Source organism: Aquila chrysaetos, chromosome 22 (genome assembly GCF_900496995.4).
Source record: "Aquila chrysaetos chrysaetos chromosome 22, bAquChr1.4, whole genome shotgun sequence".
Taxonomy (NCBI): Eukaryota; Metazoa; Chordata; class Aves; order Accipitriformes; family Accipitridae; genus Aquila; species Aquila chrysaetos.
Genome location: NC_044025.1, coordinates 14,214,095 through 14,352,500, shown reverse-complemented (window position 1 = coordinate 14,352,500; position 138,406 = coordinate 14,214,095). Strand labels below are relative to the sequence as shown.

The 138,406-nt window shown below is 45.1% G+C and overlaps 1 protein-coding gene across 1 annotated transcript; it reads left to right on the top strand.

Moving 5' to 3' along the window:
• The first annotated feature begins 46,510 nt into the window (after nucleotides 1–46,510).
• On the top strand, nucleotides 46,511–137,603 carry GALNT10 (polypeptide N-acetylgalactosaminyltransferase 10). Its single transcript, XM_029998053.2, has 12 exons — nucleotides 46,511–46,911; nucleotides 88,918–89,020; nucleotides 89,888–90,026; nucleotides 94,186–94,352; nucleotides 113,803–113,988; nucleotides 115,629–115,812; nucleotides 116,709–116,826; nucleotides 125,416–125,523; nucleotides 127,397–127,618; nucleotides 128,361–128,477; nucleotides 130,598–130,747; nucleotides 131,487–137,603. The coding sequence occupies exons 1-12, from the start codon at nucleotides 46,720–46,722 to the stop codon at nucleotides 131,652–131,654; spliced, it is 1,854 nt and encodes a 617-aa protein (XP_029853913.1). The 5' UTR covers nucleotides 46,511–46,719; the 3' UTR covers nucleotides 131,655–137,603.
• Nucleotides 137,604–138,406: the final 803 nt, after the last annotated feature.

Sequence of the window (138,406 nt, the reverse complement as noted above, 5' to 3'; positions counted from 1 at the left end):
AACGTATTTTATTTATTTTATGGGAGAAAAATTCTCTCGCGCCCCAAATGCACACCATATACTTGAGTGTTAATGCCTGCGCTGGGATGTTTACATCAGCAGAGATGCACACAGATTATACATATGTCCATCCATCTGCCTCCACGTTCCATATGGTATCTGGAGTTTCTGCTGCATGTCAATGAGTCCACAAAGAGGCTGGAGTCGTTGTCGCGTGTGTGCTGCCGGGTTTGTATGTCAGCCGTTGTCAGACTCTGGAAGAGTGATGAACACATCCCCTTGGAGATCAGCTGTCCATGGCACAGACGTGTGCCGAAGGCAGCACCGCTATAATTACGAGCGCTGTATTGTGATAGGACTCGGAGGGCAGAGCACTGGGGTCCATACGTGTACTGGAGACTGTCTCAAGAGGTTTATGCTTTACGTAAATCAAAGGCAAATGAAACCTGGGCTAGGATTTCGTGAAGAAGGGTACCCAGTGGGTACAATATTGCAGAGGCTATTGCTAGCTCTTTTTTATGTTTGGCCTATTCAGTGCCTCTTTGTGCTACCATATTATTAAATATATATTTCATATTAAATAGTTCCAAGTGTAATACAAGCTTGCAGAAAGCCGTTGCAGTGGAAAGTGAGGGAACGTATTCAGCTTCAGGTTTAAGGGAGAGGCGACCATCACACAAACTTCCAGTAAAATAGTTGCTGGACTTCCCCATGCCTTTCCTTCTCTCTGCCTCTGGTATAAGGCCCATTATGAGCCATCTGCAAGAGTTGAAAGTGAAAATTGTGTCCTGTGCTACTTTCTCTTCCTCTAAAGATCAGGGCACTGAGAACAGCCCTGGGTTAGAAGGGAGCATGAGAGGCCGCCCAGGATATGCTCTCAGCCGCAGATGTCCGTCCCATCTTAGAAACAGCCACTGGCAGAGATGTCTCATCTCCCAGGCAACCTGTTCCCCTGTTAACTATCCCGAGTACTGGAAAGATTTCCCTAATATCTGCCCCCAAGCATCTCTTAAATTCATCATCCATCTTGTCCTATCCGAGCTTACTGCTGCTATATCTCAGCCCAAATCAGGGCCACCCCCAACACGCAGGAAGGGAACTGGCTGGTGACGTAAAGCAGGGCCGTACTTGGCTTTATGTGCCTGCCGTGTCTGAAGAGGTCGTTCCGTGTTCAGGCTAAGCCTGCAGAATTTAACTGAAGGTCGAACTCCTTTTGTTTATATAATTCCTGGATGTCTGAGTGTTGCTTCTTGGGCTTTGGACCTTCCCGCTGTCTAACTGTGCTGGGGAATGCAAATGTTCCTGACATTAGTGCTGGCAGGCAATGGTCCCTGCCCCTATTCATGTCAAATGAGTAAATCCAGTATTTTGGGTGCAGCGTTTCACTTACTTTCCCTCCTTGGTGCCTTCTCTTCCCTTTTCTTCATGGTAAATATTCTGAGTATCTTGCCTGGTCGATGAGAGAATCCCAAGTTTTGATTTTTCTTTCCTTTTGTGAATTTTTCTCAAGCTCAACTTTCCTAAGTAATGAGTAGGGAGGAAGACAGTGGACCAGAACAGACATGAAGGAGTTTGGACAACTGTCCTAAATTAGAGGATAGGTTTAATTGGAAATCCTATATGCATCGCACTCTGTTATAGAGAGTTGGCTTTAACAGCAAATCTCTTGCAGCAGAGTGTCACTTCACTTCCATACATTACTTGAAATGCTTTATTAATTTGATGACCTCGTGGGCTCTCAGAAAAAGCCATTTATCAGTGTTTTGAGGAAAGAGAACTCCTCTGAGCTAAAGGGACTGTTTTGTTGCTCAGATTTATTGCTTGGCTGACTTAATTCACCATTCAAACATGATGATTTTTAGCTGCTGGGCAGTGGCCCTTTCAATGTTGAAACTAATTAACTGCTAGAACTCTTCTTGGGAAGGCTGATTTCTTACTGTTTGGTTTTTTTAATCCACAGAAATAAAGCAAACATGATCCTTGAAACACAAGTTGCATGGACACAGTATCAGCGCAGACACAGCATCCTGTTTAATGACTTTTTGTTACAAAGAAAGTAAGGCTGCCGTCTGTCCCTGCTGTCGACGTGACACTATACAAAGGTAAGATGAGAAAAGAGACACCATCTGAAGACAGAAGAAAAGAGGGATGCCAGAATCATGACAAAGCCAGAGCTCGGAGAATAGCAAGAGAGGTCTCTGATACACAGCTAGGGATCCACAGCCATCAAAGATCTGAGCTATGGACCTTGCTGGCAGGTCAGGGTCAGTGGCTATGCAGCTGGGGAGTCCTTGCACCTCCCTCCCCTTCCTTCATCCCTGCCACTGCTGTTGCAACCTGTACTTCTGAAAGAACTGTGTACTTCATAGCTTGCATAGATCATAAGGACTGCAGTGCCTGCTGTCAGGACCTTGTCAAAACCTTGCGTGGGAGGAGAAGAAAGGGAAAGGGGGGTCGCTTGTTGTCAGGATGGAACCAGCTGCAGGAGGTTAAGCTACTGGTTGTTATCTCACCGGGGAATTCTGCTCATCAAAATATTTTCTGGGAAAAGTTTATAACCCCTGCGATATTTCATGGTGATGTCCAAAGAAGGCATAAACAAGTCTAGAAGTTCAAGCGCAGACAAATTCAGTGTCTGTTGTACTCCTCCCTACAGTGTTTTTGTAAAGCACTGCTGCCCTGCTCTTTGCTCCGAGTCCGTAGGTGTGAATGAAATATAAATCACAGCTGTTAACTGAAAGTAGGGAATCCCTCGCTGGCTCCAGCGAGCTCTCCATCTGTCTTTGTTCCTGACAGTTTGATTACCTTTATCATCATCTTTAAATGCAGAGCTGCAAATACCATTAGTGGTCATAAAGAACGGCAGTTCTTTCTGACATGCCTCAACCACAGTGTCCTCCTCAACTGGCAGCAAGGAGCACAGGCCAGCCGTCTTTGTCCTGTGAGTTTGGGCTGGCAGTCTCAGCAGGCTGTCAGTTCACCTCCGTCTGATTGTCTTCTTCCCTGCATTTCATTTCAGAGGTCTCCAGGATTTCCAGCCTTCTTCTGAAGCTTCACAGTCTAGTTGCTCATCCCTGGAGCACAGCAGTATAGAGGAGCATCCCTGTGTGTGTGATCAAGGAAATCTTACGTCATTTGACTTGCTCTGAACAAAGGGGAAAGTGCAGAGGACCAGCTGCGTCTGGGACAGAAGAGACCTCTGCTTCCCGTGGATGCTGGTGGAGCTCACCTGGCCTTGGCCAACTAGGGGGAGGTCCAAAAGAATCATGAGGTTTTCTGTCTGTTAGTTCTCTAGGTGAACTAAGAGGACAGTTGATGAAGGTTTGTCATGGAGGGGGGTTGAATAAGAGAAAACAGAATTCAGTGGTCGGGATGGTACAAAATAGCATCTTGGGATATGTTGTACCAATCAGCTGCCCCATCTCTCAGCTCTCAGCCAGAGCATGTTCCAGCATCCCCTGGCCTGGAAAGGTGACTTAGAGGCAGGACAGGACACGGTCAGGGTGTGGGGGGGACAGTGCTGAGGGCTGAGCGTGACCCCAAGGATGTACCAGGCATGGGGCCAATGGGGCAAACCGATTCTCTTTGGTCCCTGACATTTCTCTGTGCGCCAGTGAAGCCACCCCTGGAAAGAAGCACACATCTGGTCCACGTGTCATTTGCCAGCCATCCCTGCTGATCCGTCCTTGCCTGTGAGCATCTGCCACAAACTGTCCTTGAAGCAACGCAGGGAAGCGCAGGGCCTGTCTTTGCTGCTGCTCTCATCTCGGCAGCCCAAGGCATTCAGTTTGTTTAGCTGAAAGGGGGCCTGGGTCAAGGTTTTTATGTGCCGAGCTGAATCCAAACAGCAAGAACACGCAGCTGAGCTCAGAGCCGGGATTTGGGCTGCCGGTGACACCGGCAGGAGTGGCAGTACCACACCAGGGACCAGGGCAACGCGGGCAGAGAAGAGGGATGCTGGTGGTGGATGGGATGGGAAGCCGTGGGGTCCCTCTCCTGCAGTCCCAGCCAGTTCTTGGGCGGTGGGACCACATCACAACCAGGCAGCAGCGGTCCCCAAGGCAGGGCCGGGAGGATGCTCCTCGCCTGGAGCCCCGCACAAGCCCCCAGGCGTCTCGGGTACCGCTAGAGGCAGCTCTTGTTTTGAGCATGGAGAAAGCAGCCGGGCGCTCACCCGCACTGAGCTGCAGCCCAGGGACTGTGCTGCAGGCAGGAGGGACTGGGCTGCTCCTGCTTGCCCTGAGCAACAGCTCTGCCGATGACCCGCAACCCTTCGCCACAACCCACCCGGGGTCCGACAGCCCATTCAGCAGCGGCTTTTCTCCATGGTGGCAACTACAGTGTGTTCAAGCCTGTAGGTGGGCAAGGGGACACCCAGCACCGTGCCAGCCAACCTGAACCCAGGCAAGAAGGGTTTGTAGGGGACACGGGAGGCTCAGGGGGCTGAAGGCAGCACCTGGGAGCGGCGATGTCCGAGGGAGGAGGCTGGACTGAAAGCCATGTCCTCCCCGCACTGAGAGTGATTCCCTGCCGCTGGCATCCTGTGGCAGGAGGGCGGGAGATAAAAGCCGACAGGGAATGGATTTGGTTTGTCCTTCTTTCTTCGTAGATTAACAGATCCAGCTCTGACTGAGGGATTTAGTGATTACAGCGACTTAATTGCATGGGGGAAACATTTCCTAGCAATTACTTACGTGTCTGTCTTGGCTTGCTGGGTGTTTCCCTTCGCACCAGGAATGGTGGGGACAGCCCTGGCGCGGCACGCTGCCCCAGCGCTCGGGGACACGGGCGGTGGCAGCCTGGGGGGAGCACACACGGCTGCACCCGCGCTCCGGCCGGGCCTTCGGGACAAGCCCTGCCGGATGGATGCTGCCTGCAGTTGTGCTCCTGCCCGCTGCATGCCTTGGGGAGCCTTGGAGAGGCTGGATCCGCTCGCCCACCCTCCATTTGGCACAGGCGGCACGGGCAGCACGGGCAGCGCAGGCAGCCAGGCAAGTCCTCGGTGGCCGAGGAGGTCCTTGGTGGCCGAGGAAGTCCTCGCCAGCCACCTCTGTTGCACCGGGGTTCAGCCTGGGTAATTTCCAGCATTGCTCTTTTCGTTTCAGTGCAGCAGGAGAAGAGGCTTATGGTTGCCTTAAAGGAATAAACGATGCATAAAAATATTTGATCAATTAAGCCGAACGATTTGGCAAGCGCAGGCTCCCGCTGTACCCATCCTCCTCACAATTGCCTCATTATCCAGCCCTAAATCAAGCTGTCACAGCTTTTTTTGGCTTGGGGGGGAGAGGAAGGGAGGGAAGGAAGGAGGGAGCTGCTTTCCAGCATTGACTTCAAAAACAGAAAACCCTCTCCCCGAGCAGGGCAGTGAGTCACCGAGAGCATCCCCCCCCACCCGCCTTCCCCCGCCACCCCCTCGCCGCTCGCTCGCGATCTGCCTGCGCTGCTGCTCCTCATTAATTTGATTGCGGAGCGGGGAGCGGAGATGTGATTGCAGCGGCCAGAGCGAGGGCTGCGTTAGCCGGCGTGGGCTGGTGCGGAGGCTGCGGGGCTCCACGCCGGCTCTGCCTGGGACCAGAGGTGCCTTTTCGGTGCCGTCCCCAAAGCCGATGGCTTGGTCACTTGCTGCCGTCCGGGAAGTATCCCAGGAAGGGGACACATATCTCATCAGTGGGGTGGGAAGGTCTGGAGGTGACCCAGGGAGGGGGTCTCCGCTCTCCTCAGGTGCCAAAATGAAGAGGGGTCGGATCCTGCTTGCTTCTGTCCATGCCACATGCGACAAGTGTCTGGAGACCCTCCTCTTGCCTTAGCTGGGACAAGGGGGCCCTGGAGCCCCATACTAATGGACACACTTGCACTGTAGTATCAGATGAGCTTCTTTTCGATAGGAAACCATGAGGGAATTGCACCAAGAGGCTCTTGATACAAGCAGGTCCCAGAGGGACTCTGTGTGTGTGCGTGAGCCCCAGACACCAGACGTGGAGTCTTTCACTGTTCATTTGCCGAGAGAGAAGCAAAATCTGTCTCTCTGGGAGCCTCAGTGTTTCACAGGCCCTGGAGAAATCACCTGAGGACCCGTTTCTTGCATCCTCAGGAAGATGGAACATCCCTCGTCCTGCATGCAGGGAATCTCCTACCCAGGTGATGTCCCAAGGACACCCTTGGGAAGGGTGTCCCTCACCTTCCGCCCTGCCTCGGCTGTGCCCTGGATGCTGTGCCAGGTCTGTCTGACTCTCCAAAGAACAAGTCTGCTAAATGAATTTGGAGCCAGACCCATCAATTTACTCTTCTGGGAGAGTGAAACAGCTGCAAACTCATCTGTTAAGGGAGCAGAGCCAGGCAGGCAGAGCATCCCAGCTATGCCGGCCCCCTCCACAGCAGAGACAGCCCAAACCAGACCCTTCTACCCAAGAAATCCTTCAACCTAAGAAGAAAAATAGGAGACCATGTGGTATAAACACAGACCCTTGCATACAAAATTGCTCTGGCTGGGGTTAACCAAAAATATGTGGTTTTCTCCTGCCAGCACCACCCCAGCAGGCAGGGCAGGGCAGGGATGCTGGCTCTGGCAGGCAGGCTGGGACCCCGCCGGTCCCTGGGACCTGCCGTGCTGCTGGGGTGGCTGGCAGATCGGCTTGGTGCTGGGTAGCTGATGCCGGAGCGACAGCTCGCATGGGTGGCGTGTTCAATCCGCACTGTTTGGTTTCTGTGCCTTTTTAACGCTGTCAAAACACGAGACGCTCCTGCTGCTTTTGCAGCCTTGCTAACTGGCTGCAAAGAGCAGATTTCTGTTCACATTGCAGCCACTTTTGAACTTCAGAGTTGCCTTTAAAATCCAGCTCCTATGAGGTTCCCCCCCCGCTTCCAAACACGGCTCAGCTCCGGCTCGCAGAGGTGCCAAGCACCACAAGCAGCAACCCACTCCCACGGCCCTCCTTGGAGGACCGAGGGCAGGTCGCACACCCCACAGGGATCCCACAAGGGCTTTTTTGCTCCTGTGCTGGTCGTCCCAGGCTCCCCCAGCCTATGGGACCTCTGGAAATAGAGGACTGGAGAGCCCGTGCCAACCCATCACCTGGAGCCTGCAAGCGAGACCCACTCTGGGAAGCATCTCTTGGGCTGAACCTCCAGCAGAGGCTATGATGTCTCCAGCCTTTCCCACTCCGGCCTCATTGTATTCCCTTCTCCCTACTCCAGCAACTGTTCGTTCCCCCCGACAAGCCTCTTGGACTGCATAAGCGCGGGATAACACCATGCATTGGGTGCTGAGTGAAGCACCTGCATGAGTCACAGCAATAACTGCGCTCTCTGCCCATCCTCCACCCACACCCCAGCTCAGTCACCTCTGCAGTTCAGGTTTTTTCAGTCTGTCTTCCAGCTCTGTCAAAGCCGGTAACCGTTTAAGCTGCACAGCGGGACTGGAGCCTTGCTGATGGCACACGCCTATCAGGCTCTGGTTTTCCTTAGATGAAGCCAAATGGGAGCTCTGGAAAAGCCCAACTAAATCCAGCAGCAGCCAGAGAAGGGCTGGTGAGCTGGGACATCTCCAGGCTCAAACTGCGATCTCCTCCAGGGAGACTGGGAAAACCGTGTTACAAGACTGGCCCAGGCCCTCAGCAGAAGCGATCCAAAGAGGAACGGGGGAGCTGGGCAGAACCCCCTGACCCCTCTCTGGTCACCCCTGAGCCTGCACTAATGAAAACCTGGGTGATGTCCACGTGTGCAATGCCAAGAGGACGAGCCCACAAGGATGGCACCTGCACTAAGACACACACGCACAGCCGAAGCACTTGCCAAGACCCTGTTGCTCAGGAAAACAGCCTCAGGCTTGTAAGGAGCGACTTGTCAGAGCAGAAAAGGTTCATCTCCAGCACATCCTTCAATCAACAGATGTGTTTCAGGTCCTGCTAAGCTGTAGAGAGCCTGGCCAGGAGTCCTTGATGGGTGCAGATGGGCTCAGCTCCGTTAGCCATCGTTAAATCACCAAAATGCACTGACCATCGTGAATCACAAAACCAACCTGCTGCGGGGCAGGAGGCACGGCCGGAGGCAGCCGTGGCTGGATCCAATGCTGGAGGCTGCTGGGCACAGGGGAGGAGAAGCTGGACTTGCATGAAAAATCACGGCGAAGGCATACTCAGTGGGAGTAGTTGGAGCAACAATTCAGGGTTTCTACATTACTTGATAATTTCAGATCACAGAAGGAAATATCCAAGAGAAGCATCTCGTAAATCACACAGTCTGTGGTTTTTCCCTGCTGCATTATGATGGAAAATTGCAGCCGGTGTTTCCAAAAGCCATGAAATACCGTGCAGGCCTTGGCAAGTTCGTGTCCAGCTGAAGCAAACTCCAATCCAGATTGTTCCTCGCCTTCGAAAAGGTCACCAAACCCAACAGCTGCATTTTTCTGACTGTAATTTGGACCTTTCCCCCAGCTCATTTGGCTGCTCTGACACCTTTTACATCAGCGTTGATTCAGTGTTGTTCTCATGCCAGCCTTGCACCCCTTGATCACAACTGCAACCAGTGGATTTCTGACAGGAAACATGGAAAAGGGCATGGGCAGGCAGCTGTGAGAGAAACACAAAGGGATTTTTGTACATGATTCTCCAATAAAAAGAGAAAAGATGGGGACTTTGCTAAAAATTACCATGCTGTACCCAGCAAGAGAAGATGCTTGGGCGCAGAAGATCTTCTCTGCTGCTGCCTCCCTGCATGGCAGGGAGAAAGCACGGCGAGCGCTGCGGCAGAGACACCAGTAGCACTCGGTGCTGTGGCTCTGCCTTCAAAACCCCGTTCTCCATCTGTGCTCAGTCTCAGCAGCTCAGCGGTGAATTGTCACCATCGTTTCTCTGATGCTGCCCCGGCTGCCCTCACACACCTCCCCATGCCCAGGGGCTGCCCCAGTTTACCCACAGGGCTCGGGGCGAGCATCGTGCCATTGACTGGGAGAAGCAGCATCTTTGTGCTGCGGTCCAGGACATGCTGGGGTCCAGGATGTGGCCCCTTGATTACCCTGGAGCTATGCTAATGGCTTTCTACTTTAATTACATGGAAATCTAAATGTACTGCAGGGTCTGGCTAATTCTGCACAGCACAGAGGAAGGCCTGTGCATCACCCAGCAGCTTATTCTTTTTTTGCATAATAAAAGTAAAGTGACACCAGGGACATGTGTCTTTTATGGTCCAACGTCAGCCTCCTGCAGGTCCCAAGAGCCGCGAGCAGAAGGGGAGAGGGAGGGAAGGAAGGCAAAATAAACAGATAAATCCCTGGAACATATGGCTTGTGCTCGCTATCTTTACGCATGAGGCACCCCACTTAATAAAAGTTTAGGATGGGAAAGCCAAATAAAATTGATAATCTGCCCAGGGAGGGTGATTCAGATGAAGTAAGCACATTACAAGGGGGTGACTGATTTACAGTTTTCTTCTATTTGCAGTTTTATGACTATTACAGTTATTCTTGTGAATATAATTCATTACTGTGCTATTATTCCCAGAAGTGAAAATCAAAGGTTTATCAGCCGACACTGGCAAGCATGAAATACTGCCCCAACGCACAGCTCTGCACTGGAATCAAAGCTCAAAACCAACCGAGGAGGCAGGAGCCGAGCGCTCGCCTCTCCCCATCCCCAGGTCCCCTCCCGGGATGCAGGCAGGGGCAGGCGGCTCAAAGCCAGGAGCATCTCCCAGCTGGGCAGGGAGGAGGCGATGAACCAGACGGGCATCTGCACAACCAGGATCTCATCCTCCAAAAGATGACACAGGATTGAGAAAGTGAGGGTGGTTCGGTTCTTTGGAAAAAAAGTCATACAGGCGTGTGTGCTGCCGGGCAGCCCTGGGGTGGGCACAGGCAGGGGTGAGCTGTAGGAGCCGGGTACCAAAGAGGGGTCGGGCACGTTGCCTTTACCGGGGCCACGGCACGGCCCCAGGCGTGGGTTTGGGCACAGCATCTCACTGCGCTGCGAGGTGCCGGTGGGGCGGGGTGATGGGCTCGAAATCAAGAGAGCGTGACCTGGAGCCAGAAAGAATGAGTTCAGGGGAGGGTTTTATTTTGACTGACAGCTATAGCTGGCAGAAATGGACTAAAGCCGAGTTTTATCCATCCTAAAAAGCAAGGAAGAGAGGACTGAAATGTACTTTAGGTTGCTGCTCGGTGGATGCCTGATTCGATACCCCATGTTTAACACAAAAGCTGTCATCCCTGTGGCGAGGTTTCTCCGGCGGCAGCTGAAGCCCAGCCCCAGCCAGCCACTGGTGCAGCCCGATGGCACAGCCTTTCCCGGCCACATCCTGCGGGCTTTCAGGCTTTGTCGCTCCCGCACACCAACCTCAGCTGTGAAAACCAAACCTCTTGCAGCCTCCCTTTGCTCCTCTTTTCAACAAGCTTTTGCCTGAAGAGCCACGCTTTGTTTTCCCCTGTTTGGCTCCATGACAGATCCTCATCCCAAAGGCTTCTTTGCAGCACTGCAGATACTCCTGCCATCCTGCTCCAATGCCAATAGATATCAGTTCTTGATTAAAAAAAAACAAAAACAGAAGCTAATGGCAAAGAGAGCCCTGCACAGCATGGAGACCCTGCAATAACCCCTGTGAATGTGGAGACGAGAGGAGAGGAGAGGAGAGGATAGGAGAGGAGAGGAGAGCAGAGGAGATGGAGCCCAAGATCAGCACATCTGGGCGAGACCAAGGGCCCCTTCAGCCCAGCATCCCAGTGCTGGTCCTGGCCAAGAGCGGGTGTGATGGAGAGAGCAGAAGGGATCAGGCAGAGTTGAGCGACACTTCCCTGGCATCCACCCATCTGGGTCCCAGAGCTTGTCTCGGTGCTTAATAGCTCTTGATGGATTTTTTTCTTCCTAGAATTTGTCTAATCACTTTCTGAAGCCTTGAAAAGTTTTGGCATTCGCCGTATCTTCTGGTAATATGTCTCCGGCTGAAGGGCGTGCTGCGGGAGGAGGTTTATGTACTTTCAAAGCCTCAGTCCACAGCGCTGGGATCTAAGTCACATATGCGGATGGGAAACATGAACGCAGACGCAAAGAGTTTACTCCTCATCACTACAAAGTGCCACAGTGGGAGCAGAGTCTCTGAAGTCTGAATTGCTTAAAAGGAAATAAAACTGTCACCAGCTGCGTTATCAGAGTCTGTCCTCAGCCCTCTGCTCTCTCCAGGGCCCTAGAAATGGCACATCCCAGAGCAGCTGAAAACAAGCTGCCAGGATGAGCCACAATTGCTTGTTTAACAGCTTTAGATCAGGAAAAAAACCCAAAACCCCCACTTAAACAAATGTGCCCATTGCACTGGAGTGAGCTGAGCCTCTGCCCGCATTCAAAGTGAAGCACATGTCAAGTGCTCTGTTGAGAAAGGGCGGTTTGGTGAAGCCGAGAGTTTCGATAGAGAGATGTGAGCAGAGCGGCAAAGGCTCAGCCTAACGACAGCCCCTCCTGCAGCCCCTCAGACTGGCAGCGCCAGCTCAGGCCACTTGTCCCTGTCCCACCGCCACAGCCAGGCGCCAGACTGGGGCTGTCCTCAGCTTCCCCAGCACCACCGGCACGGCAGCTTCCAGCCAGCATTTCGTGCAGCAAACAGCTCCAACTGGACATGCGCAAAATAAATCCCATTAAGCTGCAAACGGCATGAAGTAAAGGCAAATCAGCTGCAGCAATAACCATGTACTTTCCCTGCCAGAGACAGGGGACGGGGGGCAGTGAGGTCCTGGAAGTGCCCAGCGAGGACACAGCTCCAGACTGAGCTAATGGCACATGTGCGGCCGAGAGACTTTAGCATCACAGTTAATTGTGATGAGCAATAAAATTCCAGCTGGGGATGAAGGTCCCAGCACCTGCCAATTAGTCCTGGCATCCTGAAGACAGACTGTAATGGGATTATTGAACAAGTCCTATTATGCACTAAAGTGTTCGGGGAACCTTGCCACTGTGCCACTGCCGAGCTGATGAGAGCGATGTGCACATCAGCACACGCTGGGAAGGGCTGCGTGGGGAGCCAGGATGGGAACCAGGCACCCGCCTGCCCTTCCCACAAAAAATAAGCACTTTTCTCACTCCCTGTCTAAAGCAGTCATCATGCCAAAAGTGTTTGAGTCGACAAGCAAGCAGTAAAGCTGGGCAGTGACCAAGATTTTGCAGTTTAAGATAAAAATGGATTTGTTTTCTTTCTTGAAAGACAAATTCAAAGAAGCTGCATCAGCCCCCAGCTGAGAATATTTAAAAGGCAGAGCTGATGCAAGAAGCTGTTTGCTTGGCCATCTTACTGTAATGGCAGGTATTTGTGATTTGGAGCTCTTTCCCTACCAAGATTTCTTGTTTATAACACGACAACTAAGGGTGGGAGGATGGGCTCAGCCTGCCAAGGGAGCCGCTGCTCTCTCCAGCTCACGGGTGGCATTTGGAGCCGGCGGGTTCACCACGGCAGAGGATGGAGGGAGCATCCTGCAGACTCCTCATCTCAGCAGCTGCCGAAAATACGTGACCCTCTGGCTCTGCTTGCTGTAAATGTTGCTGGAGGGATCTCTCCTTGATGAGGGAGAGACCAAAACTGCTATTTAAATGACAGCAACGCTGGCAAACCCCGGCCATGGAAAGGTGCAGACGTTTGTGTTGTGGGTGCTGCACCCTTGCCTCTCCCATGCCTCCCAGGAGGGTGCCCCGGCAGTCGACAGCTCGGAGGCAGAGACCACGTCTGGTGTGTGCCTATACCATAGCCCATGCGGTGCCATCCTCAACCCTTCCTGGAGCTCTGAAGCCGCTAATTACCCCAGAGAGCCCCTGGCCTTGTCTGGAGCGGAGGTGTCCTGAATTGTCACACAGTGCCCATGGCCCCCGTCCCCCTCGGTGTCCATCACTCGCTGCTTTTGGCTGAACGGCCAAAATGTGGCTTCATTTTGCACTCTGGACTTGGCCTGAGAGATAAAGTAATACTGTGCTGAGAAGGGTCATCTCCCGCTCGTGGCTTGCTCCATAACTTCTCCTCCTCTGGTGCAGGGACCTGGCCATCGAAGGGCTCTCCCAAATCCTCGATGGAGGGACCCAGGAGGTTTGTGCTGAGGCTCCAGCCCCTCTGCTCAGCCCCGTCCCCCCTCAGCAATGCTGCTTCTGCAGGATAAGCTCAGGAGCCCATCCCTGCTCGGGGCAGGAGCCCAGGCAAGCCGGGGACGGTGCGTGCCCCGGGGGAGGACCACAGCCACGGCAGGTTCACAGGCAGATGACAGACTTAAATCAGACGCCATTTATTAGGCAATAAGGGGGCAGACTAAGTGGAAAATGAGTGAGGTGGGAGAGGATGGGTTCTGGGCTGCGTCTGCAGGAAGCATTAGCAGGACATGGTTTACGGGGATGAAAAGCCATTTGATTATTAGGGCAACACTTAGTGCCCGTGACTGCAGGAGAGGAAATGCTGCTGCTTTTCCCCCTGCTCAGCGCAGCGCAGAGCCAGGACTCGTCTGGCCGTGCCAGAGGGCTGCGGCAAGGTGGAGGAGTGCAGCCACCACGGCCGAGGCTGTGCCACGATCCAGGGAAAGGTCAGCAAAGGTCCTGCTGCCAGAGCAAGGCTGCTCTGCCCACGCTGGGCTGCAACCAGTCACTCCTCAAAAAGCATTAAGAAGGTCTGAATTTTATCTCCAATCCATAAGGGGCTTTGCTTTTCCACCTAGGAGCCTGGTGTGAGGTGCCTCAAGGTGGGGATTCATTTCACCTTTATCATTCGGGACGGCTGCCCCCAGGCTCCTGGGAAGGCTCAGCCAAGATGATGTGCATATCTCAGAGCCCAGGGAGATGCAGGGAAATGCCCTGGAAGCCACCTGTGACCCATGACCTGCCCTGCTGTCCCTGTGAGGCCAAGTGACACTGACAGCCCGCAGCCATAGTCCAAACTGACTCGGAACCCATCATTTCCACTGCATTAATTTCAACTTATTACTGATCACCTTGTAACACGCTAGGACTGTGCTGTAGTCCACCAGCCATGAGTTATAAGCCCATCAACATTTGGCTGTGGTAAACGGTGTGCCCTTAGGAGCTACCCACCCCTCGTAGTATGGAGAGGAGAGAGGAGAGGAGAGGAGAGGAGAGGAGAGGAGAGGAGAGGAGAGGAGAGGAGAGGAGAGGAGAGGAGAGGAGAGGAGAGGAGAGGAGAGGAGAGGAGAGGAGAGGAGAGGAGAGGAGAGGAGAGGAGAGGGCTCCCCACACTCCCACTCTGCATCCCAGGGCAGCAGCCATCAGGTTGCAAATCCTAATGTATCCATTGAAAGCACTTACCTGCTCCTAATGAAGTGTAATGCACTAATCACAGAGCTAATCATTATAGCAGATTCTGCTATAGGTAGAGCACAGCACTTCTCTCCTGCACTCCCAAGGTATTTGGGAGCCAGAGAAAAGAGGAAGATCAGGGGATATCAGTTGTTTATGTTTTTAAAGACTTTAGGGTCAGCAGCCAAGATTTATCCTGAGTTAGAGGCGAGCACCAGTGCGGTACATTCAGTTTGCCCAGGGCCAGTTTCCCACCAGTGGGACCCAGAGCCACATACTGGAGCCAATTCTCAACCCACATTTGTGTCCCAGCACCCTTCTCACACCAGCACCATTCCGGCCATGTGAGTCCCTGCCGGGCGACCCTGAACTCTAGAAAAGGACAAAAAACCTCCAGAGCTCCTTTTGTAGATTGGTGCCGTGACCTCCTCCTGAGGACATGCTTGAGTTATTTAATCTACAAATTGTCCTGCAGTCCCCAAGGCAGGAGAAAGCTCCAGCCGAGCAGAGGCAGGAACAGGAGTTTTGCTGGGACTGGCGGCTACTGGGCAGGAGCATAATGACCTGATGAGCAAGTGCCAGGCTGGTCACCATGAGCATCCAGAAAAAAACCCACTGCTCATTTATCCCATGGGTGAAGCAGGGGCTTATGACATGTAGGAGCACCCTGCAGAACCCCCTTGACACCAGGCAACTGCATCCAGCCCTGCTCGCCCACCCCAGTGCCCTGCGGGGTCTCCTCGGTACTTTCAGCAGCCTTTGCACCGCTGCCTACTGAAACATGCAGGCAGCAAGGGGAGAAGGGGGAGGCTCGGTGCTGGAGGGTCTCCCAAAAGCAAACAGTACTTTGATTTATTAAAAATTAGATGCTCAAGGGCTCAGCTCACACTTGGGACTTGGGTACGAGAGCCACGAGCTACACGCGTGCTGCAAGCGAGTGGGCAACTGTGCCCGGGGAATGCACCATCAGGGCAGCCTCTGTGGATACTGGAGGTAGCAGCAATATCAGAGGGGGTTTGCTCCTCATGCTGCAGGGCAGGAGGTGGGCGGCAGCAGTAACTGTGCCCCTTGGCAGCACTTTGTGTGATTATGTGCATTAAAGGACAGAGCGGCTGTGGCATCAGCTGCTTTGGAGATGCTGGAAGGGAGGGAGCATTGATCTCTTCCCAGCTGACAGTTTCTGTGACCGGCGGCCGCAATTAGAGCATCCCTGAGGAGGACACACAGCCATTGCAGCCGCAGAGCACTAACGACAACGGCAGAGTTGAGACAGGAGGACTCAGTCAGGGTCGTGCCCGTGATGCTGTACACTCACAGCTTCACGCCCACGGGATCCGAAGTGTGCACCAAGAGCCCTGGGGCCGTCGCTTGTGTCCCACAGCACCACGATGGCTCCTCACCCACAAGGAGAGCACACTGGGACGTTCCCAGCTTGCTAACGGGGTCCCTGTGCCAGGGAGAGGGAGGGACTGCTGGTGGCCTCCCCCAGGACAGGCAGGAGAGGAGTCAAGGTCAGGCTCAGGACAAGGGCAAGATCAAATTGCTCAAGCAGGCCATGAGCAGCAGCATTTCCCTCCATTGAATTCCCTTTCATATGGCTTTGCCTTTCCTCTTACCACTTTTGCTACCCTGAAGGGCTTTCTGCATGCGTCAGGGAGGTCTTCCCAAAGCCCTCACTTTGAAATGTTGTGTCTCCCTGCCACCCCTGCTAATTGCAAGATAAGCCTGGATTTGAGGAAGGATGGCACACAACGTTTGCATGCACAGGGGAGCGAAGGGACGCCAAACACGGAGAGCCAGAGCAGGGACACCCAGAGAGACAAGGGGCTTGCGGTCAGGTCCCTGGAAAGTATTGGGAATTGCAACGTTCGCTGCACAGCCCCATTGGTTTGAGAGGGGTGATGGGTTTCTTTACGTTACAAGAGCTGACATGCCTTCAGACGACCTGCCGTAAGCTGAGACACGAGGGAGAGGACAAGGAGGGCTGGCTCTCCTCGCTCCGGGACAAGCACACCCCTGTAACTCTGCTCCTCCTGGCAGAGCTCGCACCCGGCTCAGGGGCTGGTCCGTCACTGGGCAAAACTGCTCTTGCCTCGAGCAGCTCCTCAGCTCTGGACACCTGAGTGAATCCTCAAAGAAAGCAGAAATCCCCCGGTGTGGGGCATCGTGCTGACGGCACAGCCGCACACACCGGCTTCCTGTGGGTTATGTTAATAATTTTGTTGTCGGTAATTTTTGTTGTCATAAGCTGCAAGCTCAGAAATGCTAGCTTCTTGCCTTCATCAAAAACCAGAGCAGCTCTACATATGCATTAAAACCCAGCACACGCGATTTATCTCAAACCACCTGAACTTCTTGTTCTAGTGTATTATCTGCCAGCATCCACCCTGGGAGGTGTTACATGGCATTTCTCTGCACGGAGCCACAGTCCATCAGAGCCTCAGTGTTTTAGATCATATTTCCTCAATAAGACATAAGCTGCTGGAAAAAAAAGAGCAAACGCCACAAAAATGACAGGGAGCCTGCGAGCACATATGGAGAAAAGGCAAAGCAAGTTTTGGGTTTCCCATCCACACTCTCTTGAGTGTCCTATTAAATTTGCAAACCAACTGGAGGCAGAATCATCCAAAGCCCAGCTGTTTCGCAGCCGTGCAGTGGGAATTGCTCTCGGCCCCATGCTGCAGTTTGTCAAACAACGTTTTCGTCTTTAGAGGCTCTTAATTAGCCCCTTCATTGTTCGCCAAAACCCTCTTTGATTTTGCAGCCTGCATGTTGGGATGGGGCAACCCTGGGTGCAGGATCCCAGCAGCCCAGAGGATGCTGCCCTATTCCCACAGGACCATTCCAGTTCTCTATATAACCTCTGTGGAAATACACCGCAGCGCTTCCCTCCAGCCCCCCAATATTTTTTCCAAGTCATTTATTTCTAAGAAACTTAGAAACAGGCTTAAACCTCTCCTTTTTGGCTCCATTGCTTTAAAGCACCGATGCTATAAACAAATGGCAACAGCCTCAAACCTCTGGGCAGAGCCTCCTCCTTTGGGGGTGACCCCCTCCCGAGCCAGGCTGCTCCTCGGGGCTGCGATGCTGCTCCCCCAAAAGAGCATAGGACACCCGCAGAGCTCGAGGGGGGGGGGCTCAGAGGGGGCTGAGTTGTGCCCACAGCCACTGCCAGCCCGTGCAAGAGAGGGGACAGTGTTGTCCCCTTCCCAACCGGGGAGGGAAAGCGCAGGGATGAAGCAGGACCTAAAGCATCGCGGGGCTCCTAAGCGACTCAGAGAAGGAGCAGCCAAACAGCGCTCCTTTTATTGATTTATTTATAGAGAATGAGATATTAATGCAAGACCTGTTGTTTGAACTGGTTTTTTCTCGCCGTGCCAAGAGAGAAGCCCCGCTGTGCCCGCGTGTGTGTGTGCGTGTGTGTGGAGGCGTGCGCAGAGTGCTAATCCCTGCCCGGTCCCCTCCTCGCTCCATCTGTTCCTTCGGATGATTCGCTTCGACTTCTCAACTTCCTATTCCCCTTTCCCCACCCTGAGCAGGGAGCGGCTGGCAATTAAAATATTAGCAGGGGGGAAACGTTTCATAATGCACATGATTATTCCGTAGTCCAAGGAATTTTAATTAGCAGAAAATACAGAGGAGCAAGTTTTGCAGGTCGGACCCCGTGGCCTGGCGGTGAGACCTCACTGGCTGCCTTCTCCTGACCGCAACGTGCCTTGGATGGTCTGTTATTGCTTGGTCAGAGCTTCCACCTCCAGATTTTCCTGCAGCTTTATTATTATTTTTATGTCTTGAGTTTTATAATATACAGGCTTTACAGCAGGGTATTTTTTGTGATTTTTTTTTTATCTTGGTTTTGTTTTTTGCTCAGTAGCATAATGAGATGACAGGATTTATGGGCAGCTCTGGGTTTTCTGTTACAGCTTTTCTTAGCAAGATCATCACTATTGTCACTACCCTTGCTGGCCTTTCTCTCTGGCTTTGGTGGTCCCCAAGCGGCGGAGCCCACATTACTCTCCAGCTGTTGTTCGAGCAACCCAAGCAGTGATCACACAGGAGCTGTTGTAGCTAAATAAAAGTTTCAAGAACAGCAGGGTTTTAAAAGTCTTCTGAGATATTTCTGCTGTCATCCATTAACACTGGCTTGAGCAAAGCCCTGCTTACAGGGGACAACGGCAAAAAGCATTCTTGGTTGGAAGGCTAAGGACTAACGCAGCAGTCTTGAACAACTGGCTGGGGACTGAGAAAGCAGCCAAGAGCTGCGGCAAAGCCAGGAGCTATAAACTGGCAAAGGGATAAAAAGAACCGGGGTGTTATTTCTTAATGATGCCAAACTCAGAACCCAGGTGGGGAAGGTGTGAGCCAGCTCCAGCGTGTGCCCGAGCTGCTCTGGGAGGAGCTGCCACAGGGCTGAGGAAGCAAAGGTTCTGCCCGGCCGTGAATTTGGGGCTGTGATTTTAGGGGCAGCAGCCGTGAAGGCTGAGAGATCCCCAGAGGCCAGCAGGGATGAACCTTCCTGCAGTTTTGTGATGAAGGGAGAGCAAAGAGCATCCTTCAGCTGAGATCATGGTGAGAATTTGGGAAAGCCCCCGCTGGGCAGCCAGCAGCCTACGTAGGCTGATTCCTGATCCAGCCCCATCTCAGAAGCAGGGCACTCAAAACACAGCATGGACTGTGTTTTACCTTAAGTGGGCTAATGAGATTTGCTCGTTAAAAACCCCGCCAGCCCACCCACTCACCCAGCAAGAGTGTGAGGATAAAGATCCTGCAAAAATCTTTTCCCCCTTGATTTTGTGGACACTTGAGTCTTGTAACTTCCTTTAGCTGGCACCGAAGGGCGAAGGATGCCGGTACCACAGACTTGCTCTTTCAGCATCTCTCAAGGAAAGACAAGGGCGAACAGCTCCCTGTTCACACCCTCATCTCTGACAATTTGCAGAGACAAGGACATTTCAATGCTTTTGCATACACTTTGCAAATATTGCCTCACACGTTTGGCCAAATACTGGATTTTTTTCCCCTCAAGAGAAAAATCCCAGTTGCAATGTGGTCCACAACAGTGCTAAGACAAGTGCAGAAACTGGAGGTGTCCCTCACAAGGGTGCATCTCCTGGATCTGTGGTTTAGCTTAGCAATTACAAGATCATTATCTTGCAAGTCCTTCCCTGGAAGAGTCTATGGAGGAATCCCTGGGGTTTTTACAGGAGTGGCACAGCCACCTGGCAGGCAGCCTGCAGGCAGGGCTGACCCCATATAGGATGGGGCTGCTTTGCCCAAACTCCTCGTGAGCTTCCCCAAGCTCTGCTCTCTCCAGTGCCACTTCTCGCACCAACATCCTCCTTGCCACTCAAAATAAAAAAAAATAAAGAAAGGAGGAATTTCTAGAGGATCCAACCGCCTGAGCATAGAAAGCCTTTCCGCAGCAGGAGCTCTCCTCCCTTCCTCCCCGCAGCAGCCGGGGCTGAATCTGCCCTCCGGCAAGATGAGAAATTGTTCATTGGGCAGTGTAAATATTTCAGCAGCGTTATCTCTCACATTTAAGTGCCCTGTCCACTCCCACGGACTCACAGCTAATTCCCTGGGGTCCTGTGCAGAAGCAAAACTGCTGCAAAACAATGCAGCAGTATTGTCGCCAGTCTTCAAGGAAAATAAAAAAAAAAAAGGCAAGTTTGTTCATACTTTACATGCTCCTAAAGCCCGGCTGGGCTGTGAATAGCTCGGCTCTGTGCGGGGCTGGGGCAAACCGAAGCAAACACAAGCCAGGATGAAGTGACCGGCTGAGCAGCCCTTTGCTCCGAAGCCAGCCCCGGAGGCACGGCCAAGGTGATGTGTTCAGACCCTTGATCTTTGCATCACCAGAGAGCTGGACCTTTGGGGATATTATAAACCCAAGTCCCTGGGGATGGTCACCACGGACTCTCGTGGCCATCCGTCATCAGAAGCTGTCCGGGCTGGCAGCAGGGCAAAGCATCACCCGCACGCTGACCTTCGGGGCTTCCCGGCGGCCAGGGGCTGTCAGAAACCACTGCAGGGACACGCACGGCCTTAGTGGGCTGGAGACACTTTCCCACAGCCCCTGGGCAAGGGAAAAACAAAAGGGCTCAGCCTGGAGCAGAGGAGGTTGAGAGGAGATGCTGGGATGTGTGTCCCAGCTCCAAGGGCAGGGTAGATGGAAGGGATTAAGAGCGGGGGAGAAAAATATCAATCAGAAATGGCATTGGGAGAGCTGGTCCTGCCCCAGAGCTGAGAAGAGTGATCTCTAGTGATCCCTTCCTATGAAATCTGCCTGTGGAAAAGAAAAATAATGATACTCATCTGAGATTCACCGGCAACAGATAATCTACATCAAGAAGGCATTATCAGCACATTAGCAAAGCCTCCCTCCCCGGAATTGCAACCAGCCAGGCCAGCAAGATATTATCCCATTATATTTGGGAACACAATAAGAAATCTTGCATGATTTTCCTGCAAGGAACAAAGCAAATAGGACTGATTTCTTTGGCAGAGCCACAATAAATGTCAGAGGAGGAGGGGGCCGGGCTTTGCTGGCGCTGGGCGATGTGAGGCAGCAGCGAGGGATGCTGATGGAGCGCGGCCGAGGCCATCTCCTCCCCACAGCGGGCATCTGCAGGACACAGCTGCTGCAGGACCAGAGCCAGGCTGGGCTGGTGCAAGGCAACCCAAACCCAATCTGTTAAGCAGGGAGAAATTACGGGAAAATGACATTTCCAGCTTTAGAAGAGAGAGTGTACTCGACAGGAGGAGTTAGCAGAGAGATGAGATGCTCAAAGGGGTGCTTGCTATCAGCAATCAAAAAAAAAGGGGCAATCAAAAGAAAAAGGGGCAAGGATGTGGGATAAAAGCAGAGCTGCAGGTGCTGGTAAAAGAAATCTTTGGTAGAGGCACAGTTCAGCTTTCATCTTTCCGAAACTGTTGGAGGACTCAGGCTGACCTGGGCCTCTCTATCCTTCATCCCACAGGAGACTGATAGCAGCTCCAGGAGGAACAACACCTGTCCTCAGCAGCCTGTGGTCAAAATAATAATAATTAAAAAAAAAGAGGCAGAAAGCAATTGAAGCCCAGGAGAGTGAGGTGAATTTAAAACCAGGTAGGAATTTCCCAGGAGACCAGTTTGCTGGCTGAAAATGCCACTCTCATAAAAATGAAAATTTTTCCTTTGGGAAAATTTCAAGATTGATGACAAATTATGAGTTTCCTCTGGGAGAAGGGTTGGGAGAACCGAAGACATTCGCCTAGTCCCATTTCTGCCTTCAGGGAGAAAACAAAATTAATGGGCACCAGTTGAGCAGTCACGCGTCAAGCTGAGAAACCCCACTGAGCTCTCCTAAAGCTTTTTCCACCCGCTCTGAATATCTCCTCCTGTGAAAAAAAAATCTGATATTATATTTTGCCCCAATTCAGGTCAAAAATTGGCTTCAAAATCACATTCTTGAGTATGGGATGGGATTTCATTTTCCAGCTGGCAGCAGCAACCTTGCATCAGCAAAACCTGTGCTCTCTGCGGTTTGCCCTGCCCAGCCTGCCCCAGTGTCACCAGTTTAATTAGCTGCTGTCCCCAGTGCCTGCGGCTCAGCTTAACCTCATGCAAATAAACCCTGCTGCACTGGCAGAGCTGGACTCTTGCTTGCATCAGGGAGAAATCAGTGCCTTTCTCCTCATTTTTTTCCCCAAGACTCCATGCCTGGCAGAAATTAAAACTCGGAAGATGGCCCCAGGTGGATTCATACCTGCCTCGGTCACTCAATCTTGTCTTTTATCTGAGGAGGAAAATAGGAAAAAAGGGACCTAAGGGAAATGAATCCTCCACCAAGCCTCGATGCACGGCTTTCCAGGCTGCTGGTGTCTGCCTGGGAGTGGGATTAATACCCATCATGAGAGGCAAAGAACATCCTCACTAGATGCAGGACGGTGCAGAGAGGGGCCAGGAGGGACACATGGGGGTAGAAAACACAAAGATGGGCTGGCAAAAGTGGACTTTAGGCTCAAAACGAGCAGGTTGTAACAAAGTGATAATGGGAAAAGTGATGGCAAGGAAGGGAGGTGTCAGTTCTTCATCCTCTGCGGGTTAGGACAAGGTGGGATGGACTGAAACAGCAGCAAGAACATTTGGGATTAGACATCAGGGAACACCTTTAAGGACAACAATGAAACATGGGGCAGGTTGGTCAGGGAGAAGACAGACACGCTGTCATGGTGAAGAACTGACCCGATGCACATCTCTGGAAAGATGCAGGCAGAGCTGGTCCTGCCTGGTTGCAGGGCTCTGGACTAGACAAATTGTTGAGGTTTCCACGGCTCCATTTTCCACTGGTCCAGCCCGGGGCCTGACCCTGCCTGACTCCCCGGGGGGATCGGTTTGCAGCCACTTTTTGTCACTTTACCACTCATTCTCCCGAATGACAGCAGCATCCACCGAAGACCTGGGAACCCATGTGGGACCCCATGAAGGGAAGTGGATTTAATGAGCTGCAAGGCAAACCTGCGCATCCCTGTGTGAGCCGAGGGGGCTGGCAGCATGCGTGGCTGGACGCAGCAAGTGGGGACAAGGACTTTTGCTTGCAAATTTTGCATGGGCTCAGAGAGCAGAGGGGACTTTGAAAATACTTTGGAGAGGTTTGTTGAAGCAAGGTTTTTCTTGCTTGGCTCCATTGACTGGATCAGGAATCTGCAATTGGTATCTCAAAGCACGAAAATGATCGCTTCCCTTTGGATAAATGATCAGGGATTTCTCCAAAAAGATAGTAGAAGATGGCCAGGATATTTTCTCCCAAGAAGAGGAGCAGTGCCAATGGGCAGGACTGCATCTACCAGGCTGACCTGCATTTCCCTGTATCCTGCAGCTGTGTCCCTCTCCTTCACCCACGGCTCAGCCACTAGCTAAACCTGCCCCATCCACACCAAACCCACCTCCCCACGGCAATGAGCAGCGGTACACTCGGGGACAGGGTTTCATCTCGCTCTCAGGGTAGAGGAGGGGAGCAGGAGGGATGCACAGGAGGGGGTAACCCTGCTGCTACGGAGTTTACCAGCCTTTTATGGTGCCTGATTTTTGTCATCTGCAAAGCTATCAACTGAAAACGTCAAATTAGTGCTGTTAGTCCACTGCGCGGCTCTTATCTGCGTCTCTCAGGATGGAAGACACTTCAAGATGATTATTGTTCCCCACTGCTCCTGAAATGAAATCGGCCCTCCCGGAGCACTAAAAGGGAACCGAGAAATTGTTTGCCTGAATTTGCATGAAAAGCCTTGGAGATGTAATGAAAGGGAGTGACAGGCCCAGTGTCACCTTCTGCCAGCTGAATGATGGAACAAAAATTTTCCTTTGCATTTCTGCTTCATTTTAGGACCTCGATTCCCTCTTCTGTCCCTTTCCCCCCATCTGCCCCCGAGCTCCTGACCCCTGCGCATCTGCCCACCCCATGACTGCCATGGGGGCTGTCTGCTTCGGAGCCTGGATGATTTTGCCACCCAAGGAAGGATGGTCTGTCCGCCCCGGAGATGTGGACGCTATTCCCAGCACCTTAACAATATCTGTGTGACCAGAGACCAGCTCTCCCACCTTCACCCCTGGGGAAAAGTAGGGTCCCCCCTGCTCTGGGACACCCCATCCCGCTGTAACTTTTCCCCAATTTAGGAAGTCCTGCACACTGGAAAGGGGTGCAGTGACACAAATTCAAGTCCCAGCCACTCTATCATTGCAGCTTGGTATTTTCCTTTTGATCCACTCACTAGACTGCGAGTAAGCGAGGCTAACGCGGTCACGCAGGACAGACAGACGGCTGTGTGCTTCCAGGGCTCCTCCTGATTGCCGTGGGATGGTCAACCCAAACCTGCAACACCCTGTATGGGGCAGGAGCTGAATGATGGGGCTTTGCTGGTGAAACACCCACAGCATCAAGGCAGGCACTGCTGGAGTTTGGATGGGGAGAGGTTCCTTACCGGGCTGACTTTGCAACGTTTCAGCAGCCAGCTCCCGCGGTGCCCAGATGGGACTCCAAATCCAAGTCCTGCTTCACCCAAAAACGCTTATATGTGTGTGTGTGTGTGTGTACTCGCCCATGCTGGGCAGCAGGCAGGCTGTGCAGGCAGCTGGCTCAGGGTGAGCTGCAGCCGGCTTCCAGCAGTGAATTTGCTCACAACTCGTATTTTGTGAAATTGCTAATTCCCACCAGCCTTGTGGTGTTTGCTGCCTTCCTCCAGCGCCAGTTATCCCTGGCTCATGGCTTTCCTTCCAAACAGGAGTACCTTTCTAGATTTCACATTTGCAGAGACGGCCTGGAAATCACCATGCAAACAAGCCCGAAAGCTCAGAAACCCGAAGACAAATACTGAGATCAGAGAAAATGTGATTAAAATGTAGAAACTCATGATCTGTTTGGTTTGAGAGAGGACACAAGATGCTCTGCCTCACTTCGTCAGGGCAGTGCTGGCCCATCTCCTCCCTGGCAATTGTGGATGCTGCTTTCTGAGAGTCTAGCCCCACTGGCTCTTCTGTTCCCCAGAAAACTTCATCCCACATGGGTCTTCCCTCTCCTGCCTCCAGCCAAAGGGCTGCTCGAGCACCAGCACATGCGCTCTGCACGGGTGCAGATGCCTGGAAGTGCAGGGGGGGACCGCACTGCAGGGACCTTAATCTACTTTGTTTCTCTTTTAATCCATACACAAGGAAATGTCCCAGAGGAAGGACCAGCTTCTGCTGGGACCTCTTTCTTAGTCTCAACTTTTATCCCTAAGTCAATTCCTGCAATAGTCCTGGTGTGGCATCTTCTGCTGCCAATTACCCAGCACAGGGCTCACAGACAGCAGCCCATCTGATGAGAAAGGGCTGTTCCCTCGCGCCAATGCCGGCGATGAAGGGCAAGGGAAGGCAGAGTCAAAGGGCTGGTGAGCTCTGCAAGCACCCACTGTGTCAGAGAAGGAGGTTCAAAGCAGCAATAACTCATTGCCTGGAGATTTCTTTCCCTCTCATCATCAGGGGGAGGCAGATATAAGCCCCTGCTCAGCAGATGGGTGGAAACGGCCGTTTCAAAGACGGAGAATCCAGCAGCGAGCCCCAAAACTGGCCCCGGAGCAATGCCAGGGGCACAGATGCTTCTGGCTCGCCAGGTCAGTCCCACAGGACCTGCTCCCTCACCACACTGCCACGGCCTCAAAAACTCGCTTTCTTCTTGATCGGTAAATTGGTCCCAGTCATATCCAGCCCCGGGATGGACGGAGCTGCCGTCACCTCGCTGAACCAAGCAGACATCCTCAGGTTCATGTGGCAAATGAAAAAACCCCAAGTTTTGGGGTACTGTGGTTTAATTAGCGCGGTGGGAGGTGGGGTTGGGAGATCAGCCCAGGTAAGGAGCACAGCTGGGGAGGGATGCATGTGTGATGCTCTGCCTGTTGCGATTCATTTTCTCTGCTTTAATGGCAGGCTCGAGAGAAGGCAGGAGCGCCAGCCGCCACTGCCAGCTGCAGCAGGGCTTTTGGGGGTGATACAATGGTATGGCACATGGAGGATGCAAATCTGCCCTGCCACGGGGCTGCATTTAGAGAGTTTAATCCCAGCACCTCGCTGGCTGCGACTGAAGGACCCATGCAGGTCTGCCAGCCCACGTATGTTTCCATTTCCCCATCACCCTGCCCAGCTGGTATTTTCGCTTCAACCTCTACATTGGTTTAGGGAGCTCTGGAAGGGCTTTAAAGCACAGCGGCAGCCCCCCAGCCCTTGGGAGGGGTTTTGCAGGGCTGGCCTGTGGATGCATCATAGCAGCGAGAGGGATGGGTGAGCACTCGCATTGCACCGTGCCATTCCTGGGGAAGGGATTCTTGTCCACAGCAGGGCTCTGGGTGACGAAACATGATGGAGCAGCCGGCATGTGCTGAGGCATCCCTGCAGGAGGAGAGCCGATACGGGGCTCCCACCATGGGGACCCAGTGGGACATCGCCGTGTCCATCACTCTCCCACACCCTGACACATCTTCCCCAGCCCCAGCAGAGCAGCACCATCCCCTTTCCCAGCCAGACTTCTCCCTGGGTGCAAGATGGGCAGCATCCGCAGCAGATATGAGGTCCCACGGGGTGTTCCCTCCAGGTCTCTGCCTGCTTTTGACTCCCTGCAGCAGCTTCTGCCTCCCCTCACAGGGACCAGGAGCCCATGGCCCATTTGTGCCGGCAGCATCCCGCCCCGCGCAGGGTCACAGGCAGGGTGCAGAGCATCTGCACATGGGAGAAAATACAATCGGAGTCACACGAGTGTCTTCATGCCACTGCTCAGAGAAACTGTGCTGACACATTCTCCCTATTTTTTCCATCTCCAGCAGCACAAGTGGGAGTTTTCATGCTGCTTCACCTCCCACAGCCGAGCGAAGGTGGGATGTTGTGTAATGGGCACCCTCGGGAAGGGAAACTGAGTCACGGTGCTGGGGGTCGGGATCCATCCCCCTGCTTTGCTGGAGGGGGACAGGGGAGGGCAGCGAGCAAACCCAGCTCAACCATCGCTATGTGGCTGGAGAAGCCCCCTCCAAACAGGGACTCAGGTGCAGTGGGGTGCCTCGCTGCAGCAGACCTTGTTGCTGTGGTGGGGAATAAACCTGCCTGGAGCGAGAGAGAGGAGAATGTGTAAACAGCCATCGCATCCCTGGGAAGGCTCGTATGCTGCGGCTGGCTGCGAGAGGAGAAAATCAGATGGAAAAATATATGGCTGGGAATTAGGAGGGAGCTTTTGGAGTCAAACAGAGGGACCGAAAAGCCTGGCTACAGTGTCAGAGGAGGAAACAATTAAAGCTCTTGTGGTTCGGTGGTGAAATGAAAGCAGCAATTAAAATGGGAAAATATATATATAGCCAAGGAAAACTAGATAGCGCTCGTTATGTTATGGAAGATGTGAAATGTTAAGAATGCAAAAAAGGAAGATGAAAATGCCAGGGAAAAACCATGCCTAGAAGGGTTAAGGGCCATAACAAAGGAGTTTTTAAAATTATATTTGTATTATTACAGACAAATGCTTAATAGAGATGGCAAAACTGCTAATGATGATACATAACAGGGAGAAACAGGCAGCAAATATTTCTGTTTGGTATTTGGAAATGAGCAGGCAGCTATATTTGTCTCACGTCGGACTGCTGAAGCACTTTCTAGTTCATTAATGATGTGGCCTTATTAAATATCATCTGCCAGGAATAAACACTGGAGAAGCAGTAGGCTGGGGTGCCTCAGCTCCGTGCCCTGCCCGAGCCGGGTCCTGGAGCGAAGCCCGGAGCTGGGGATGCTGCAGGAGGTAAAGGGGGTGGTAAAGGTGAGTTAGCTCCTGGAGAGAGGACGTGGGATGACCCAGATCGGTGCTGCCTGCTCAGCCTGGCTTTAATCCTAGGCAAAATAAAAGAGAAGCTGATGTAAGATTCAATTAATAAAGAATTAAAGGATAGAAATCTAATTAATGCCTGTCCACACGGTTTATGGAAAACAATGTCTTGTCAAACAAAGCTGGTTCATTCCGTGATGGGGTGATGAGTCGGGTTAGCGGAGGTGACCGCACGCTGCACCAGAACATGCTTTGCGGGGCCCCGGCTCTGAACTGAAGGGTGTCCTGGTCCCCCAAAACTGATGCAATGGCTGTAGCAAAGGGCGCGTGGCTGGGATGAAATCTGGGCTCCGAGCAGCTCACAGCGTCGCGGGGACCCTCGCCCAGCACAGCCCCGGCTTACCCGGGCTCCTGGCCCCGCTGGCAACCTGCGCTGTGGCATGGACACGGTGACACACTCGGGGACCGCTGCTCTGCCAGCCCGTAAGCTCTTAAGGGTCGGAGTTTCCCATGTTAACTGAGGCAGAAGAAGACCCTTGGTGGCTCTCTCTCCCAGCAGGAGGTACGCTTGCTGGTGCCCTTGACAATGTTTGAGCTGAAATGACCTCCGCTCGGCTCCTGCTCTTTGCACAGTCAGCCCACCAGCTTGTTTCCCCCTTTTTCTCATTATTCCCTTATTGCTTTTATCTTGATTTCTTTTCTCCCCTTTGGTTTAATCAGCAGCTTCTTGGGGTCAGATTTTGGAGGCAAACTAAATACTGTGGGCGCCTATCCCAGGGGAAAGGGCTGCGTGTTTATCGAGGCCAGAAGGATGCTTCCCCCGCACTCCCTGGGGTGCACAGGAGGATTTTGGGGGCCGGGGGAGAGTGCTCCCTCTCTGCATGTGGAACTGGGGTGCAAACGGGTGCCTGCGCAGCTGTCCCCTCCCCGGGGGCCGTGTCCCCAGGTGGGGAGCAGAGAGGTACATCTGCGTTGGTTTTATCTGTGCTCCAAGCTCAGCCCGTTTCAGCCTCATTGCGATTCCATGTCCTCGTGGCATCTCCTGACACCAGATCATTTACAATGCCCAGGAGGCAAATACAATGACTCATTATTATTAGTTAATGAAGCATCCAAGCACTAAACCCACAGTCTGCCAAACGGATAAAGAGCTCAGGCTGAATCCGATTTACCACGCAACTCGCTGGCTCCTCTGGCAGCGATGGAGCTGCCGCTCGCCGCAGCCCCCCGGCCCCTTCCCCTCCGCTGCGGATGCACTGGCAGGGAGCGGAGCTGGGAGCATCCATCCTGCTGCCAGAGCTGGCGAGCGGTGCTGGCTGTCCCCGCTGCGTCACCTTACAGACCAGAGACCACCAGTAAGACACTGGTATCTCCCCTCCTGCAGCATCATGGGCTTGCAGGGGCAAAGCCCTGACACAGCGCTGGCTTTGAAGCCACCAGCCCCAGGGGATGAGGGACTCCAGGGGACAAGGGATCCCGCTCTGCATTTCCAGCCCGCACCAAGGGGGTCGGGGGGGATAGGGGCAGGGGGAGGCATGAAGGACACAGCACGTCCTTAGCTGGCAGCATGGATAATGCAGAATCTCTCAGGCTGCATCTCCCTTCCCAGAAGGATAAATATTTGATAACAAATTACTTTGAAGATAATCCACTTAATCCTTTGCCATGTCTCCAGGTTTCACTGTAATTAAAGTGTGATTAATTTTCTAAAGAAAAGCCAAAACCCCATGCCTCTCCTCGCCCCTTCTCCCCAGGGTGCAAGGGATGGACTCAGCCCCGTGACAGGGACGATGAGGTCCTGCCGAGCCTGCTGCTGGTGGCCGAGCAAAACCCAGAACTGGACCCACACACATCCTGCATGGCTCAAATCACCAAGGTTGGAGCAAGGGCATGGAAGCCAGATGTGCTTCTGGCACTGGGAAGGGCTGACACAGGCATGCAACCCCCAGGAGCTGCTCACCCAGATGTGTCCCTGGACTGGAAAAGGGCTTTTGACCCCATGTCAGCTCCCCCCAAAGTCTCCCCCCAGCCCCTCACCTCCCTTAGCCTTTGTCCCCTGCCCAGAGCAGCTGATGTCCCACTGATGTCCCAGTTTTAAGGCTGGGGTCTGCAGAGCCAGTAGGATGCCCACCCCGTGCTCTTCTGCATCTCCTGCACCTCCCAAGGGCTGGTGCAACTCCACACTGGGGGATTCAGATGCTCAGCCCTTTAACTCCCACCTTCACAGAGGCAAAAATGTATTATAGCAGTTTTGCTCATGGCAGGAGCTGCCAGTGCAGAGCCGGCATGGGCTGGGGAGCCGTGCAGAGGGGAGGCGCGTGGGCTGTGCCCCGCTGATGGAGCGGGATCACCTTTCTACTCCTTGAGCGCCAAACCCAGGGTTGACTCAGTTGATCAAAAATAGAGAGTGAGGGGAGGTGTGAAAGCCAGCAAAAAAAGGAAAAAGGGAGAAAAAGAAAGAAAACCCAACCAACCTGACTAAGGCAATCTGCTTCCACCTCGCCTGAGGACCCGGAGCCCAGGGAGGCAGGACCCGGCTCGTGTCGGGGTATTTCAGAGCTGAGCGATATCTCCAGGGAGCCGCGCTGACATCTCCCTGATGCTGGTCCTCACGGGGCTGGTGGCAGCTCTGACTTGGTGTCACACCTTGCCGTGGACCAGGAGGGGAGCCGAGGGGTGGGATGGGGGTGCTGGCAGCAGGTGACACTGTTGGAAGTGGAGGGCAGGACCCTCCCTCTGCTCCTCACTTCCCAGCGCGGCTATGAGGGACTCACAGACTCAAAGACACCACGAGGTGCATCCCTCGTTCCCAGCTGTGTCCCTTGTCCCAGAGCTGTTTGTAGCAAAACCAGGTTGGATTTTCTGGCTTTTTGCTGGTCGGTGTTGAGTGAAGCTACCCAAGAAGGCCCAGCTTCCCTATGGACCATCACTGCCCCACATTTGGGAAGTGTCCCTAGGGCAGTACGGGCTGAGTTCACCCCAGCCCCATGTGTGTCCCATGGTCCTGCTGTCCCCTGCCAGTGGAGCGGAGCAGAGGAGAGGACAGAGGCAGCCCTGGCTGCTGGCACTTAAATATTGCCCTTCCCTTGCGGCAGAGCAGCTTTCCTGGCCAACACTGGGAGGATGGACCTTGCTGAATGCAACTCTGACTCCTGGTCCTGCATGACCGATGTCACCACATTGCTGTCCCCAGGGAATTTCCCAGGACTGGGCCAACTCCTTTCAGCCTGGGTTTTGAGGCTGGATTCCCTGAAATGTTCCCAGCCCCAGCAAAGGGTGAGAGGAGATAGTCGAGCAGCCGGGAGGGTAAAGCTGCAGGGGGGGTTTGATGGGACCTGCCCCTGCCTGGGGACATCACAGCACATCACAGGCATGAAGCTACCACCCTTGGTGCCAGGCAAGCCGAACTGTCCATGCCAGCCAGGGGGATGTTAATTTGATTTGCCCACATCTAATGAGGACATGAATCCTGGCTAAAATTAACACTGCGCCTTCACTGCACCAGTCCTGGTGGGACTTTCGTTATTATCTGTCCCAGGACAGTTGTGTCTTCAGGTCAACCCTGTTAAGAGAAGCTTTGGAGTTCAGGACTATTCGTTGTAGAGTAAAAGCCCCCTGAGTGCAGGGAGCGTGGGAGAGCAGCAAAGAGCCACACTTACCAGATAGTTCAGCCCAGCACCAGCTCTAAGGACGCAGATGAAGCTGCATTATTCAGAATACTGGGTTAGCAGGTTTTGCTATTGACACGCTAGCTGGACAAGCTGGACAGTCCTTTTGAACCAGCAAACAGAGTCGGCACCTTGCTGCAAGTGGGGATGCTGCCCTGGAGCCACTTCTGCAGCAGGCACGCGTGCACAGACATGAAAATTTGCTGAAGAGAAGGAGCCAGTTGGCGAAGGCTGCCAAATTGTCAATGGAAAAAGAGTTACGCTGCTGAAGGATCAGTTATTCAACAGAGATGGCAGCTTCATTGCTGGGATGAATCAAAGAGCCATGTCAGCCCGTGGTGGGGGAAATCTCTGCCCGCACGGCCGGCAGAGGCTGCACAGGCGTTGGGATACGTGCTGCTGGAAGCCGTTGGCGTGATGCTGCACTCCAAGAGCAGGGAGTTTTTCCAATAAAATACCAGTAGCTTTTGCATCACGAGGTCCAGGATTTTCATTAAAGTATAATGATAAGGAATAAAACTCAGCACATTCCTGGTTTTTCCCTTGCATGTATTCAGCACAGTGCAGTTGGCAAGGTAAGTGAGCTCTGTTCTGTGTACTTTGCTTTTGCTGTACCCCAGGGTAGCCCTGAGGAAGGGAAGAAGCAGTTGCTTTCATAAGCCTTTCTCCCTTCCTCTTTCCTCCTACTCTTCCCCCCATTGAATTCAGATTCTCAAACAAAACCAGGCAAAGAAACTCCCATGATGGTCACTGACCGAGCTCGCTCCCTTCACCCAGCTGCAGCAAGGAGCTGTATTTTAGGAGCATCCCGCTGGGCTTTCTGCATTTCTCTCTCCCCTTACAGCACCTGGACAAGCCATACTGCAAAAGACCAGGGGAAAAGGGGTTGAAATCACCAACTGCCTCGACCAGCACTTCCAAAAGCCAGTGCAGGAACCCCAAAAGCCTTTCTCTGGCTCTGTGCCCTGTCCAGCAGTGACATGCAGGGGACAGGCTGAGCATCCCCACTTGTCCCCTGAGCCCCGGGATGCCCCTGAGGGCTGTGCACACACTGAAGCACATGGGGGTCCACCCAGGGCAATGCCAGCAGGCAAGTCTTGTATTTATTTCCCTGGAAAACACTTCCTTAACGGGCACTTAACATTATGCTTAAGTGACAACGAATTACACATTTTATCTAAGAGCAGGCGCAAGGAACAGTGTAATTCCCTATAGACTAATGGTGCATTTCTCCTCACAGACAGCCAATTAAATATTTAATCAGCACAATAGCCGGTTAAGTATTGTATATGGGCATAAATACAACCCAATATATTTCCACGCCACATTAGGCTGAAGCTTGTAGACACTTGTCTCCCCAACATCAGGCACGACAGCTCGGTCAATGCATCCTTCGAAAGCAGATTCTATTTATTTTCTGTCATATTAAGTAGGCATCATTTCTATCCTGTCCCAGCCAAGTATATTAACTCTTCAGCAGCACAGTATGAATAATCTGCATCAAATTGTGGATTAGGGGAAGATTGCCGCCTTCCTGCTCAGCAGATATCTGTGAGCTGACTGCAAATTTCCACAAATAATTTCTCTTTGGGTCGCATCCTGGAGCTGCAGCTGTGGCTGGAGGGCCTTTGCTCTCTGCGCTCCTCGGATGCTTTAGAAGAGATGGAAGATTCAGCAATTAAAGACACAAGCTAGAGAAAAAGGGGAAAGAAAAGAATTCTGCTTCTCCTTATTTAATGGAAAGGGCTGAGTTAAAAAGACATTAAAAATCAGGTTTTCAGACAGGGCATTGCCACAGGGAGGTAGGGACGGGGCTCACAATACCCTCCAGGGATGCACCGGAGCACTCAGCATGGGCTCTGGGGGAAGGCACAGCACAGGCTGTGGCTGTGGGCACGAGTGGGGCTTCCCATGGGCAAGCGGATCCGTGCTTGCAGGGCTGTGCCCAGTGCGGTGTACAGAGAACATTCATTCTCTTTTCCCACCATCTAGGAGATGTATTCATTCCACAAGTGTCTTCTTTGGGGCTTGATGTCTATTCAGCTTTCTTTCAGTCTCCACTTCCCAAGCCCTCACCAGCTCAATTATAACTGTAAGAATAAATCTATTTACGGTGCGTTGTTGTGAAATGAATCAATAAACCTGAAGCAAACACAAGGCCAAATCCTCAACAATTTGAGCGGGCGGCTTTCTGTTGGCTGCGGCGGGTGCTGCCTCCCACATCCCTTCTGCATTTCTCAGGTAAGTGCTGTTTGCAAACGCAAGGGTCGTTCCCGGTATAGAAAGTTAAGCATGATGGATTATTGACGGCTGATTTTCTTTTCTGGCTTCTGAGTGACTTCAGATACGAGTCAAAATCCTCTTCTCGGTTCTGCAAGCCATGGTGATCAGTGCTGGTAAAGTAACAAGAGGAATATGAGCCCCTGCTTGTGGACATAAGCTACTCTTGGAAAAGGGGTCTTTGCCTGATTTCAAGACAAGCGCATAACACAGGCCATGCTGGAATACAGCACCTAAACACGGCAGAGGCTGAGCAAGAAGGGGATGTAGTGTTAGACAGCACCTTCCCTGTTCAAGGCATTTTTAGGGCTTTGCAAAGCACCGAGCTAGCAGAACGCAGGCAGGGGGAAGCAGGTGCCAATCTGCCCCAGGCTAGGATGGAGCTCCCAAACATCAGGGACCATTTAACTAGAGGGCCAGCAGGGTAAATCCTGCAAAATATCGTTGTAAAAAGGCTTTTCAAGGTTTGGGAGCCACCCTTTGGGGAGCTAGAGACTGTGACAGGGTGGTGTGTAGGGAATGATCAAACTATGGGAGGGACAGCAGGTTTTGGTTAATTTTATCTCTTAGAATAGTTTCTGTAGAAATCTGTTACATTACATAAAGGTTTTGGGAAAGTGAAGGCTGCGTGACTTGCTGGAGACGAACGAACAGGCTAGGCACCCCAGCACCATCCTGGCCCATGACCAGAGCTGATGGGCTTGGCTGGGCTGAGCGGGTTCACGCCTTCCCAGTGAGCTGTGGTGGCCAGCTGGGGCTGTGATAACGGGCTTCATGACCTCACAGTGCTTTAATCTAACATGTTATTCCATCCTCAGCCAGGCTATGAGCATGCTCGTGCCAATTACATCATCTCGGCTGAAGCACAGTAAGGCTTTAAGCCACACGAATGCCCTCAGTTCTGTGCCCATTGCCTTAATTACAATCTGAATTTCATCAAAGGTTAATTTGATCCTGGGCATGGGGAGCAACAGAGCTGGGAGTCTGCCTCCAACTACCCCCAGCCACCCCCATTTGCCTCCTGCTAATAAATCTTCCATTAGGAAACAACAGGTAAGTGCTACGGGTGGTTTCCACTTTTCTATCTCTGTTGCTCTTAGTTCAACCTCTGCAACAGCTGCCACGAGCCATAAATCACCAAGCAGAATCCTGGAGCCAGGGATCACTGTCTTGTAAAACAAATATCTTCCAGATTTCATAGTGCCTGATGCTGGTTACAAACTGTTGGTTGTCGGGTTCTTCCTCTTCTCTTCCATTTATTTCCCAGCCCCATGTCTCTGCTACTCCTTGTCTGCTATATATCTCCCGTTTATTGTTATTTCTTTCCCCGCTTTGTTTTAATAACTCTTTTACTGTGGATTCTTGTAAAAACAGCTGCTCTAGCCAGTAAAAAAAAAAAAAAAAGAATATCTGGAAACAGATGCCCTGGCATTGCTTCAGCTGTAATCTGCTAGATTTATAATTCCTCTTCGGTTCAATATTGATTCAGAATAAAGCAACTCAAAACACACTGGCAGCTCACAGCTTTTTGTAGTCGTCTTCTATCTTTCTTCTTCTCTGCCGTGACATTTCTTTTCTCTTCATCCACACAACTAAAACGTACGGAGGAACAAACCAATGCAAGCTGATGAGAGACACCCAGATGCCTGTAGAGCAGAGGGTTTATGTCTGCGGAAGCTCAAAGGAATGTTGTCAGCTCATTTTTTATTGTTTTAATTTCTTTCCTCTTGTCCAGCATTATCTACCTCCTCTCAACATCCCCCCTTAAGTCACTCCCCTGCATTTCAGGGACTTACAGAGGCTCACACGAGGCGACGGCAGCCCCGGGCCAGGGCATGGTACCTGCCATAGGATGCAGCTGTGGCCGTCCCCCTCGGGTCCTGCGTGCCGGAGCCCAGCGGCCAGACACCGGGGCTGTTTCTCAGCCTGTCTGCCACCGAACGGCTGTGCAGGGGTTAGCGAGTCCCTTGACACCACGTTGAAATGGAAACACTAGCATTTCCCTTCCATAAAGTGCCTTGAGAGCCCTCAGAGAAGGGCAGGACAAAGCTATTAGCGCACTTCTTTAAGGTCTATAAAAAGAAGCCCATTTAGGATGCATGTATTAAACATACAGCTTATATCCCCACCAGCAAGCACAGGCAGTAGGAGTCCCTGAAGCCTGCCTGTAAGTGGCTCAAGGGCCACACCATCCATCCACCAGCATACAGATTTCTTCTGATTTACCCCACGCTGATGAGACTGTACCTAAGTGTAGAGCCAAAGGCTTGTTTGGAGAGTAAAAGACGAATCTGCTCCTTTGAACATTTTCCCACACATCAGACAGTGCCATCTCTCTCTAACATCTCGGTTGCTCTCAGGGCTATTCAGTTTGAATGGTTGGGACTATTTATGCCTGGCTCTTCCCTTCCAAGCCCAGTTCCCTCTCACTCCCTCCTGACAAAGCTCTGCCAGCCCTACAAGCTGTGTCTTCCCGGCAGAGCTCTCATTTGGGTACCGTAAATTAGCCTATTAATTTCTTCTTCAGCAGAGGAGGTAGCCTGGGCTGTCTTTAGCTTGCAAAACCCCAGGTGGTCTCCAGTTATAAGGTACCACCGCACTCTCCAAGCCCAGCGCAGCCCTTCGGGTTGCCCTCCAGGTTCTCCCCTGGGTTCCCCTGCCCCTCCAGCTGCCTTTGCCTCTGAGGAGATGGGACCAGCTCAAGGGCAGCCCACGAAGCCCAGCCAGCCACACATCTCTGTGCCCATCAGGCACTAAGAGGCACGAATTTGGGAAGTGGAAGTAAAGGATCAGTCCTACAAAATAGGGTGAGAAACACAGCTTCTAGCAGAGCTACACTGCTGCAGGGCATTTGGTTTGGGGAAACAACTCCAGCCCTCCCAGCCAACAGCCAGGCTGGCTGTCTCAGTTGGGCGAGAAGTTCACAGATTCCCGGAGCTCTGCCACGTGTCAGCCTGCGGCTGGGAAACCCTCAAGCGATCATTTACGTCGCTGTGCCTGGAATGGCAGAGATGCTCGTAGAGATGCTCCCAGAGGCTCTACATCAGCAGAAGAGCCCCTTGCCGTGCTGTCTGCCTGCGGACTGCGGTGTCCTGTGCTCCCCCAACATGGAACCACATGGTTGGGTGGGTGGTTTCTCCAGCAGGCAGGAGGGATGGGAAGGCGCATGGTTTTAGAAAGCTCAAAAGCCATTTTTGGCATGTTGGTCCAACCTGCAATATGGGCTAGCTGGGGAAAATGTCACAGGCAGGGGTGGCTTTCTGTGCCGAGAGACCCCGCAGTCCCCAGCTGGATGTCAGACACAGCCTGCTGTAACCAGACAGCCGACGTCTCCTGCTCACGGCCCTGTTTGCAGCCCAGCTGAGCACGCGGGCGATCCTGGAAAGCCATTAGAGAATGGCAACAGTGAAGTATCTGAGTGCTTCCAGCAAAGCATCTCGGGGGGCAGAGGTGGTTATGGGTCTGGGGGTGCACCAGGGCATCAGGGCATCTTGAACACGTCAGCTGTGTGACACTGGGAATGCCTCCCTGGCTCTGTACTCAGCTCTCAACAACAGCGGTGGGTTTTGCAGCTTCAGTGTCTCGCATTTTCTGTGCTGTCTCCTCCTCGCCACAGGAACAGCCCCAGGACTGAGCCCATATGTGAGGTCTTAGGTCTGCCAGCCTCAGAGCTGGGGGGAGAGCTGGGGCCCATCACCCGCCTGAGGTTTGTCACAGCGTCCTTGAAATCTGCTTGTGCAAAACAACTGGGATTTAACAAATTGGCAATCTCTGAGGGGGAAAAAAAATAATGTTCTGTTGAAGCATTTCCAACCAGCTCTGTGGTCACCGTATTTTTCTTTCAAGAACTGATACATTGGCAGAGATACACACCTCATGCACAGTCCCCCAGAGTGGCCCCTCTCTCCCATGTCTCTCCTGCCTCTCCAACTCACTTCCAGCGTTGTTCCCCACTGCTGTCCATCACCGCTGTTAGTTACTCTGACAGTTGGCATTTCCAAGAATGTACAAGCGGACAGCCTTTTCTATGCTGTCCCTGATGCCCGTGGCAGGGACCAGCCCCGTCCCAGCCCAGGGAGGGATGGGGTCCCATGGGGAGCGGGGCAGCGTGGGGAGCGCTCACCTGCCCCGACAGCCACCGTGCCAGGAGCTGGCAGACCCGCCGCCAACCAGTCTGGGGTTGTCCTAATTTGATTATTTGTCAGCTGCCTTCAGGGTGCCGGAGGACGATGTACTCAGCCAGGACGCGCACATGGGTTCGTGACGGAGATTCATTAGGCTTATTGCATACCCCGTTAGACACAGTTATGAGAGCAAGTGGCTCTGACACAGCTCTCTAGCAAGATTTGCAGTCGCACTGCTCTTTCTCAGTCTGTCTTTATTTATTTCAGGGAAGGAAGGGGGAGCTGGACATGATGGTGGCTAGAGAAACAGCCCATGTAAGTCCATAGGATAGTCCACGCTTCTGTAATTCCTGTGCAAGGAGCAGGGAAACATGATTTCCCAGCTGAGAGCATCTCTTCTCCAGCACTGGACACATTTACATGTGTGTTCATGAGGTCCTGCTTCATCGGCAGTGGGTAAAACACCCTCCAGAGGAAGGAAGGGCAGATCTCTCCGACTCTGTCGGCAGGAGCAAGCAGTGCTGGGGCTCTGCCAGGAGCTGGCAGGGACCCTGGGTGGCTCTCGAACCTTGATAAATCACAGCTACTCTTCTCCCTTCTCAGACAGCCCAGCAGCAAAGCAAGAGGCTGCTCTCTGAACTCTAGTTCAACCAGTTCCTCCCTTGCTAACTCTCCCGGGCAAACCCACACATCAGCTCCAGGCTGAAATCTGGGAGTTCCAGAACTGACCTTTTTTTCTTCCAGTTCCCAACAAATTAAGCAAGCAAACACCAGATTTGCAGCTGGGTGTGCTGGGGCACAGCAGACCACAAACGCTTCCCCTTTGCTTCTACCTTGATAATAGGGCATCCCCTGATACCACCCCTCCGACCCTGGCCTGCCGTGACGGTGACCACACAGCTCAGGCCAAGGGAGTTTTGTGGCTGTTATTTCCTCTCTGCTGCCTCTCCATGATACGGACAGGGCTCAGTCTCAAGTCTCCTGGGAGGATGAATTTTCCTGACTCCTCTGAAGCTTTTAGGTGTGTTTCCCAGGAGGGAGAGTCTGGGGGAACCCCATGGGAAGTGCTTTGTCTTGCAGTGCTGTGTACTGTAGTGCTGCGTACCGCAAGATGATGGTTATTAGCACACTCGAAGAAGCTGCCAGGTATCTTTCATCCTGCTGCATCCCCTGGGAATAATGCAGAAACCTCGCACAGCGCCTTGCTCAACAGGCTCAAGTCTTAACCATAGGGCTGCTGAATGACGAATCCTCAGCAATAGTAACAGCAATGTGATATGACAGCCATAGCCTGGGATGTCTCTGGTGTCTTGTGCTGGCCCTGCAGACTCACCTTCTAAGCAACACAGGTATGGGACACGTGGAGTTTTGCTTCCCAGGCTTCCTCCAAAGACAGCATCACCCCTCCTCCCTTCCTACCCCCACCCCAGCCTCCAGTACCTCTATGTCCTCCTCCCTGTAGAAGGAGCCCGGGGAGCGCAGGCAGGTTGCCAGCACTGAGAGCTTGTCACAGTGAGTTTTCCTGATGGTCCCAGGTCCCCCGCCTCTCATGTAGGCAGCCGCTTAAGGTTGTTCTTTGCTGCCCCAGGAGACTCGTCACCAGCTGGGCTGCCTCACATGGCAGGAGGAGAGGAAGGGAGAGAGGGAGGGTGGGAGGGATGGACTGCAGACTGCAGGGGGAGGAGAAGGAAGGACGTTTGGGACCTTCAGGACAAAGGCAGCACTCTGAGTGCTGAGCTTCAGCTCTCCAAGTGCAAACGTCTAGTCCAAGTGTGTCACCGTAGCTTCTTCTGTAGTCCAAGAAAAAACCACCTCCAAAGGAGCATTTGCCTGTTAGAAATGCCTGTCGAGACAGGGCCTTCCAAAGAGACGACTGCCTCTTCATTGACCTCCAGATAGTCTGTGTGTACTTCCATATATTAGAGTTAAAGAATAATGGGATTTCTGTTGAACTACAAGGTTCAGCTGATGGGAGGGGAGCTGTACAATTCCTTACACAATGTCTTTGTGTGTCTCAGAGACCAAAAGTCTTAGCAGGGTCTGAAGCAATAGAAAGACTGAGAGCAACCCTGGGGACACTGGGCAGGAGAAAGGAAACTGGAGGGTATCCAAACCTCTGGCTTTACAATACGAGTTCATCGCTAAAAGATAAAAAACTGGGAAAACACATCACGTGGCCGAGCAACTCCATCACTGGCTGATGGCTACCTGGAGCCACACGGCAGCCTGGAAGTGTGAAGTTCCTTGAAGATGTGGATGGCAATGTCTTTGAGACACAGCAGAAGTGCTGACCTGACTCGGTACAACTCATCCCACAGGCCTGAGCAGCAAGCTCCCGGCGGCACAGAGCTCTCGGCTCTCCCGCTGCATCGCCACGGGTCAGCACCACAACGCTGTCAGGTGCCTGCCTTCTCAGTCTCATCCTCTCGTCCCATCCCACACCGCGTCTGCCTTGCTTTTCTGCTTCTCAGGCACTGTTTTTTCTGCTTTTTTAGAGACAGAAAATAAAGGACAAAGGACCTGGTTTCCTTCTGGCTCTTGAACACAAGAGCCCTTGGAGAGGACCTATTTTAAGAAAGGAGAGTCTTCCCCCCGCTGGAAAAGCGGCTCAGCAAGGGCAGGCTCAGCGCCGTGCCCTCCAGTCGGGCACTTGAGACACCTGCTAGCAGCCACTTCAGCCGCCAAATGCTCATCCAGCAGTGGCAGAAATCAGTGTCTGCAAGACGTGCTCCAGCAGGATTCATGGGGAAGGTGGGGAGATCCATGTCCTGGGGAGAAGCCCCCACCACACCCCCCCTGCACTGGCTCACTGCTCAGGTGGCAGCAGTGCCACCTTCTCCCCGGGTTGGGCACCCCATGGGCAATGGGCAAAGGCACCTGCTGGGTCACTTGGATCCCCTCTGAGGCTGAACATCTCACACTTTCAATCCATGGGGCTGAAGAAGCAGGAGGTTCCCATGAGAAGGGCTCATGCCCAAGCTCCCTTCGCTGACGGCAGTCATTTTTTTGTTTGAGTATGAAAAATCCTGAAGCTGATTTTATGTCAGATGGAGAAGGCAGGACATGATCCTGCAGAGGCCATTTGGCACATCTCGCTCTGTGCTTAGCCCCAGGCTTGTGCTCCAGGGACACCTCTCACCTTGGAAAGCCCCAATGTGTCCGCTCCAGCCTTGCCTGGCAGGTCATTCCCTGCTTTTTTGATTCTCCACTTGGGAAGGTGCTTCTTGACATCTGTTCTGAATTTGATTCTCCTCTATTTACATTTTATAGCCCTTGCTCCTATCCCCTTGCTGGGGCTGAGCACAGTAACTCGAGATTATGTTATCCATATCACCTAAGTTTTTATGCACTTCACTTAAATTTTCTAATAACCAACTTTATTTTTCCCTTTCTCCTGGCTATCTTCAGCACTAGATATTGTAGTGCTGGGTTAAGCACCTTTATCCTTCTTTCCCCTTTCCATAAGGTTATTTTTTAATGGTGTAAGCAGAGTTTATCACACTTAGCAAATAATCTGTTAAAGGAGAGCTTGAGCACATAAGTGTTCTTGATCCACTGCAGATCCACCTTGAAGAAGACCTCAGACACAAGCAATGCTCCTCTCATCCCGGAGCGCGTCCAGCAAGCTGGAAGAAGAGCAGACCTCTCCTCCAGGTTCAGCTCAGTGATGCACAAACTACTCATGTTCATAGGAAAGCTGCAAACCTCCCTCAAAATCAGCCCTATGTTGCTCTCATATATGCATTGGAGAATCTCTTTAAGTTCCTCCTTGCTAAAACCATGCAAGCCCACGGCGAGCACATTTTAAAAGCTGGTACCTGTTCCAAGCACTAACGGCTGCTACGGGAAACAGTCAGAAAAGTGAGGCTGAAGGCTAAGATGTTCAAAGCTGCCTTAATTATTAGAGCGTGAGTTTCCAAATCCCTCGAGAAGCACAGAAAACGTTGGCCTCAAAATTCACGGTGTGCTCAGAGAAGCGGGAGCCAGGGAGTTTTGGGGACATCTTGACTGCAGTCTGCCTGGCTGGCTCCACTGGACTTGGAATCAGTCCGATTCATTGCAGCAGCTCTGAATTCAGAGCAGAGGGAGCAGACAAGGCTCATTGCTTATTCCAGCCAGAAAGACTGCAACAACAGTTGCGGTTTTCATTTTTTTTTCAAATAGGTTACTTGAGTAGACGGCCAGGAATAGACCCTCTGTCTCCTCATCCCCAAACTGAGCCTCACTGATAATTATGCGCAAACTGTCAGGGCTGCTTTGGGAAAACAGTGCTAGAACTAAAGCAGCCTGACATCGTTTTGAGCAAGGCTGTGCCTGGAGAAGCGGGGTCCTCACCGACCACCAAAGCCCGGAGGGGAGAGCAAGGACAGCTCAGTCCCTGCAAAATGCAGCAAGGACTTTTTCTCCTCAACCACTAATGGTCCTGCCGGTTGGGCAGCCTGGCCCAGAGGTGGGCAATGGATTCAGGTTACTCCTGGGGAACAGCACGTTCCCATGCAAACCAAATCTCCAGACGTGTTGGTGCATCCGTTTGCAATGTGGAATGCATGAGGCTCACATCCCTCCTTGCTTCACGCTCTGCTCCAGTATTTATCCTCCCAGCAAGCCATCGCTGCCTCATCCTCCAGGACTGTGCTTCCACTTAGACATCACCAATTTCCCCTGGCACAGGCGATCAGTGAAATTACCCACCTGATTTAAGGCGAGGGGAGTTAAAAGAGTGTTCCGCTCTGGGAAACTCTTCCAACACCTTGGTTGCTTTTGCACCACTGCAGACGGACCTGGTCACTCCTTCCTCTTTGCACCAGGTTGGAGGAGTGACCGCTGGTGGTGGCACCACTTTCCAAGCAAGACCCTGAGCATCCTCCACCAGCATCCAGCTTCAGCCGCCTTCTCCTGCCCCACGCTGCTGGGCTCTGTTTGTCCAAAGTGAATGCAGGCAGATTTCCCTGTTGACCGTGGGGATTTTACTTGCTCAGGTGGATCCGCTGGGAATATCAGTATTTTTATTTCATTTATTTTTCTGCTAAAACCCGTGAATAGGTCTGTCCTGTGCAGATAAACCCTCAGGTCAGCCACACCACAGATAACTTCCTACCTTGTTTCCCAGCCAGGGGACAAGGATTCATGGACGTTGGTGCTGTCTCTCCATCCCTGGGAGGGATGGGGAGAGGGCTGGATGCCCTCCCGCAGTGCCAGGGCTTGCAATTGCTTTTTAAAAGCCTGTAATCAACCACACTTCTCTGAGCTATTCAAGCATTTGCATTGTTTCACAGCATCTTGAGTGCTGGCTGGAAGCCGCTCCAGGTTTTGGGGAGCCCAGCAGGATTGCTGTGGGGGGCCATGCTGGCAGGCACCCCCCCGCTGAGCATCAGATGAGGGCTGTGCTCCTGTCAACAGGTAAGCCGGTTTCTGGGCATTGCCTTTTATTGGGAAAGAAAAAGGGGGAAAAAACCCCCAACAAATCAATTCTGTTCATATGAGATTTGAGCTGAACTTCAACCAACTTCAAACACTGAAGGATAAAGAAATGCCGTGGAAAAAAAAGTCCTGTTGTGACACAGCCACGGCTGAGGTTCATTCATTTTTAAAAATTTCTCCTCCTGGTTAGAAATGAGATTTGCAGAAAAGAGAAAGCATCACCAGCGTACAAACATCTATCAAACACCCACCCAAAGGACAAGCGGAGAAGTTGACTTTCCCTATGGGTGCAGCCATCTGACACAAGGCACAGCGCAGACACGGAGATCTGGACTGGCGTTTCCCACTCCATCCCCCGTAGTGGCAACATGTATCTGCAGCATCCATGAACCCAAGAAACAACCTAACAGGCTCTTGGGTGGTATTTTGGTCCCCATTTTCCCCTTGCTATTAGAAGCAGGTATGCCATCCCTCCAGCAGTATTTTCTCCCCCTAACCCATGCTGTTAGGCTGACACAGCAGCTAGGGCCATGGAAAGCCAGGTCTTGTCTCACTCAGGACCACTTAGCGGGAGCGGAGGGATCCCATAACCGTTCAGCTCTCTTGCAGGGATGCAAAGGACCCGCTGCTTTCCATTACCCACCTTTGCAGGACTCCCAAGGTCAGAATCCGGCCCTTCACAAGACTCAGCCCTTGCCCTGAGGAGGTGCAGCCAGAGGAGACCAGAAGGCAGGAGAGCACTGATTTCCTACGCCTTTGCCATCTCGTTTCTATGCCATCATGCCATCTGTGGACTTTATCCCATGAACTCCTGTCACATCCACTCCCATTAGCATTTTGCAATGCTCTCTTGCCTTTTCCCAGCACCTGCTGACCAAGTTCCTCTGGTCACCCCTGCTCCTCATCCTTCACCCAAGGTTTCATGACACCACTACCCGGTTTTGCTGCACTCTGCCCTGCAGCATCTCAACACAGGAGCTGCAAACTGGGCAACCCAGCTTGGTAGCAAAGAAAGCTTCCAAACAGGGATTGAGCTGCTATTAATTTATCCTTTATTTGTTTTGAAAAGATGCCTGGGGAAGGTACACCATTTGTCTTTCCAGTTAGGGGCTTAACAGCCACAGGCTTTTTTCTTTCTCAGAAATATAAATCCATGTTTATTTTGCATGTACCCTATTAATCCCCAAGGCATTGCATCCAACAGGCCAAAATCAGAGCTCTGTCTTCACCAAAACACTTCAGGAGAAAGAGGAGAGGGAGGAATGCTGGACCTTTAATAGAAGAAACACATCTATTTATTTGGGACCGAGGCAGCTGCATGGAATATAAATGATTTTACTTGGTAACCCCAACAGGATTCACTCCATCTTAAAGTGGGAAGGGAAGACCTGGAGCATCCATTTCCAGTGTGATCACCGAGGAGCAGCCAGACTTCAATTCCTATGAGGCTCTTCAGAGGGTTTGATTGTTCATGATGCTCTCATATATGAAATACTGATCTACCTGCAGCACCGGCCATATTGTGTTCCCAGTTAAAACTTGTGCAACTCTCCTGAAGTCAATTTACGAGGCAAACATTTAATTTAGCAAGCAGGCTCACAATCCTAAATTTAAACATATGTCAAGCCAGCTAGTAGCTTTCTTTTAATTAACTCTCAAACTTTGTGGCTGTCATTTCTTTATATAAATGAGGATGTTCTGCCAAGGGCAGGCTGTAATCCTATGTGCATACCTACGAAACCGCCTGCTATTTCACAACCACTTTTCAAAGAGCTCTTGCAGAGGCAAGGGGATGTGGATGTTATTATAAGGGTCCATATGGCAGTACGCTGGCACTGCAGTATTAAATCAGAGGTATTGTAGCTTTCCAGCCTAGATTCTCACAGTACCAGGTAATGTATATGTAGCTTTATTGTTGTACAATTTTAGTGGCTATGCATTATTCAACAGCGGCCAAAGTCTCTGCGCTGCCGGAGGTGATTCAGTGATGATAAAGGGAATACATTTTGCTCTAAAGGCGGGAGCAAAGGGATTTCACGGGTCGGTGTTTTCTCCATCCACGGAGGAACAATGGAAGCATTAACATTTCTAGTAAAGAAATCAGCTGGCGACAAGTTCTCATTGATAATTAAAATGAAAGTACAAGCTGCCTTAACATGTAGTTAGACTTAGGAACTGTAACCTGCTCTCTAAATTAAATGCTTTCCTTGATAATTTGGCTCTTGCAGCAGGCACTGAAATCTGCTGGAAGATGCCATCTAGTGGGTTATGGAAGTTTATTTAAGTTTAAATCCACTTGCTGCTGTGGGGCGAGGGTGGCAAGAACTGCAAATGCTGGGGTGTGTAATGGTTTACGTAGACTTTCTGTTGTTGTTGTACTAGGAAATAAAAATTTCCCTGCGGGGGTTGACATTGGAAGAGACCTAATATTTATCTTACCGGTCCCCCCAGCAGGGCTCTGGATTGTCACAGCTTTGCTGTTGACATTAGCCGAACCGCACGGCTGTTCCGCTGGCAGGGCATCTCCCTAACCACGAGGGCTGTTTGCTCTTCATTTAAGAAATGAATCTACTCCCCATTTCTGGAAAAGCTGTATCACCGTTGTTTTCTTCTTAAAAGAAACCCACCATCCTGTGCCTATAAATTATCTAGTTTATGATACACTAGAAGCCGCTTAATCGCTACCCGAATGAACAGCATTCCTCTTGAATGGGAGCCATCGCCGGGGAATTGATCTGGAGCAATCCCGCCTGCCGGTAAGGCATCTCCATCCGTGGCCCCCAGGTGCCGCGCATCCCTGGGGCGAGCTGCAGCCCTTTGGGGAGCACCCGCACCCCTTGGCGAGCACCCGCACCCTTTGGGGAGCACCCGCACCCCTTCGGGCTGCTCTACCCACCCTCACAAAGCCCGGCCCAGGCCCTGGGCCCCACTTAACCCCGGGGGCCGATTCCTTCTCGCCGGTCCCCCCGGCCCCGGTCCCCTCCGGTTGCTGGCCCCGTCCCTTCTCGCACCCCAACGTGCTCCATCTCTTGCAAAGCCCTTCTATTTTTTTTTTTTTTTAGGGAGAGCATTAACCAGCCCTGAGCGCCTGCTCACCCCACAGCGCCCGGCCAGCTGCTGCCGCAAGGGCCGGCGCTTAATGGCCGTGGTTAATACCGCCGGGCTGCTAATTGCGGAGCCTGTCTGAAGCAATTAACCACCTTGATTTCCCTCACCGACGGCCGGTTCGGAGCCCCCTCCCCGCCCTCACCCGCGGCGCCCACCCAGGCACCCTCCGGTGCGGCGGCATCTTTGGAGAGCCGTTATTAAGAGAGTCATTAAGGGAGAGTCATTAGCGGGGAGAGAACGGGCGCGCGGGGGGAGGAGGGGGCGCCGGCTCGCGGCGGGGCGGGGCCGCCCTCCGGCGGCGGTGGGCGGGGCCGCCGGGGCCACGCCTCCCCCCCGCGCGCGGAGCGGAGCGGAAGTGCCGGAGTTGCCGCCCGCCGCTGCCGCCGCCGCGCGCGCGGGGGAAAGTTGGTCTCCCTCAGGGCGGCGGCGGGGGCGGCCGGGCCGGGCCGCGCTCCTTCCTTCCCTTTTCCCTCCCTTTTCCTTCCTTCCTTCCCTGCCTTCCTCCTCCGTCTCCTCCTCCTCTTCCTCCTCCCCGGCGGCGGCTCCGATGCGGCGGAAGCAGAAGCGGCTCCTGCAGGCGGTGGGGCTGGCGCTGGTCGCCCTCGTCTTCTTGCCCAACGTGGGGCTCTGGTCCCTCTACCGCGAACGGCAGCTGGAGGGCGGCGGGGCGGCCGGCGGGGAGGGGGCTGCCGCCGCTGCTGCCGCGGGGCCGCCGGGGGTAGCGGCTGGCGAAGCGCCGGTGAGTGGCGGCGCGGGAGGCGGGGGGAGCCGCTGGGCGAGGGACGCGGGGCGGGGGGTGTCTCCCGCGGGAGCAGCCGCCTTCGCCTGAGGTGAGGGGGTTTGCGTAGGGGATGGGCGCGTCCCCCTCCCTTGTGACGAGGGGGAAGCCTCGGCGGTGGCTGGGGGGGGGGGGTAGAAGCAGCAGCCGCCCCTTCGAGAGGAGGGGGCGAGGGAGAGGAGCGCAGGGGGTGGGCTGCTGCGCGCCCGAGGAAGGAGCGGCTTTTCTGTAGCCTGCGTCTGGGTTGGAAGGGGGAACGCGAGTACTTTCTTGGCAATTCGCGGATGCGGGGACCGGAGGGTGTGCTTGCCTTTTTTGGCTGAGCTCGGTCAGGTGAATAAAGCAAGGTCTTTGCTCCTTGGAACAAGGAGTGAGGAAGGGGAGCTTGTCCCACCCTTGCATAGAAGAGGACGGTAATTCTGCCTCCGAAGGGTGTGCCTCTCTGCCGTTTCTCTTTAACTGCCTCGGAAAGGTACGGGGAACAAACATCACCCGTTACCTCTGGGTCCCCGCAGAACTTAAGGCAAGGGCTAGCAGAAAGTACCAGGTGGAGACTGAAGATTACATCTGTGTACTGATCCTCCTTTGGGAGAAGAGGAGTGGATAACTCTTCCTGAGAGAGGCAGAGGATGCCTGCTGGATACATGGCCTGATGATATTGCAGCACATGACTGCATTCCTTTCTTGTCCCACTGGTGTAGTAGTAAATTTAACAGACAAACCCTTCTGCCTAGCGTGCGAGACAGGAAGGCTAGATCACTCAAATTAGACGTTTGGAAGCTCAGTTTAGCTGCATTTACTTTTGGCTATGTAATTGCTTTATCCCCTTCTGGGTTTAGCTTTATACCATTAAGAATGATTGGGACTTGAAAGCTTGAAATGTCAGTGTGTAACTATCAGTTCAGCTGCCACTCTACAAGGCTCTGCTTGTTCAAAACCACTTAAAACTCTTAGTTGTCTAAATCTTTCCCTCCTTGGAGACTTGCTGCTATGACTGCACTATAAAGGTGGAGAAACCTACTGTGGCAATTTCTGCTCTGAGGGAGAGAAGGCTCTCAGAAAGAGGTGTAGTCAAACTGAGACTGAGTGAGCTCGGAAGAAATGTTTTTTCAAATTCAAACATTTAATGCAAGTCTAGGTATAACCATGATCGTATCCTTGTAATGTCCCATGCTGGTAGGGAAAGGGATCTGCTGCTGTTACCTGTCATAAAAGAGAAATCTGTAGCGGATCCTCAAACCTGCACAGAAATCCCTTTAGCGTGCACAGTGATCATTACATGCCTGGAGCTCCTGATGTTTCTGCTTTATGCTTGTATTTCTGCTGGATTCAGGGAATCTATTTTGCATGACAGACAAAAATCAAGCCCTGTAGTCCACTGCTCCATAGCTTCACATGGTATGGTGTTATGGCGAAATGAAGACCATTGTAAAATCACGTGTCTCCCAGAGGTTGTGAGGAGAAAGTTAGTAATTATTCTTAGGAAGCTTCAAAGTTCCTTGTTAGAAGTAGCAGTTAATTCTGGTTAAATCTATAAGGGATGAAAAAAAAAACCAGTGACAAGCTGACTTTTTATTTTTGGTCTTCCAAAATTGTCCTTGTACTATGGGCTTTGGGTAGCTGTAAGCCAGGCAGTTCCTATGGTGCAGTACATCACTGTTGATTTCTGTGTATGTTCAGTGTTTTCCATTGTACAGAATGTTGACTCCATTTTTCTTCATGTCTGTTTAAAGTATGGCAGCTGTCAGTAAATTGAGATCTGCTTTTGTTTTGATGGTGTGTTAAGCTGGGCAGGAAAAGTCTGTGCAGCTTAAAGGAGAATTTCAATAAAACCTCTCTGCACTTGTGTAAATCGGAGTCACTGGGTTTTAGGCTGAAGGCTTCATCTTCCAGTCTAATTAATGTGGAATTATGGGCTGCAGTGGGTCTGTAAGTGAAGATACACTTGTACCATATGCCTATTTTTTGGAAGGATTGGGCGCTGAAATGATAGCTCCTGTTACACTGAGCAAGGGAAAGCATACCCTAAAGGACAACTGGCTGTCTTGGTGAAAATAATTTCAGGTGAAGCAGAATGAAGACAAAACAGATGTGTGTGGTTTTTTTTTTTTTCTTTTTACTGTTGTCATAGAGGTATCTGCCAGCTGACTGCAGAGAGTTTTTTGGGCATCCTCAGATTCAATGGTTCCAGCCTCTCTTCCTTGGTCCTGACAGGCATTCATGGTTTATATACTTACTAATCAACTTCCAGCTTGTAAATGAATATGCTGTTTGTCTGCTTGTTCATGAAGCCACTCGGAAGAGCTGACTTCTTGATACCAAAACTCTAGATGACAGGAGGCTATATCATAAAAAATTATATTCGTAGCAGTCGGAAAAGATTTTCTTCTGTTTCTGGCTTTAATTTGCCTTTTTTTGCAGGCTAATCTTTGAATTGAGGACATTCGGATGTGATACAGAATTGAGCTTTTCAATGAAATCTCTGTCCAGGCTCATTCTTTCTCTTTAAATGGTGACTGCTGTTTCAGTCAGTAATTTTATCTTTCAGAGTAGCAGCAGAAGGGGGAAGAAGGTTTTAAGAAACAGCTGAATTAAAGCTATAAAGCAATTCCTAGAACATAGAGTTGTGATGCTAAAATTTGGAAGTTTAAAGCCTGCTAGGAGTTTGTTTTGTTGTCTGTCTTGTGCTGCATGTTACCTTAAAAATGGCAATATATCAGTGTAGGCGATTTTGCCTTATTTAATCTTTCCGGTGCCTGAAACAAACGTGTCAGAAAATTAAGCAATCAGAAGCCATGTAAATATATTCTAGAAAAGATTATGCTAAATGGTTTCTGCAGAAGTGCCTAGGCAGCTAATTGCTTCTGTATTTACATGTTCAGGGGGAACATTACGGTGGCTGAAAATAATGTATTGCCTTAATAAAGTGGATTAGGTCTGTGTTCTTTCCTTCTGCCTTTGGGTTTGTTCTGCAGCTCTGTTGGGTGCTTCTTGCTCCGCAGAGAAGGGGTGGCCTTAAGTCATCAAGGTCTTGGCCTCAAGGTCGTGCTGCAGATCTCTTTAGAAAAGCTGATGCACTGAGTTACTCTTCGCTACATCTGCATGCTCAGAAGTGTCCTTTATCAGTGTGTATGTACAGTTGCTCAGCAGATGATATGAATTAGGAAGTCCTTTTTTCATGGTGTGTGTAACAGGTTTGGCTAGTGTCGTGGCTTTAAGTGGGGTTGATGGTATCAAGGTGCTGAAGTGTTTCTGCAGACAGCAAAAGTATTAGCTTAGAAGCTTCTTATACTTCATGATTGTACTTTTCGGCTCACCAGTATGTGTGTATTGGTATGCTCATGTAATGCAGATTGACTTTCGTGTAGTTTCATCTTTTTTTAACAAGTATTCAATAAGTAAAAACATATGATCTGTAGGTGTGGGGGTAGGAAAAAGCAAGAGAAATGCAGCTATTCCTTTTCTTTCTCAGATCTCTGCTGTCTGCCTCAGAGGCTGCTGAGCATCCTCAGCCAAAATGTTTAACTGATGTGTAGTCCTGCGGTACGTAAAACACAGAGGAGTTAGTTTGTGGGCTAGTGGTTTATGCTTGGGCTAATGCGAGTATTTATGTGACATCTAATGCTCTGCAGAGGTACTACTACTCTGTACCTGCATGGTCAGGCTGGAGATCTGCACTTGGTGTGATACCTGCTGTTATGGGAATGTGGCATTTGAACTTGGAGAGATACTAAGATTGAACATCTCTCTCTTGGAATTACTGGCTAAAAGCATTGTAGCAAATTAGCTGCCTTTTACTGCATGCATTTTTATCTGATGTGATGCATGCTTTATGGAGTCACCCTGTAGCTTGTTGTAGTAGTAATTTGTGCTCTATAAATTAATTTGGGAGCGTGATGGAAGTATATAAATCACATAGGTGATTGTGTGGTGCCCTCTGCTGCCAGCCTGCTGGAGTGAAGTGGGATGTACCTACCTGCCTGCTAGTAAGTTGTGAATGAGAAACCAGCTGCAAACTTGTGATAAAAAAGTGGTTTGCAAGAAGGCTCCTTTTTGAAAGTTTGGGGTTGTAAACTTTGGCTTTAGTGCAATTAAGCTTAAAGTTTCCAGCTGGTATTGCTGAAAATGTAGCCCCAATGATGAGCTGAGTGGGGAGCGATGCTGTGCTGCCTTTGAGACTGCTGCTGCTTACGTCCTCTTCAGCAGAGGAAGATCATCAGCTTTGCCATTCTGACCTGGGGACAGCTATGAGGCTGTCAAGGATTGTCAGCTTCATGTTGCGGTTGGCAAAAGCTAATAAGGAAGAGGGTGGTTTAGCAAACTTTGTGCTGCCAAGGCTGGGGAGGGAGGACAAGGGCTTGGGAAAAGCGAGGGGAAAACCTTCTGCTCTCTGCCAGCCAGAGGTAAATAGAACAACCCACTTGCCACACTTCCTACGCAGGTTTCTGTGGCAGTTACACTGCGTGTGCCCCAGATCTTGCTACTGCTGTGGAACTTGGGCTTGGCTCCTCGCAGACCTCTTGGAGACTGCTGTGTTGGCAGTTGTATTTGCTAGTCACTCACCAGCTGATATAAGAGCGAACTTTGAAAAGCTTATTTTGATAAGCATAGTGTAAAACAATTGGCATCTAAGGACTGAAGTGCAAGTGCTAGAGCCTGAACAAGCCTGTTTTAATGAAAGAGTGACTGTTTTCCAGTATGGGCTACTCTGAAGTTGATCATTTCAGTGCACTTGTGAAACGAGCAGGTTTTCCTGGAAAGTGTGGACCGCACTTTCCATTAAAATTTGGAAAAGATGTTTGTTAAGAAACTGGAGCTTTCAGTGGTCTTCACTCAGGGTCTCATTATTCCTTCTGGTGATTTTCACTGTAATGGCAACACAGAGCTGAATGAACGAATGGACTGTATTCTAGGTCTCCTATGCTGTGTGAAAATAAAAGGTTTATTATACTTGCTGTTCTTTAGGGGAGGTTGTCTTTATTGTGGAGCAGGTGCCGCTGTTATTGGACAAGTGGTTCTGTTTTGCCATTCAGACGTGCTCTGTATGAAGTTCTTAATAGCTGCAATGGTTACCTTTCTTCATGGCAGGGGAAAACTTTTTGGTTCCTGGCACCTGGACTACTTTTTAGGTCACTGGTGAAAACAATAATCATACAGCGATCTCCAGAGCTGTGGGTTTTTTCCTGTATGAATATGGATCAAATTGTGAGAGACAGCAAGATTTAAGAGCAACTATAGTTACAAATTTTCTGGCAGATAACTGCTGTGTATTTGACTAAGTGGACTGGAAAGTTTCTTACCACTGCTGAGGAGTGTTGTTGAAATTAGGCAGAAAAGTGCTATCAATCAGACTTTTGGTTATATAGTGTCATGTTCCACTCCCTGTTTAAATACAGTTACAGGCTTTACTGTAAAGAGATAAAGAACTGCAGTTAACCTTCCTGTCAGTCTTGTATTTGCTTCCCTGTGGAGCCAACTATAATCTTGCTTACATTGCATAAGAACAAATCCTGTCTAACTTAAACTTTGAGGAAATTGTTATCCAGGCGTAAAAGCAATCTGCACACTGCTCCTATTTCTTTGCAGCCTTTTCCTATACCAGGCAACATGGGCAGGTAGCCTTCGGCTTCCTTCTGGAAAGTAAAGAGCTGGTGGGGTGCATTAGGAGTTTGTAGGAGGTATTCCACTGTGTGCTTGAAATATCGCTAGGAAAAAAAAAAAATTGTGCTGCAGAAATTCGTTTTGATCCACTATGAAAGCAGGTGTTTCAACCTGCTAGCTTGGTATCCTGTTGACTTTAGCAGAGCTGTCATTGGTAGGCTTTTATGGAGTGCACCTTAACTGGAGTGCACTACACTGAGTTTCATCGTGTTTCAGATGGTGTAAATGCTTATGTAAACAAAGCTGCTGTGATATTTACCATCAGAGGACACTCTCTTTCTCTCTCTAGTGTCCAACATGCTTCATGTTTTCCATCCTATTAACTCTGTAGAGTAACCTCTAAGTTATGCCACTTTAAATTGTTTGATAGTAGCATGAATAATGCATGATACTGTGTAGCCACAGGGAGGGAGGTGGCTGCAGTGACTTTGTGCATATGAAATCTTTTAATAGTAATATGGACTCTCGGGTTAAGTGGCCTGAGTGTATGTGTAGATTTTCTTCTGGATCACCTTTACTAGAAAACTGGAAAGGAATTTTTCCATGGCTGAATGGATTAAAAACTGGCTATTCTGATGGGATATACTGCGATGGCAAACAGACATTAATGATTATTTAAATAATCATTCATTTAAATATTATTTAAATGTTACTTTAATCAGACTGAGGTAGACTGGGTTAAAGCTGAATAGTTACTTTTTATTAACCTTGTATCTGTCTGTTCCTACTCTGGAATCAAATCGGGAATACTCTTTCTGCCCTACATTTGCACTTTGTCTTAACCTGAGCTAACGTTCTGCGACAGAACAGTTTTGGTCAGTCCTAGCGCAGTTTGGCCACCCATGTATTCCTTCCAGATACGGCTTGACCTGGGATTCCTCTGCTTCTAGAGAGAAGTACAAAATACATTCAGACTTGAGTTCATGTCCCAGATTGTTTGCAAAACTGATAGCTGTCAGTGGGAATTTTTAGCTGTTAACAGAAAGTGTGAATTTGTTTATCGGATTTCACAAGACTCCTGAACAAATCCTGATGCTCAAGTCAGTTTCAGGAGTATAACAGCATGATGCTTTATTTCCAAATCCAGGGATAATAGCCTCCCCTTTCTAATTTTAAATTTTTATGTTCTACTTTTGGACTGTCTTTTGCCTTGTTTGTGATGAATAAACTTTCAAATTCTCTGTGATCTCTTTAAGAATCTACTTGTGGTATTACCTCCAGATCTGGCATGCTGCTCATGACTTCTTACAACCCAGGGAGCTAGGAAGTGTTACTGGTCCTGCTTTATTCAAGATGAAGCCTAACTTCTCAGCGGTAATGGTATCTTTTCTATCAGTGTAACCGACACTTGTGGTGGTATTTCCTGCATTTTATGTTACCCTGGCTAGATGACGGATAGGTAACAAGGAAGGGAGTGTTTATCTAGGCAGCTTTGTTAAGAATATAAGTAGTACTGGATATCAAATTATGGCTGACTTGTCAGACTGTGCCTCTTTTGTTAGATTTAAAGGGTCTGGCAAACGATTGGAGAAAGCTACAGATAAGTAAATCAATATGTAGCACAATAAGTTGCCAAGCAGCCCTCCTTTTCAAATGCCTGGGTAGAAAAGCACCTTCTACTGTGTCTGAGATCTGCTGGCAGCTCTGCATCCGAAGTCTTGTGTACCCACTAAAATATAAGAAATATGTCAATTGACATGTCTCCTTATTGTTCATAAACTTGATAAAGGTTTAAATCTCAGCTTCGAAGAAGGGAGATCTACCATTTCTTGGTCCTTAAGTTTTCTTTAAGTAATTGGCTCTTTTCTCTGCCCTTTTGCAGTTCCTTCATTTTCTGTAATCTTAGCTCCAGGGTTAAAAGAGAGCTCTCTAGAGCATATATCTGTAATTAAGGCTTTTTAACCACAGTTGCAGTGGAGTATAAGCAGTGCTCCGGTGTTGCCAATACCCAGGGAAGAAACTTGCTTCAGTAGACGAGCTGTTGATTTTATAATAACTGAACTCTCTGCTATCCCAGTTGTGGAGTTCCCTCTGATACTGCTTCATCCCTTCCCACTTTGATAAGTTGTCTTTCTAAGGTTGATGACCATTAATGGCATATCTTCTGTAGCTCACAAGAATAAAAGTATTTTATTTACTCTGCCTGTCATTTTCTTGGAAACACAGGCTGCCAGCTATTGCGAGTAGTGTCCCTCATGAGTATATTCAGAAAGCTTGAGGAAATGTCATCCAGCTCATTTCTAAGGTCTGACTTCTTTGGGTCTTACTGCAACTCTGTCCAGGCATCTGAACTAAAACACAGCTTTCGTTAACTGTACTGATAGCTGGTGGCATTCAGCAGACTTTCCTCTTTTGGAGGTCACGATATAAACACATGAACGTGTTGCCACTAACATGAGTTAGGGATGAAATTCCTCACTTAGTCCAGGTGCTCTTGGAGATCTTACAACTGCAGTGGACAAGAGCACACTTAGGGGCAATCACGAAACAGTAGCTGATGGCTTAAAATTTGCACCCTACAAAACTTGGTTTATATTACTATATCCTTTGCTTTTCTGTACTACTGAGTCAAACTGAAATAAGCAGCTTAAACATATTAAGGGTTTAAAATGGAAACCCTATTTTAAGTGAGTTGGTGTAACTCCTGTGGGTATTATGATTCTTTCCTTAGTCAGAAATAGAAAGCAAAGGAAGGGGAGGAGGATGGAGTCAGCAAAGGCTTGACTGCGTAGCACCACCCAACCTGGTGAAGTCCACTCTTAATGTTTATTTGGTGACTGTGTCTTCCATTCTCAACTCGTATTAATTTTTCAGCTGTAATAACTTTCTTCTTTCCACTTAGCACAAGTAGCAGAAAGCAACTTCTAAAAACTGTCTTTCAAAACGGTGAATGCTGGCATCTTTCCCTGTTAAGCTGAGCATTGCCTCTGCAGCAAGGTAACTAATTTCTGTTCAGAGTGTCTCCCCTCAACATTACTATGTATTTCTCACATGTATGTCATGTGTAGCTGATGTAGCAGTGACCTGACATATTTCCCTGATGTAGCTTTCAAATAGAGAACTTGGCCCATTCTACGTGGTTGTGGTTCACAAGATGACTGCTGAAGTCAAAATTCCAAAAGGCATTTCAGAGTATTTTTTTAAATGCACAGAAACTGCAGCTGTTTACTGAAATAATGACCAGCCAAGGGATTAAATTTCAAATGTTGAAGGGTGGTTTTCCAGGTACAAATATTTGAACTTGTGTCTTAAACTTGGATGTCTGTAAATGAACTCTGTCTTCCTGCTGCAGAGCTATTTGGCCATAAAAAAAAGGATTTGCAGAATAACAGTAAATCAGTCTGTCTCCTGCAAGAACTTTCTGGATGCATGAAATCTTCCTTCTTGTTTGACTACTCTCCCTTTCCAAAAATCTGATTAGAATGACATTTTGTCTTTCTTAGTCAAAGTCTTCTGATGTTTTAGGGCTTTATCAGATCTTATCTGGAAACACTGTCAGCTGTTCCTCCTACATGCAGAGCTGCTTTGCTTCTGCCCTCTTGAGCAACGGTTTTTACAAGATTAAGTTGTTATGCAAAGGTCTACTCAGCTTGATCTCTAAAGCCTGAAGTCCTTTGCTTGCAGTTATGTGTGCAAGCTAAGGTGACTTTTCAAAGGAAAGTCATCTTCTCCGATTCGGAAGATCTAACATTTAAACCCTCTAGTAGCCAGTCTTGTTTTTTCTCAGTGGAAGATCGCATAGGCTTGTCTTTGCATAAATTATCTTTACTTGTGTTCAAATTCATTTGGGAAGTTACTTTTACCCAGGTCATGACACTAGCAAGAAAACAATTTTTCTCCATGATGGGAATGAGGTACTTTTTTTCCTTCTTGAGCTCACCTAACATTTTTCAGCCTTCAGATGAAGTCCAAAGAAGAAATTTTCACAGGGACTAGTAAGCATGAGCTGTTGCTTAATAAATAAAACAGGTGAAACAGAGTTTGAGTGTTCTTAATGTTTAGCCCAAAGTTTTCAAAGATGTCTTGGAGTGTGATGTTCCTTTGAAAAATAAGAGTGTCAGTGACTTTGATCTAGGGTATGATACAAAAATAACCACATAACCAGGTCTAGTACCCATAAGATTTTTTTGGTTTTCTCTTTTTTATATTATTATTTTTAAAAGAGTAAGCAGCTCCTTCACTTCTGCTGAGACTGACTTTAATCTTAACTCTGCTTCGTTGGAAGTAGCTCTCTTTAGACACTGTACTTTCAGCTCAGATAAGTAAAAGCAAAATATATTCCCTCACTAAAGAAAATCAGAACCCCAAAAGCTAGATAAATATAGGCCTATGTTGTAAAGGACTTCAGTTAGGCAAGTAAGTTATTTTCTGTAACATTACAGAAGGTCACTTAAATTTAGCCCAACTGTCAGTTCCATGTTAGCCACTACATAACAGGCTTATTCTGGATCTCAAAAAGAAGTGAACCCTGCGATTATCTTCTGTCTTCTGATTTATCTTCCAGGTGGCCTGTTGCCAGGGTTTAGTGCGTGATAGCCAAGTAATAAGGAATAACCCTTTTTTTTCCACTCCTGCGTATGTTAGTTCTGCTGATCCACCAAATACATTCTGGATTGCTGCTTCTCTTTTATTGTCAGGCTGCAGCTTACTGTGTTGGAAATATCTAAAACTCCTATTGATGTTTTGCTGTTGCATGGTGCCTAATTTTTTGTGTCTGTTTTGGAATCTGATTCAAGATACTAATTTAGCGGGGGGGAGGGGGGGTGGGTGGGCAGAAATATCTCCCTTCAGAAAACCAGCATCTGTTCACAGGTCTTGTTCACAGCAGCAAAGGAGTTATATTGGTACAGTTAAAGTGTTTGGAATGAGACTTCTCAAAATCATTTTGCTTGCCTGATTCTGAGGGCATAGAAATAAGCTGCAAAATTATCTGCAAAGTATTGGAAGACCTGGGGTTTTGATATAGAAACTGGCAGAAGTGTATTTGGTTATACATACGGAGACCACAGGACTATCCAAGTTATCATTGGTGCCATATTCCTGCTGTTGCTGCTGATTCTTTGGAAATGTGGTTATTTCCCCATTCTGCCCCAGATTGTTTCTGATCTTCAGGTGGGGTCGTGTGCTCTGCGAATGAGGAGGATTGGAAAAGTCTTATTGGCAATGTGTGAAGGTCCTACTTGTGTTGTCCTTGATTTTGGTTGCTGCAGAGTATCTTTGTGTAAAAGATAATAGGTCGTCTTTCACCATAGTTGCATATTTTCTGCAAATAGGAACTTGGGCCAGACGATTACTGAAAAGGAGTCCTTGGCAAAGCAATTACAAACTAACAAGAAAGTATGTTGAATGTCAGTCTGTGCCAAGACCCTTTTCCTTGCATTTTGGCCAAAGCTGTTATCAGCATAAACTAATACCGGTTACCATGGGTGAAAGGCCTAAGCTCTGGGAACAAGTGATGTCTTGAGGCTTTACAAGTGCTGATATTTTTATAAGAGGCTGCTCATAGTAGAAATGCATCTGAGAAGCTGTGAATTGATGCATGTGAGCAGAGAGCACTGGCATTGCCGATAAATTAGCTGGGAATTGTCAGTCATGTAAAAACTCAAATTTTGGCTTAACCTGAAAATGTTAAATGAAATATAAAACTACATATTTTCTCTCTGGATATTTGAAAACAATAACAAGTAATCTGAAAACTTGTTTTTTTAAATTATTTCTAGAGGGTATGAGTTTTCAAGCCTAATGCAGTGAAGTCTATTTTTATAGTCCTTGAAAACAAAACCTGACAGACCATATTTGCCAGCACTTATATTGCTCTGGTGACAGTGCTGCTTTTTAAAGCATGCCAGAGGAAATGCTCTGTGCCGGAGCATATGTCAGTGATTAGTGGGACCAGTGCTGCAGGATGAAGTGGGAGAAATATAGTTGTGTGTAGAAAAAGCTGAATGGACAGAATATGAGAAATGTAGTGGTTTATGGATTGGTTTTACAGTAGGAATGGAAAATAGTTATTTTTAGAGTTATCTGTATTTAAGTGACATGCTGTCTTCCCAATCAGTTGAGGTTTAACTGAGAGGACAACTGGTGCCTTTCTCTGTATGTTTCCCTTAATTTCTTCTTCATTTAGAAAACTCTTTGCCCTTTGAATCTATCACTGTTTATATAAGCAGGTATTTGCATGCTTTGTTTATGCCAGAGTGAACTGAAAGCCCTAGGAAGTGAGAGACTTTGGTACCCAACTCTTTTTGTGGATTTAGGCCGAAGTGGATTTAAGGGCTCAGGCAGAGAGTGATCCTCAGAAACTAGCTGATACTCTCCAGACCTGACATCCTGGGTCCAGAGTTCTTACCACTCAAGCCTCTGGGGTGTGTGCTTACATTTTGCTTCTGCATAGCTCTTGCCACCACCGCCGTCTCCTCCCTGAAGCCCAGCAACCATCCTTAGCATTGACCACCTCTTGTCAAGGGTGCGGGGTTCAGAGCACAGCTCTCAGACTGGAGTTCTGCACGAGCCGCATGGGACTCGAGGTACTTGCATTCGAAGCCCTTGGGTGGAGGGGAGAGGAGGACAGTGCCCTGCTACCATTTCACAAGGATCATTGATGGCTTTTACTCAAGAGTAGCAGTGCAGTAGCACTCAATCAACTTTGCCTCCCTGTTTTGACTGTGCAAAATAACAAAAAACCCCTGCTCTGTGTTTGAGCAGAACAGCTCAGGCATCAAAGCATGCAAACAGGTATGAGTGTTTGATTCTTATGCAACGTAGAGGCCACCTTTTACATAAGGGCCATGTACCTAAGACCTGGAGAAATCGAAAGTCAAAAGCCTGTCTTCCCCAGTTGTTTTGAACTTGATCCCGAAGGTGCCTACAGACCTTACTCAAGGACATAGACCCTGCTTTGGGAATTGCTAAGCTGGAAGTTTTGCTGCAAGATGCACAGCATTGCAGTATCAAAGTTTCTTGTAGATTTAGCCCTCTACATCATAGATGTAGTCATCACTCAAGTGCTGTAAAAGATGTTCTCCTGCCTTACCCTGTTCTTCATATCTTGCCAGTTATGTTCAAGTATGTCAAAATTTTTCTATTCAGTATAAATTGGAGCAAAAAGAAAATGCCCTGCTCCCTTTATCACAATTGATGTCTGTATGTGAGCTTTCCCAGTATTTGTTTATGAAAACTGCTTGTTTTCCCCTCTGAAATCTTTTTGTCAGAGCAGCTCAATACAACTTGGATTAAGGGAAGTTGCAAGAGGTTAGAGAATCCCTGAAAACTAGAAAAAGAATGTATTGGACTGCTGCATAGCACTACCCTGCTAGTATCAAAATTAGACTGCTACTTTTTGTAGAGTAGACATCTGGCTGTTAATATTTAAAGAAATAATACAAGAAGCCAAGTTATATCCAATTAAATCCAAGTTATGGAATAATTGTCTTGAGGTCACTACAGCTGTGACTTACCTGTCTTATGCTCTTTTTTTGTGTAGAATTTTTCCTTACATTTAAGAGTTTTTAAAGCTATTTTAGGTCTGTGTTTTGCTAGCCTGTAAATTTCTTGCTTTTGAGTAACTCTTGAGATAATTGGAAAAACAGAATTAAATTTTTGGGCTCTTTAGGGAGAAGTGATGGCTTCATGAGTATTGATTTGTATTTGTGTAGCACACAGGAGGCCCAGTTGGGAATCTGCAAAGAGAAAGTAAAACACCCAAAGGAAGACTGCTTCCCATAAAGAAACATCAACTGAAAGTATATTTATTTTCCTCCCCTAAAGTTGCTCTACAGAAAATGCCTTAAAAATTAGATTGTTTGCTGGTACTTGTACCAAAAAAAAAAAAAAGCAGCTTCTCAGCAGTGCAATAATTCGATTTTATATGGTGTCACAAGTACTGCACAGCTTTCTGAAAGAGACAGCTGGATTTTCACTGGTGACTGAATCCAGTGTTTAAAGATCTTGGGTGTTTTCAGCCTTCTGGTTTGTGGTGTCTCTCTAGGTTTTGTAATTTCTTCATACTTGAATCTGCTGGCTCAGGTATGAGATTTCTGGATCCAGTTTCTCCTTCCTCAGCTTGTCAGAGCTGTGAAAGGATCTGATCTGACTTGAAACCTTGATTATTTTTATCTCTTTTTAATTCTGTACAACTGTTAAAGGTCTAAACATTTAAGAGGAGCACCAGCTTACCTCATTTGTGAGTCACACCTTTACAATAGCAGGATGTCTTCAGCAAAATCTTTTCAAGCTCATTGAAGTTGGATCTGTTAGTGATGGGTTCATGTGCGGTTTTGGCTGTGTCTGCAGATACGGTCTGGTTTTTTAGCAGAAGTATGTGTACAAGTGGCTCTTTGAAAGGCTGCTGTTCCTGGGTAGCAAAGGAAAGGCAATGGCTCTCACTGGAAGACCAGCAGTGAGGCATGGTGTTCATCCCTCCTCTTTTGATGGAAGGCTATTGAAAACTATCTGTGTCTCTTGCCGGTGAAGTGTTGTAATGCACTGTTAAGGTAGACTTGTTCATTGACTTGAGCGATCTCCTCTGTTCAGGAGGTGGAAAAGAATACCAAAGAAAATAATCTTCCATCTTATTTATAAGCTTCATCAGCTTAACATTAATGAGTTTGGGCATGTGTTCAATGCTGCTAGATTACGCAGTTAGGATTCTGTTCTGGCTTCCTAAACGAGAACAATGTGGAACACATCACCATTCAGTGTGTGTGTAATCTGTTCTTGGTTCTGTGCTGTGTGTGGTCAGAAAGAAGGGTCAGGAATTAAATAAAGAGATCAGTGTGCACCTGGATCTGGTTTGAAATCACAGGGTATAAAGCTTCTAAAGCCTCTAAAAAACTCTCAGCAGCTCCTCAAAAGAGGAAGTTCGTTGGCAGAGAAGACCCTGAAAGCTGCTTGGTTATAGAGTACTCTTAAAATTTAATGAAATATAATCCAACATTTTAATTGTATGTCTGGGCTTATGAATTTAATGTTGACTTTAGCAATTCTGCTTAGTACCTAATGGGGCTAAACTCTCTGTGTAACAAGGAATCTCCTCCAAAAGATCTTAATCTTAGGGAATACTAATACTTGAAAAAGCAGAGAGGGGCAGGCAGCAGTTGCAAAGATACCACCTGGTTTCTTGAAGCTTCTTGAGTTTTAAGTGTCTTTTGTGGTTCGAAGCAATCTTGGCTTTAGCTTACGTTATGAAAATTTCCTCCTTACTAGTCTACAGAATGGCTTTGACAAGCTACAGCGAGTATGTAAGAGACTACTGTGATCTGCAGCAAAATGGTGGAAGCATTAAACAGTGCTCTAGCAAAAGAACTGCAGAATGGCTTTCCAAAGGGATTTATTGTACCTCAGCCAGTAGCTACAAATGCTGACTTGTGTTCCTGGAATGCTGAATGTTTGAGAAATGGCACAGTTTGCAGCAGGAGTTAGTCAAGAGTTAATTCAGGTACATCCCTGCCACGTAATGCTGTACCATCACTTTAGTCAGTCCTGCAACATTGCAGGTTTTTGCTTTTTTGCTGTTGGCTTCTGCTTACCAACTCTGCCTTTGCTGAGAGGTGACGATAAGAGAATACAAGGAATGCTGCTGAACCTTTTATCCTCTGACTGCTGCAGACGAGATCTTTATAATTCATCTGTTTGTAGTTGAAAGGGTGGGCAGGGAAGGTTGTGTATTCCTTGGATAGGCAAACTGTTACAGTTTTTCTCTTACACCTTTGGTGTATAGCTGTGTGCCCAGTCTGAAATGGGATGCTACTTCAGTGATTCTTGCTCTTCATGGTGGTTTACATTCAAGCCCAACATAGGATGGTAAGAGAACTGATGTAGTTCTTGTCAGTCGCATATTCACTGACTACAAGAGTCGCTGTGCCCCTTTCCAACTGCATAGGCTGATGTGGGAATGAGACTGAATGCACTTCTCTAGAGCAGTGAGCTTGAAGGAGAAGAGGAAGTAATTTTCCATTTCTTCATCTTGTCCTCAGACAACATCCTATCCCGAACCCAGCTGGCAGAATGGGCTGCATTAGGCAAAACACTTGGCACTAACTGTAGCAAGGCTGGTTGTTTTGTAGTACTAGACAGCTGGTATCCTATGGATCTGACACAGTGCTTGACATAACTATTAATCTGTGTTAATGGGATTGCCTGAGTGGCCTTAATTTTTCATTGTGGAATCAGAAAGGTGGATGCTTCAAGTCCATGGGACTGAACATGCACTCCCAAGGCACCCACCCAGCTCAAAGGTGGGAACCGTGTTCTGGTGCAGCAGGTTAATGCGCAGCTGACACAGGACGTGCTTGCACTAAAGCAGCAGTCTTGGAGGTGATGGATTGCATTTCCTCTCTTGCATTCATGTGTCAGAATAGCTCTTGTTTCTCTAGTGGTCTAGAGCTTGAAATTGAAAGAAAATGGCTATCATGTAAACACTTTTGTATATATATAACAGAAACTATAAATGCTAATGTGTTTTGGTATCTTGCAGCGTAATGTACCATCTAGAAGCAGAGTGGCATTGGTTGGATGGGCAGCTTCCAGAGAGAAAGGTGTCTCTGCTGTAGCTTTTGCTGCTCCATCTCTTGAGTTTCTATTGCTAGGAGACCTGCTGTACTTTGGAAAGGTTATAGTTGAAAGAAGTTACAAAACAGCACCCCAGCAGGGTATAATCTCCTCAAAGTAATCTCTTGGGAACTGCACATACTTGATAGATGTTTCAAGTTATAAGCCTTCTCTAAAGAGTAAAGGAAAGTTCTTTGGTATCCAAACAAAGACCCTTTGGCCATCTGGACTTGACTTAAATGTTGTCTGCTCCTTGCTTGTGGGTGAGGAAGTGCTGTCTGAACTGTGGATATAAGGTGCTGTGCAGCATATTTTAGTAGCACTTAAGCTCCCTTGACCTAATTTGCTTGCTTTTTTACTGGAGCATGGATTAGCAGTGGCTTGCTAGTGTAAAAGTAAGCAGCAGTTAATTCTTGTAAGTCAAGTCCTGTATGACTGTGATTTGGGTAATGCCATCTTTTTAGAAAAAATGGGGCAAACTGCTCAAATGAATGTGATAAAGGGTAGGCAGGAGTGATCCCGGTGCCAAGTACTGACATGACAGGCAAATTGCATGTTAAGACTTGGATGATGCTGACTACTTCTGACTGCGGCTTTCCTTCTCTAAGTCACGACTGATCTCAACTCTTAGCCAGAGCAGGCTTCCTTGGAGGCCTTAACACATTCCACAGGATTCCAGATTGTTCTGAAAATACTTTCTAAATGCTGTCTTAATTAAAGATTTCTTTAAGTCAGAATTAAGTTATTAAAATGTTCCAGGCATTTTCTAGAAGTCTTTGAAAGCTGACTGTACATTCCTTTCAAAGTTGATCGAGTGCCTGTTATGGGTTACAAAGTAATATTGTGCTGCTTGTGGGTTACAGATAAGTTCAAATAAATGTATGATTTTTTTTCTTGCAGCAGTTTACCTTTTTGTGAACTGACACTGCCGTTGAGTCACTCTTCAGGATTTTGCAATTCTGTAGTTGTGGTCCTTTAGCAGTAATGGAAAAAAATGTCTAGTGTGCCTGGGAGGGCATTTCCAAAATCCCTGGGTATGTCAGACTAGGTAGTGCTGCGTAAGACAATAGACTAACAGCCATCTACAATGCTTTTGTTTTGTTTTGCAGAACCTGTGGCTGCTTCTAAAATACTGGGTAATCGTACATGATAGGTTTTGTACCTTACAGAAAAACTGCGTTGTGTGCAGTTGTTGGCAGCTCACACAGCTGTGGTGCTGCAAGTATTTAATATGCTGCTTAGGTGATTTGAAGATAACAAGTGCTTAAGAGATGTCCCTTTAAAGACAAGTTGCACTGTCCTGGGTTTGTCCCTACCAAGATCTGTGAGCAGAGGTGGTTCTCTGCCATTAAAATAGTGATTAGAGCCTCAAACCCAAACTGTGTTGTGACTTTTTTAGACTTGTGTACTGATGGATTGAGTGCTGTTGGTTTGGGTTTTTAGTTAGGGTTTTAGGATTTTAAAGACATACTGCAACTAGCTGTATTCTGTGTATCTAATTGAAAAGGCTGTATATTGGAGGGAGATGAATTACTGTAACAGTAAAGCAGAGTTCTCAGCTTAAAAGATGTGTTTGTAAGGGAGCTCTGGGCCTGCTCTCTTTCCAAATCCATGTTCTGCATAGATTATGTTCTTCCTTGCATTTTGCAGGTAGTTTGGAGAGCTAGTGGCTTCAGTAGAATTGTCAATTTTCCTGGTGAGTACAGTCAACTTCTGCAGAAGATGATATTCAATGACCCCTTTACTCAACCAGCGATAGGAAAACTTGGCTGCTGGTTCAAAGATTAAGTCAGTGCAGAGGTATCTTTCTGAGCTTGCAGTTGGCCTTTGAGGTTTTGCTGCTCGGTTCTATAAAACTGCAAAAGATTAAAAAAAAAAACAAAATCAGAACCTTGTCAGTTTATGTTGCTTCTGCTGGGACCCAAAAGCAGCTATGAAACTGCTTATCAAGTTGATGTTCAGATTCTGACTAGAAATTGCAAGAGCCTGTTGGATTAGAACTTGGCCCGAAAACAAATGTGTGGTTATAGAGAGCACTATTGTTACGTACATCATCCCAAAATTTTTTACAATAAGTGAAATGTTAATTTTTTTCTATTTGCTTTGCAATCTTCTGATGTATCAAAAGCCATGTAATTATCTATCCTTATTAACGGTTCTGCAGTGGGAGTGGGTGACTGTCTCCATGTTTGCTGTGCAATTACTGTTAAGTAACAGGAAAGCCTGCTAAGTGGTCAGTCAGCAAAAGCATTACTGGGAAACTATACGTGGCTATTGAGCACTTAAAAGCTGAAGACAAATTTTGAAGTGTCTTTTTTGTTCTGAAAGAAGGATGGGAGGCAGTTCTTACAAACTTTGCACTGAGATCAGAGACTAAGCAGTGAAGGCAGTAAGTGAGTGCATTAATCTATGGGGCTGACAAAAACATTTCTTTCCTAAGAGAACAAAGTATGACAGAGTTGTTTATCTCCCTTAAGTTTCCCAGGAGATATGAACCCAAAATACATTGTGCTCAGCCTCTTCTATCACTGTACTAGATAATTTCTTTGTAAAACGTCTTGCCCAGAGAGGTCAGTTTTCTAGCACAAGCCTTGCTCCTCTGATCCTGCTCTGTTCTTGAAAGCGTTTTGCAGGTTTGCCTTGTTGGTGAGAGGCGCTTCCTCTAGAGCGGCATAGGTAAAAAGAGGTTTAGAGCTGCTTGCATTAAAAAGACAAGGCAATAACATAGTTGTGTGACAGTTACTTCTCTCTGACCCACAAAACAACATATATTGGGAAGGTACAGTTGGGGAAGGTTTACACAGTTTTTGGACCACTTCACTGCAATCTGAAGCACAAGTTATGTGTTTAGTCAGAGGATTTCCACCTGTATATTCTTCCAGTTCTCTCACTCTGGATCTGGACGGTGGGCTCTCCTTAGGGGTGTGAGGCTCTTTGCTCACAGACCATGAAGTTGTGCTGAATGTTTGCTTTTTGTTTTGAGTTGGACATGCTTGCCTGCCTGTTGAGCAAGTTGTTTCAGTTGACTTCAACCTTTCTGTACAGGAATGCCTGTTTGGGCCATAGGAACAGCTAAAATAGCTGGTTTTCCAGAATGTTTTGCTTGAGTTGTCTCTAAAGCCAAAGCCATGGAAGGCTTTTTAATACAGTAATTTGGCATGAGCAAATGCAAAGTTAGGCAGAGCATGTTGAGCTGGTGGCAGTTTAAGGCTTGTATAGAAGCACTCCCTAAAGGAAGGGAGAGAATTTCCAGAGTGCCCTATCAGCAGCTGATTGCATGCACAGCAGCGAAACTTTGCTCCTGTTGTATTGCTGGGAGTGAGTCCACAGCCCTTTAAGTCTCAGCTATACCTGTGATGCAAGTTGCTGTCCTTTTCCATCCTCAGTGTTTGTGTACCTCATATCTGTGCTGATTTATATAGCTCAAGAACCTTTGGAGCAGGGCAACACTATCACCTTGTTTGAATGACTCATTCAGAGGGAATGGAAGACCTGGGTCAAAATTGAGTTTCTGACTGGATTAAAATCCCTGCTTTCATTCACTTCATTTGAAGCAGTAAGCCACTATTTACTTGAGATGGAGTTTAAATTTGAAAACCACAATGTAAATTACTCAGGAAGGGATGTCATTTTGTGCACCCGTAATGGTGATAACCTGGATAAAACAATTGCAGGAAACTTCTGGGGGAGAAGTGAAGTGAGGTATTCTGGGCATGGCACTTTTATGATAACTTCTGGAGCTTATGCCTCTTACCAGAAAGATTTTGGGTGTTTGACTGGTACAATCAAAACCAGCTGGATTATGGGAATTTTAAGGTTTTTTTTAAAACATTTTTAAAAAATCCCAAGAAGTCCAATTACTAGAATTCAATTCATAGGAGTTTAAAAATTGATGGTAAGTTACCTTATAAAATATAGATCACTTGAGACTAAACTAAGAGCAGGCATATGGTTTCGATTTTTTCTTTTTTTTTTTTTTTTTTGCCTTCAAACACTGGCACGATACTGAGGCCAGACAACTTTATTTTCCTGATGCGTTATAACCAGCTGCAGATGTTTTAGACATTCTAATGTCTAAATGGGTTCTAAATGGGCTTTGACAAATGTCTGCTGGAAGCCAGCAGCTCTAAGTATTACATGCAGAGTATTCTGAGGAAATGTTGAAAATAAAGTTTTAGGAATTAAACGTTCAGTGTCTGAACCAAGAAAATTTACTTTCTGCCCTTGTCAGGGGATTTGCTAGCTGAAAACATTCTTTTGTAAGACATGCACAGATGTTAGTCGGGACACATATAGAAACTGGAACAAATATTGCCATGGATGGTCTTGCACAGTATGTTATTTACTGGCCCTCTGTTGCTAATACTGGAAGGTGGACACTTGCTTGGAAGGGTACTTTAACATATATCTAAATGTTGAGCTGAAATTTATAACAGGTATGCAACTTTTCAGCATTAAGGCCAAAAAAAATTGAAGTATGTATTTGAACATATGGAAACATTGTGTTTTGTGCATCAGTGACAATGGCATGGCCTTCTACTACAGAAACTTCTGTGATATTTCAATTACTCTGTTCAGGATTAAAGAACTTTAAGTAAAGATCTTTTTGTGCTTTTTGTCTTTGCTGCATAGCTTTGAATTGAACACTCGCCTGAAGGGCATCTTCATATATATATATGGGGTACAAAATGGTGCTTGCATATTCAAATGTGTGGCTTTGGGGTGGAGAGAGACTACATGATTATTGACATGGGAATTGCATCAGATGTCTGAATTTTGGAAGTCAAGGACATCTTGATTCATCCCTACATAAACCATTCACTCGTTTTTCAATACCCTGAGAGGGGTTGGGAAAATACATGTGCTTTGCTGTAGACACCTTGTTAAAATGTGATTCAGTATGCAGCACCCTGAGTACTCAGTCTGGTCAACGAGAGGACAGGCTGAGTGCCTAAAGGCTGAATGCTCAAAACTAAGTAGCGGAAATAGCCCCTTAGGCAGGGATGTGCCAAACAGGCAATACATCTGATACGGGTTGTTTATATGTTAGCAGTTTGTCAAGTAATGGTGGTCCTTATTGTTTGAAATTGTTGGGGGGTTTGCCAAAAATCTTTATAGAGAGTTTGAAAGGGAAATTGGGGTTGTTGAAGTGTTATCCGTAGCTTTTTGTGCAAGGACTTTTTTTGGTAAAAAGGTATTTCAGAACAAGGTATGTACCTTTATATATATAAAGGTTAATGATGCATCTACTTTGTACCACACAGGGTAACCAAAGGGAATCTCCTTGCCTGTCTGTTACCCCTAAAGAGCCTTCCTTCAGCTTTGGACCAGTTTAAATATAAGCCAGCTTGTGCTCATTGAAATCCCTGGAGTCTGCCTGGCACTGGGGAGCAATTCCAAGAGAAGATTAGAGATGGCAAGCATCAATGGGTAACTACTTGAGCAGGGACCTGCATGCTTTGCTTGAAGGGACATGGCACACTGCCCTGCAGTGGGGAGCCGAATCAAGCAAATGCAAGTCTAATGATTTGGATTTTGCTACTTCACATTAGTGTTTAAAACTGCTTAGATATAATCCTCCTAGCAAATCTCTCCGTGCTTTGAAATGGCGAACATTCACTGCTGCACACTGATTTTTAAGTATGAACTGGTTATACTGAATTCTTGTGCAGCTGAACAAAGCCTCTCACTGATGCCTGGCAAAGAGGAGAAGTTTTCATGTTTGATTCTGTTTCTACAGGGGCATAAAATGGTTCTTTGTATCGATGGGCTATAACAAATGAAACATTCAGCCAAAGGTTTGGTTTTGATACTTGCCAGTTGTGTAGTGACTCTGGAAAATGTATGTATCAAATACTTAGCAGCAGGGGGAATTCTGCTAAGTTGCTGTAGAGCTACTGGTTGTACGTGTTTAGTTGGACATGTTTTCTTGTCTTACAAATTACTATTAAGAAAGCTTACATTGAAGGTTGCTGTTCATAATATATGAATCTTCTCTTAGTGGTTGCTCACCTGAGCCACAAAGAAGTTTTTTTTCCCCAGTCACCCAAGATGTTTCCACTATCTCTAGAGCTTGCTCTGGTTTCTTGCCATGAATTCATCAGAAAAAAACCCCTCAAAGATAGTATTTGCCCCTCAGCTGCCACTATCTTAACGTACTTGCACTCAGAGGTCCCTTCTCTGTACCGTGTATGGAGCCCAAAGTCATTGCATTTCTGATTAAAAGACAAGCCACAGTTCATTTTCTGAAACGTCGATCAAAAGCATGCAGTATTTTTATGTAGCACTTTGAAGATTGATCTGAATACTTTGAAATCTGTAGTAGCTATGAACTTTGGCTTGCATCTTCTTGTAAGGGAAAGAAAATGATCCTACCTTTAATGGAAACTAGCAGAAAGTTGGCTGCTGTTTAACTTGAAGGAATTTGGGGTGGTTTCTTGTCCCTATGGTCTATGTGGAATATCTTGGCTTGTCTGCAACAACTGCTGCTTTTTGAAAATGCATTTAAAGGAATTTCGGAGGTTAAAGTATTTGATTTTCCCACATCACCACCATGTACTATAGTTTCTTCATACTTTCCCTTGGATGAAATGTTTAGCTTACTGTAGTGAGAGCTGCTATGTAAATTGTTCCAGACAGTCATAGTAGTTCTTACTGAGGATGGAGGATTAAGTGATGAAGGCTTTTAACTACATGACCATTGGGGGGTTTTTGTAGACAGTGATCTTTCTGAAGCTTGCAAAGAAGATTACTTGAATAGAACGGTGTTGCTGTGGAGTCATTGTTGTTTAATCGGGATCTTTGGTGGTCACAGAGATTAAAATGTTAGCATGGGCTTGATGCAGTTCTGAAAACTAAAGCAAGTGCCTGTTTTAAAGTTTTATATAGGGAAGGTGGTTTAAGTTGCAGCAACCAATTAGATTCAGCTGTTTGGAGATGTTAAAAATAGGTGTACTAAGCAGCCAAAAATGGTTTGAATTTCCCACCTACTCGTAAGCACTTATTGATTCCTTTAAGGGTGGCACTGAGGTTTCCCTTCTGTTTTTGCAGAAGCAACTTTCTGCTTTAGGAGGTTTTTAACCTCTTTGGTTCAACAAGCCTGAAAGTTGGAGGAAAGTGGAGATTGATACATGTTCCTGTATGAGGGATTGTGAAAGTGTGAATTTGAGTTTGTGAGTGGTAAAGATAGCAGGAAGAATAGTAAATTAATTGCCTGAATATGCTCTCCTGCCTGACGAATAATAATCCAGTAACCAAACAGTGTGTGTTAAGGAGGGCTTTGACACAAGTTGTCTCAGTAATAGAGGCGATTAGATGATCTTGCCCCCATTTTGCAGCTTACTTCCCCCTCCATTGTGCTGGTATGGCTCTGGATGGAGACCTATTGTAAACTAGATCGATGAGATGAGCTGGATTTGAAACAAGAAAAGCACCTTTTAACCTAGCTTTGCTCCCAGAGATGATGAGTATAAAATAGCAGTGTAATTCAGCAAACTGTTTTTGCTGAGCTGTGTAGAGGAAAAAGACTCACCTGTTCAAAGAATTTGCAAGGATTTGCTTCAGACCATGGACAAAAGTGTCAGGATTATCAATCTAAGATTAGTTTTACTTGAAAGGACATAGCAGCCTTGATTTTGTTTGTTTTGTTATGTGAATTGGAAAGTAATTCCACTAAATTGCATGCATTAAGAATCTTATTTTTTACTTTTGGCAAGTTTGACATCTCATCGTTACAGTAAGTGTTATGGTCCTTCCTCCTGCTAATGTAATTTGTGAAAATCCAGTCCTACGTTGACTGCTTCTGAGCAGCTGTCCTAAATAGGATTACTGAAATGTTGACATTTATCTGAGCTTTTTACTTGTGTAATTCATAATAGCTAACTGCTCTGGCTTATGCTTTTTGGGATGGTGAATGTGTCTTTCCTCTTTGCACAGGGGTAGATTTATGGAAATACATAAATATTTGCTAATCCGGGAGTTTCATATGGACACTTAAATCTTGAAGTCTCTTTGCTTGTTACTTCAAGTTTCAAGAGATGTTCTTAGAAATAAAAAAGACTAGTTCACTTAATGTGTGGCCCCTAGAGTATTTTATAACATGAGTCATGGGAAAATAGGTCTAGTTGGAGGCATCTGTGAAGTGATACTGAGAGAAGTAAAACCTTGAGGAGGGGTGAAAGTATTTCTTTGCTCTGTATGTGTGTTGAAGTGAATTTAGATGCATCTGAAGGACCACTCTGGTTGGCAACTTGCTATGCAATACCAAGGCTGACTTTTAGTATGCGTTAGAGATGAATTATGAAGTGATCTGAGTCCATATTCAGTGTGCATCTCTTAATAGCATAAAATTATTCAAAGTTGAGTTGTTTCCTAGCATTAAATGCCTGGCATATTTATGATTCTCTTGCCTTTCTAGCAAAGGTGGTAGCTTTCACATGTAGCATTTTACTTGCATTTTCAGAAGGCAGTTGCTTTTTTATACTGCCTTAAAATATGTAGCTTGTCTCCCAGTGGTCTTGCATGTGCTGACATCCAAAACTAGAACTGTATGTATTTAATGGATTTAGTTCAGGATTCAGGCTAATATTCTTGGGAAAAAAAAAGCTTGCCAGGTAGCATCATGTTCCATGGTCTCATGGGGCGAGATTGCTCACAGGTTTAGGTGTGGCTGACTTTGGTTTGGGCTAAATAATCTGCCTACTTATTACTACTAGTTTTGATAAACAGTGTGGTGCTTTTTTTCCTGAAGCTTGACAACCAGCCTTCCTCTTGTGGTTCCACTTTTACATAAAAAGCCATCTTTCTTACCACAGCCTTTATCTTCCATGCATCCTTTCCCTAAGAGTAGCACTGCAGAGATGATGTTTTCCACATCAGGTTAGCTGACTAAATGCTATGACAAATTATTACAGCTACTTGAAAGCAGATGCTGCTGTCTTTAATTTTATAGTGTCAAGTTACTCTGTCTTAGGTAAGTGCCAAAACTCTCCAGGTCCCTTTTGTAGAGGTCATTATATGTGGCTCACCTGTAAATATGTCATCCCTGTATGCCCTCTCCTTTACGGAGGGGAGAACAGGTGTTTCTCCCTACCGAAAGATGCTTCAGGCGCTTGCTGCAGGAGATGGTCACGGGGCTGTCGAATGCAATCTTTATGGGCAGGCTGGTCTTTCACAAGATGTGTTTACAGAGCATGAAATTAACATTTTTGCACAGAGGCAAATAATTGCTTACAATGGAGACTTTAGTAGCAGATTTGAAGCTTGAATGGTTATTAGGAAGGTCAGATGGAGCACATAGTGATGTCCATCTCCTGAGCAAAGTCATTCAGAGCTTTTTAGCCATTCATTTATGCTGAAAGGTTTTAAGATGTTGTAATGTTCATGCCTTGAGCTTGTAACTTTTGATAAAAATTTGTAATAGGCTGTGTTGCTGTATCTGTATATGTGGTATGGTTCCTTCAAAATCATTCTTGAATGGAAAACTATTTTTTGACTTGCAGAAAGAGGGAGGAACCCCCATTTCTGTTATCTTAGGTTTGAATTATTATCTAGTAGTACTCTAGCGATGGCAGGGTTTTTAACAGACTTTGCAGGAAGTGTCTGTGAAACAGGCCGTTGTCATGAACAAAAGGGTTCTCTGAAGGCTTTCTGTGGCCAAGAGATGGGTCTAAAGGGCCAATAGGTCTTGGGTAGTGTTGGCTGTCCTAAGCTGCTCCGGTTAATGTTCTCACTCATCAGTTCAGGGTTTTTTCTTGAGCAGTGATAAAAAACTGTTACTGAAGAATGGATATTGGCAAAATTAATCAGATTGATTCTTCACTTATGACACAGATCAAATCTTGAACTTCAGTCTACTATGATAATAAGACCAGTTCATCATTGCTAATTGCATCTCTTTATTCGTGGTTACCTCAGCCTGCTTACTCCTTCAAGGTGACTTCCCCACTCAACAGATGTGCATATCTGACAATGTTTAAAAACCACAGAGCCTGAAGTAGATGAACTTTTTGTAAAAGAAATTCTGTTCCATTACAATTAACCATGTCACAGAATTTAGTAAGTCTGACTACTGTTAAAGGTGAGTGTCCAGTCAAACTTCAAAGTGGAGGTAGCTTTTCATCTCTGCACACCACAGTTGTAAATGGTGCTTAAGGCTTGGAGCACTCCATTTTCAAAATATCCATGCTTCTTTGGGGTGTGGGGGAGTAACCAACATCACAACGGCTGTTCTGAAAACCTTTCTAAAATGCTGCATGTTACACCCATGATCTTCCCATTGCTTTCCTGTAGGACATCATTCTTCAGAGGCAGTGGGACTTCTTACTTTGTTCACGTTGTGCTGAACAGCCTTAAACATAACCCCTTTCAGTAGTTATCCTTGTCTGTACTGAAAGCTGGTGAATGTTGCTTTTAAAAGGAACATCCAAGCATCGCCTGAATACTCCCCAGAACAACTGTCCTCATGTTCTGGGAACACTCAAAATCTAGGATACAGGATGTCTCACTACCTGCTCCCATTAAAAGAAGGCTTTAAAATAGTTTAAGCTACTTCTGTACAATACGGAACAGAGATTCACCTTCAGAATTCCTCCAGAGAAGTGAAATGGAGCTTAGTGTTTCTGTGCACTTCGTGTGAGCTGTGCAACAGCACTGTTTTGCCAGCACTGTTTTTGCCATGAGGTGTAACACCATAAGTTGTAAGAGGACGAGAGGGAGATCATGCATACAATGAATTACTTGGATGCTCTGTAACAAGGCCTGCTAGTAGCCTACCCTCTTTGAAATAGTCCTAGCAGTGTAAACTTTTTGTTTTGCCTGTTTAATAAGACTTGCTAGAACAAACACCTAAGCAAATCTGAGGAGTTTGTATCTGTCATTCTCTGCTGTATCTTATGTACAACAATGCATTTTATTTCTTTATTGATTTTTCTTTTTTTGTCAATGCTTAAACAGTATTCTTTCAATATGAAGTGACACTCAAAAATACTAGATATAACATGTTCGAGTCAAATTGGGTACTTCTTTATTCTGGTATTACAAGCTACAAAATATCTTATTTCAGAGAATGTCCTGCTATACAGCAATTTTTCTCAGTCCCATGGAGCTTCATTATAGCAAGGTCAGACTATGTGCTGTAGAGACGAGAATTTATATTTTATCATAGGGCTAACTGCTATGCTCTTGTAATGACCCTGAAGGACAGTAAATGCTCTAAATAATTTCTTTGGAATATAGTTCTACTGTGCTACAGGAGTTAGAGTAGATGTAGGAAAACAGTAAAATATTGTGGTATATTTTAATGTGATTCCTACTGAATGCTTGTGAGACTGTTTGGCTGCCATAGCCCTGTCCAGAAAGGGAACAGTGAAGATTTCTGGAATTCGATGTTTCCAGTGTACTCTCAAGGGAGAGACCTCCCTTAAGACCCTTGTGGTACAATGAGACTCCTCAAAGTCTAATTGCTTCTTGGGCCAAGATGGAACATATTAATTTCTCATGTAGTTGAAAAGCCTCTTCCATAATTTCATGTGTTGTGCTTTTCATTTCATGTTTTTCCATTTTCTTCTTTGCAGCAGTGTGGAAAAGTGTGAGAACTATTTGTAGTACTTGCCCTCCCTTTCTGCCCAGTCATCTCTGCCCTAGTCAGCATCCATTATTTTGCATGTTTCTGTAAATATCTCAGGATGAAACTTGCTTTTTTTCAAACAGTAGGACATAGATTCATATAGTGTGTGATCTGTCATCACCCAGAAATGACAATAAAACCGCAGCTGAACAGCTGCATAAGAAGTCATTCAAGTCTTGTGTTTGTACAGTTAATGCCTTCTTTACTCACCCTTTGAATTGTATCCCAAATTTTTTGGTGCATTGTTCTGTTGTCAGGACCACTTCTGAATTTTAATCCTGTTCTCCACTTAGCTGGCAACATCAGCAGATTTAACAAGCATACTTTTCATTCCAGTATCGAAATCGATAGATAATTTTACAGGGTCTAGAAAGATGCTGGCAAAGATTGTTTTGACACAACCTGAATGTTTGCATCAAAATGTGTAAGTTTTTATTAGATTTGAGTGAATTCCAATTTGGATATTAACTGTAGCAACACTCGGTATACTCAGGTTTGTGTCATTCAGTGGAGTGGTGCATCTCCTCTTTCCTGTTTGCCCACTTGTTACCTGTCACAGAACATGCTTGTTCTTAGTTTTTAATCCTGACACTACTGTAGTTAGTAGCTGTTCGTCACTTTTAAGGTGACATTCAAAAGTAATTCATCACCTTTTAGGCATGTACAATTGTACAATGTTTCAGTATCTGCATCCCTAGCCCTGCTCTTCCTCAATTCCCCAGATCTCTTCGTTGTCTTTCAGTTACTGGAAATCTCATCCATCTTCCACAAGCGCCCTGAGACTGTCAACCAGCTTCTTCCCAGGCCCAACCAATTTATTTTACCAGTTTCTATTTTTTCCCTATTGTACCCTAACCAGGCTCAGTGTGCCCTCATGCCACGCTGGCACTATGAGCGATCAGGTAGTTCCTTGCCATGTTACAACTTGCAGCTGCCCATGTCAAGTGGCGATCACTACTAGAGAGTGACTGATGTACCTACGCAGGATCTAGCCTCTAGATTCAGCATTTCAGTGTAGATTACTTGATCTTTCCTGGCCTTGGGTCAGCCTCATCTCAGCCCAGGATAGAGGCATGGACAATTAAAAGCCTTGGGATGGCATAAAGATGCATGATGTTTGCAATTTCACACTGTATTCAGAAGGGGTAGAGTGAGACCTCTCGAGCAGCTTGCTTAGGAGAGAAGTATTAAACCTGGGAAGTGTGATCAGATGGCACATACAGTACACACAAGTACTGCAGGGAGTTCTGCCAATGCTTTCCTTGTGGAGAGAGGAGTGGCGAAAGGGTGGTAGACGCTGTCTTGCTGGGTACGTGTACTTGGCACTTCGGCTTTTAACTGGTGAGAAGTGTCTATCCATTATTGTAAATGCAATTTATTTTTAAGGTGCCCAGAACTTTCCATGGAATAACCTTCCCCATATCGTTCATGGTGGGGTTTTAGTCCTTAATCGTGTGATGTGCATGTTCTGCAAGTCATCTTTACAACCCATCAGTGGTGGCTTGGTTTCCTAGAAGAGGTTGAAGACTGAAGTTGGGATTTTTGTGCTCGGCTTTTTGTTCCCAGTGGAATAATGCAGCTTGTGCCTGGTCTCAAGGAGCGGCTCGTGCTTGCTGATGAGGAGAACTGCTTCCAGGAACACCGTAATGGTACAAGAGTCTCCTACAGCTATTGCCCAGCTGCTCTGCACTGCAGTGTACAGCAGGATGACTCCTCACCATCAAGGGCAGTAATTCTGTGTGCCACCTTCTGCACAAGGAGAATCTGGAAATGCAAACAAAGCACAAATACATCAAATTAACTGACAACATAAATGGGGAAATTGGTGGTAGCACGGCTCAGATTTTTTTGAGTAACTGGGGTAATAGCAGTAAGTCTGATTCCAAGGGGAGTGTGATTAATCCTGGCATAGATCTGTCCGTTTGCTGTTGCTGGGTGTGATGTACTAGTTGTCTGAGCAGCAGTTAAATAACTTCTTGGGAAGAAGAAGCATGTTAAATGTTGCTTTTTAGTGCTGATATTTTCAGTTTAACATAACACTGTCAAAAAGCATCAAGTCTGCCAGGAAGTTGATAGAGAATTTACTTTAAAATTCTTAAAACAGCTAAAAGGAAAACAGTGGTATTCTATTGCTGAAAACCAGAAAAATGTGGTTTTGCTGCATTGCTGCTAACAAAAAGCTGTGCTGAGACCAGTGCTAACAGTGTGAACCATGAAGCAAAGCAAAAGGTGGGCTCCTTCAGAGCACCACCTGAAGTAATAGTAAATGTTTAATTGAAAAAAAAAGATTTTTTTAAATTATTTTTTTCCTAAACCAAAGCTGTCACAGTGATTGTTATAGGTACTGTTGGTTTCCCAGTGACTGGGAGGCAAGCAAGCGGTGTCAGCACTGAAGGTAGTTCATGAAGAGTATGGAAAATAAAATGGGAAAATGCTTGTGATTCTTTTTGCTTTAGTGGGGTTAGTGGGAACTATTTTGTTCAAGTGATGTTTAAGTATTACATGAGCATGGTATTGTTCCTGGTAGCAGGACATAACTGGGGAAAAGTACTCTGAAAATACCTATAAGCCTTGTGATGTCTGTATGAAGTTCGCCCTAGAATCCTTTTGGCCTGGGTCTTTATTCAGCAGGGGAGGTGTGGGGGGGTCCTGTGTCACCTGGCCATGTTTCCAGGGTCAGTTTATTGTTAAACTGCAACTGTGATCTGCTGAGCAAGATGAGCTGGCGCAGCGTGTCTGGGGATTATTTCCTGTACTAGCAGGTGAATGCTGCTGGTAGATGATTTGACATCCTCTGGGTTTGGGTCTGACTTTTCAGCAGATGACATCGTTGTTCTCAGATTGTGCCTCCTTTTGAATTTCTGATAGGAGATATTTCTATAATTTTATGTGTAACTCCTAATGATGGATAAGGGCTCAAGGAAAAAAGCAAAATACAGACTTTTTTCTAGTATATTTCAAAATACATTAGGGAAAAAGCAATTTCTAAGCTTGATATGCAGCTTGCTATGGGAAGCATTCTGTCTGCTGACATAAAACACAAAGTCTCACTACCTGGCACACAACTAAATGGGAATTATGGTTCTTATTCCAGTTTTTGAGTCATATCTGTCACATAGCTTTTTTATGGATTGAATATAGTTTTCAGTAGCAGTAAATGTTGGGGGGGGTTATCTTTTTGGAGCATTTCAGAACAGTAGTATTAAACTTTCTGAAGCCAGTGTACTCTGCATGCTGACAAACCTTTGCCCCTCACCAGGGCATCAAGTTTCTGTAACGTGCTCTTGAATTTTGCTTGAATAAGTTTAGCACGGCCCAATTTCTGGGAAGAAAGGTAAATATCTGATCTATGCTGTCAGCTGTTGCAAACACTGCTGCAGGTCTGCAAGGCTTATGGATACCTTACAGTGCTCTGCCTGCTTTTCTGAGCAAAATCCATATCAGTTTTGTTTACTATTATGAACTATAACTGTTGACAAGCTTTCCAACTGCCTTGCTCATCCTACCTCAGAAAACATGTTATAATGCAGTCTTGTGTCTTACTTGTGCCTTTCTCTATAACAAAGTGCAAGGCATCCTGATGATATCATTTGCACATTGATAAGTCCCAGAATCAAGTGGTTTTCTCTTGATTTGTCTGTCTCTGCAGAAAATATTTAGACTTCTTCCTTTGGGTGTCTTGCAGGTAGGTTTTGTCCTGTCCTCAGTTCAAAGATTGTTGGAGTATTAGCAGCCATCTCTCTCTTTTCTGGGTAGGTTTTTTTTGTTGTTGTGGTGTTGGTTTTTTTTTTTTTTTAATACCAGCTTATACTAGGAGTTATACCAGGGTTTCGCAAGGACCCAGTGCCCATCTGGGTAGATTCCATTTGATGAAAGACACAAATTGTCATAGTTCTTTCATCGTTCAAATAGTTACAAATGCTGTAATTTTTTTTCCTAAACTGAACAAAGTCAAATTTGCAGTCACACATTTGCCAGGTCCACCTACGTGCAGCACCAAGCTTAGTTGTAATCTTGTATTGGTTGTCTGAGTGTTGTGAATTTCACTTCTGTGTAGTATTTCTGTGTTGAGGATATATGGGATGTTTGTTGTGGTTTATCTTTAATGAGGCTTCTGCATTTCTGCTGGTATGATGTATGGTTTGATTCTCTGTTAGTATTCAAAATATTTGGAAGTTGTGTTCATCTGAGCAGTCCTTGATTGGCTTAATGTTCCTATAATCTGATTGGGAGTTTATAGCTGGAGTACAGGGAGTTCATGGAAATGATGGAATTAATAAGTTTTTTATCCTGCATTTTTATTAAATCTTAATGCAGATTATTCAAGTGTTTCTGCATATGCAGCATAATCTGTAAGTCTAACTGGTAAATCAGATTTCAGAAACAGTGCTCCAAAGTCTGTCCTTATAGGAAACCACTACAGCCTGTGTGCTGTTTGCTCCTGTTAAATGGAGCATGGATATATGCAGACATCTGGAGGGTTCTGCTCCAAATGTCTGTTTCTCAAATTGATCTCCAAACCAGCTTGTTCACTCTTATTTCTGTGAATATAAGGCTTGTTGTATTTAAGACAGCTTCAGATAGCACTAAATGCTGTGGAAAACAAAGTGCATCTCTGTGGATCTCATGCTCATAGCTTCTGCCAAAAGTTGTGGTCAAAAACCAGCTCTTGGACACACAATAAAATACTACATGTATGTTGGTTCCTTGGGAGAGTTTGCCTAGTTTTAAGTTTCCAGAAAGCATGTAAAGCAGAAAGGGAAGGTGGGAAGTCTTTAATCTCATTTGGAATGGCAGTTCAGAGATTACTTTTGATGAAGATTACATCTTCATACTTTATGTATTTGCTCTCAAAGCCCCTTTTGGCTGTTGTACCTCAGGCAGGGTGAGTAACGGGTTGTCTCCCATCTCAACCGGAGGGTAGCCCAGGGAGTGATGTCTTGTTTGGGAATTTTATAATGTGTTGCTGTATCTTTAAAGCAAGGTCAAAGAAATTTGCTTATCGCTTGAGGGGGAAAACGAGGAGGTTTCTGATGCAACTAAATGCCTGCGGGAGCTTATTCTACAGTTTTGAGCAGATCCCTCAGACATGCTACTATGTGGGAAATGGAGCATTTCTGTAAATGGAAAGGGCTGTTTTAGTGAACAGAAAAGGTGAGAAAGCAACAAGTCCTGTTCTGAAGTCTAAAACTAGGCCAGCTGGGGTTTTAACAGCTGAAAGAACAAGTCTGAGACTGAAACTGCTATGCTGTCACAAGGTGTGCTAAAACCTGGGGAAGAACTCACCACTTGGTGCTCTGCGCTGACTTTGGAAAGGCACTGTGCATTTGGAAGCCTGGATTGAATTAGTCAAATAGTAAGTTTAGAACAGCAAACACTGCAAGACCGTAATATTATTTCTAAAGGTAAGTGAAGAACAAAGTGTAAAGTGTTTGGTAGAGAAAGATGACCAAGCTGGATGTCATATCGCTGTCCTCAGCTGATGTCTTCAGACTTTAATCACCTGATGAACCAGGACTTCTTGCTAGATAAAATTTTGTTTGTACTAAGGGATTTTCAGCAATTGAGGTTGAATAAAACTTGTTAACTGAGGGAATTTAAAAGGGGAAAAGTTTCAGTTCAAGCAAGTGCTGTTCTAGCACTTGATACAAAAAGCTTTCTGCATTAAAAAATACAGCGTCAGCTAATATTGGGTAATGCATAAGCAATAGGCTGTCCTGTCCACCAAGGAGCTGCATGCCTGGCGTTCTGCAAGGAACATATTTCTCTAACAGCTCTACAAGCAGCTACCAAGTGTCCCCGGGTGTTCTGCAGAAAAGCCTCTGCTTTGTGTCTGTATGCACTGATCTGTTCAGCTGGTTCTGGTCTGGCTGTGGTTTAATCAGCTGACGTGTGGTAAGGACTGATCCAGAAGTGCCCGCAGTATTTGTGGCTCTACTTTCTGAAGGAAGCAGGCAGTTTTCATACCCTGAAGTGTGGCTTTCTCAAAGAAGAGCACAAATCTGAACGTGTGGATTTCAATATTACTGGTGTTTCAGTTGGGAAAAAGAGTATGATAGCCAAACGGCAGCATTGTGCAGGAAACTTTTAGGTCTCGTTTGAACCTGTTGCTTGGATCTGAGTCACAGCACAGCTGTGAAGAGGTACTTGGCTTTTTTGTCTTTGAAAGCACTTAATCATTCCATATGATGTGCTGCCATTTAGTCCCATGTTGCCTTTTAATAGTTCCTGAAATGTTGAAGGTATGGATTATGTTAATGTAGCTTTTAAATTTTTGATGGACTGAAATAGCTTCAAAAATTAACCTTTCAAAAACACTTGGGTAGATCGCACAACAGGCTTTTAGCAGCTTGCTTTCTAGTAGTGTGCTATCTCCTGTTCCAGTAAATGAAGAGCTTAGACTGAACAAGGTTATGTTTGGCTTCCTGACCTAGGACGAACGCCTCCAGCTGACGTTGGAGATAATTTTATTTTTCATTAGATCATCTGAAAAGCTCAGCTGTTTTCATGCCAGTACAAAGGATGGAGACTGTTTGTGCTGTGCGGGTGTTGTACCAATTTGTTGTTCAACACATGCTAATAGATCTCTGACAAACCAAAAAATAATTTTATTTCTTCATGGTGCAGTAAGACTTGCTATCTGTTTATTTATGAAAGGATTACCTACCTTTAGCATCGATGGTCCCACAGTCATTAAAATCTAGGCTTCTTGCTGCAGTGAGAGGGAGGATTCTTCCTGGTTTCTGCCAGACCTGGCTTCTCTCACGTTTCCTGCCTTCCAAAACCTTTTGGGTACTCTAGGTTTTGGAAGACAGGAGAGAAGCTGCCTATAGATGTTTCTTATTTCTGCTTTGCCATGGTACAGATTGTGACAACTAGGTTGTACCCAAACTACGAGTTCTTGTGTCTTCCACTGAGTCCACCTCAGATTGCAACTTCCTTTATTAAATAGAGGAATGGTTTCTGTTTGCTCTCCCTTTCCCTGATGTTTTTCTGGATTGTTTTGTCATCTTTGCCTTCTTGTTGTAGGATATAAATTCAAGATACACTTGCTGAGGTGCTGGGATAAATGAAGAGACTTGGGATGGTACAGATGCCCCTTTTAACGCTGTCTCTGAAGGTCATAGCTCCTTGGGTCTGATCATAGTTCCTTGGTTTGAAAGAAAATAATAAATCAGCAAAACAAATGTTTGAACAGGGTTTGAGATCTGTACAGCATTATGATTAGCGTATGCACTTCAGCAAATCTTTTTTTTCCTTGTGTGTAGAAAACTCTTGGCTTACATCTCCATCCACCCTTCTTTTATTCTGGCTGGAGCCAGGCACACTAAATAGTGATTAAACAAAAAATTAAAATTCCATTTTTGTGCATTTGGCGTTTGAACACTGATCAGTTGCTTTGGCGGCATGTTAAGTAACAGCATGGTAGACAACAGAAGGGGCTTATTTACAGCAATCTGTCTAAATCCATTTTCAATGTATTGCTTAATATGCTTTTCTACTTTAATTCATCTTCAGTTTTTAAAAAGTGAAGGATGGAAACAGGCAGGAGATTAGTTTAAGATATTGCTGGAGAAGTAATCACTCCTTAGTGGTAAACAACTTGCAGTTCTTAAGGAAAAGAAAATGTGCTTGGGCTGAAACAGAACTTACGGGCTTGCTGTAGGAGTTAATGGATAAAATTCAATGGCTTGTGCACTTACATAGCTTGACTAGATGATCATAATGAACCCTTCATGCTTTCAAATCTGCTTTTCGCATTGCTGTTTACAGCTGACCATTTCAAAAACAAAGAGATTTTTGCAAAATGAGAAGCTAAAGTAGAGCAAAACAGAAAATTGCAAAGGCTATAGCCTTGCTGACCTATTTTATAGGACAGAAGTCCAGATCCCTAACCATGCAGCATTGATAACCACGATGTTCAAACAATGGTCGCTGTATTCCACAGTTAAAATGCAGATGCAGGTGGGATGTGCCAGTGGGGTTTGGACAAAAATGTTATGCCTCCTGCTACGCAGTTAGAATTAATGAGAAATTATGATAAAAGTGAAAATTGACATGAAGTATAGCATTACATGTAAGACATAGCTCCCTGCAAATGAGATGCTTGTTTAATAGTTAAGGCAAAAGTCAGTCCTAGGAAACTTGCTGTGTTTTGCAGATTGCTTGATATCACAGTCTAGAGCGTCTGTTGAAGGGGTATCATCAAGTTATGCAATTTGCATAATTGAGTCAAATCCCATGCAGCATCCTTGAAGGAAACCACTAAAAAAAGCAACATTCTGGTCCCTGTGTGCTGTGTCTGGATTTCTAGAGCTCAGACATCTTTTACAAAGAAAAAAAAAAAAAAAGGGGGGGGGGGGGGGGGAGGAGCTTCCAAAATAACATCGATGTCAGCAACCTGCCCTTTTTCACAATGAGAGAGACTTTGAGTGCATATATGCCTATCTTCCCTCTGCCCATGATGGCGTGTTGCCCGCAACTTTACACACTGCTCTGCTAATAGTGATGACATGAGCATAAAAATTGCAGTCAAGTGGAGGGAAGGCAATGTTTTGTCATTCACACTGACTTTTTTTGGTAGTCTGCTGAAATTAAGTTGGTCTTGAAAGTGTGATTCTTAACAAGAAATACGATGCTAATCAGCCTGATGCAGCTACACCTTCCCTTCGGGGCTATGCGGATCATGGGTGCTGGCAAGGTCACTGAAGCAAAGACACCGATATTCATTTTCTAGCACTGAAAGTCACTTCAAAGTTAATGTTCAGACATTGTTGACAGAACTTGTCAGTGACTCACAGCAGACTTTTCAGATAGGGTGTTTTAATAGTGACCTGCAAAACCAATGTAAGCATTACATATTTGCTTGCAAGGGATGCAGTTAGAGATATTCTAATCTCTTAACGTTTACCCAAGCTGAATTAAATTTAATGGGGCATTTCTGAATTGGATTGACTAATTTAACTTCTCTGCCTAAGACCGAAAAAGCTCCAGAATGCAGCATGTCTGTCATGACCATCTGCAGCTATGTCTACCCTTTAAGATTCTAAAAGCCACTTAGAGAGGTATGTGGATCCAACAGAGATTAATGTTGTGTTTTATCTTGTGTGAATCTCATTTGGATTTAGTTGTACAGGGCAGTAACATCATGAGCACTACAGGCAGGGGAACAGAACTAGTCACCCCACGCAGTCTTCATTTTATTTTGCCAGTGCCAACATGAAGAAAAGTGGGTCCTTGTAAGTCTCCAAGACTGAGAGCTGTACAGCGCCTGTTCCTAAGGACTTAAGGTTCAATAACTCTTATTCCATGTGCCTCCAAAGTCCAACACTACAGTTCAGAAAGGTCTGAATAACTGATGCATGTACTCCATAGTTTCCCCTCTTAATTTAAAGTTTGCAAATTACTGAAGTTTTTTCTCTTGGCATGTGTGGCCTTGACAGGGTTTAGCTTAGCTCAGCTCAAAGATGTTTTTGAGAGTAAATTTATTTGGGACTGAGAGAAGTAATACATCTATCTACCAGACTTTCTGCTGTCTGCCTGTCTGATTTGGGCTCTGTACGTAATACAGTGGCAGTCTCTGTGATTTTTTTTTTTTTTTCCCTTTTTTTCTTTAACAGCACTGGAGGATGGCATGCTACTGCCTGCTTTTACTCAGTATTGCAGCATTAAAATTGCTTGCGTTGGGTTGTTGATTGCTCTGAGGGTGTTTAAATGCATATTGCTGACCACTCTGAAGAATAGCTTGAAGCTGTGCAGAGAACTTACTTCCCTGTTCACTTTATCCTATATCGAGTACACAAATACAAGGGCAGCTCCAGCCCGGAGCCTGGGGGTGCTCACCATGAGCAGGGATGGCTGGAACTGCTTTTCAATGGCTTTTAGGTTGCTGCTTGGCCTGATGAGCGTTGGCTGCTTTGGTGGTACAGCTTTGTAATGGTGTGAGGTGCCCCTCCTGAAACAGCCGATAGCCCAGTGGTGTGGCTTCCCTCTGGAGGATGCTGGAGATGGTGTGAGTCCCTTGGGGTGTACTTCGAACTTGTCTCCCATCTCTTGAGAGCTGTTGTAGAGGGCAGCTCAAGATCCATCCCGTTAGCGTATTTCAAAAGGAGAGCAATCCACACAGGTACCTGCAGCAGTGTATCTTCTAAGGGATGTTTTCAGACTGGAGTGCAGAGGGAAGGGGGGTGCCTCTGCAATTCTAGTTTAAGTTGCCTGAGTGCCAAGAAGAGGTGGGATTTAAAACACTCTTACCAGTGCCCTGTTAGGCAGCTTGGATGTCTTTTTGCTAGTGGTTCTCTTTTTTCCTCTTTTTCTCCAGAGTGCCTGACTTCTCCTAGTCACTTCATAGGGGCTTGGCATAGGGTGCCGAGTTACCACGTGCACAGTGGGTGTCATGAGGCTGAGTTGCACTGTGTATTTTGCCTTTTAGATCTAGTCCCTAGACACTCTTGCAATGCTCTCCTCTTCAGTAGTGAGTGGGTTTTCTAGAGTAACTGCCGATAGGGGGTTTACACGTGTTGAATAGCAGCAAATGGCAGAAGGGATAGTGGCATTGTAAATGATTCTCCTGGTGTGCTCATTCAGTCCAGAGTGCTATAAACAAGAGACAAAAGAGACTTAAAATATTGAGGTTTCAGACTTGCCAGTTGTTCCTGTGCCCAGTATGACACTTGTGCGCAAGCCTAGTGCTCAGAAAGTTGGCAAAACTCTTCTGGCAAGAAGGTGCTCTGGTCTGCAAGAGCTTTCCAGGACTTTTCCTGGCAGGGGAGTATGCTGGAGAGGAAACTGTCCAGTGAGCAGGCCTGGCAAAGCAGGGATCTTGCAAAACAGAGGCAAAAATCTCACAGAACAGTAGTCTGCTCTGTGGGTTATCTAGTGGGGGTGATCAGGAGGGTGGCATGTTGTCTGAAAAGTTAGAAACCACTGTGGTGACCAGAAAGTAGACGTGCTGGACTGTTGCAGTAGCATAAGGTGGCTGCTTCATGGTGCTGAAAATTTGATCAGTTTTATACCAAGAATAACCAAGCTGCCACTTCTACTGTCTGTCTGTCACACAGCTGTCATCCAGACCTGCTCACATTAGCCGGCACGAGCTAGCAAAAGTCAGGTAGAGTTTGCATAAATTATTTGTGCGAACATTAGGTCAGGCAGAGCCATGGGTAGATGCTGAAGTTGGGTTTGCCTGTCCCTCGCCCATGCCATGCCCTGGCTCACTGCACCCCAAGGAAGCATCTCAAACCACCTCTGCTTGCACCCACTATGCAAAAGCAGCAGCAACCTCCTGTGGTGGAGCAAACATTAGGTTTCTGGCTGGTGTTAGCATATACCCTGTATGTTTTTCAAGGTGCTCTGTGATCGTGTTGCTGACACCAGCCTCAAATTGACCCAAGGACTAGCTGCATGCTTAGTTTTTCCCCAGAAGTGCTGTTGTCCACTGGTTCAGTTTGCCCTCCCAGTGCTTTCTTGCACATTTGGTTCCTGGCTCACACATTCATCTTGACAGTTAAAAGTACTTTTTCATTATCAGCAGGTAGAAATTCACATAAGAACAGTGGTGTTTAATGGGATGGCTAGAAAACCACAAGGCAGGTTGACCAATTCAGTTTGATATTTATTTCTGGTGAGTTCAGCTGAGCCCTTCCAGAAAGGGAGAACATGGTTCTTCACCACAACTCTGCTGCTCTGGAGCTGCACTTACCTTTTTCTGCATGATGGGAATTGGTGAGGCTTTTGCAGTGCCTCTCATGAAACCCTTTTCCCTCAGCAAATGTAAATCTTCAACACGTGCAGTCAGAGGTGAACTGAAGACATTGGATTGCTGGTGGCGATCTTAATTTTATGTCCTGATAGGTCCAGAGTAAAATTCAGGAAGGTACACTACCAGTTTCTGTATTTGAACAGAAGTAAGGATTTAGAAGAGTAGAGTTCATGTGCTAGAGGGACAGTAATTAACAACATAAAAATGAGCTATTGCTTTTGATTCATATAGCTTCATCAGGGTGGAAAATAAAAGAACAGATAACAAAGATGAAGAAAATTAAGGAATCATGGGATAAATGGAAGAAATCAAGTACACCATCTAAATATAACTCTACTGGGATTTTTCTCAGTGGTCACTTTTCTTCTGGGTGTAACTGACCTTTCCTGGTAACCAGCCTTTTCTGGCAGTTGTCTGGTTTTCACCACTGTTAATTGCATCCTGTAGTATGGTCCTGCTCTTCCCATGCTGCCGTGAGAGTTCCTTTCCCTCCATCTTCCTGCATCATAAGTATTTTTCAGAGAATATCCTTGTTAGCTCCAGGTGGCACAAGTGGAGGTTCCTTAATACTTGTTCACATCGTGAACCAGCTATGTGACTGACTTCTTGTCCAGCCTAAGTGCCCGTCAGCTCTCCTTCAGTGAAAATAAAATTAAATTGCAGGGAGCAGGAAGGCAAATGCTCTGAGTATTGATGTTAGTTAATTGAAATGTATAACTCAGCGTCTGGTTTCATGGATGAAACTTGACTTCTGCTAGCTATGTTACCACCTGCAAAATGTCAAGAAGCTGAGTGTAAATCATTTTATGATCTGTCATTGAAAGGACCTAGATTGATTTAAAATGTCTTATGTGTGTGGGAGGGGGAGTTCTAATAGTTCACAGGGCAGCTTTTAATCAGGTTGAGCTCTATTACTTTTAGACCACTGGTTTATTAGCCTTTGGCATGGTAATGCAACTGGCACAACTCAAGGTTTTCATGCAGGTCCTTTGCTAAGGGTTACCACCCATAACAGAGCAGGTGGAATAGAGCATGTACCTGCATTCAGCTGCTCTAGTTCACTTTGACATCTTAGCTGAAACCTGTCTCCACTGATGGTTTTGTAAGCTAATACGCTGGACTCCCTTCCTGCTGACTGTTGCAGAAGAGGTGTGATGCAATGGGGATAATCTGCAAAACCTTCACAGCAAGGTTTGCTAGAGTTTATCTGTCAGACTGCAGTGAGGTGAACTGCATCAGCTGAAGTCTAGTGCCTTGGAATAACAAGTAAAATGTCCTCTTTTCCCAAGACAAATCTAGACATGAAAACGAAGAGTTTGTAATTTAACTAGTCAGGCAAATGATATCTGTGTCCCAGATGCCAAAGATGCCTGATAACCCTGCAAGGTTACTATGCCAACCGTTGCTTTTTGGTGGTTGTTTGGTTTGATTGACCCATTAGTGAGACTTTAAACCTCTTGCCCTCCAAGGAGGGAAGCTTTTTTTTCTTTTGAGGAAGTTCTACCCTGTGGAGTACTCTCTGCAGGTCATGAGGAATTAAAAGGAAAAACCTCTAAGTTCTTTGTGTAACTACTTCTGCAGTAACGATGCTACAAATGATGCTACAAATGACTTACGTTTATACTCTACCAGCATATTACTACATAATTGAAAACTCATTCTCAGAGAAGATGTTCTCTTCTTGACCCTAAAACCTACTTAAATATATTTTGGGAGTTTTTTTGTCCCCTTGGATTTTGGGGATGTCAGTGTTTGAGAGGTATCATGGTTTTCTTTCCACACACCATAGTCTCTTTGATCCTGAATTTACCCCATCTTTTGCGAACTTGTTTCCAAAGCAGCCATTGCTTTTGAATTTCAGGAACATCATCCTGAAAAGATGAGCTGTAATTGGGTTCAGTGCAGGCTCATGCCTTGTGTAAAATTTGCTTTTAAGTTGAGCTGCAGGAGTCTTAATAAATGACCTTTTAAATCTTATTTTTATTTTATTCAGGTATAGTAGTGTGCTCATTAATAATGATCCGGCAAATAGGTCTCCCATTACAGCTTTTTTGTTAATTAAATAGGATGTAAGATGTATTGGATGTTTTCAAAATGAAACTAGGAGTTTTTAATAGATTCCCTGATTAAGAATACTGGTCTGCATACATGATGGTGCCCTGAAAAAAAATCACTTAACAGCTATAGATAAAGTACTGTTCTGAGGCAAGCAAAACTTGCTTTCTCCCTCAACCATTTCAGGTAAAAACTACTTGCTTGTGATGGTCTTACCTTACAGAACATGTTTAATCTCCTCTTACAGGAATGGGAGGCTGTTAAGGAAAGGTTTCACATGTTGTGTATTTAATATATCCAATCTTTTGTTTAAAAGGCATCATATGTGAGGCAAAAGAAAGACCCTTACTTTGGTGTCGGACAAAGGAAAAAGGACTGGCATAACAAAGAAGCTATAAGGAGAGACTCTGAGCGTGTAGGTATGTAAGATTACTATTAAAAAGTTTTAACACAGATTATAGTTTAGTTTGATATTATTTCGTAGGCTGAGTGCAGAAGAGCATGTTCAACTTCAGGGTCAAGATGATGTTCTTGACGTGAGGCAGCAGTTACTGTGTGTTAATCCCAGTTAAAGCCTTTCTCCCCAACTCCATAATAACTGTTTTGAGGTGAAAATCTATTGGTAACATCTTGATATTTTTAGGATAGGTGCAGTATTGATTTTTAAAAAACTTACCAAAAAATGTGTGCCTGTACCTCTCCCAAAAATGGGAGACCCAGAAAGGAAGAAGAGGGATAAGAAAAATGTTCTAGATTGTAACATTCATGCAAGTTTTATTCCATGGTTCAGGGTTTTGTCTTGCATCACATAAAAGGGCCCATTTTTAACATCACAGCTTTACACTGGTGTGTCTGCAAGGGCTCTGCCTCCTCTGTGCAAGAGCTCAGGTTGTTAAATATACATATCCATCTGTGCTGGAAAAAGCAACAGTGATGAGGTATTCAAACCATATGTATTCTTCCTGCAGTGAAAAAAAACCCAACAACCACACTCTATAGATCCTCCATGATGTTGCCATAGCCCCTTCGTCTGACGTTAGAAGGAAGGCTTCTAACTTCTACAATTTGCACAGCTAAGTGGTTTGTAGCAAAACTGCTTATCAAATAAAATAGTTAGGTTGACATGGTTGACCCAGTGCTAAATGTGACATAGAGCACAATACTAATGAAGGAATTTTCAAAGGGCTATAAGGTGACTGCTGCTTTTTTGATATATGGATTACATTCTGGCCAGTTAAGCACCAATTAGTAGTAATGATGCATGTTTACTTTCTGTCTATCTATAGGAAATGGAGAACAGGGAAAACCTTACCCAATGACTGATGCAGAGCGAGTGGACCAGGCATACAGAGAAAATGGCTTTAATATCTTTGTGAGTGATAAAATTTCTCTGAATCGTTCCCTGCCAGACATCAGACATCCAAAGTGAGTATATAGTTTGCATTTCTACGAGTGAAGGTTTACAAGCCCTATAAATTACCACGTCAGCAGGAGCATGCTCTTTTTTTGTTATGGACTCTTGTACTTTTGTTCATCACACACAGTCCTTTCACAACTGGGTCCTGTCTCTTTAATAAAGAACAGTGTATAGTAATTGCAGTGGTAAATAGGAGACCAAATCTGGGGAAAAAAAATCCCCTTTTGATTCTAAAAGACTTAAAATTACCAAAAACTTGCAGCCCTGCGCGGAAGAGATCTTGAACTTAACCCAGAGGTGGCTACTTCCTTCACCTCTCACAATGTGACAGTTCAGTTCCTGAGCCCACTGACATAGCCAACAGCTTTTAGCAACTAATAAGGTAGAGCTATTTCTTTCTGTAGTGGAAACTGATGTAAATGTTTGACTCAGTTGACAAGAGTCCTAAGTGTACCCAGGTGATGACTTAAGAACTGGACAGGTGTTTAGTAATAATGTTGGCCACTAGCTGGAAATGACCATGAAATGCTCAGGAGGTGAACAAGATTTGAGTCGCTCCACTCAACTACATATGAAGAGTTTTATCAGAAATCCTTCCGATTTATGGATTAGTTTCTTAGACATCTTCCTAGTAAAAAACCTCCTCAGGGTTTACGACTAGAAACTAGTTCCAATTGAATGCTGGCTTTTGAGTTCATCTATTTTTGGACATTATCCCTTAGGATGGTGTCAAACTGGATTTTGTGCAAGCCAGAAGGAGTTTTTCTTTAGCAAAAATGCTTCAGTTAGGACTTAACCCTCATTTATACAAAGCTGAGAGGTTTTTAAATGCTGTTTGTGTGGTTCTAATCTGAAAGCATTGTTAGACATTTGAATGGAAGCTTGTGTAAAGCCGTTTTTATCACAATTTAGTGAATCTGAATTCAACATCTACTTTATTCATGAGATATAATTTCCAGAAGTCAGGTTTTATAATTTGTTAGCTGCACATTTGAGAGATTACCTCTTCAGCTGTCACAGCAAACTAATCAAATACACTGGCTTGACACCCTTTCTCAATATATACTCATAAACCAGAGTAGTGAGTATAGCTCCATAAATATTTTAGGCATGCAGCTGAAATGTTCAAACGTAGAGATAAATCAGGTAGCTGAAGATGCTTGTTGATCAGCCTGTACTCAAGTTCTAGGAAATACAGTTGAGTTTGCTAACCTAAATTATACCTGGCCTCCATTTATAGGGGCTGCCATGGGCTCTGAGAATTTAAACATCAGACAATGCCAGTATTTCCTCAGCTGAGGATTCAATATATTACCTCACATTCCCCATTGTTTCCCAGAGTTGCTGACTCTTCGTTGCTAATTCTACTACTTAAATTTTTTAAAATGTGAAACTTCTAACTCCAGTCCCCAGTTAAAATTAATAAGTGAAGTGTCTGGGTCACCAACAACTTAAGCTGTGATTAATGATGCTGCTGCAGCTGGTTTGCTTGTTGCTTGACACATCCTTTCTCCCACTGTAGTGAGTTATAATTGTGGAGGTCTCAAGGAGAGGATAAACAGTGTGTGTGTAATGGATGCTAGGATTAGCTGGGCAGGGAGTGGGGTTACGTATAATGGAGATTTGCAGTAAAGGAATTCACGACTGAAAAGGTCTGTTGTGCATTCCCTGTGCCTATTAAAAAAAGATATACTTGAAATGGTATGGTTTGTGTTATTTGGGAGGTTGATGAGGGCAATTTATAACAAAGTTAGGCTGAGATGAAGTCCATAAAGAGCATTCTAGAAAGAAGGGAGCTGTGTTTTAGAGCACTTACTTTACCTGGTCTTTTACACATGGTAAGAGATAATAGAGACTTTGTCGTTTGGAGATGTGCCCGCAGACAGCGGGGAGTGTAAGGAGAAGGTGAACTGGGCAAAAATGCAGCAACTGTCCTGTCCTAAGCTTTGGGGCCCCAGCTGGGATTCTTCCCAACAGCTGGCCTGGGTGGGGAAGGACAAAGAAGCAGCCAATGTGTTTGCTGCCATCTGAGATGGTTTGTGTGGACCTCTGTATACCAAATAGAGTGTCACCTCTGCTTTCTGTTAATCGTGGGAATCGAGGGGCTGGGCGAGGGCATGTACTGGATCTGCCTGGTACACACATACGATTGTTTCAACAGTCATGTCTTCCCCTGCTAACATTTGCTTTAAGTGCTTCTGGGTTTTTTAATATTAAATACTAATTTTGCAGGTCTTGTAAAGCAATTGTAGATGTGGTAGCTGGAGGGAAACAATTTTTCTCCATGCTTAATGGTTAAACTTAATAGCTAAAGTTTCCCACTTGTTAAAGTTAGAAAATGAGAATTCCAGTTTAAGAAGAGTTAGAAGAGACTTGGGCGCTCTTGTTTCATATTGGAACAGAATTATAACTAGTAGCTATCTCGGAAGAAGGTTAAGATTGCAATGCCAAGGGCTGGATGAAAGCAGTCCATGCAGCTTTATCTTGCATCTTGCATCTGTGCATTGCAGCCATAGCCTGCAAGTTCTTGGCAGCATCCCCAGACAATTCATTAGACCCAGAATAAGCTACTGTCCTTTCACGCAGGCACCAGAGTAACTTCCTGTAACCACAGATTTATTGAGCTTGTATAGCATAGGTGCATCCTTCTCCATTCCCTGGGAAAGGTACCAGGAAAAAGTTGCCACTGCCAGAGCAGCTTTCGTTCCCATCTGTCCTTCCGGGGAACAGCGAGGGAATTACTGTGTGCGTGCACGCACTGCGTTGTGCAGGTAGTGAAAGCCTCGCTGAGTGCCTGACAGGAGAGAGTCTGCAAATCAGCTCTGGTGCAGGCTGTGCGAGAGGTCTGGTGGTGTGGCAAGGCGGGGAGCGGAGTATGACCTCCCTCCCCTGCTAGTGGAAAGAGGGCAGCCTACCCTGCTAGCAATGTCATTAATATATTCTAAAAATCTCTATTCACGTAGCCACTTCTGTTTTGCACTGGACATGTGAGGTTCTGGGAATGTAATAGATTTCTGTCCCCTAGTGAACAGCTACTGGGTGTTTTTTAACTACAATTGTTCGCTGTATGACCTTAGGTGTTACCTGTTCAACAAGGTTCAAACTCCACTTAGGGACACACCTGCAGGAAAATAAACACCGTGCTTATTGCTGCAGTTTGAATTTTCTTCATTAAGCTACCTTGTAAACACCTGCACAAGGCAAGAAAGCATTACCCCTATTTTAAAATTAAGATGACTAATGCTGTGGGGAAATACCCCCAAATTCAAGGGGTCCATATGGGGTCTCTGCAGACCTAACTCTCCAGCTTTATCCAAGTTCTGCAGTGCTTTGTGTTCAAAGCCCAGCCTTCTTCATTTCTGTCTGCAGAACTGATCCCAGGTGTCAAACTAGACTTGCTGAAAAATGGGGAAGACAAGATCGATTATTTAGGAAAAGTATGATTTGAATAATTGTCCAGCATGACAAATGAAGCCTTTGGTAGAGGTTGGAGGTTGATCTGTTACTGAGAGAGGTGGGTTTCTTTATTGAGCAGTTCTTACCGTGCAATTATGCTGTCTCTTCTGTGTACTGTTCACAATGTCTTGAACTTCTGGGACTGTTTAGGGAAGGTGCTGTCACACAAAATCCTTACTTCCTGCACATTTTGTTTAAAAAATTTGGATGACAGTTATATAGGTGATTAGAGTGATTTGCTTCTCTGAAAACTGGGAATAAGTGAGCTAAACCAATGTACTGATAATGCCTAGAAGAGATACATTCAACTTCTTGAAACAACTTTGTAGAAATTCCTCTTCCTTGTGATCTTTGAGGTATAAGGACAGGGAAAGCAAGTATTTTAGAGACTTGTATCTTAAGCTATAACTGAAGTTACCTTTAAAAGCAGCTTCAGCACCTAATAGATCCTTCTGACTTTCTGTGTTGCTAAGTGTCACTGGTCATTAGCAGTCCTCACTTCATATGGAAATTTTTTTATTTTTTTTTTTTGGTCAGGTAAACTAGATCAAGTCAACACTGGCTTGATAATGCCTGAAAGTTGGTGGGTTTTTTCAGGCACTTTGCATCAATTTAAGCAGTAAAGAATGAAATAAGTTACTTGATGGTAATTAATATAGAAGTGCTGGAGGGTATTGGCACCGCCTTTTGACTTGCTCTATCTATGTCCAGCTGCAAGAATAAGCTGTACCTGGAGAAGCTTCCGAACACTAGTGTGATAATACCGTTCCACAACGAAGGATGGTCCTCTCTCCTCCGGACAGTGCACAGTGTCTTAAACCGCTCCCCTCCTGAGCTGATAGCAGAGATAGTGCTGGTGGATGACTTCAGTGACAGAGGTATGATAATTTGTACATAACATCTCCACCATGTTTACCTACCTATGCTTACCTACTTAAGGGATCAATGAACTTGCAGATACATGTCTGATGACTTGAGGTTTTTTACTTGCCAACAGCAGAGCTCAGGTGAACCTTGTTCCCGTACCTTTGAAAGGTCAAAAGTCTAGCAAAAAAACTCATGTTCCATATTCAGTTTGTGCTGGTTTAGCTGCTGATGGCATGGGCTATCCTGCTTTTTGGACAATGTGAATAAACAGGGAAGCTGGTTTTAATGTTCTGCTAAGGGCCTGTGTAGCCCTTAACATTTAAACCCAGGGTTAAATGTTTGATGCTTGGAATAAAAATTAAAAAAAAAAAAAAAAAAAAAAAAAAAAAGAGGGGGGAATAGCTCACTCCTCACATTCTGCATTTTTTTTTTTTTCTAGACACAGAAAATGGTAAAAGAAGCCTTGATAAAAGGTTTCCACCCTGCACTGCCTATGATTTGGCTTACTTTTCTCCTGAATTTTGTGCTCCTGAAAAGTAAATCTGCAACATCCAAAACTTTGATTGCTCTTGCTTGCTGACTTGCTTGCAACTACACTCCTTATTTTGTGCTGTGCTGTCAGGAGTAGTCATTTTGGATTGGGTTTAAGTGCTACGTGCAAAGAAGTGTAGTTGCTGGCGTAATGCATCACCACAAATGAAACAACCACTTGTAATTGCAGCAGCAATATCTAGATGTAGTTGCTGAATTTACTTGTTCTGTAGCAGAAAGGAAAGACATCTTTTTCTCTGAACCATTTAAATGCTGTATGATATAAATTAAGCTAGACTTTGTCTTGTAGTTTGCATCCTTGCTATGGTAGAAAAGGCAATCCAGTGAAGGAGGAATGAATGCCTGTATCATGTAGACATTGCATAGCTAGAAAGATCACATGGGAAGTCCTCTGAGGTAGCTGGAGTTCTCCTGTCTTGAAGAGGGTACAGTGACTTCAAGGGGTTATGATCAGATCTAGCAACTGTATTTTCTCCTTTAAAATTACAAAGACTATTTAGCTTTATGAGCTGCAGAGTTCAAGAGTCCTGCCACTGAAATTACTCCGCTAGGGGAAAAGAGCTCTCTACATGGATACTAAAGGATACACCTCCAAAAATCTGACACGTAGGAAGCTCCTAAAATGAGCTGGGAAACAACCTTGTGAGTATTTCGTGTTCTAACCTATACTGACTTTCAAATAAGCACTACCCAACAGCCATAGTATTTGTTCTAAAGTACATCTCTAATTAGTCTGCAAGGCATGCTGGTTTGAACAAATCAATGTTATATGAAATAAGTATTTCTTTAGAGGATTTTCAGAGTAAGCTGGGGAGAAAAAAAAACACACGCTCCTAACAAGGTCTCTTTATTGCTACTCAGTCTAGAAGCAAATTAGACAAGCTCATGCTGTAACCACAGCTGAATTGTACAAACAAGTTTCTTTTGAGAAAAGTGGAAGTAATGAAATCTGGTTTCCTGTGGATCTATTTTCCCTGTTCTCTAGATGTGCCCTTCTGACCAGACAAAAGAGAGCACTCCTGGCTCTCCCACCCCTACTCCTCATCAGACTGTACACATGCTGTTTGTCCAGCTTGCTCTTGCTCTGTTCCACCTGTCTCTGATAAGATGCAAGCCCTTCTCCGTCAGTCATCCATCTTTCATACAAAGGTTGCAAAAGTAGCTGAGATTTAACTTGTGTACAGCATCTATTTATAGATGAATATAAGAGACTACTGGTGTTGGACAGTGAGCTAAATTGTCAAGGGAAGAGAACGACACACAGGCAAAGGGAGTGCTAATAACAACCTTTTTTTTTTTTTCTTTTTTTTTTATTAAATACAGTGTTTTCCTCTAGCTTAGTTGATCTATGCATTTTGGAACAATTACTGGTTGGGATGAAACATTTTTCCTTCACTGCTGTCCATTCTGTATCTGCACTGTCGCGTTTCCTGCTGCCTGCTGCTCCTTTTTTAGCAGTTGGCATTCTTCCTTAACCACACTGGGGTTGACTTCCACATCCCTCCCTAGGTTTAAATAGATCCTTAGTCTCCAGGAGACTGTTAAGTCCTAAACATGTGACCTTGACTTGAAAAGGCTGCTGGTTACCAATTTCTGGTTTTAATTTATCCATTGTATGTATTTAAAAAAAACACAAACACTTCAACCCAATACCTGAGAATTGATAATTTAACGCATCAAACTGAACTGCATGAAGGAACAGAGGCTCCAGGAAAACTTTTACTTTGTGTGTTGTATGTTTGAAAAGGGCACATTCTGGGATTTGTAACTGTTAGGCCACTGTTCTGGTTATCTGTTTCTTATGATTAAATTGGGCAGGTGATAAAAACCCTCTGTCCAAGCTGATGATCATCACCACTGTGCCACAGAACTGTGAACAGTAAAAGGAATGAGGAGAGATTTCTTGATTTTCTTTGAAAATCATCAATTATTAGTCCTCTGCATGGTCTGCAAGGCAGAATGCTGTGCTTCTGTTGCAAATGCTAGTCCCACAAATTTGTAACAGCATCTTTCTTTTAAAATTGTAGAATCGCTGTTGGACATAGTGATAGTAGAAGCCACATTTGAGATCAGAGAGGCATAGTAAGAACAGTAAATGTCAGCTTCTTCCCCAAAGAGATCAGTAAATAGTCATCATAAACTCCAGTGAAAAGCAAAAGATGAAAAGGATAATTGCTCAATAAAAATCTATTATTAATTTTTTTTATCGAGAGGTTACCCTGGCAAGATAAAATATCAGACATACTCTGCTGTACCTCATGATGGCCTTTCACTTGAGGGTTGTCTAAACAGACCTCTAGCACTTTAATAACTCTTTAAAAAGGCTAACCTTCAAGAACTTGGCTTTCCCTGGCAAGGAGACTATATCCCTCTTGCTAGCATTTCTTGTGTACTGACCTGTGTTGGGGTTAAACGTACTGGGCTTTGCCAATCTGCCCTTGAGGTTCTGTTAGCGTTGCTTTCTTGTTCTGCCATTACACTGGTTTCTGTAGGTGGTGATGTTAGTGCCAATCCATCAGCCTCTTTCATCCGTGTATCTCACACATGGAGAATCTTTGCTTCACATGAAGTAAAGAGGACTTTGCTAATAATAGAAATAGTAAGTATGGAAACCTGGCTACTGCACACATTAGTGTTTTTTCTGACAGATGTTACTTTCCTATGTTTTTCATCTGTTTTTAAGCTTGAGAGTAAGGAATTTTTGGTGTAACTACAAAGGGGCTTGAGAAGTTGGCTAACAAAGTGATAGGAGAGTGAAGACAGATTTCTGGGTTAGTTGGTGGCTGCTGTGGTCTGCAGCATACCTGAGAGGCAGCTGTGTTGCTTTGCATTATTGGAGCTCTTGGACAGATGAATCATCATCTGGAAGTGTCAACAGCCATTTATTTCTTAATTTGTTTGAGACACACAATTCTGTGACCTTTAGCAATAAACATTTTTCAACCAAAAAAGGCTGTCCTGATGATAGCAAATCATAATAGCGAGCAGCAAAAGCTTTACAAGTCGTGTTTTTGAAATGTTTCCTTTGCTTTGTATTTTAAAAATCAAAATGTGCTGGAACAACTTGCTGTCTGGAAATTATTTTTTGCATGCCTGTACTATAATGCAAATGATCAAAATCTAGCCTTACTTCAAACAAATTTAGTGCTGGATTCCACATCAGCCACAGTGCTCTAGGAAAGGCTACCTGTCGGTGGGATCAGTCTAATGCAGTACAGTGGTAGCATCCAGTTTGCCTTGAGCTGTGGACCATGTTGTCACCTCCAGCAGCTGTCTTTGACGCTTGAATCCTTCTTTGTGGAGATTTCCTTGTTAGGTTGAGTTCGCTTAAAAGAAGCTGCTTTGCAGCACGTGCCATTGGTCACAACAGAGTCAATATTGTGGGGCTATTTTCTACTTTCTCTGATAGTAGTCTCTAGTATCAACATAGCATTCTCAGCAAGACTATGATAGCTTATGCTTTTTTCCTCACAGACTCAGTTGGGGTGTCTGTGATATAAGGGCTTTCTTCTCCTGGCTGTAAGCATTTCAAAACAATTGTAGGGATTTAATGTGCAGAAGAATATAGCTTATATTGAAGAGGGAGGCACCTATTCAGCAGACTTGGACAATAGGAATTAACCTGCCCGGTGTTGTGTGCCTCTTCCTGCATGCTACTGAGAACTGCTAAAGACCCACAGACTGACCTCCTCAGACTAACCTCAGCTATTTCAGGGTGGTCCAAACTAATGCCTACCCTCCTGGATAAGCAGAAATCAGAATACAATACATGTGAATTACAACTTTAGAATTCCTGATCATAAAACCACCTAGCTGTGGCAGTGCTGTGTGGATTTGGGGCTTCACTTTTAATTTCTATAGCTATTCTTTAGTTCTGTTCTCAGTTAAATTAAGCCTTTTCATATGCTGGCTTGCAGGGTACTAATTATATCCCTCTGAGCTTGTTGTTACCAGAATGGCCCTAAGTAAACTAAAATGCTTTTTTCATGTATATCAGTTTTCTCCTGGGGACTGTCAGATATGAAATTTGTTTGCTTTTTGATTATTTAATTACAATGCTGCTGAGTGGTAAGTGGGTTGCATTATACCGTAGAAATGGGAGGAGGGGAAGAGAAGTTGAAATGCAGGTCAGTTTGTAACACTGCTGGGTTTTGTTTTGGCTCTGATGGCATTTTATTATTGATAGCAGGCAACGTATGACAGGCAGTTCATGATTCTTCAGGGTCTGCCTCAGTCCCTTAGACCTACAATCTGAATCTGGCAGCGGTTGTGAGAAATCGAGCAGTTCATCTCTGGTGTCTGCTTTGTACAAAAGGGATTGCTGGTCTCCATCTAATTCTTGTACCTTGTGGACACCTCTGCTGTATAAGCTATCTCTAAGTTTACATGAACAAAGGTAAAGCTGTCCTCTGTCTCTCACTAGATAAATGAACAGCCTTAAGCTGAAGGAAGAGAGGGCAGAGTATAGTACACTTTCTCTTTGCAGCGTGCTTGTCTAAATGTTCTTTGCCTTTCACCTGATACATATTTGGTAGCTCTGTACAGCAGTGGAACATCAAGTAAATACTGCTACTGGGTGAAAGGCAGAAGTCAAACTCTCTTCTGTTTTGGAAGAGATCTCTTTCAGGTGGAGGCTGGACTGGAACACGTGCAGAATCACAAATAGTTGAGGTTGGAAAGGATGTCTGAAGATCGTCTAACCCAACCCCTCTGCTCAGCTACAGCAGGTTTCTCGAGATCTTATTCACTCAAGTTTTGAAAAATCTCCAAGGATGGAGACTCCATAATGTCTCTGGGGAACCTGTTCCGCTGTTCAGTCACTCTTACAGTGACTTAGTTTAAAAAAAAAAAAAAAAAAAAAAAAAAAAATTCTTATGTTTAAGCAGTATTTTCTGTACTTCAGTTTGTGCCCAAGGACTCCCAAGTCCTCTTCCGCAAAGCTCCTTTCCAGCTGCTGGGTCCCCAGTCAATACAGGTGTATGGGGTTATTCCTCCTTGGGTGCAGGAATTTACATTTCCCTTTGCTGGGCTTCACAAGGTTCCTGTTGGCCCATTTCTCTCGCCTGTCAAGGTCCCTCCGAGTGGCATGTCAGCTGTGCCTCCCAGGCTTGTATCATCTGCAGACCTTCTGAGGGTGCACTTAGTCCGGTCATGCAGGTCTTGGATGAAGATGTGCAATTGTGTTAGCTCTAATATTGGCCCCTGGGGTGCACAGCTGGTGACAGTCCAGGCCTCCAGCTCGGCTTTGTGCTGCTGATTACAACCCTCAGACCTCAGCTAGTTTTCTGTCCTCCTCACTGTCTGCTTATCTAGCCCAGATTTCATCAGTTTGTCCGTGAGGATGTTGTGGGGAGGCAGTGTTGAAAGTCAAGCTGACTTTTATAGGTAAGAAAAACTTAATGAGGGAATCCAAACGTATTGGAAGAGTAGACCTAATAAAATGGGTTGCACGAGCATCCTGTATGCCTCGATGCCCTAGTTCCCTTGTTGAGTCAGCAAAAGATATAACTATCTAGGGAACACTAATACCTCTAAAATGTGAACTAATTGTTTGCATTTGTATGTTTATCCAGAACAAGCTGACATTATGTATTTTTCAGCCCTTCCTGTAATGTAAAACATGGTAGGGTTTTTACCTTTTCACCCTTTGCAGCAGTGGAAAATTTTGAATTATTTAAGACATTGTAAACTTACTGTGTGCTAGAAGGTTATGACTTAATTGCTGAATGTCATTTAAAAGAAACATCTTGCCACGTACTTGGGGCTAGCTATGTGCAGCGAGGAAAATGTACAAGCCACATGGGTGGTTCAGAAGTACTTTGGGTTTATCTTATTTTGTGGTTTAGCTTGACAGAAATCAGTGATTGTGGCTAGGTGCTTAAATTTCATATAAAAGTCACGTTTCGGCATTCAGTTATTTGCATATTGACTGACAGCCTGTTCTTACTCATTTTTAAGACTACTTTTGTATAAATGACAGTGTTTTAGAACAAGTGTAGTCCCTTGTTGAAGAATGAGAACCGCAGCATCAGTCATCTCCAAAGCATGCATTATATGCAAAGCACTGTGTTGATACAGTAATAAAGTTGAATGTGGCAGCACTGAAAATACTGCAGTCTCCAAACATCGGGATTGTTCTGGAAGTGTTAACCCAGCTGGGCTGTCTGCCTTACAGCATTTTATGTCTGTACAGTGGCAATACGCAAAGACTTAACATCCTTCTTACAGTAACCAGTCAAAATCTGCACCTGTGACTGGGAGGCAGTAACAGTTTCAGCTGAAGTACTTGCATATATTTAACCCAATATGACAATGACATCTGCAAAGTCAACCTTCTGGCTTTTAGATTAAACATGGTATATTTTAGGGTGTGATTATCCAAGAGACATGCATGCTTGGCTATAGTTGATTTTGAGGAGAAAATTTTGTTATAAGCAAGGTGTATGGGATCTCATTTTCCCTTGGGGGTCGTTAGGGAGGTTCCAGATTTCAGCTTCATCTTTCTTCCAAGGCTACCCTGTTTACTTGAGCCTTATTTTAATTCATGAAAATTATATCTATTTAGGAGTCCTGAAAATATTTATTTGTTCAGCCATTTTTAAATTTTTCTTACTCTTTTTACTCACTTTTTTCTTAGTTGTGTGTTTCCAGCAGGACTTTGTGCAATAAGAATTAGAGCTGCTCTTTGGCGTTTGGAAGACAGCAAGGCATTATGAACCCAGACTCTGGCATGTGGCCACTGCTCATCTTTGAAAGGCAGCAAGAGGCTTTTAGGCCTTTTAATAAATCAGTCCCAAGGAGTGTTTTCCCCAAGCAGTGCCATCTCAGCCCTTGGTTATGACCAACATTTTCCCCTTCGTTTGCCCTCTCCCCTCACGTAGGGCCAGTCAACTTCCTTTGCACTGTTGTGCTGTCCCCACACCGTCCTGTAGCTTGCTTGAATGTTTACTGGCAGGGGAGTGTTGGAGCCCATCCGTTCACCGAGCATCAGAGGGAGCCACAGCCAAATCCTCCTTTTCCCCTTTAAGGATAAATCCCCGTGACTTTTTAAATCTCCCTTTATATTGCAGTACAAGTAATTCTGGAGGTAGCCATATGGGATAATCTGAATGGAAAAACTAATGTGGGTAAGGCTACTTGGCTGAACCACATGCAGCATAATTTGGTCTGAAGGGCAGAAGTCACTAAGTAGTGTACTGACGGGAGAAGGCAAGGGGTGATTAATCTGTCATTTGGTGCAGCATCAGGTATGTAGCAAATACAACTCTGTTCCATTAATCATACCTGCCAGACCTTAATTGAAAGAAATCATGTTCTTAGTATGTGAAATATAAAAGGGTTTAATACTTGAATTCTTTTTGATCTTTAAATGGAACAGTAAAGGATTTATGTAGCTAAAGAGATTATCTTTTCATCTTTAGGCACATGCATTGTAAAAGTCATTTTTTTCTCTTAAATGCGCTAAAGTGCATCTGGTTAGTACATGTCTGAGTATGGAGTGATGGTGCTTAGGACAAAGTGGTGACAGTCTTTCGTACTGAATTTTTGAATCTGATTCTTTTAAAGCTTTTTACTTTAATGTATTTAAAAAAAAAGCCAAGCTTTTCTTAGGCAACTATGCTTTTCTGCAACCTTTTCTTAAATGTTGCTTTCAAGGTCTCTTGTAGAAGTTGTAGTAACTATTGTCTCAACTGATAAAAAGATTATTTTTGTAAATTAAGTCACAGAATAAAGAGGCTTTTTCCTTGCTGTTAGAATTCATTGCAGACCATCTCAGGTCTGTTTAGACTCTTTGAAGTAACTGGCAGCAAGATCTCCCCTTGGGTAAGTGGGATAAGGTTTGTTCTTTTGGGTGGAGAGACTTGGAACTCTGAGAAAACAAATATACTCTTTATTTTCATTAGAATGAAATTCTCTGTTGTGAAACATACTCATTTTGACATTTGTATCTCATTAAATCTTGGGCTCTTGATAATGCTCAGTTTGTGGGCCTGGTCGTTTTGTCTAGTGGTTTAAAACTACCAGGTGCATAAAGTTACAGCGAGCAGTTCTCAGGCTATGGTCAAATTCTAAGGATTTCACTATTAAAATGATGGAAGCCAATACCAATGTCATTTTTCCATGTAGAAAGTGACTCGGCTTTGGTGAATATCACTGATTCTGGTAGTGGCACAAATATTACAAAGTGAAATAGACTTTAAAGTCATTTAAGTGATTGTGACCCACAGTCTAGATGTGATGTTTGTTGCCCAGACTCCGGTGTGACTTACAGGTAGCACAGCTGCGTGTTTATACTGGTATAGGAGTGAATTTGTGAACTCACCAATACTCTGTGCAGTAGTGAGCATCAAATGGAGTAGAGCAATAAAATAAAACCTTAGGCGGATGTCCAATTTTGGTTTATGAAAGGAGAGTAATTTGTTATTTTCCATTTCTGGCACTGTCTTGTGAGTGTGGGATACTTTAGACAACTGTTAGTGACAGACATTGCTTTGCATCCATAGTGAAATATGGATGGGATTTGATTTTGTTTTCCTTTTTTGAGTATTCATTTTTAATGTGTCTTTAAACACCACTTATGTACTTGTGTATACCCTTCATAAAGGGATACCTAAAACCTGCATTGTTCATTAGGCAAAGGCTAGAGAGTATTAAAAATATATTCTCTAGTGTTTAAGGGACCTGAGGGCCCATTGTAGTTGTTTACTTCAACTTTTTTTGTGACAGCCTAAATTCACTAACCAGTTTACTTTTCATCATCTTGTATTTATTACTTTAAGATCAGTTGCTACAGCTGAAGGATTCTTCTAGAAAGATGAGGTGGCTTTAAAAGGTCCAGTTTACTATGACCTCTTTCTCAGCTAATTATTGTGTAGGGAAGGATGTCTGGCAAACTTAAGTTTAAAAAAATAAAAAATTGAGGAGCAGAGTTTCCATTACAGCTCATTAAATAAATCTAACTGCATTGCTTACTACTAAGAAACCCCATGTATGTAGCTTCTATTAGTGGAATTTTGCAGGAAAACAGCTTTAATTTTATTCTCCTCACCTTGAAGTATCTGTCCTCATCTGCTAGAGTCAAAAATCTAGATATCTGCCAGCTGCAGTGCAAATCAGCATTTTAATGCTTTACAGCTGCTTCTCCACAGAAGTTAATTAGAAATGTGATTCAAACACCCTCTGCCAGTACTCATATATGATGTCTATTATTGATAATCATAGTTTCTGCTATTTAAGCGTGCATTTTGGGTGGTATTGACAAAGCACCTGTGTTCCTACAGAGGGACTTTGATAAAGGTGGAAACTTCTTCACTTTGAGAAAATTGGAAGGTAATGCCGCTGCAATTTAAAAATAAAAGTGGATAATCTAAACCACATTCCTTTTCTCTATAGTTTTAATTGCAGTCATATTTTCTTCGTAAAGAAATGCCACACTCGTTCTCTCACTATAGCATCTATTCATACATGTCATGAGGACCACTGTTGCCTATTACCCACAAGCTAAGTATGCATTGACGTCTCCAGTAGAACACAGTAGTTTACTATGCTGAACGGTGGAAGCCAAGGCTCAAGATTTAAAAGCAGGCTACCTTCAGCTATCAGTACTACCCTCTCCCCTCTGTCATCCAGCTAAAATGAATGTGTCAGTTGAACAATATTGTCAATGGGATGGTTTAGTTTTGGTATCAGTACAGCTGTGAACAGTCCTGGATTTGTGCTTCAGGATTTAATAGATTTATTGACCTTTCTGGCAGATGTCACTGACTTATTGTGATAGTTGCATTTCTTGTCAATAAAGTAAACAAGAGCATTGGGAACTGATGGTGAAGAGGTCTAGAAGAAGAGTAAAGCGTGAGTTTGTAAAATGTACTTCTGATATGCCAGAGTTTGTTACTACAAGTCAAATGTGTCTGTATTTTTCCCGCAGCTGTATTGGTAACTTTTTCATTTGCCAAATACTTCATTTTCTGTTCTCTGACATACAGACTACAAGACAAACATGTTTTTGCTTTGTCATTCGTGATTCTTAACGTATGAGCATTATTGTAGGAATGAAGGATTATCAGTTAGTTTTCCAATATTCCATTCGGCTGCAACCCCAAAGCAAAAATGTTGTAGGTATGTGCTATTAATTTTAGGCTTCATAGTTGTTCTTCCTCACTTAGACACATGAGATCAAAGCCTTTGGACTCCAAAGGGATGCATTCCTACCAAATCAAAGCACCTTTCAAGTGGGTTACATCTTGGACCTAATGGTATGTTCTCTAACAAGACAAAAGTCCGGAGTAGAATTTTTTGTTAATTCTTGTGCTGTTTCTGGAGTCTTTCCTTTTTTGTTGGTTTGCACAGAGGAAATACTTTCAGGCCAAGAAGTTCTTTGTACGTGAATACTGCTGATAAAGGCAAAGCTGAATCTCTGAGGACTGGATTGGTTTGGGGTTGGTTGTTTTTTTTTTTTTTTTTTTTTTCCCTTTTTTCCCCAGCAAAACTCAGTGACTTTTAAGGCTTTAATCTCGGAGCTTTGATATGTTCCAAAATGTTTCAGCATGAAATGTCTTTAACACTTCATCTGCCTGCCTCTCTCCAAATGATGGCAAGTTCTGTCTTGCTGTCGGTCATAGGCTTTAGGTTCATGTCATGATATAATATCCAGTACAGCGCTATCAACAGTGAATGTATACTAACATGCTCACCAGAAGTAGGTGCAGGTAACCCCTCTAGCACAGCAGCTTGTTCTGACTCGGTCCCTGTGCACCCTCTCCGTTCTGAAGCCTGCGGGTTGCAGAGGAGTTGTGTTCAATTGGCTTTGTTCTGTCCTGTGAGCAAATTTCTGAAATGCTTTTGCACCCCTGCTTGCCTCTCGAGTGCTCAGAAAGCAGTCGATGTAGATGAAAGGCAATAAAAGACTAATCTGGTCTCTCACAATTTTTAATTCTAGTACGGAAAGTGGAGTATAAATTCACAGGATCCTGAACCAGTGTGTCATGCGTATATTAGCCTCGGACTGCTGGAAGTGGTGATGCTATTGGTATGGTGGCTTGTCTTAATGTTTTTCAGTGTTTTCACCTGCCCATACAGTGTTTATTAATTTAGTAGAAGAGTGTTAGCATTGAGCAGGAGTGCAGATATTCCCTTGGTTAAACAACTGGATGATCAAAAACACTTATTTGGCCTTAAGATGAGGGCACAGATTCCCAGGGTTGAAGGCATTATTTGGGACAGTAATGCCCTTCCTGCTAGTCACCATGGCTACATCAAACTTGAGCTGAATATTAAGTGTGCTGCAAGGAGTTCACTCCTGTTTCAGCAGCTACAAAGGCTACACAGGCCAAAAACTACAGCTATCTAGTTTGTATGTCAGCAAAGCAGCCTCTCTGATGTTAAAAGCAATCAACAAGGAAATGACTGAGAGTCATAAAATCACCTCTTTAGATCAAATGTAGTCAACAGAAAAGGAAAAAACCTAAGTGGGTGCTTTAATCTTGATACATATTTAATGAAATGGGAAGGGAGAAGAGTAAACTAATGAGAATGACTATTTCCCCTGGGAAAGATGGGTTATGGCACAGGAGGAAAAACTGATGTTGTAGGTTGACCAGGGAGTCAGTATGCAGGACTTAAGAACTGAGGCATACACCACAGGTTGGCTTCACTGCTCCTAATGAACAAAAGGTGCTTAAACCTTACAGCATGAAGGAAGGATGAGTAAATGGATTTTTCTGGATTCCCTCAGGAAGAAACAGTTGAAATAGACTTCCTTTACAAATGAAACTTTCCTGAGAGATTAAGAGGTTATGCTGTAGCTAAGATGATTATTCCCTGTGTATTTCCCTGCTCGGAAATGCAGCCTACTAAACTTTCCCTAGGGTCTGGATATATTTATATGCTAATGCTGGTAAATGTGAATTTTCTCATTTTAAGATTACACCTTTGTCTCTGTGTTCAGTACTAGTATCTCCTGAAGCCATAACTGAGCAGGGTTTGGATGTCTGCTGTAGGGTGGAGGAAGCTATGAGAAAGTTCCCTTTGCAAATTCAGGAAGCAATGGATGATACAGGTGAGACAGCAGAAGTTTATGCACTTGAATTTATCAAAGCACACAGCACAGTATTGCACAAGTGGTCTTTGCCCCAGCAACTTGCAGTCTGGCATATTTCTCAGGCCCCACGCTTCTGCTTCTGTGCACTTTATTGTACCTAAAAAGGAAGCTTGGTTTTAAAACATTTAGAAAGAGAACAAAGTCAATAAGATTTCCAGAAACCTAACTCTTAATCTTTGTTACAATCTAAACAGGGATGACTGCTGTATTAGCAAGTGGGGTAGTGCACTTGCAACTATTGTCCCATGCACAGAAACCCCTTTTCTCCCCCAAGTTTTTGTTTGTAAAGATGTGCTGAGACCCAACATGGATGCAGAATGGACAGTGGAAACTGGGCCCCCTCCCCTTTAAGAGTCTACCACAGAACTGTAATCAGTGAAGCAACAGATATTAATATTCTCCCTTCCCAGGCCTTTTCTTCTTTGTTTGTAAGAAGATTTGGCTTGGAAAGCTGTGATCAGCTTAATCAGTTTGTTATTATTGGGACTGGTGTTCATAGTACAATTTATTAAATCAGTTTATTATCCTCCCAACCAACTTCAGTGATCAGAGTGTGAAAACATTGAGAGAAAATTAAAACTAGTGTAAGTGCTGCCTGTTTGGATAACAGCACATTTTGCTATTTAAAAGGATTACTCATCTGCACCAAAACAGGGAGAGAAGTTAATTTCAATGATGTAGAGCTTTCTATTTCAGGGAGGCCTGGCTTGCACATTGTGATGGATTCAGGAGGAAGTATAATTCATTCTTAAATTGTTAAACAGCACGTTAGGGCCAAGTATCTAAGTAAAGATGAATGGATTCATTTGTAATCTTAAACAAGCATGTCTGCATGTGGGAGGGTAGGGACGGGAGGCTGGAATAACCTGTAAACAAATGCCAGATGAACAGTTGCACTTCAGGTTTTGGTGGTTGGAAGGTAGCCAAAATAACCTGCAGGGAAGGGAAACCAGCCCTGTCTGCTTAAAAGGGAGTTCTGCAGATCCTCCAGTCCTTTCCTCCTGTGCCATGTGCCCTTCAGCAGGAGAGGGAAAGTTCCCTGGATTCCCAAGTGCAATGGCTCTCCAGTCTTCATAGTATCTTCAACTTTCTGAGTGTAAACTGAAGCAAAGCACCTCAGCAGGAGGCAGGATACTGTAGGGCAGAAGAAACTTCAGTTTCGCCGGTGGCATCTGAATAACGTTGAAAGGTGTCTGGGAGTGTTTCTGATTTCTGCAGTGCTGCTTATTCTGAATTGGGTTGATGGTACTCATACGAGCAAGGGCACTAGAGTTGCAGATGTGCCGTACAGTGTCAAGGTCAGAAACCAAAGCTGATAGGGTCTAAAGTAACATGTGAACCATGAAATGTTGCACTAGTAGGACAGGGGAAATGTTTCCCTCATCATTCTTTCTCTGGATGTAAATCTGTATCATAGTTTCAAGTCCTGACTGGTACTTAAAATGAGTTAATTTTTTTTTCTATGACAAATGTTGGTAATCCCTTCCCTGCCAAATACTGCAGAGATGTTACAGGGACATATGTAAAAAGGTTATGCCAACCATGTTATTGCAAAACAAACTGAGTCCTAAAATCCTTACTCCATCCTCCTCTGCAGAGGACAGTTTGCCTGAGTGAAAGTAAAGGGTTTGCTTGCAGCTCCTTTGAGTTCAAACATCTGTGAAAATAAAGGTTTCATAGGATGGGACCAAAAAAATCTGCTGTCTTTTCAACCCTGGGATCAATTAATGACCTTGACAGCTCAAAAGCCTGAGCAATGGCCACATTATTCAAAACATTCAACTTGAATCCTTCAAAGCACAGAAAGCAAATGTGTGCTGAGCACCTCCCATTTGCACCTGCCCAAGATTCACTGTGGTCAGAGGTGGAGGTCCTCTTAATCATCTGAGCTTTGGGGAGTCCCGAAGTGCCACCCCACTGTGAGTCTGCTCTAAAAGAGCCCAATGATTTCCTCAAAGCAACACTAGTCTTTGCATCTCAGGAGAGAATGACCTGAGTTATCAGCTCCGTGTCTTTCAAGGAGCATCTCCTGCTTAAAAACAAAACAAACTCTCAAGAACCTAGCAGGCCTGATGTAACTACTTTTCTAACTCCACCAGCCTACTGGGAAGCAGCCTAGCACATTTGCCTAGTGAGGGGGCTATGTGCTAGTTGCACAGAGCAATGGGTTTTGTGGGTGTCTGGGGAAGGTAACCAACCCATATGCAATTACCTCTAAGCAGGTGCTTCAGGTCTTGGTGTGTGATTTGGGGGAGGGAAAAGGGCACAAAACAGGCCAGGCTTCATCTGTGAGCTGTGACTACAGTGGCCTGCTGCTGTCTGCAAAACTGAGCTGCATGAGCTCAAGGGAATGGGGTTCCTTTGTACCGCAGAGCAGCTCTTGAAAGTAGCTGTTGAACTTAAAGCATGCAGGCAAGATGTTAGAAACTTGAGAATTGCTGGATCTCTTCCACTGATTTCTGTGGGAAAATGACTTTGGTCGTGGACAAATAAATTTGAAATAGGCTACAAACCTACTGGTGATTTTGCACAAAATGTGTGAAAATCTCTGTGAAAACATGGCTGAGCCAATGAGATGTGAAAGAGACGGAGAGGATCCAGATACTGCTGAGTGAAGACAGGCTGCGTGGCTTGCTGTGAGAGGATGTATTGAGTTAACTTCTGCTTTGACTTGGAACAGTTGAGTCCCATGGACCCTGTGACTGCAGTGCTATTTAAGCTGTTCTGGTCCTGTAGATCCATGTCTAAGTTGCCTTGTTTCTCATGCATTTGCTTCTTTAAGCTGTAAAAAAAAAAAAATTCCTTGGGCTCCTCTGTCCTCCTCCGACTTCTGCATATGTTTAGTTTTGAAGTGGTAACATTTCTTAGATGCCTGTTTGGCAGGCACGCAGTGGTTGGAATGAAAACTCAACTGGACATAAGAAATTCCTCTTTTGGAAAGTCCTTGCCATGCTATAAGTGGTCATCAGACTCATGGCATCTGAGGGCAGCTGTGCTTGGATGGTGAGGCTAGAAGAAGTAGTGCAGTAAGACCACCACAGGAATTTGACCTAGGAAGAAAAAAAGAAGTCTTATTTTGGAAAGCTTTGGGACTGCTTATGTTAAGCAGGCCTGCTGTTGAAGCTTCTCCGCTATCTTCACACGGTTTTATTTACAGCTCAAAATAAAGAAGGCAGTAGTTCTTGTCTGGTACTGTTAATGTATACGCTGTATATCAAGTTTATTGCGAAGTCTGTTAGCAAGCTACCAGCCTAGTTTTTAATCTGCAGATAATCTTACTCTCATTTATATGTTTGGCCTGTATTACTTTGCCCAGCGTAGGCGCAGCCATTGGAATCCGTCCAGTTCACCTAACAACTTTCATTAAAGAAAATTGCCCTTGTAATAAAAATTACTCAGTGTGACAAGATTCCATAATATATTTTTTAAAGCCTCATAAAATTTTGTAGCAGTTAATGCCACTTGTTTGTTTTTTTGAGATTTTCTTTTAAAAGCAAAAATTGACTTAATTGTGACAATATTTGTAATAGAATGAAATAACTATTTTCTATCTGGGCATATAGAGGCCAGGCTGGGTGACAGGAATAGCGCAGGGATAAGGAAATAAGAAAAACCTGTCTTTGAAAAGTACATTTTGGTGTGTTTTGTACATTGTTTGTGAGGTTGCTTGAAAGTCTGTGACTCTTTAGTAAGGGAAAGCAGATAAAATAAAGTCTGCTCACTTGCAGTTCATGATACAGAAGTCTTAACCTTATAAAATGCAATGATCAGGCATGGATTTTTCTGCAGCAATTAGGAGCAGCTTATCTGAGCATCATCCTTCCTAGCTACAAGGACAGCACTTGGTATGTGTGTCCCCTGCATCAGTGAGAATACATGGGTGCTGATGGAGTACCTGTAGCTTTTCCTTGCTTCTTCCATCCATCAGAGACATAAGAACATTCCTAACATGTGAGAAATTTCTTACTAATGTGGCATAGGGCAGGCTATTTGCTGCAGGGGTGAAATGCTTTGGTATTTTTTTACTGTGGAAACATAGTAAAGAAATGCTAAATAACCAAACCCAGTATTTGGGAATGGAATGGGAAGTCAGTGGATTAGAATTCCTGCTGTCTCTTTGCAGAGTGCTTGCCTGAGAAAACTCTGTGGCTCCTATGCCTTCTTTTCTCCTGTTACACTATAAAAATGGGGAAATCTCTCAGTTCTTAACTGTTTGTTCATTAATAAATATAAATCAACCTGTCTTCCGTTAGTCTGCAGCAGAGCAGCCATCATCATCACCACTACAAATATGGCCAAGTCAGTGACTTTCTGTTCACTTGCTGGTGTGTGTCTTCTTGCATGAGACCAGATCCAAAAACATGCTAGTGTTTCTTGGTAGCCTGCTCAGCTGTACCATACTCGTACCCCTGGAGCAATCAGTTAGGCTGCCTTCAGGTGTCACCAGAGATGAAATTGCACAACAAACCAGGACAGTTCAGAAAGGTATATGATGCTAAAATGTAAAATGACCAGCACATGGGTAGAAGACAAACCTCTGGGATCTTTCACAGTCTTGTTTTCCTGTTTCTATCAAAATAAAGAGTTGCAGAAAGTCTATATATTTTTTTCCATTGTTTTAGAGCTTTGGAATTTTTAAGACTTTCCAGTGCTTTGTAGGTCTGGTTTAGATAATGTAAATATTGTGGCGCCTGATCTTGGAAGTGCTACAGTATCTGTGGCTACTATTAGGGGAATTGGAGGACCCAGAGCTTCTGTGTGACAGTTACCTCCTTTATTAAAATGAGCACCGTCAGCCACTCTGGTGTTTATCTTGCCTTGGGTAGATCAACTAGGTGTACTGCCCGGCTTGGGCTTAGCTGATTTATGTTTGAAGTGAGGATTGTTTGTTCCCTTTTCTGATGAACTAATCTTTTGTGATAAACTAACAATGGCAAGGGATGAACTGTGGTGTTCAACAGTGGTGGTGGCTTTTCTTTTTTTGGCTTTTGAAGTCTACATACTGCCTCAGGAGGAAGGCAGCTGCACTAATAATATATCTAGTCTCTATGGAAGGCCCTTATTTGAAAAACCTGTAATTGAGTGGACAAAATTTCTGGTTGCTTGAGAGGATCTATTCAGAAGAGACTTGAAAAAGATGAGGAAAAAGCATGCTAGACAGCAAGAAGTACTAAGGGCTCTATTGAGCAGGGAAACCTACGTAGATATTGTGGGACAATTAGACTTGTCAGGCAAAACACTAAAATGCATTTGTGAGCAAAAAATCCTGGGGAATGTTAAATAAAGCTTTGAAAAGGACAAAGAGCTTGCCTCAGAAGCAAAAAAGTTGATTTGGGTGATCTTTGAAGGAAGGCAAGTGATGGCTGCTTCAAAGAGAAGGTACAGAACATGTGTTAGTCATAGGGATTTTGCCCGTTTTTTTCTCCAGTAGCTAAAACCCTGAAGCACAATTGCTGGGTCAGCACCATGCGGGAGAGCTTATAACTCAGTTAAGTTTATTTGCCCCTTTGCTCTTCGTGGAGAGCTATTCCAATACCCAGCTTCCCTGGTGCCCTGTTCTGGGGCACTTTCACACTGTCTGCCTTTTCAGCCCCTGCCTTTCATGCCTGTTTTGGAAGCCGAGGAAGACTCTGCTATACAGAATGGAGTGGATTTGTTCCCTATAGTTGAGGCAAATAAACGTGTGAGGTTATTTGTATTTGAATGATTGCCTCTATTCAAGCTTTGTTGCGTGAGATTTTAAGATTAGTTAATTGCTTAGATTTGACAAACTAGCTTTTGCCTAGCGAGGCTCGTTTCCTTGATCAGTTGCTGATGGCAGTGGATAGTATGGTGCATTAATGAACAGTCCCTGGCACACTGTGAATGGAGTTTGCTGTCAAGTAAGTCAAAACTTCAGATGCCTAAATATCAACCTATTAGTGATTAAGCCAGCGTCAGCTCTTGGCCTATTTTTAGGTTTTTCTTTGGTGCTTCACTCTTTGATGTAAAGACAGCTGTGTGCCCCTCACTCTTTATGTAGTCTAAGCTTTTTATTTCAACATCTAAACAAGCTGTCCATTGTTTTGATCACTCAGTAGTCTTTTTCTGCAGCTCTCCTGTTTGAATTCTTGTTAATTGTGGTGACTACAAGTGCCTGTACTAATTCAGATGTGGCTCCAATCCATATTCAGTAGCATAAATATTTCCATATTTAAATGGAAATATCTCCTCTGATAAGCATTTAACATAGCCATCCAAATATATACAGCAGCTATGCCTGCCTTGCCGGCTTGGAGGGATGTCTGACTAGGCTTTTTGCTGGTTTTTATTTATGCATGAGTGGATGGTCATGTTGTGTGTGTTGAAGAAACAAAACGCAACTTAAACACACTGAGTGCAGTTTACTTCTGAAAGTAAATTGTCCTGTGTCTCTTCTAAGCTACATCGGTTTTCCACAAAAGTGTCCAAGAGTCCCTGCTCTGATAAAGTTCTCCCAGAGGTCTGCCAGCTGGCTTTTTATTCATTTTCCATTTTCTCTGCTGCTTTCTTTCTCATCCTGCACTCCTCCATCTTCTCCTAGTTCCTTTTTTTTTTTTTTTTTTTTTTTTTTTAATTGCTTCTAAGGTTTTGGAACATCTTCAGAAGTCTTGGTTAAACAGTTATGTTTAAAACATGAATTTAAAAGAAATTATTCTTATTTCCTTTTTCCTGTTATTGCATTTATTAACTGTTCAGGACACACTTCCAAAGACATCTTCTGGTAAAGAAGGAACTGCATTTTTAAGAAATTAGTTGTTACAGTGTTTAAATTTCTCATTTTCATACAGAACACCTGAAGAAACGCCTGGAAGATTATATGGCCCAGTTCCCAAATGTAAGAATCCTCCGAACCAAAAAGAGAGAAGGGCTGATAAGAACTCGAATGTTGGGGGCCTCTGTGGCGATAGGGGACGTCATCACCTTCTTGGATTCCCATTGCGAGGCCAATGTAAACTGGCTGCCACCTCTGCTAGGTAAGCATGTAGTGCTGTACATGGCTGAAGACTGAACTGCTAAAGAGCTGGCAACAGATGTTGGTGTTGAATTTGGTTTATTTCCACGTGCTGCTTTCCCCTCATGCTGTAAGTGGGCAAAAGGAACATGAAATGTCTTAAAAGGGAGAACAAACAAACAAAAAACCCAACCAACCACAAGACTTGGGTGAATTGTTGGCAACTTGTAGCCTTTAATACAAGAATTTTATTCTGTTCTAGAGTCCTGCACTGTACAATAACCCTATCATATGCTTTGTTTAATTAAAGAGCAGAGATCGTATTCTTCTGTTTCCTCATTAAATGAAATCTTAAATAATTTACAGCTTGCTAGAAGAGTAAACTTATCGCATGGTCATTCAGCAGCTTGCAGAGAGGAATGGCTTTATGATACAGAAAAGATCTTTATGTGCAGTTTTTAAGTAGCTTTTAGGGTTTTTTTTCTCCTATATAACAAAATTTAAGTTCATAGTCTGCAAGCCTGTGGAAAATACTTCTTGTGAATGACAGCTGCTGGTATGTATTTGTAGAACATGTGCAGTCCTTTCTAAGGCAGTGAGTGCTTCATCTTTAAGGAGGTATCAGTTTTACAATGTCAGTTCTTTTCAAGGATGACTAATTGAAAGGACAGTCCCTTCTGTTTCTGGTACCTATGTGCCTCTGGCCACTACCAAAATCCTTTACAACCCTATTGCAAGTAACCTGTCAAAGCTCTCTCTGAGGTGTGACTTTGTCAAATAAACTGTGGCAACAATAGTCAAGTGGAGATTTAAGGAAAAACTAGTCAGGTATGTCAGCAGGATTGTTGGATGGTTATACTGTTGCTTTCACTACAGTTTGTATCTGGTAACAGTGTAAAACATTTGCAGCTTCATGAGCCCTGGGGAGGGAGGACAGAATTAGCTCAAATGCCATTTAAATGAGAACACGTAGAGTATGCTTTAATTTTAAAGCATAGAAAGGATTTCTGTTAAGCGTGCACTGGAAGCTGAAACATCGTTTGTCGCCTCTGTTCTGAAAGTTAACTTCCAACAAGAGACTGTCTCAGTAATAAAGTATTTAAGAAGTTCCAGATGTTTATGCAGGAATTAATCCTGTCTTGTATTATTTGGTTGAAAGAAAATGTTGAGGGGAGGAGGTACACTTGCATTTCTTAAGCCTGCTGAGAGTAGTTATGCCATTAGTCTGAATTGCTTCCTGCCAGATTCTGGCATAGTAATTAAAGCTAGGTGGTACGATGGGTTATTGCCCTGGCTTTGAATCAGTGCAGAAAGTGTTCATATCCCGGTTGCTCGTTAAAATGAGGACTGTTCACTAAGTACAAGATTGTCTGTTTTTAGCCTGGTGGTTTAGGTATCTGTGGTAGTGTGGCTGTGTCTTTCTATTCTGCTTCTGGGTGAGGGTCACTGTGGCATGTCTGGTGTTTTTAATCTCAAGTTCTAGTTTGAATATCTCAATTATTGCAGAAAAACGAGATAAATTGATATAAGTTGGAGCATCTCCCCAAAAGAGAACGAATGGGAAGCTATGTCGTTCTTGGACAACTTCAAATCTTTTCTGTAATTTCATGGTCAAAGGAGCCAACTGGTGCAGGTTTTCTAACATGTTTCTCCGATCTTCAGATCGCATTGCCCGAAACCGCAAGACTATCGTTTGCCCTATGATTGATGTTATTGATCATGACCACTTTGGATATGAGACTCAGGCTGGAGACGCAATGCGAGGTGCATTTGACTGGGAGATGTATTACAAGAGGATCCCTATTCCTCCTGAGTTACAGAAACTTGATCCCAGTGATCCCTTTGAGTAAGTTACCGAAATGCAGTGCGCTAAGAGCTGGCTAACAAAATAACACCCTGTTACAGGGTTGGCTTACCACCTCAGTGTAGTAAAAGTCAGAAGCTGGTGTTAAGCTACTTGCTTTTTGGCAGCTGTTTGCTTTGTTGGTTTAAAAGAAATGCATTGTGTAGTAGCTGTGAATGCTCTCCTTTTCATTGCTATTTTTTGCCACCTTAATTCCCGCAGAAGTTAACATTTCATTTAAAACTGTAATGTGTAACATTTAATGTGGTCATTTATTACTGAGATCTTTCAAACATAACTTAGTATCCCCAATGCTCTGCCAAAAACAACAAACCAATGGCGGCTTATATGTCATTCCCAGGTGGGGGAAGAAGAAAACCTAGCAGAATAATTACAGTAATTTTGATGATTGCAGTGCATTGCAGAAGTAAATCTGAGATCAAGTTATGTTCTGCTGTTGCTGTGCTTGCCAACATTGAGACAGTTATGCTGTCCTTTATACTTCTGCAGTGTTTAAAAAAAACCCCAACAGAACACTTTTTGAGGTCAAGCTCAATGACTTGATCGTACTACTGAGATGGAGCACCACATGTGCAGCATACGGGTCCCTCTGGGAGAGGTTATGGCCTGTCACTTAATGGTGAACTCTTTTGCCTGTTTGGAGGAGAGGCATTGACTGGTTCTGAAGGGAGCCTAGTCTGGCCCTCCTCATTTACAAGTGGGAATTTAGTAGATAATGCAAAAACAACCGATTGATGCTCCAACAGGGTTGCAAAGGCACCGGGAACACTGGGCGATGGAAAGAATATTTGTCAAATCTTGCTTTGTTTTTTAAATGTCTAGCTAGAGATCTGTATCTTTGAATGTGTTTGTAATATGGAGTCTGTTTTTTCCTTAAGGTCTCCTGTAATGGCTGGAGGACTGTTTGCAGTTGATAGAAAGTGGTTCTGGGAGCTGGGAGGGTATGATGCAGGTCTGGAGATATGGGGAGGAGAGCAGTATGAAATATCCTTTAAGGTGAGCTACGTTCTCTGGAAATTACTTTTGTTTTGACAAGTAAGAATTGTTCTGAGGCACAGAACGTGAATGATCTATCTTGTCCTTGCTTTTGCGTGTGACTGAAGGTGAAAGAGCTGGGAGCAGTAAGATAGTACACAGAAGAAACAGCGATGCTGTGAGCAGCCATTTGTGAGGGTCAGTTTTGGAGCGTGATTAGCTGGGGTGCCCCTGTTCTGTGGTCACAGTGTCAGATGGATGCGCTGTTCCCAGCAAGGGTAAGTCAGCTTGTGTGGAGCTCTCTGAGTGTTAGGCTTCTCAGTACTCACCCTGGCAAGATGATGAAATATTCTCCTTCTTGAGGGAAGAAGGATTCAGGCAGCTCAGGGTTTGCCCAGTTGAGTACCTTAGTCCTGAGCTTGAGTTCCCAGAGATGAGTGTAACTTACTGTCTACAGTCAATCCATCTGACTCCTGGCTGCAAGGAACTGAGACTATTAAGAAATCCTCAACAGTTGGAATAACACCACTGTTGCTGGCAGTGACTTCAGATCATTATTTGCCTGGCATGGGGACAATTCTGTTACTGATTGACCAAGTTGTTCAGTTGAGGGCTTTAAAATAAGAGTTAGCCAGCTGACCAAAAATGGTACTAATAGTAACAAGTCACTGTGACCCACAAAGACCGCTGGTACCTGTATTATCTTGGAATATGGCACTCTGAAATCCATTCTAGGAAACCCACTGGAATGTCCTAGACCACTGAAGACAGGTGGCTGGTCTTCTCTTCAGTGGTGAGAATCCTTTCCATAGCCTGGAGGGAATTAAGTAAAGATTTCTATGTTAAACAGTGGGCCGTGTGGTTTCTCTTTCAGAGTGTGAATGTATAATCTTATAGGTGTCTGGATGCCACTGACTAAGCTAGTTAACCTCAGCACAGGGCTAGAAGATGGCAGCAGTGCTAATGTAGTGCACAGTTTAGCTTCAGCAGCTAAAATTCCTTGTGTCTGCCCTGGCAAACAAGTCATGGCTGATCTCTTACAAAACAGATTCCTAAATCTCAAAGCCTCTATACAATTCAAAGGCATATCAAACTATATTCAGCAGGCCGTATTACCGTACATACACACCGTGTACTACTGTACAGCAAACAATGGAAGAAAATACGTTGTTTTCAAGACAATGTATTTTCTTCCATTGTTTGCTCACAAAAAACCCTAAATAATAAAGACACACTGGAGGTCCCTTGTCCTCTGTAATGGTAGCAGGAAGGGAGGGGCGGGGACACCCTCTTTGGAGATGTCATTACAATTAGAGCCATTTATCCTTTGTGTTGCATGTAATGAAATTGTGTAACAATGTCATTCTCTGCTGGAAGGGCAGTGGCAGTATTCAGCCTCTTTTCCTTGGCCCTTTTTGAAAATGCTCGTTTCCAAGAGTGATGACAGTGGCTGGGCAAGCCCTTTGTCTCTAATGCCACAGCAGACAGTCATACTGCTTGATCTGCAGGAAATAAGACTACTTCATTCATCTGTTTGCTTATCCTCTCTGAAACACGCTGTGTTTTATTTCAGTCCAGAGATAGCAATTTATGGAGGGATAAATTTGCTTTAATTAATCTCTGCAAAGACCCCCTTTCTTCTTTCATCGTGCAACAGAAAAATGAAGTTTTAACTGAAAGAGGCTCAGTGTATTTTCAGAAATTAAGATAAATTGATACATTCATCTGTGGCTGATAGATTTAATAATTCTGCTGGAATTGCAAGAAAAGAAGGTTTGTTCATAGAATTTATGAAGCTATGACATTTCCTGGCGAGCTTAGAGCTACGTTTTTACCTTTAGAAGCAGACTGAGATTTTGTAGTTAAAGGGGCACTGCCAAATAATTTAAAGCCCTGGGTTTAGGTGTGTGGTACCTGCTTTCACATTATTTATTATCTAATGGGAATTCAGATTCTAAGTGTGCCAAACTTACAGCCCGACTTTAACAAAGAATCCGTTCCTGTGCCTGGGAGTTGTGGGTGGAGGTACTCTTTTGTACTGCTGATCTTTGATCCATTGCATCAGATCTGGCCTTCTCGAGCCCCACCAGGAGTAGTTTTTTTGTTTGCTTGTTGTTTTTTTTTTCCTTAACTATATTCTTTTTTGGCCATGTATGGACTGTGCTTTACATTTTTTTGCCTTTATTTTAAAATCCAGGCCTCTGTTGCTGAGAGACTGGCAATAAACAAGTTTATTTAGGAGCTTCTTGCCTTTCTGTTTTGAGCTCATATATTTCTGTCATCAGCTGGCTCTGCTTCCTTCTGAGAAGAAACTTCCAGGCTGAAGGCAAGCCAACAGAGAAACCATCAGTGTTTAGCACCTCAGAAAACATTTAGCCAGAGGATGGATCAAACTCCTATTAATAGAAGCTTTGCTCCTTGTATAAAATGTGTACACCAAACATCACTAGAAAACATAGCATATTGGAGGGGAAAAAAAAACTTTAGGTGAACTTTAAATTAGAAACAAACTTTCTAACACTAACTGCTGGTTTGTAGTTTTCTGGGTCTTCTCAGTCCCTTAAAACACAAATTTCTAGATTAGAAATGAAGGAGTCAATCTATCTGTTCCATATTCAAGCAGAAAACACGTGATTCTTCCCTCTCTTGACCTGTGTATATCCAGAATAGCTCAGTGCTGATAACCCAGTACTTCTACAAGTCAGGGGTCGTCTTCTTTCAGGTCATCATCAGATGCAACAGGAAGATTGCAGTCTTGAATTTTAGTTGCAGGCGTTACACTTGTTCAAATGAGCCTCATTTTTTCATGAACCGTGCTTGCAGAATGCTCCAGGTGAACTGCTCTGCAGATCTGTGTGGTGTAAGACCCATTCTCCTCCATCTCAGTGGATTACCAGATGCTGACCTTTGAGTACATTCTTGTCTTTTGAAGAAAGGGTGAACAAGCATGCACAGCTATTTCTGTGTGGCACTTGTTACCTTTCCTTTCTGCTGCCCCTAACTCTGTAGTTATTACAGCTTTAGTTTCTCTGTTTGGTGGATTTCATTGAGCTTTGGGTTTTTTTGGCTTGGGGGGGGGGGGGGGAGTCACTTCCATACCTCTTCTCTCTCACAGTTTTTCCTGGTCTTTTGTATCTTTCTGCAATGATGTGAACAAAACTGAATACTTTACCCAAAGTGACAATGTGTCTTTCCTCTTCTAAACACAACTTAATAGCTCTGATTTTCTGAATGCTCCTGCATACTCAACAAATACCTAAATTCTGCTGCCTAGGTAACCACTTCGTTTTCTTTGAGATTAATGTACCTAATTCGGATGGTATATATGAAGCATTTAAACGGGTCCTTTCTGCAAACGCTACTTTGTACAGCACTTATCTACGCTCACTTTTATTTGCAATCATGTTGCCTCTTTTCCAATATTTTTGTGGCTTCTGTTCTGTTTGGCTTACGTAACCTTCACTAAACTGCTTCACACCTTTCTTCCATAAATATATAGTCTCTGATTTTTTTGGGTATGGGGAAACAGAAGAGGAAAAACATGATGTCTCTGACTTGTATAGGCATAAATATAGAGGTACTTTGTACCTCAGATCTTCAGTGGTGCGGTTCTCAATCCTTTAATTGTACATTGTACTTCAAGAACAAGGAATGAGAATCCCATATGTCCCTCACTAGGTGATAGATCATTTCAGTTTTAGAAATGTTTGTCTTGTAATTTAGAGATTGCAAAGCCTTCATAAAATTCAAAGGGCTTGGTGCAAACAAGCCATATCGACAGTTTCGCTGAAAAGAAAAATTAAGGGGGAGGCAAAAGAGATGGGTAATACTCGTGGTCTTCACTCGTTGCTTCAGCAATTGGAAACGTCCACTGTACTTATTCTGGTGATCATACATCATTGCATTTTTCCAGATCCTTTTCCCAAAGCATGAACATGGATTGCTTCTCCATAGCATAAAACACGTTGCATGCTTTCCAACAAATCCAAGTGCTCCGTAGCTTCTGTTTGCATATCTAATGCACGCATCTCCTTTGCCCCATGTCAGCAGCACATTTCTGATTCACATTTTGCCACTGGCCTCCTGGCAGGTGCGTAGTAAGGGTGCAGCTGCCAAGGGATCACTTCTGACAGGATTTCTAGTTGTATCGCTGAAATTAGTGCTGATTGTGATCCTCCACTGCTTATTCCAGGCACATAGTCACACCACTTTCCAGCAGCTCACATTTGCCCACACTGAAACAGGCTGGGCATTCTGCTGCTTTTTTTTGTGGGGGATTTTTTTTTAAGCCAGCACATGCTGCTTAATTCTAAGGCGCTCAGCTGCAGTACAGGGTGGCTTCTTTCTCCCTTCCTATCTGGTGATGCAGAGATCAGTTTCAGACCATTGACTTTAATTTTTGGCCTCTGTTCATCCTATGTGCTTGGTTCAGGTTCCAGAGTAGCCTCCCACCAAGCAGCAGTAGGAAAGTGGAGCCCTCCACTCTCTGAAATGTGATTATTCGAAAGTGCTGTCATTACTCTAAAAATGCTCCAGACGGTAAGGAGGGGCCATGCTGGTGTATGTTGTGTGAGAGAAGGTGTTGTGCAAACACATAGATCCCGGTGCCTTTTGAGCTACCTTAATCTTTTATAGAGCAGTAAGTCCCAGCTGCAACAGCAGCTGATGCTTACACTACAGAGGATTACGATTTTCCTGAATTATTGGTTGCCCTTGCTTTCATTGTCTCACCTACCTTGTTATGCAGAGAACCCCCTTGACTTATCTACTCTGTTCTTTTCTTCCCACCTTTCAGTGTGTGCTCCGACAACCAGCCAGCTTCTCTCCATTAGTCCATCGCATGGTCTTTATTTCTGTTGTGGCTTGCAGAAGCAGCTTTTTTTTCAAGGCTTGACTCTCGCCTTTGTGTTTTTTCCCCTCTCTTGGGAAGCATCGGCTCATCATGGTGCAGTCTCTGGAAACAATAAACCTTGTATACCCAGATAATTTGTGTTCACACACCAACTGCAGTATTGTATGGTGTGTTTGAGAGGAGAGGTTCGGCTGTCTTACGTGACATTGTTTTCTGAAATAGCAGAAAGGGAATCGGATCAGCATAACATTCCCATGTAGAGAATAGGTGGCATATTATCTTGTGCTTTCATAGCACACTAGCTGAGTCAAAGGCTCTTGAGTTGCTTTATGAATATGGAGTTACAGCTCTCCAGGCCACTGACAAGATGGAAGTAATATCACCGATGTTGTTATTTTACTTCCCTTGTATATGGTTTTATTATTAGGATGAGATTGTGGCCTTAGAAGAATCTGTTGCAGTATGCCCATTGACCTCACTGTAGCCAGATTTTCTCTTAATTCTAGCAGATCTGTCAGCTGCTAGATTCCTAGCTCAAAGTCTAGATTGGTAAAATTGTGCCTGAGGAGGAAGAGAAATTTCCTGTTCCCTTCTAATGAGATCTGATTAGATCATTGTATAAAGCACTGCCTTCCTGACCAGCTTTAATTCTTGTTCTTATGGCATTCTAGTAAATGGCTGATTGAAATTGAGTGCATCAAGTTCAGGCTCCAATGTTTACTGTCGTGTCAGCCAGGGAGATGAGGCACCATCTCACCCTTCTGTAAAACATCAAGAAGAAGAAACTGGCTCCCCTGGCCTAAGAACACAGTGAGTGACAGTCGCTGTTACCGTGATGGCACAAGGTGCTGCCCCACAGAACAGCGGTGTTTCAGCTGTTTGACAGCACTGTATTTTTAGCAGTGGTGTGTCATGCCTGTGAACTGTACCCTTGTTTAAAAACAACCAAATATCGCTAACCGAGTGGAAGCCTTCCCTCAGCTATTTTGGGTTTGCTTCACTTGCAGTTATTCCTTGACAGACCCTTGAATGTGATTCCCCTGACCTTTAACTCTAGCTTTCTAATGCTTTTGTTAGCTGTGTTTTACCAATGCATGTCACGCTCTTTCCCTCTCCCCCGTCTTCCAGTTTTATAGATAAGGACTGGTAATTGTCTTTATGGAGGTTGTAATGAGTTCTGTCACCACACAAAGAAGCTCACTAATAAAATAAATCAAAGCAGCAATGAATGAATGGAAAGCATGCTTTTAAAATTAGATTTGTACTGCAAGTGCAATACTGTCACTTGCAGCATAAGACAATGTTAAAAAGGCACTGAGTTGGCAGAGTACCTTGAAAGGGTCACTGAGCTTTGCTGGCAGGAATTAGGAAGCTTTCCATTGCTTCCATGCAGCACTGGTAACTGCAGCACCATTTGGGAGTAAATATTTTAAAGCACGATTAGCAAAAGAGCACGTAAAACTGATCTTAGATTTTACTTGTTCCGTAACTCAGTTAAGTAGCTTTTCTTATCGTATCGTTACATGTGTTTACGTATGTTGTCTTCTGTGCCTGGAGTCTTGTACCAGCTTGGAGCTCTTGGTCCCACATATCATCAGTTCTGTCTAGCTTCCCATACCCCCTGCCTCTCCGACGTACCAGTCGGTAGATAAACGCTGTCTGTATCACTGCTTCACAAGATCTTAAAAGGACAGTGCTCCCCTCTCTAGCTGCATATTTACTGCAGGGGTCTGTTTCTCCTGTTCCTTGGGGAAGTCGTGTTTTCAGAGGAGATGCGTATTCACGGTGGCCTGACTGAAAGCCTTTCCTTGGAGATCAGGGGCAGGTGAGGCATCCTGTGGGCAGGCAGCAAGGATAATAAGCTGGTGTTTTCGTTCAGGCTTGTGTTACACTAAAATGCAGCTGCTTGTGAACCAACAGGGCTTTCATGATGCAGGGTGCAGTGCACAAGGTAAGAATACGGGTTGTTGAGGAGTCTGTGTCTGTGCAACTGAGCCCTAGGCTTCTTCAGCGGTTCCTGCAGTTCTTCATAGTTCCCAGATCTGTTGCAGCTCTTACAGCCTTGCACAAGCCATTTCTGTCATAGAAACACAAAACATCCCCAAATTCTTGTTTTCTCAGTCTACCTGTTAATTTCCTAGTAGAGAAATCACACTGTGGTCCTCTGCAGCAAAAAGCACAGCAGCTACAGAATAAGAAGCATTTCTAATTTCACTAGAAACTTCACAGAAGCTGAGTGCTAGTTTCTTTTTTCATCTTCATCTCTTCTGTACCAGCCTCTCAAGTCACAGCAGGGACAAAAGGAATGAAATTCTGTAGAAAGTTGACAAACACTCCTTCTTCTTGTCTCTCTCACCATAATGACATGTAATTAAGTACCTTGAACTTTAGAAGTTGCCTGTGAAAAATATTCCTCTAACTGAGAGCAACCAACCTCCATTAAGTTATACGCAGTCAGCAAATGACTGTAATTATTAGGGCCAATAGACAGAGCTGAAACTCCAGAGGACTTTAGTGTCAGAGCTAATAATTATGCAGCAGCCTTGGCCAAATATTTCTCTTCCGAGCTAAGTATTTAATATTGTCACTGTAGAATATTAATGGAACTGCCTGCTATGTGTGAAGCTGTTGACTAAGCTCATTGTACAGTGAACTGCAGTGGCTCAAATTAGCCACAGTGAATGGAGGGATCAAGAACACCGCATCAGCCTGCAGCACCAGCGGACCTTCTTAAATACTGCTGTCTGCAGGGCATTAACATAAGATCTGGGGACAAAATGAAGGGCAAGACAGTGTCGTGCTTCAAGAATTCAGAAAGTCATTTGTTTTGCATACTGAAGGATACTTTTTCTTTAAGTATTGATTAGATATCTCTGGGAAGCACGTATGAATATATTTCTTAAACCTAATGAAGTAGATTGGCTGGTTCAGAAAACATCTCCTCTGGTTTTACTTGGACAAAATGATTACATCCATGCTATAAATAAGGAATAAAAGTAACTTGTTGCAGAGTGTTGGCATAGAGTGAAATCTTCCCAGATGTGGAAGGAAACTTCTGGGTCTAATCTAGACATTAACCAAGCATCAAGGTAGTCATCTTCAACTAGCAGTATGTTCCAGTGACTTTCTGAGGGCTTTTTTAAAGCTAATTATGTTTTCACCAGGCAGGGATTTCTACTTAATTGTAAGGCTGCAAAAGCAGTGAGTGCATGTCAGCAATGAAACCATATGAGAGCAGTGATAACCACAGGAAAAAGTAGCAGTTTCTTCTGGTTTCTGGCACTTGAACAGGCTCGTGAATTCCCTGGAGTGTTTTGTGTAACCCATGACCGGTACTATAGAGACAGCCTCCCTTTTACAGCAGTGTAAACCAAGGTCTTATAGGGCAGTCCAGTTTAACTATTGTGGTTACTGTTGCTGTAATAACTTGTATCAATTTAAAGTGTGCTGTGTGCGGTTCTCTAGGTGCTTGGATTTTTTTTCTGTTCTTTTCTCTAAAGAATGCAAAATTGAACTGTTTAGCCATTGGGCTTGATAGCACTTGTGCTAAATCAGGGCTTGCTGCATGGCTCTAAGCGGTAGTTATAGGATTTGACACTAAGGCAAGGAGGGGAGGGTATTTGGGAGAGAGTGAACTATAAAGTAAAAAATCTGGGTTAAGCTTTTTCATGACTTGAAAGTCTTTTTTTTTTTTTTTTTTTTGTCTTCATTTTTCTCCATATAACCAAGAGTCAATCTGGATCTCTGCTGTTCCACAGGTATGGATGTGTGGGGGTCGCATGGAGGACATCCCTTGCTCTAGAGTTGGTCATATCTACAGAAAGTATGTTCCATACAAGGTTCCAACAGGAGTCAGCCTGGCAAGAGTAAGTGGCAATGGCATTCCCCATGATGGATGTCTGACTGCAATGTGACCACACTGTTGCCTCCTCTCATCCCACAATAGGAGGCAAATGTAGGCTTTGTAGTCCATAAATTGTACTCATACAGTGGTCAAATTGGGCAGTTTTGCAGTGGTGGATGTGTAGCACAAGGGGAAGAGAGCCTAGAGGAGCTGCAGACTCATGTGCAGACAGCTGCCATGCTCCAGACATCAGCCATTGCTAGGTGTTGGAAAGGGACTTTGCGATCAGGCACTGGCTATGGAATCACCAATAAAAACAAGATATGGCTTTATTTGTATAGTACTTCAGTCGTTTTATAGCTGTGCTTTCCAAAATCAGCAGGCTTCAGTGTGGTGATTTTGTTTTGGTGATTGAAAGACCTCTCAACTTCAAGCATCACAGACCACCGAATGAGCAAGCTGTAATTTTCCACAATGGAATGTTCTGTGCCATCTTATTTCTTAATCTAGTGTAGCCCAAAGAGGGAAGAGCTTTTGCCTATCATGCACTAGGCTTCTCCAGTTAATTTCCAAATTGAGAAGGGATTGCATTGCCCTCTGGTGGGAGAAAAAAAATAGGAGCAGGAAAGCTGCAAAACTAAAAAATGCAAAAAGTTACCCTGCTGTTCTGCAGTCTTATGGCTTGCACAGTGTTAAAATGTTTCCCAGTTTAATAGCATCGCCCTAGTTATAGATTTGGATTTATTACTCAGCCCAGCAATGACCTGTCAGAGCGATAGAGTGCTCTCCTGTCTGTGCCATCTCTTCAAGAAGGAGCTATATTTCTTTTGATTCAGTATTTTGCTCTTGCATACTCCCACAGTGCTGGAAGGAGATGGCAGACAGGTGTAGGGAAGGCTGTTTCTTGGCATCTAAGATCATACAGTCACCTTGAGGTGAACACCCGCTCTTGTTGCGCGTAGGCTACATTTAGGGCAAGGTCAGCACACTGATCATTCTTAACGTCTGAATTCTTTTGGTAGTAAATGACCACTGCTGGACTGACCACCTTCATGCATGGTGGGCAGTGCTGTTGGGTTGCTGAAGTCATGACTGCATATGGCATGTTACTGTGTGGCACCAAGAATGTACCTGAAGTTGCCAGAGAACAGTCCAAGGTCCAATGGTCTCTTGAGTGTGTTGTGAGAAGCAGTAGGGCGGGTATCTCGAGAGGGTGGTGTTCACTGCTGTTTTGGAATTACACAGTAGATTAAGCTTTACAGCGATATGTGAAATATACTGCTGCCAGCAAGTAAACCCTTTGCTTCTATTCTGAAGGGTCATCACCTTGAAAGTTCCATATTCCTGCGGTATCTCAGAGTTTCTCTTAAACAGCTTTTTACCCAAGAAAACGGAAAAAGAGTGGTAAGAAAGAATATTGTGAACTGAAGCTTTCCAGAAGGGAGTACTGCAAATCCCATTCCTAGATGGATATAAAAGATGCAATAAGAAGGATTTAAGAAAGCAGCTTTTTGTCAGGGACCTTTGAATGTCCAGTGGTATTTACCAGCATCATTTTCTGACTAGCATCTTTACAGGAAAAAAGGAAAAGAAAAAAAACCCTAACTTTTTTGATTAATGTTGTTTTTCTTAGCCACAAGGAACGAGATATAATGGCCAAGTGCCAGGATTCTGTTTTGACCTCAGCTGAAAATATCTTTCTAAAAGTCCCTTGGAACTAGAAAATGATAAAAATAATCTTCGTCCTGAAGGTGGAGAGAAAGAGTGGATGTGAATGAAAATCCTTTCTGAGCAAAAACACAAGAGCTGTTCTGAATGCTAATGTCAGTAGTTTGTGCAGAGTGTTCTCAGGTGTTTTTCCCTCTCATTTTCACACGTGGCTGTTACCCACACAGAACTTGAAGCGGGTGGCTGAGGTGTGGATGGACGAATATGCAGAGTACATATACCAGCGTAGACCAGAGTACCGGCATCTTTCTGCAGGGGATGTCGCAGCTCAGAAGGAACTTCGCAACAACCTCAACTGCAAAAGCTTCAAGTGGTTCATGAATGAGGTCGCGTGGGACTTGCCAAAGTTTTACCCACCAGTGGAACCTCCAGCAGCTGCCTGGGGAGAGGCAAGTTTGTGCTCTGAAATCTGCAGTGGGCAAATAGGCTGTGGTTTGTTTTTCTTAAAGTTGCCTTACCCATGTGCTCCAGTACCAGTTTGCTGTGAGTAAGGTAGCAAGCGAGTGTTTAAGGATCCTGCTTAATATATTTCAAAGACCAGAACTTCTCTACCATTATATTGGCCAGATCAAAGAAGTCAGTTAGGCAGCCATTTCTACTAATGCACAGCTACAAAGAGAATAGAGACTTGGCTTGCTCTGCATGTTGCATATTTAGTAGAAGGCAGAACATGCCAACAGGGAGGACTAGGGAGAGACAGCAGCTGAGCAATAGTAGAAATTTTGTATTTCCAAAAGGCTACACAACTGTATTGAGCTACTCTCTTCCTTAGCTTTCCCATCTGAAAGCCAGGAAAACCATCCCTGTTTTTGAAAGTCAGCTGTGTTCTGGGAAAAGAATCAACCCAGGAGTGAAGTCATGGATTGTTACACACAACAACATAGTGGGCTCTGCAGTCCTGTAGCTAATGGGTTTTGCTGTGTCCTGGAGGTTATTGTACAGCTGGCAATGGGTCCCATTTTGAGTTCCTGTGCTTTCTTCTAGCTGTTATCTGCCAGCTCAGATAGATAGTTAAGTGAGGAATCTTAAAACTGTTTTCATGCAAATACTGCCACTATTTGAGGCAATTTAAGCCTTCTTTCCTGTCACTTGATAAGAGTAGGAGATTCAGTGACTAATTTACTATTTCAGATACGCAATGTAGGAACTGGACTGTGTGTGGATACTAAGCATGGAGCCCTGGGATCCCCACTGAGGCTGGAAAACTGTGTGAAGGACAGAGGAGAGGCAGCGTGGAACAACGTGCAGGTAACAGTCCCTCTGATAAATCATCAGCCCCTAAATAAATTTGGGGAGGGAGAAGTTGTAAGAACAAATGTTTGAGAAGGAAGGCCGTTGCAGAACTCTGTCAGGTAAACAGAAGGAGCTGTGCACCCCAAGGCTCAAGTGCTAATTATACATGATGGGCTTGTAGCAGGATGTGGCTTGTGCTTGTGGCAGGGTCTGGAGCCTAGTAGACTTTGTGCGGAGCTTTTACCTCTGCTTTGAAGTTCTCAGAGCGAACAAAAGAAAATACAAGAAAACAATATGCCAAAATAATAAACCAGTAACAAGGCAGCTGTAATATGTAACAAAGTGAATATTAACTTCAAAGGTTGTACTGAAAGAAGTGATAGAGGAGCATCATGCATATTAATGAACCTGCAGGAGCATTCAATAACCGCTTACTATCATGCCTCTGACAGGAGGCAAATGCATTATAAACACCCAACCATTGCTGGAGAGAGATGAAACTGGCCAGGCTATAGATTCACCCTCTCAACATATAAGGTGCCAGAAATGACAGCTTTATTGTCACAGAAGGGAGGGAAATATTAGTTTGTCTAAACTGTAGCAGCTGAGCTGAGAAAAGATCAAGAAAACAATGCCTCTATTACAGAGCCATGCATAACTCTTCAGGGGAATGGCTTCAGTAGTAGGAGACAGAGGGTTGTTGCATATCAATTTTGATGCATGAAAACTAGAAACAAAACCAATTTACTCAGGCACAGTCCAAAACTAAGCTTCTGTTGTGTCAGGAGGATCCTGAACAATTAGTGTTGGCTTATGTTTAGGAGGATAATGTGTTTTGAACTTCTGTGTAGCATTGAGCCTAAATGATTGTGCTAATTTCTCTCCCAAGAGAGGTTTAAAAGAGAGACAGAAACAAAGTAGGTTTTTTGTGCAAAAGTTTTTGGCCACGCTACTTCACATAGTAGTACCCTGCTCATTACTCGTCTTAACTGCCCCATGAGATCTCTCTGAAGGGAGGACCATTCTTCCACCTGGCTCCAAAAGGAGCCCCCAGAACAGCCCTTCCCCCTGGGGGCTGAGAGGTGTGCTGGCTGGTAGCCCTGCAGAACCACGTTGCCTAGTGCTGGTCACAGAGGACACTTGCACCCTTGCCAGAGATGCTGTCCTTGTCAAATCAGAAGGCGAAAGCTTGACACCAGTGCCTGCCTTTAGACAAGTTTATCTTTTGTGGGATTCAGTCCTACGATGCTAAAACACGTCATAAGCCAAGCCATGATCATCAGATTGAAGATGCAGCTTGACCACGCTACTGTCTCAAGCCATGGCCAAAAGCAAATGCCAAGGGGGCAGGGCAAGGAGCAGAGATGTATGTGGTGTTACTTCCACTGACTCTTTGCCCATGGTCCAACCCTGTGGCTCAGGGATTTCCAGGCCACATGTGCTGGCAGCCGGCAGCTTTTGTCAGGGCCACAGCATTGCCAGGCATAGGTTGTGCCTGGTAACTAGAGCTAAACCCCTTTCTCTTCTGTAGTATCCTTCCTTTCATTTCACCCGAAAGTGCTGAGAGATCATTGCAGGGTCAGTAGAAGAGAGTGCCAGGAAGCATTGCCCTAGTGTTTGCCCTTCCGACGCTCCTGTGGAGTGGGGTGGGGAGCTGTGGGGTCCTGCTCTCTTGTCCCAGGAGGTGTGGGACAGACTCTTCCCAAGGTGACTGCAAGGCTGCCTGTGCAGGCTCGGGTGTTTACTGCTAATGTTAACTCAGAGCTCCTGTAGCTCTCCGCCTTTTTTGCTAGCTGTGAAGTGCTGTAATTGGTCAGCTGCTCACTTAATCCATGATGTATGCCTGCATTGCAGAGACATTCAAGGCTGCTATTAGTACCCAAGCTAACTAGCATGACTGTTTGCAGCAGCACAGTCTTACTTAGCATAATGTGTGGTAGTCGGCAGGGTAGCTGTTACAGACTCCCCTAGTCAGCAGTCCCTGTCCCCAGAGGTGGAAGTACTTTTACTCTAGAAGATATTGTCCTTTCCCTGAAGCCATCCCCACCCTGTGGGCAAAGAAGGGAATGTCGTTCTGCTGGTGAAAGCACCGTGCCCAGTACCAGCCATCCTGAGGGTCCTGTTTGTCCTGGCAGGTATTCACGTTCAGCTGGAGAGAAGACATCCGTCCTGGGGATCCTCAGCATACCAAGAAGTTTTGTTTTGATGCCATTTCCCACATCAGCCCTGTGACCCTCTATGACTGTCATGGAATGAAGGGGAACCAGCTCTGGAGATACCGACAAGTGAGTGTGTGTCAAATTGCCTGTAGGCACCTAAGTTTCCTTAAAATGTCACCACTCATGTTTTATTCCTTCTCTTCATGTAGCTATCATAAGAGAATCTGCAGACAATCTGTTGTCATTGTGCCTTAATTACCCTTGATTAGAAAGAGGTGACTCCCCTGTTCCACTGGTTAGAAATGGTGAGGACTGCTTCTACAGGGCTTGCTAAGCAGAAGGACACTCTCCTTGCAGTCTTGTCCACAGCTGGCAGTGAGGTGATGCAACACCCTTGCAAAACCTGTTTGCAGAGAGGTGTGCTGTGTTTATTGGTTTGTTCTGAATACTAGAAGATCATGCCAAAAGTAGATAAGGATTTATTCATCCTCCTACTAAGCAATGCTTTTATGGGCAAATTTTTGTGAGTAAATTCTTGACTAAATGTCCCGTCCTAGTCCTTGCAATCTGCATGCACTGTTCCGTGGAGTGACTGCAGCAGGATGTGAGCCTGTAGGCTGGAGAACCTGGCTTCAGGCATGGCTTTAGAGCTTCCCAGTGCAGATGTGAGGATTGGGTTGGATACCATTGCAAGGGGTGGGAATGGACCCTGACACCTGCCAACCAGTTAAGTGTGGAACAAATTCTTCAGATACATCCAAGTGACAAAATAGCTTGCCTTGGTTTTGTAAGTCTTCTTTCTGTTGGTTTTAAAACAGCTTTGCTTCTCTGCTTAGCAACCTCACGTCAAATTTCTCTTCTCCAGGACAAGACCCTCTACCATCCAGTAAGTGGCAGCTGTATGGACTGCAGTGAGAGTGACCGAAAGATCTTTATGAATAGCTGCAATCCTTCATCTCCAACACAGCAGTGGATATTTGAACACACAAACTCAACCGTCTTGGAAAAATTTAATAGAAATCTTGATCTTTAAAAGACTGAGAATATATATATATATATTTTACAATTATAGTTTTTACTGGGGAGGGTTACAAAAAATTTTTTTAAGAATACTTTTTTTTAAACAGTTAATGAAGGTAAAAGGGAGAATCTCAGGAGAAGGTTAACTAGCAGGCCAATCTTTATTGCAAAGATGCTGCATCCTTCTCTTCTGTGGATGGTGGAATTTTAAAGGCTTTGCCAGAGCCACTTCTTTGCTGAGACTGAACGGAAACTCTGTTTTTAGAGGAGTCTGAATGTGATTCAAACTGCTTTTTTTTTTTTTTTTTGCTTTGTTTTGTTTTATTTCCCAGCTGGGTCTGGTGTTAAATGATTTTGTTATCCAGGACCCTCTAGGACTTTTTGTAGCGGCTATACTACCCGCTGAAGCATTCCCACATAGGTGCTTTATCTTCCAAAGTCCATATAAGTAAAATCTTGAACACAAGATTTAATCCTGTGATCAAAAAAAAAAAAAAGAAAAAAGGCCATCAAAATGTAAAATGAAATGAATTTTTTTTTTTGCCCTAAACCAAAATATATTTCAAACAGGTTGAGTATTATTACTTTCCAAATCATAGCTCTGATAAAGGAATGAGCTCTAGTGGAGGTGCAGCCAAGTGTTAGGAATATCACCGTAGTTATTAGCGGTGAGGAATCTGCGTTTCTGGTCCATTCACTTCGCAGTCAGTTTGTCACTCACTGTTGAATCTTCAAGGTGAAAGATTAACAGAGGGTTTTTAAGTAAGCACAGTTCTTACAGGTGAAGATTTTTGCTAAGAGCCTTTGGATATCAGGTTCCAAATTTGCCCCTTATTCAGAATCTTTTTAGCATAGACACCTCTAGGGTTTCTCAGAGTTAAATCTACTACATGAATGCAACTTCCATTTTTCCTTTAGAGGTTTGAAGGCTAACTTAATTCACAGTTGGTGTGAGCAGATTAATTCAGGATAATTAAGTCAGGGCTGAGATTAGCCATTGGTCTTTATCCATTTGTTCATCAGTCTGTAGTTTGTTGCAGTCATGAGTCCTGTGGTCAGTAGTGTTCTAGGCTTGTGGGAATGTGCTGTTAATCTCTCCTGTTTTCCCAACATGCACAGCACTGTAAAGTTTACTATGACTGGAAATCTGTTTGCTTAAGCAGAGATGTGGGGTTGATGGGCCCATTTCACTGGTACCCTGTCCCTTGTGTAGTCAGTTAGCAGTGCGCAAGGTATTATCTTTCTGGTTTGGCTGCAGGATCTGCCAGACAGTGAACCAGAACTGTCTCATCCCAGGAGCTGGAAAAAAGTACTGACACTGAAGGATGAATAGAGGACCATTGGTTTCAAGTCTGTCTGAAGCAAGTGTTTAAAAAAAAAACCCACCCTGGTTTAAAATGAAGTTGTTGCAAAAACAGATTTACTAGTTCAGCTGACTTAGTCTTATACTGAAGACAGCAGTGGCATTTTCTAGTAAAAGCTGTGAATGATGGTGCAATTAACTTTTTGCAAAGATGCTGTGTAAATCAATAAAACTAGCCCTTTGCTAGTAATTGCCCCGCTCCGCAGTTTGTCCAGCTGCCCATGCAGGAATGTTGCAAGAATAGGTAGTGTGCAGCCACCTCTGGGAGTCAAAGGCTGAAACACTCAGGGTAGGAGTGGGGCAACCCTCTGGGACTCTTGATAAGTACAATTAACAGACTTCCCCTCCTTGGAGGGGCAGGGAAGCTCTGCTCTGGGGTGTCTTTCTGTCATGTGAAGGCAAGGAGATTTTTGCCTAGTGTCAAGAAACAAGCAGACTGGCTCCCTCTGCAGAGCTCCAGAAGTAAGAAACCTTTTCTGATGTTGCCAATTGCAGGATCATTGCCTGTGTTTCAGATGTCTTTGAGGCCATGTAGTGCTGTGTCCGTCAACTGGGAGCAAACTGGGACACAACAATCTGTCTCTCAAGCTCTCAAGTCTGATGTATTGACTGTGAGGCTCAAAGTCATTTCCACCTCTCGTCCTCACAGCTGAGGCCATGTCTGACCTCTTCTGCCAACTTACCTGGTACATGCAGTCACGAAGCAAGGGAAGCACGGGCACTGCATTACAGCTGGGACTGAGCTTGCCAAATGTGTTGGTGTCTAATGTTTTTGGAGTGAAGAAAGAAAAAAAGCTCTAGGCTTTCCTTGTGACAGTTTTGCAGCAGTATTGCTACGGAATTGAGCCCAGCATCAGACAGAGTTGGCATCTTATGTTCTCAGTAACTACAATATGTCTGTCATTAGGATCCCTTTTCATTTCTCTGGGAGACAGAACCACCTTCCAGTGCTTTGTGTCTGACTGTTGCTTCCCTTAAGTTATTAATGCTGTCATTAGTCTAGTAGTGCTGACTGTGGATCACTAGATGGCCTGACTAGATGTCTTTATGAATGTTTTAATACCTGTGGAACAAGAAGCTGTTTGTCCATGAACAGTGCTAGTTTTTTAAAATTGGGACACAATCAGCAAATTATATAAATGGATGGTAGGTCATTCTGCTTGCAGCTTGCAACTTTGTGTGTCTTAGTTTTCTAATGAGAGGATTAGCTTCTGTTTCTAAAATGCATGGCTTGCTTTGTACTTGGGCTCACCTTGTGAAGAGAGCCCTAGCTGCTTGGCTGCTGGATGCTTGTTTCAGAGAGAACTGCAGTAATGAACGGGTCTTTTACCACTTAGTGATCTTAATGTGGAGAGAAAGGACAGCTCTTAGCAGTTTGCACCAAAAGATTAAGTAATTGTTGAGGCAATTCCTGTTTGACAACCGACCACCAGTACCTGGAAACTGGAGCTTTAGTGTGAGCGGTCCTACTGGGTCATCCTCGTCAGGGTTGATCTGATCTGTTTTCTGAAGGTTTGGGATCTGAGTGTGATAAGTGCCTCACAAATTCTGTACACTTCTGACTGGCTCGCTGGGCTTTGAGCTATTAATTTATTTACATCAATTATACTTTTCAATACCCTAGAGGCTTTGCTGACTAATGAGGAGACTTAATATAGTCAACCATCCACTGATTGAGAAATAGAAGCTGTATTTCGTCATCTACATCTTTAATTGAGCCTTTGCTGGGCAATCTGGTTAATTATTCCAATTACTTTTGGTTATTTGTAAGCAAAATTGCTAAAGCATGAATACATAAGCAAATCTTCACATCTGCATGCAAGTTAAGACTGGAGATTAAATACCAGTGATTATCTAATGCAAAATAAATGTTTTCATATTTTTTTCCCCAGAAGTATTCAAACACCCCTCTCTCCATGGCTGCATAAATTCTAATGCTTTTAAGTATCAGAATCCCAGACAACAAGGGGATCCCTGGATGTGTGTTATGTCACATAATAATACTTTGATTTGCTCTTGAAGCTGTTGTTGATTTATACTGGTGCTAATCTCTAAGGCCTACAAACAGAGTAATAGGTTTGGGGCTCTTATGTGTGCAAGGTGTCTTTTTTCATGCCTGGGAAATTAACTTTCTTTTCCACACCATAATAGAAGAACATGTGAGCCTTACTGAAAGGGGAATACAGCATCATTAAAATAAAGATGTGCCTTTTTAAATGTAAATGTACAGCAAATGCTTAAACTTGAACCATTTCCCAGTGCCTTGCTGGACAAGAGAGAAGAGGGGAAGGGGTTGGGAGATAAGGATGCAAGAGAAAGCTTGACTCGTGCAGTGTTTGTGTGTGTTTTTTAAAATGTCTGACTTTAAGTGCAAAATCTGTGTGAACGACAGTAATTCAGAAGCTCCTGGGTTTCCTCTGTTAAACTGATACCATTAATGACTCCGGGGGGGGGGGGGGGGGGTGGGGGGTGGGGGGTGGTGTCACTCCTAATTGGAAGACTTGGAAAGAATGGCAGCTTCCTCTTGGTACACTGTAACAACTAAAGCTAGACCAGAGGATGTCTTGGTTAGCTGTTGGATGTTTCACCTCATGGTGAAGGCTCAGGCATTTCACCAGCATGCAAGGTCCTGCATTTTATTTTCTAAGTATCCAAATCAGAAATCACAAATGATCCCAAAAGCATATAAAATCTGTAGCAGAAGTGTCTTTCAGAAAGTTGATGCCTTCCATCACTGGGAAACTTCTAAAGGGTGTGTTCAAATCTCTAATACAGAAGTAGCAAGAAAGCAATTTCTCAGCTTAACTTTCTTCCTGGTTTGTTCTACAGTACTCTATGCACAGGGTTTTGCTTTCCTTTACTGGAGAGTTCCATTCAGCAGACTCTCCTCCTCCCTGCTGCACTGAGACATCAATGTACTGAAAGTCAAACAGGCACCACCAGCAACCAGCATTGCGAGAACACAGTGCTCTCGTAGCTACTGTAGGATCATTATAGTAGCTATGCTGGCTTACATCACTGAGGGGAGAGGAGAGAGATATCCTAAAAGTTGTATTGGGCAATCGTGTAACTGCTGGGTAAAAAGCTTTCATTTTAAATTGTCTTTCAAGATATGGACAGACACTTGAATGGTTTTGACTGGAGAGAACAGCCTCTAGCAGTCAGCCCATCACGCTTTCAGTCAAAAAAGCCCTGGTAAAGTTATGTCTGAAACAGTCTGGCTCTGCTAGCACAAGGGATTCAAGTGTCCCTTGCATCCCACATCCACTCCCAGCTGCTGTGGTTCATATTCTTCCTCACCTACTGAATTTCTAACCACTTGCAACAAAGGAGCCTGGTGGTGCCTAAGTCGGTCCTTATCTGACAAGTGGCCATCTAGGTTTCCATTTTAACAATCATTTAGTATGAAAAGCTTCTTAAACAGTTAGTTAGCAAACTGTTGCCAAAATAGTGAGTAGCTTCAGGTTAATGTCAGAGTCTGGGGGGCTAGGATTAAAAGGTCTTTCACAGGATACAGAGCAAAAGGGGAGCTGGACTGGGAGTCAGGAGCAGACTGGGTCCTGCTCCCAGTCTAACAGTGGCCTATTGATCTTAAGCAAGGAAAGTCTGTGTGCTGCAGTTTCCCAACCTGTGTAAGATTTAGCTTTAAGTGCTTTATTTGCTGACCTAATGAGTGTTGAGTCCATATTTTAAAACCAGCTGCAAGTCCTCACCTGGTTCAGTAGAGAGGAGAGATGCAATGGGTGGAGAATGGGAAAGCTGAGATCTGAAATTTCCATCAGCATTTAACACACAGTTCTCAATTCATTTCATATTCCTCATTAACCAGTCAGATTGATTTATTCACATTATAAATTTAAAGTGGAACTGAAATAAACTCGCCTCCTGCTCTGATTGCTCCTCCGTAGTGTCACGTTTTAACTTGGAGATCTGTATATGAAACTAGGCAATGGTAGATTAAGGAAATCCTAATAAAAATCCCATGTCTGCTTTTTGACTCTGCTAGCTGAGTATGCTCCTTTATTCATTGCATTTGAGCTTTCTTGATGCTTCTGTATGACCCAAAAGGCTTCAATGATTCCAGCAGATGTGAGGGATTTGGGAGTTTTATATAAAGCCCCTGGATCTATGTGGTCTTAAAAGTACTAGTTCAACTCTAGGAAAAAAGTCCTAATCCCAATTAGTGAGCAAGCAAATGTGAACTTCAACCACAAAACAAGATAAAAACTGATCAAGCTGATAAGCTGAAACGTTAGCCCTTACAATAACAAATAGCTTTAGCCTCTAGGGTGGAGAAGGGAATTGGTATCAAAATGCATTCTCCAGGATCTCAGTGATAAGGTCTAAGTTTGTCTATTCCTTGTACTGCATGCATTTTATCTGTAAAACTGGATGGTGCCTCTTGAATCAGTGTATATTTATTTTGTGCGTATTAGGACCAACAGCCTAATATCTGGGGGTGGTAAAGGACTTGTAGCACTTTAATGTAGTAGCTTTCATAAATTGGGAATCATTGATAGAATGCCTAGTGTTTTTAAAGTTGAATGGACTTCCTTTTATAATATATTTAAAATAAATTTTTAATGTGTTTTCTGAAAACTGTGTATGCAGAAATGACTGTCCCTGCCTGTTTTGCTCCAGTGATTGATTTCCCTTCTCTCTACTTCTGAGAATAAGCTTAGTTACCCTGGTCTGGTGTTTCCCCAGCACAGCCTTCCAGCCGTGTCGCGCACTGCTCTCCTCCAGCCCCCTTGGGAAACATCCTTCTCAGCTGCCCCTTGTATTGGGTATAAATTGCAGGGTTTACTGTGTTTAATGCAAGAGCAGCCAACAAGCTAATGCCTGAGCACTGCGTTGGGTGGACGTGGCAGGTTCAGGCAGCTGGGGGCAGCAGAGTTGCCTGCGGGCATCTGTGTCTGCCCCTCACAGCTGCTTCCAGCCAGCTCCGAAACCAATGGGAACAACCCACCATGCCCCAAAACTCCAGCCCGTCAGAGGAGCCTGCAGCACCTCAGCTCAGACAAGTTTAACGAAGAGCGGCAGCCACGAGGGGAGGAGACAAGTGAGGAGAAATGTAAGGAGATGTGGACAAAGCCAGAGGAGATGTGGAGGGAGACGTGTTTGTGCAAGGAAGTGCTCTGTGCCCAAGGGTGCAGTCCTGGAGGGACCATGGCCACGGTGGATGACTTGTGCCAAGGTAGGACACCCCTGAGGGACAGTGGGCATGGTCAATCCTTGTTGGTAGGACACACTGGGAAGCACAGAGGAGCAGAGAAAAACCAGCACGGGGGAGTGAAGACCACCAGTTACACACCTGACCCTGACCTCCTGCACCACCCATCACCTCACTGAATGAATGCGGAGAAACTGCATATGAACTGCAGCGAAGGGGAGGTGAGACT

Excerpts from the sequence above, each read along its gene's own strand:
- GALNT10 (XM_029998053.2), top strand. The coding sequence starts at position 46,720 with ATGCGGCGGAAGCAGAAGCGGCTCCTGCAGGCGGTGGGGCTGGCGCTG. Across the intron at positions 46,912-88,917 it reads TAGCGGCTGGCGAAGCGCCG|GCATCATATGTGAGGCAAAA; the intron begins GTGAGTGGCGGC and ends TTTGTTTAAAAG. Across the intron at positions 90,027-94,185 it reads CCAGACATCAGACATCCAAA|CTGCAAGAATAAGCTGTACC; the intron begins GTGAGTATATAG and ends ATCTATGTCCAG.